The 111,507-nt window shown below is 41.0% G+C and overlaps 8 protein-coding genes across 13 annotated transcripts; 4 read left to right on the forward strand and 4 right to left on the reverse strand.

Annotated features, from left to right (window-relative positions):
- Positions 1–10,272: 10,272 nt before the first annotated feature.
- Positions 10,273–27,244, reverse strand: LOC309692693 (protein mono-ADP-ribosyltransferase PARP14-like). Its single transcript, XM_082511435.1, has 14 exons — positions 27,016–27,244; positions 26,818–26,942; positions 21,707–23,221; positions 21,386–21,622; positions 20,831–21,055; positions 20,691–20,745; positions 20,382–20,528; positions 16,666–16,728; positions 16,396–16,581; positions 16,127–16,303; positions 15,401–16,015; positions 14,443–14,579; positions 13,208–13,388; positions 10,273–11,176 (listed from the first exon to the last, which is right to left on the reverse strand). Exons 1-14 carry the CDS (start codon positions 27,185–27,187, stop codon positions 10,884–10,886), a joined length of 4,128 nt encoding a protein of 1,375 aa, XP_082367561.1. The 5' UTR covers positions 27,188–27,244; the 3' UTR covers positions 10,273–10,883.
- Positions 27,245–31,481: 4,237 nt separating this feature from the next.
- On the reverse strand, positions 31,482–48,755 carry LOC309692707 (protein mono-ADP-ribosyltransferase PARP14-like). Of its 3 annotated transcripts, XM_082511463.1 has the most exons (14): positions 48,514–48,755; positions 48,296–48,420; positions 40,156–41,670; positions 39,835–40,071; positions 39,373–39,597; positions 39,168–39,222; positions 38,860–39,006; positions 38,119–38,181; positions 37,858–38,034; positions 37,526–37,702; positions 36,800–37,414; positions 35,595–35,731; positions 34,185–34,365; positions 31,482–33,742 (listed from the first exon to the last, which is right to left on the reverse strand). In XM_082511463.1, the coding sequence occupies exons 1-14, from the start codon at positions 48,683–48,685 to the stop codon at positions 33,450–33,452; spliced, it is 4,119 nt and encodes a 1,372-aa protein (XP_082367589.1). In that variant the 5' UTR covers positions 48,686–48,755; the 3' UTR covers positions 31,482–33,449. The 3 variants fall into 3 exon arrangements, with proteins under 3 accessions (XP_082367589.1, XP_082367590.1, XP_082367591.1); XM_082511464.1 differs by lacking the exon at positions 38,860–39,006; XM_082511465.1 differs by lacking the exons at positions 31,482–33,742; positions 34,185–34,365 and having other exon boundaries at positions 35,636–36,330.
- A 1,723-nt stretch (positions 48,756–50,478) lies between these two features.
- Positions 50,479–69,611, reverse strand: LOC309703064 (protein mono-ADP-ribosyltransferase PARP14-like). The gene is made up of 18 exons (XM_082527768.1): positions 69,379–69,611; positions 68,976–69,103; positions 64,350–65,882; positions 64,023–64,259; positions 63,666–63,890; positions 63,077–63,131; positions 62,776–62,919; positions 60,053–60,115; positions 59,779–59,955; positions 59,519–59,701; positions 59,093–59,435; positions 57,733–57,788; positions 53,786–54,798; positions 53,643–53,694; positions 52,517–53,065; positions 51,918–52,054; positions 51,654–51,834; positions 50,479–51,203 (listed from the first exon to the last, which is right to left on the reverse strand). Exons 1-18 carry the CDS (start codon positions 69,548–69,550, stop codon positions 50,920–50,922), a joined length of 5,532 nt encoding a protein of 1,843 aa, XP_082383894.1. The 5' UTR covers positions 69,551–69,611; the 3' UTR covers positions 50,479–50,919.
- Positions 69,612–71,997: 2,386 nt separating this feature from the next.
- LOC309692730 (protein mono-ADP-ribosyltransferase PARP14-like) lies at positions 71,998–75,878 on the reverse strand. 4 transcript variants are annotated; one of them, XM_082511511.1, is made up of 8 exons: positions 75,639–75,878; positions 75,413–75,525; positions 73,339–74,686; positions 73,112–73,246; positions 72,853–72,915; positions 72,573–72,749; positions 72,313–72,495; positions 71,998–72,224 (listed from the first exon to the last, which is right to left on the reverse strand). In XM_082511511.1, the coding sequence occupies exons 1-8, from the start codon at positions 75,808–75,810 to the stop codon at positions 72,001–72,003; spliced, it is 2,415 nt and encodes an 804-aa protein (XP_082367637.1). In that variant the 5' UTR covers positions 75,811–75,878; the 3' UTR covers positions 71,998–72,000. The 4 variants fall into 4 exon arrangements, with proteins under 4 accessions (XP_082367637.1, XP_082367638.1, XP_082367639.1 ...); XM_082511512.1 differs by lacking the exon at positions 72,853–72,915; XM_082511513.1 differs by lacking the exon at positions 75,413–75,525 and having other exon boundaries at positions 75,639–75,729.
- Positions 75,879–82,751: 6,873 nt separating this feature from the next.
- Positions 82,752–84,324, forward strand: LOC309702999 (interleukin-8-like). Its single transcript, XM_082527703.1, has 4 exons — positions 82,752–82,952; positions 83,111–83,216; positions 83,322–83,396; positions 83,744–84,324. The coding sequence occupies exons 1-4, from the start codon at positions 82,886–82,888 to the stop codon at positions 83,814–83,816; spliced, it is 321 nt and encodes a 106-aa protein (XP_082383829.1). The 5' UTR covers positions 82,752–82,885; the 3' UTR covers positions 83,817–84,324.
- Positions 84,325–86,665: 2,341 nt separating this feature from the next.
- LOC309702998 (C-X-C motif chemokine 11-1-like) lies at positions 86,666–88,363 on the forward strand. The gene is made up of 4 exons (XM_082527702.1): positions 86,666–86,855; positions 87,007–87,112; positions 87,218–87,292; positions 87,714–88,363. Exons 1-4 carry the CDS (start codon positions 86,789–86,791, stop codon positions 87,793–87,795), a joined length of 330 nt encoding a protein of 109 aa, XP_082383828.1. The 5' UTR covers positions 86,666–86,788; the 3' UTR covers positions 87,796–88,363.
- Positions 88,364–91,504: 3,141 nt separating this feature from the next.
- Positions 91,505–92,883, forward strand: LOC309703000 (interleukin-8-like). The gene is made up of 4 exons (XM_082527704.1): positions 91,505–91,719; positions 91,878–91,983; positions 92,089–92,163; positions 92,476–92,883. The coding sequence occupies exons 1-4, from the start codon at positions 91,653–91,655 to the stop codon at positions 92,546–92,548; spliced, it is 321 nt and encodes a 106-aa protein (XP_082383830.1). The 5' UTR covers positions 91,505–91,652; the 3' UTR covers positions 92,549–92,883.
- Positions 92,884–106,249: 13,366 nt separating this feature from the next.
- LOC309702997 (permeability factor 2-like) lies at positions 106,250–107,619 on the forward strand. The gene is made up of 4 exons (XM_082527701.1): positions 106,250–106,481; positions 106,628–106,736; positions 106,842–106,916; positions 107,335–107,619. Exons 1-4 carry the CDS (start codon positions 106,415–106,417, stop codon positions 107,414–107,416), a joined length of 333 nt encoding a protein of 110 aa, XP_082383827.1. The 5' UTR covers positions 106,250–106,414; the 3' UTR covers positions 107,417–107,619.
- The last annotated feature ends 3,888 nt before the right edge of the window (positions 107,620–111,507 follow it).

A 111,507-nucleotide genomic window follows, 5' to 3' on the forward strand; every position in this document is an offset into this window, starting at 1 on the left:
GAAGGAAATGTGGTTGCAGTGAGTGAAGTGTTGTAACAACTACTGATCTGTAATGGCATTCTGAAATAACAGATAACATACATAACATACATATCACAGACGTGATACAGAGTAACACCATGCAGATGCTGACTGAGTATGAAACACAGGATGATCGCTGTGTTGTGAATTAGGGGGCAGGGTTTAATAAGAATATTTTCTTCTTCCTGCTCCTTTTCACACATGGTTGTAGTGTTTTTTGATAGAAAGTGTGGTTGGTTTGTTTGAATTGTTGTACCAAGTGTGAAATAAATAAATAAATGAAAAATGAAATGAAATGAAATTATGAAGAACGTGTCATAAATTAGTAGAAAGGTCACCCGAGCACAAAGCACTGTAAAGGTTCCACAAGTTTATTTACAGATTTAGGCAAGGGGGAACAGAAGCAGTCAACAGAGCAGGCATTTTTGGCTTTTGACTTCCAGTAGTGGCATGCACACATGTGAATAGACCTCACGGGTTCAGGTTTCGCGGCAAGATTTGCACAGAAACAGGTATTAATACAGGGCATCCATGCTGTTCTCCTAAGAATTTCATGGCTTGCTCATATTCACCTAGGGCAGGGGTCAGCAACCTTTTACACCCAAAGAGCCATTTGGACCCAGTTTCCACACAAAAGAAAACACTGGGAGCCGCAAATACTTGTTGACATCTAAAATGAAGATAACACTGTAGATATTGCTTTTTACCTTTATGCTTTGTGTGAAAAACTAAGGTGTGCTGCTTATGAAATCCATGAAGTGCTACAGAGAAAATTATATTTTATTTAATAATAATAATGATAATTGATTGCATTTATATAGCGCTTTTCTAGGCACCCAAAGTGCTTTACAATTCCACTATTCATTCACTCTCACATTCACACACAGTTGTAGCCACAGCTGGCCTGGTGCAGACTGACAGAAGCGAGGCTGCCATATCGCGCCATCTCTGGCCTCTATTTATGTAATTAACACATTTTTAACGAAATATAACAAAAGGAAAGACACCCAGCTGAACTAAAATGATCCATGTAGCAAACAAAAACTGTTGTGAGCCGCCAGCCTTAACAATAAGTACTAATTAAGCACTTTCAATACATTAATTTCGTGACAATCGCCTTTGGGCTTTTGAAGCCTTGGCCTGGCTTTTAAAAAGTAATTGGAAAAAAAGTACCATGTTGCTAAAAAATAAAAAATAAAAAAAGGGAAAATAGATATTTGCAAAATTCTGCCTAAATATGTATTTTACCTGGTTAATGTGTGTGGCGGGGCGTGGTCTGCAGCACCGCTCCAGGGGACTTAACGTCTGTGCTCTCTATGCTGTTGTTGGTGTGTGTCGGGCTGTGAGCTGAAAAGCTACAGCCGGCTGTATGCGTACAGCAACCGTGTGTGAAAAGTGGTCAGTAAAGAGATGCTGAAAAGCGTGTTCATGGAAACATCGTTGGGTCTGCCGTGATGTGTTTACAATGGGACTTCTGCTCCTGAACCTCTGCGCACAGCGTCTGCAAATCGGGGCTGTGTGAAGTCACTTTCATCTTTACGCAGGACTGTAAGCTGTCATCTGTGAGCGGTGTTTGTTTTAACATAGTTCACGGAGGAGAATAGCTGCTGACATAATGTGGATCCGAAGATCCATAATTGGCCTACCTGGGGTTGAAAGTCTCGATAAATGCACGGCGTTTTGGCGGGTATGACGCTTATTTTGAGTGATGAAAAAATAATAGAATAATAATAAAATGGCACATGCTCTTGACTTCTTTCCTCTGTTTAGGGGGACCAGGCAGGGCTGTCCTATGTCGCCGTTGCTATTTGCAATTGTAATTGAGCCCTTAGCCATATCGCTAAGATCAAACCCAGGTATCACCGGGGTTTCTAGAAATGGTATAGAACAAAGAGTCTCCTTATATGCAGATGACTTGCTTCTTTATATCTCAGAGCCAGCATCCTCATTCCCTTTGGTACTTTCAATACTTGAACAGTTTAGCCTTATTTCTGGCTATAAACTGAATCTTGCCAAGAGTGAACTGTTTCCCCTGAATGCTGCTGCACAGAAATATCAGTGCACAGCACTACCTTTTCGAGTTGTATCAGACAACTTCACATATTTAGGGGTTAAAATTACAAGTCATTTTCATGCTCTTTTCAAGCTTAATTTCGACCCACTTGTGGAGAAAGTTAGGCAGGATTTGGACAGATGGTCTCTACTCCATCTGTCTGTAGCAGGGCGCATAAATACAATTAAAATGAATATCCTCCCCAGATTTTCTTTTCTTTTTCAGTGTGTCCCTGTATTTATTCCAATTTCCTTTTTTGTTAAATTAGACAAGATTCTGTCTGGGTTTATCTGGAACAAAAAAACACCCAGAATACACAAGACATATCTTCAAAGACCGAAAAAGATGGGGGGGATGGCTTTACCAAACTTTATGTTCTATTATTGGGCATGTAATATTCGTATTCTCAGGTATTGGCTACAGGGGGAAGACACGAATAATGCCCCGGCCTGGCTCAGTTTGGAGACTTCTTCCTGTGTCTCAGCCTCTTTACCAGCCCTGATTTATGCCCAAAAGCAGCCTTCGAGTACAGGCTCTTATACTAACTCTATTGTCAAAGTTACCTTGAAAATATGGTATCAATTTCGTCGTTATTTTAAGTTGACCTTTTTTCCCCTTCAATCACCCATCTTGAAAAATCCCTCTTTTCAGCCTTCGTTAGCTGATGGTGCTTTTTATTTGTGGGCCTCTTTGGGTATCAGGTCTTTTTCTGATCTGTACATTCAGAATACATTTGCCTCCTTTGAACAGCTCTCATTGAAATTTGGCCTTCCAAAAAGTCACTTTTTTCGCTATTTACAAATCCGGAGTTTTGTTAAGGAGAAATCCTCTCAGTTCCCATCTAGACCTTCTTATCATGACTTTGATAACCTTCTATTGCCTCCGCCCTCATTACAGGGCCTGATCTCCTGTTTGTATGGGAGAATATGTTCCTTTGGCAACTCTTCAATCTCGGCTATTAAATTGGCATGGGAGCAGGATCTGGGGTGTGTGATTCAGGATGACTCTTGGGATAAAATTCTTTACCGGGTCCATGGCTCCTCATTCTGTGCCAAACATGGGCTGATTCAATGTAAGATTCTGCACCGTGTACATTGGACTAAGGCCAGACTAGCTCAAATATACCCCAATCTTAGCCCTGACTGCGACCGTTGTCATCAAACACCTGCCTCTTTAATGCATATGTTTTGGTCATGTTCATCCCTCAAACAATACTGGATTAATATTTTCTTGATTTTATCTAAGATCATCCAGCTAACCCTCCAACCTGTGCCCTTAACTGCTTTGTTTGGGGTTCTTCCTGATTCAGTTGCCTTGCCGACGCCTCAAGCGGATCTGGTCGCATTTCTCACCTTATTGGCAAGACGCAGAATATTGCTATGTTGGAAGTCCCCTTCTGCCCCATCCTGGGAAATCTGGATCAGAGACGTTCTGCATTTTAGCAAACTCGAAAAGATTAAATTCACCCTGCGCGGGTCTACAGCCAAATTTTTTAAGACCTGGCAACCCTTTTTTGATCATGTTCAGACTTTGCGGTCTCGCAATGCTCCCAATTAGCCAGCTCAGACTCTATCATATTTTATTTTTTCTTATCTTATGTTCAAGTAAGAGGCCTAAGTTTAAGTATATGGATTCTATTGTGCCTGCGTTCTATGATGGTATTTATTTAACTACTTTATACATATTTCTTTTCTCTAACAGAATTGATTTATCCCTATAACTAAGCTGACCATTTATCATGTGTGGTTTTTTTTTTTTGTTGTTGTTTTGTTTGTGTGTTTTGGTCTTTATGTGTCTGTGTGGAGGTGGGGGTTTTGGATACTCTCCACATCTCCCTTGTACACTCAGGAACTGTTGTCTTGTACCGTAGGGTTTGTTACTAGTATTATTAGATTGGATTTTTTCCTTTTTCTGTTTGTGCACCCACTGGTACTGCTATAATTATGAGGTGGGAGTGTATGTCTTATATTGCTTTATGTTCTTTAAAAAGAAAACGGCATATTGTTCAATTTGTCTTTTGTAAAAGTCGATGCAAAAACTTTAATAAAAATATCGGGAAAAAAAATAAATAAATAAAAAAATAGAATATAATTTTATTTTTGTATTTCTAGAACTACAAGTTAAAAAAGAACTAACATAAATAAAATACACTTTAGCTAAATACTTCTAATTTATTTTCCCAAACCACGCGGAGCCGCACTATAAGGACTAAAGACGCGCATGTTGCTGACCCCTGACCTAGGGTGATGCCCTGCCTGGTGCTGGAAGAAGTGGTTGCTTATTTGGTATCTGTTACTGAAACCAAGGCTCAAAGGAGTCCAGGAGGGCAGGCAGGATGACTGCAGCTTGAATTCATCACTCCATAAGATGTGCTGTCACTAATTTTTGGTCCAGTTCTTGAGTAATTGGCATCCCTCAGCATTTGAAATTTGAACTTCCTTCTTTCTCCCTGTGACCTCCCTTGGACCTTGAGCTAGCAACACACTGTGTGACAAACTGCACACAAACAGTTTGTGTGTTTGCTGATGTTCGTTGAGCTGATAGAAGCATTGCATTTGAAATGATTTACCACATGTTACTCCCTTTGTGTTTGCTCGTCTTTAGTAGTGCTATCTAGATGCCGAAGTACCGCAGCTGCAACTTTTGGACATCAATGTTGTACAAAAAAATAAATAAACAAAAAAAAAATACCGTCCCACTTTAACCCCTGACTACAGCACCCAGTTTTGCCTCTTTTTATGCGACATCCGCTGACTGCCTTTCATGTCTTACTGTTTAGGCTCAAATCGGTTTGGTATTTGAAGGCCTACAGTGACATGAAATAATAACTCCCCTCAAATATGTTAAACCAAAAGTAAGGAGTCTATTTTAAAAATGTAAGTAGAAATTAAAGACACTGGTTTAAAATGTAGGGAGTGAAATTAAAAAGCAGTCAAAAAACACAACTACTCAAGTAAAGTACAGATACCTGAAAATTCGACTTAAGTACTGCAACAAATTTTTGTACCTTGTTACTGTCCACCTCTGCTCAGGGGGCTGCCTTGTGAGTGTCTCATGCCATTTTTCTATTTACTCTTCTCTTCATACTTTTGGTCAGTGCAGAAAGAATGTTTAACTGCAGCTATCTGTTCATTCTGACTTTTGTAACATGTTGTTTGGCCTGGATACACTTCAACTGGTTGGATAGCGCCCTACAGGGTCTGTCACTATGCATATAAAATAAACTTTTACTTTTTCAAAAGCTGATGTTCAACTATGTCAAAAGGAGGTCAAATGCAGTCCAACTGTTTATTATATAATTTAGTTTTTTGTTTTGGTATTTAATCCTAGGCATACAGCTGATCTATTTCTTTGATTTCATTAGCTAACTAAAGTCATTTTGTGTTGGTGTTTTTAGTTTTTATTTATGTTTACCAAATAAGACATATTTTGCGCTCTTAGAAAGCCCTTTAATGTATCCCAAAGTACCTGGCGAGAGATTTTTTGTTTTGGTTTTTTCCACAATCCTTGCAATCTTGGCTTTTTCACTGTGCCTGTTATAAGTGTGTGTTCATATGTTTTCATTGGTTAAATTTAATTTTTAAAAAAATATCTCTCAGGAAAAAAAAGAGTGTGGATTGTTATCTTTTGCCCTCTTCTTTACATGAGATTTAAAACTATTGATAATGGGTTTTAAAGAAGCTCTAACACTCAGATCCTATCAGCCTCACACTGTGTTTCTATTTGCTTTAGTCTTATTTGGTCTTGATAATCTGTCTTCACGGGAAAAAGTTTTTTGTTTGCTTTTCATTTTGGGGGAGGGGAGGGGTGCATGTTTAAACATTGTACAGTCCAAAGTTTTATAGGTTATGGAAATTTAAAAAAAACAAAAAACATTATTTTATGACAAGAAATCAGAAACTTTTTGTCATTGAGCTAAACTGTTGCCCCAAAAAGCATCTCTGAATGAACAATACAACAAACTCTGAAGCTAATGGGCAACAGTAGTAGAAGGCCACACTGAGTGCCACGACACGAGGCTATAGTTTGCACAAGACTTGGACAACAGAAGAGAGTGAAAATGTTACCTGCAGAGCACAATCAGCTGTATCCTTCAGACAGTAGAGTTAGAATTTGATTTGGTATAGACAGAATGTAAGCATGGATCTTATGGAGGGCCAGGAGTGACAAAATGAATTAATTAATTACACCGTTAAATAATTAATTAAATGTATGAATAATTCATTACAATTGGAATTAATTCCTGGTGATTTTAACATCTATGTTTGCTGTGAGACTGGAACAGTAGTACAGGGAGTGCAGAATTATTAGGCAAGTTGTATTTTTGAGGAATAATGTTATTATTGAACACCAACCATGTTCTCAATGAACCCAAAAAACTCATTAATATCAAAGCTGAATGTTTTTGGAAGTAGTTTTTAGTTTGTTTTTACCTTTAGCTATTTTAGGGGGATATCTGTGTGTGCAGGTGACTATTACTGTGCATAATTATTAGGCAACTTAACAAAAAACAAATATATACCCATTTCAATTATTTATTTTTACCAGTGAAACCAATATAACATCTCCATATTCACAAATATACATTTCTGACATTCAAAAACAAAACAAAAACAAATCAGCGACCAATATAGCCACCTTTCTTTGCAAGGACACTCAAAAGCCTGCCATCCATGGATTCTGTCAGTTTTTTGATCTGTTCACCATCAACATTGCGTGCAGCAGCAACCACAGCCTCCCAGACACTGTTCAGAGAGGTGTACTGTTTTCCCTCCTTGTAAATCTCACATTTGATGATGGACCACAGGTTCTCAATGGGGTTCAGATCAGGTGAACAAGGTGGCCATGTCATTAGTTTTTCTTCTTTTATACCCTTTCTTGCCAGCCACGCTGTGGAGTACTTGGACGCGTGTGATGAAGCATTGTCCTGCATGGAAATCATGTTTTTCTTGAAGGATGCAGACTTCTTCCTGTACCACTGCTTGAAGAAGGTGTCTTCCAGAAACTGGCAGTAGGACTGGGAGTTGAGCTTGACTCCATCCTCAACCCAAAAAGGCCCCACAAGCTCATCTTTGGTGATACCAGCCCAAACCAGTACTCCACCTCCACCTTGCTGCCGTCTGAGTCGGACTGGAGCTCTCTGCCCTTTACCAATCCAGCCACGGGCCCATCCATCTGGCCCATCAAGACTCACTCTCATTTCATCAGTCCATAAAACCTTAGAAAAACCAGTCTTGAGATATTTCTTGGCCCAGTCTTGACGTTTCAGCTTGTGTGTCTTGTTCAGTGGTGGTCGTCTTTCAGCCTTTCTTACCTTGGCCATGTCTCTGAGTATTGCACACCTTGTGCTTTTGGGCACTCCAGTGATGTTGCAGCTCTGAAATATGGCCAAACTGGTGGCAAGTGGCATCTTGGCAGCTGCACGCTTGACTTTTCTCAGTTCATGGGCAGTTATTTGGCACCTTGGTTTTTCCACACGCTTCTTGCGACCCTGTTGACTATTTTGAATGAAACGCTTGATTGTTCGATGATCACGCTTCAGAAGCTTTGCGATTTTGAGACTGCTGCATCCCTCTGCAAGATATCTCACTATTTTTGACTTTTCTGAGCCTGTCAAGTCCTTCTTTTGACCCATTTTGCCAAAGGAAAGGACGTTGCCTAATAATTATGCACACCTGATATAGGGTGTTGATGTCATTAGACCACACCCCTTCTCATTACAGAGATGCACATCACCTAATGCTTAATTGGTAGTAGGCTTTCGAGCCTATACAGCTTGGAGTCAAACAACATGCATGAAGAGGATGATGTGGACAAAATACTCATTTGCCTAATAATTCTGCACTCCCTGTATTGACACTTTTAATCTCACTCAGTGGGTGAGTGATCCAAGTCATGAAAAAGGTCACACACTCAATCTGGTGCTGTCATATGGTCTGGATGTTTGTATTATGGAAATCAAGCATTGTTGGATATCGGATCATTTCCCAGTGATGTTTAATATTGCAGTGTGTAATGCTGAGTTGAACAGCGAGGGACCTGAGTGTTAGTTGCACATGATAAATTCACTGACCGCTGCTCACTTTTCCTCTGCTTTTACTAACTCTGTCCTCTTTGATGCCAACCTTAGTGCAGAACTAGCGTCTTTGGGCATCCTATGTGACTGCTTATCAAAATATCAGAAGATTGTTAAAGCCACAAAATCTGCATTCCTGTCCAGCATAATTTCTAGCAAAGTCACAAGTCCCGAGTTCTTTTTAATAACTTACCTTCTGCATTCAGGGTGAAGTTCTTTGTAACGGGCACTGCATGTGAGCCTTTTCCCAGAGTCCCTGAGCACTGCCTGGAGGCAGAAAACACCTGACAGCGAGAAGGTCATGTCCTGACTTTTTTGTGGCTCAACAGAACACTGTGGTTCAGTGGCTTAGGATGTGGAGCGACTGGATCCTTGTTGTACCAAATTATCTCAACATCCTGAGGGTAGTAGCAGTTTGCTTCACACTTGTGAAGAGTGTTAACTGATAATTAAAAGATCAGGATGATCTCCAATTGATTCCAACTGATAACAAAATCAATTAAAACAATCAATATTCCAAAACAAACACAAAAACAAACACCAGTTAACTTTATAGCTGTTTCCTGATATCAGAAATCAATTTAAAGGGAAATCAGAATACAAAACCAATCAGCAGTTAATACTATAGGTATTACCTACAATATTATATGATTCCATCCATCCATCCATCCATTCGCTTCTACTTGTCCTTTTCAGGGTCGCGTGGGGCGCAGGAGCCTATCCCAGCTGTCATAGGGCGAGAAGCGGGGTACACCCTGGACAGGTCGCCAGTCTGTCGCAGGGCCAACACACAGGGACAAACAACCATTTGCGCTCACATTCACTCGCACATTCACACCTATGGGCAATTTGGATTAACCAATTAACCTATCCCCACTAACTGCATGTCTTTGGACGGTGGAGCCGGAGTGAACCCACGCAAACACGGGGAGAACATGCAAACTCCACACAGAAAGACCCCAGCCTGATGGTGCAATTGAACTCAGGACCTTTTTGCTGTGCAGTACCAGTGCTAACCACCGTGCCACCATGCCGCCCCAATTTATGACCATTATATGACTCGTGTGGTTAAAACACTTGTACCCTCTGTTTGGGTACCTCAGTGTAACCTTTCACATGTTTTGGTTTCTGTCACTGCTGCAGCTCATGTGTGTCCCCAGAAACACTTTATGGTCACAATTTATTTATTTAATTTTAGTTCTTACAGTTTTTTTTCTACTTCTGATGTTTTTTGTGTGCTTTTGCCACATTATTTTTCTTTGCTGGTGTTTTCTTATATTGCAGTATGCATCCTACATCACATTAAAGACAAACCTGGTGGCACGCAGTCAGACGGCCTTTTTTTTTTCGTTAGTTGCTTGATGCCCTATCCAGAAACTGTTATCTGTTATCATATACAAAGCTGGATTTTTACAATTCCTGTGTGTACTTCAGGTGTCTGGTAGTGAAGAGATGATAGCAACTGTGGAGTTTATAAACTCCTTCAGCTTTAACCTGGAGAACATCCACATTCGCATGGAAGGACCTGGGATGTTGGAGCCAAAGTCCAGGTATTACAGGTGAGTGATGATGAACAACTGTTTGTATAGCACATTTATATAGGCCTATATAAATGTGCTATACAAAAATGTGTTGTGTAGCTGCAGTTTTTCAGCTCTTTAGCTTCAGCACTGCTGATATTTCTTTCAAATGCTGCAGAGATAGCAATAAAATGAATAGCTAGTTGCTAGATTACATATTTTAAAAAGATTTGGCTTTTGAGTAAATGACAACAGGAGGTTTGACTTTATGATATATGGTAAAATTATCTTTTTGACCCTTTGACAACCTGAATAATCCTTAGCTCTAAAATAAGCACATTTAAATAAATTTAATTTCAAAGCTAAATTGTAATCATTTTTTGGCCACTAGGGGGGAGAATTACTTCCAAGGAAACATATCAAGCCACATTTAACTGTGTGACAAGAAAGATTATCATCCCGTTGGAGCTATTATCTCATCACTCATGTGTTTAACTCTCATTTTAACACAGTTAACATTTTAAACTCCTCTGGAGACAGTTTGCTATGTTCAACAGTTAGTTAATTATGAATTGAATATGTTTTTATATGTGTTTGCATAATGTTACCACAATTGTATTTACATTTCACAGTTTCTATTTGAGTGTTGATCACCCACCTCCTCTTATTTTTCTTTGTACAAGAAAGTGCCAGACAAGCATACAATAAATCTTCTGAAGATGTAAGATACAAATATCAACCAAATAAAAGAATAGAAATGCATAATCATGTGACGTGCCTTCAGTGTGTGTTTGTACATACATGTCATATTTCTTTATATTTCATATACTTCGTATATAAACAGCTTCTGTTGGCATAATTCTTACAGCTTTCAGAACAAGATTAAAATAACATATAATTTAACATCTAAGAAATTTAACACTGAAAAAATAAAGTCAACACTACATTAAATATAATTGCTTGTAGTATGAAAAGTGCATTGTCTTCTTGTAAGAGAAACCTACCACATAGGTACCCAACAGGGAAATTTAGTTTTGTGTGCAAAACTTCTTAAATATTTAGTGTAAACTATGATAAAGTTTCTGGGTCCTTTACAAATGTAACTTTTCCACACACTTCCAGTTACTACATAAATCTTTATGTAGTTAGAAATATAACTTTAATATTGTTCTTTTTGGACCTTCATATTTCCACAGTAGAAAATACTTTTCCCTTAATCTCCTTTGAATGTGATGAGGTAGTCGGGGTATGCTTGGTTGTCATGGAACACAATATACATGGCAGGGTTATCAATTTTGTCCACTGCGCTATCGAAGCGGTTGTGAGGCTGCTGGCTGTTTTGGAGTGGAAGCACCTTCATGGTAGCTTGGCCCTGAGTGAAGACGCCTGTGAGGACTCGGGCGACGAACATTAACCGAGAACCATCAGCAGCTGGCTTGGAGTAGGTGGGCTGGGCTGAGTAGCTGGCGTTTACAGCAAAGTAGGTCCCATGACCGTGTACAGTTGCTGAATGTCAGAAGAAAAAAAAGGAAATTAGTAATAGGTTATCATAGATAAAACATGGTGACTTCCAACATATATTACGTAAGTATTGTAAGTTTGCATTTAATATCCTAAGAGTCCTGTTTGTGTCTATAAATGATGGTTAAATACAACCACATTCAAGACCATAAAATACTTGAAGCAGTCTGCAAATGATCAATCTGTCACCATGTAATGGTGGCAGGGACGTGCAGAGGGGGGGGCTAGAGGGGCTTGAGCACCCGCCCCTTTCCTGATGAGTGCCCAAAGTGCCCTTTTGTTGAGGCAACTTTTAAATTTTATTTATTTATTTATTTATTTATTTATTTTTATGTGTGTGTGCGTGCGGAGTCCTGTCTGTGCCCCTCAACAATAATATTTAACTATTAATCATAGTTTTGCTAAATAAAAGGATCTGGCTTGCATCAGTCACATGATCACATTTAACCAATGATCGCCCTCGACGGCAGAACGCGCTGGTTACGAGCCAGGAACGAGCTCACAAAGAGCACGCGCATTTTTTGCGGTCCGGAGCTGTAGTAGAAACACAAGTTAACTCAGAGACACAGACTGATGCGACAAAACCAGTAAGTAGGTGTACAGCGTACACTGTAGTGTGTAGCACACAGGAGTATTAGCTTATTACGTACACGTTGGTAAGCTGTCTTGTTGCAACTGACGAACTGAAACAAACGAGCGTGCTGTGTGTGCAACAGCGCGACAAACATTACCTGTCCTTTTATTAACTGCACAAGTAGTGCTGGTCATAGCTGCTGGCTACCTGTGTAAGGCTGTCATGGGTCTGTAGCTCTGTCCCCGTTTTAGGGAACATATTTAGTTTTAAAGTAAGTTTCTGGGCATTTCCTGCCTTTCTGGAGGGATTATATTTCACTAAAAAACGATCTAATATGCATGTCCACATAATAATTATTATAATTATAATATATTAAAAAAACACACGCTGTATTTTAAAGAACATACATTAAGTAGCAGATTATATTAGATTTATATTTTAAATAAGACAAAATTAGGATTTTACAGCAGTAAAATTATTGTATCTCTACAGTTTAAAAATGTAATAAGCTTTGCCCCTGCACAGAGTGGATAGTGAAACAAATGGAATCATCATAAATACATTATTTCATATTTATTACTTCCCCCTCCTCATTGCTTTATTATTGTAGCTCTAGTAATAAATAATAATGTAAGGATGCCCATAGTATATATACAGTATTCTGAAGAAGGTCTAAAATGTCACTGTGTGTGCATGTGTGTGTTTTATTTAGCTGGATTTAAAAAAATATTACTCATGATATAACATTGTGCAGACATGGCTGGTAAGGACATGAGGAGGAAACAGTAGGAGCTGTGTGAGGCTACTAAAGGCAGGGCTATAACATTTTGCTGTCATCATTTTATTATAGATTAAGTGCAAGAGTTGTTAGGTGTGGATAATTAGATTATAGTTTATTGCAATAGCAAGTTGTGCCTTGTTCTCAGATAGACAGCAAGTGGAGAGTGATATATGAAATGATGGGAAGGAAGGAAGAAGAGAAGCAAAGAGTGATTCACAGGCAGAGCCTAAATTATTTCTCAGTTTTTTGTTGCCTTATGGTTCCAAGCGCTGTCACCAATCTTTGCATTTTGTTATTATCTCATGACACTTGTTTAATCAGCTACCATCTCTCCTGTGGACTTTTTAATGTCTACAGTCTCAGATCAACACAGCCCTGCCCTTCCCATATTAGATTCTTGATGAATGTGTGTTGTTGTTATTCAGCCTGGTTCAATGTGCCCCTTTTTAACTTTGAGCACCCGCCCCTTTAAACCTCTCTGCACGTCCCTGAATGGTGGACCAATATAGACACAATGCCAGAGTGATCAGAGCGGTAAAGACTTACATGTATATGTAAAACCTTGGTGTATAGGAGGTAATAATTTCTAAGACAAAGTCAACACTAGTGATTCGTTTTGAAGCAACAGAAAAATGTTGTCTTGTTCAGTAACAATTATCACCATTTTGTCCAGCAAAACTCCTGTTGAATCCAGTTGTCATGATGGAGTGGCAGTTTTCCTGGGTCGTCCCGTGGTACAGAGGTTTCTCCGCTGCTCCTCCCTCATGTGCGTTCTTATCAGAAATGTGCTTCTTCTGGGCTTCATAGGCGCGCCGCAGGTGAACGTTCTGCAAACGTTCAATCTGACAAGAGAGACCGAAGCCAAAGGATCAAAGAGATGCCAAACAAAGCAGTGTGGATATTAATTACATCTGATGGCTTAGTTCATGTCTTTATGGTGGTAACCATAAACTGAGGCATGTGTTTCAGGTATGAGAAGTTTAGATTACAGCAGTTAATAATTAATGACTTTCTTACTGCAAAACTGAAAACTTTAGAAACTTAAAAATTAAAATAAAAAACACACTTTAGAAACATGATATTTCTCAGGTAGGGAGTTTGAATTTTTCATAGCATTTCTGAGCAAATATATTGACATCGGTTCAATGGACCACAGAGATATGGTGGCCGGAAACTGCAAATATCCAACATAGATAGATAAATTGATTGATAAAATAAAATATAATGTATTTATTTTTTTAATGTGGCAATTAATTTGTTGACAGAATGTGACTGATTTCTGTTTCCTTTAATTTCCTGTTTTTCTTTTATGATTTCGATTTTTTATATACATTTACTGAATAAATATATTAAATCAATTCATGTCTTACATGTGGACACAAAAAGAAGAGCAGGTATGTGATGATGTTGCAGTTGCCATGGGTTACAAGACATCATTTCTTTACATAGGAAAAAATAGTTCCTAGGGAAAAATGTTTTCAATTTTTTTTTTAATATTCATTTATTATTTTTTTAATATTTATGCATTTTACAGGTTAGATAAATAATAGGAAATTAAACACTATTTATTTATGTTTAAATAAAAATAAATAAATAGTATTTATAGTAAGTCAGTTAAAAATAAAACATATCTATTTTTTACACCCTTTATGTTATCGAAATATGTAATTAATGACCACATGCACTGTTGATATAAAGTCTGGTGCAGTTAATATTTTAATTAGCTTCTTTCCCTGAATGTTAACATGTATCATGATAGCTGACCAGTTAAGCAGACCACATTACAGCCAGTAATGCTCACTAGTTTGCACTGTAACCACACAATCAACTTTTTCAGCTTGTATGCATGTACTTGTGTATATATGTACTTGTACTTGTGCAGGAAAAGCCACCCACCTTCATCACAGTTTTGGGGACAGTTCGTTTGAAAGCCTCCTTTACTGTGTGATATTCTGCAGAAGAAGTCTCCAGAGAAACCACCTTCATAGTCTCATTGGCAGCCATGGGGTCCCAGTACAGAGGGAAAGTAAAGTCTGAAAAAGACAACATGTTTGTTATATCTTATTAACTCAGGTAACTATTGGTTTGGCATAGGAATGCATTTCCTGTTTTCTGTGACTTTAGTGCTTGCTTTCTTTAACTGATGATAAGTTTGTTAAAGCCCTTTTCTATTCCGATTCTGTTCCTTCAGCTGTGTCTCTATGTTTATCTTCTGTCTCTCTGTCACACTTTCATGTTGTGAGTCTGTCATCTCTTACTTCCTGTTTTACTTTGGTGGTATTTCGTCTCTTGCGCTTCGTGTCCAGTTCTTTCCTCTGTCTCATCAATCTTCCCTTGCCCTTTGTTGTGTTCTCTCAGCTCTTTTCCTCTGTGCCTTGTGTTTTCTAAGAAGTTGAAAAAGTATTTTTTTCTCCTCTGTTTCTTTGTATTTTTAAGAGCTTAGCAATAAAGCTGTCATTGACTTTTACACATTGCATAGATGTTTTAAAATTGGGATTTGGTTCAGTCCAGCCACATATCAGTCTTAACACTGTTTGCTATATTGGTGCCCTTCTGACACCAATCTAACACTGCTTTGCAATGCAATTTGAAATCAGCAGATAAGGAGAGACTTTGATATTTCTAATATTGAAATTTTGACATTTCCTGTTTCAAAACTGTTTACTGTTACTGTCATTCCTCATAGTGACTTTTGCAACTATTTTTACAAGTACATTTTTTAATACTTTTTTAGTATAATTATTTCTTTCAAAACCTTAACATTTTTTTATTGAAGTTTATATTACTCTCAAGCATCAAACTCCAGTATCAGTCTGGCTCATTTTTGTAACATCTCTGAGAACTATCTACTCACCTGGAAGATTCTCAAGTCGTTTCAGCTTTGTCGTCTGTCTGCTCAGTGGTCGTGTGGCCACCATTGCCTGTACATCAACCTCCCATATAAGTCCCTGTGCATCTGTTATTCCTTCTGTTAATTCGTTTTTTTCCAATTGGTGATTAGCTGATTTGGGAAGTCTTTCCCAGTTACCGTGATTTGCCAGGATGCACCAAACCACTTTGTTGTAAACATCCTCCTCCTCCCTCACTCTCACCTCTCTAGCAAGGTTCATGTACTGGCACTGATTCATTTTCTGCAGTACTCGGGTGACCCCGTCTTTTAGCCCGCTCACTGTTAGGGCGCCAGACTGATCAGTTTGCACAAATAAACCCTCAGCCTCCACCAGCTCCTTCAGCTCCATCATGTCATCCTGGTTGAGGAGTTCCAGTTCCTCCTTTGAGAAGGTGTTACTGGAGCACTGCGTCTGATATTGATGCTTCAGCTTTTCCATGGCATCATCAATGTCGGATATGGAAAGACCCAGGAACGTGAAGACAGACTGCTGACTTGTGGAGCTGATTTGGAGACTGCTGAGGTATGCACTCACACTAGGAGCAGACTGTTGTTGCTGTTGTTGTTCTTGAAATGACACTGGAAGGTGGATCAAACAAATAAGTAAAATAATTTTTAATCTGCTTTTATTTTAAAAATCACTACACTAAATAACCACACAAGATGGCACTTTGTGAATATTTCTGTCACCTCTGTTGATGACAGCTGGGGAATACATCTGCATCGCTTCCTCTTTAAAAGCTAAGAAGACATCGATCTTAATCAGGACGAGGCGGATGTCGGTGAGGCTGTTCATTGATGATGTAGAAGACTTGATCACTCGAAGGATGGCACCTGCCACAATAGTAGGGTCCAACTCGCCAGCACCTGCAGAAACACCACTTGCATTTAGGTGTGTGTGTGTGTGTGTGTTTGTGTGTGTAGCACAACAAGACTTGAATGCCAAACAAAATACGTACCAGCAAAGATAGCAGGAATTGCCACTGAGCTGTATTTATACGACTCACAATAGTAAATGACATTACACACAAGTTGGATGAAGTCCAAGTTGTAGACTTCATCCCTTTGTCCACATACATGAAAAATAGCTTTACAGGGGAAATTTCCAGACTGGGTCACAAATATTTTTCCTCGTTCCACGTATGCTGCACAGAAAGTGACAAAATAAGCATGAGTGAGAGGCAGATAAGTAAGATGAGAAGATAAGTAGCAACTTCTCTATTTCTCACCTGCTTTCAGTTCAGCTTCCACCTCTGGTCCAGCTACAGTTAAGATATCTTTGCATACCCCATCTGTAGAAGAAGAGAAAAAGAATAAAAAAAATACTGAATAATTAAATCTGGACCTGCTAACTGCCCTACATGTATTTTTACAAGGGGTGGGATTTTAATGCATTGATTGCAATTAGTTAATTAGAAAAAAATTTAACGCGTTAAAAAAAGCGCTTTTAATCACACTTTGCATTCCAAGCAAAGGGGAACTTTTGTCAATGCTCGTTTCCCTGGTATACCGATTACACTAGTGATGGTAAATTTGATTCTTTTTACTGAATCGAGTTTTGATGAGTCACTCACCAAAGTGAATCGGATTTTTGAGTCATTTGATTCACTGAGTCAGTTGACTAGAGAGTGCAAAAAATGTACATTTTCACTCAAAGTTAATTTGTTTCTCTTTTCATGTAAATCCTACTGCTAAGATGAATGATTCTAAAAAAACAACAACTATTTTATAGAGCAAAAAAGAGCAAAAACATTTCTAAAATTAAGCAATTTCCTATCAAAACTGCTTAATAAACATTTATTTTGTTTATTTGTATTTTATTAGTATTTTCCATAAATGTGTCAAATATATATTTTCTCATCTAAATGTCCTCTGAGCTGTGAGCCAGGGGGCGGTAATGTGCCTTAACATTGGTTGCCAACCAAGAAGAAGAAGAAGCTGTGAGCCAGGAGGGAGGGGGTGAGTGAGTGAGTGAGTGATTCGCTTACGCTTACGATTCAGCACAGGAAGGGAGGGTGTTAGCATGTTAGTAGAGCGATGCTACTGTGAACCGAGGAGCTATTTTCTTGATGTGAGCTTCCACTCAGGGTTTTTTCTTCAGTTCAGAGCAGAAATGCTTTTGTTAAGAAACTGGCTGTTGTTTTTCCCCCCCACAATTTTAATTATAAGCTAGATATATTTCTACTAATGGAATTAGTTTTCTAACAGCAACAGGGATGAGTCAGTGAGTCAGTTGGGCTTGTGAATCATGATTTACGAGTCAGTAAAGTGATTCTCGAGTATTGAACGATTCGTTCACGAATCGAACATCACTAGATTACACTGATGCACACATCAGAGGTAAAAAGAATCAGAATAAAGTGACTTGCTGTGACTGAGCGGAGGCAAATTTAATTTCAAAAGACTACCTGACGGAAGCCTTGATAAAAGCATGGTTTTATGCAAACTGTGCAAAAAGGAGTTTGCGTACCATGAAGCACTTCAACTTTACGGCACCATCTAATTGCAAAACATGTTGCAGCAAGCACGAAACTGTGGGAGCTGTTAGCTCTAGCAGTTCGAGTACCAACAAAAGATATCGGCAGCCCAAATGTGATGAAATGACTGGCTTAAGGACCAAAATTAGCAAGTCATCATTGGACAACAATGCCCATAAATCTCTGCTTTGCATTTTGTCATCCACCAAACCTGTTCCGACTGAATTTGCCTGGTCAGCACTTGCACAAAAATATTAAACTACAACCATGATAGGTACGAGATGTAAAATACAAGTAAGTATTTGATCTTAAAATAAGTGGCCTGCTGATAATACTAGATGAAAACTTGGATGGTAAAAATAGTAAATGGCCTGTATTTATATAGCGCTTTACTAGTCCCTAAGGACCCCAAAGTGCTTTACACATCCAGTCATCCACCAATCCACACACACATTGGTGATGACAAGCTACATTGTAGCCCACAGCCACCCTGGGGCGCACTGACAGAGGCGAGGCTGCCGGACACTGGCGCCACCGGACCACCACCAGTAGGCAACGGGTGAAGTGTCTTGCCCAAGGACACGATGATCGAGACTGTCGGAGCCAGGGCTCGAACCAGCAACCTTCTGATTACAAGGCGAACTCCCAACTCTTGAGCCAAGATCGCCCGTAATATGTTCAAAGATCATGTTTAAAAAGACATCCCCATTTCTGAGCAAACATTCATGAACATGTGTTTACCTTTGAAATTCGTAGAGAGCTATGCCACCATTGTGGCTAAAAAAAATAATGTCACAGTTACAACATGATCCTCCTGCTCACTATGCTATGTACAGTGGGGCAAAAAAGTATTTAGTCAGCCACCGATTGTGCAAGTTCCCCCACTTAAAATGATGACAGAGGTCAGTAATTTGCACCAGAGGTACACTTCAACTGTGAGAGACAGAATGTGAAAAAAAATCCATGAATTCACATGGTAGGATTTGTAAAGAATTTATTCGTAAATTATGGTGGAAAATAAGTATTTGGTCACCTCAAACATAGAAAATCTCTGGCTCTCACAGACCTGTAACGTCTTCTGTAAGAAGCTTTTCTGTCCCCCACTCGTTACCTGTATGAATGGCACCTGTTTGAACTCATCATCTGTATAAAAGACACCTGTCCACAGCCTCAAACAGTCAGACTCCAAACTCCGCCATGGCCAAGACCAAAGAGCTTTCGAAGGACACCAGGAAAAGTATTGTAGACCTGCACCAGACTGGGAAGAGTGAATCTACAATAGGCAAGCAGCTTGGTGTGAAAAAATCAACTGTGGGAGCAATCATCAGAAAATGGAAGACATACAAGACCACTGATAATCTCCCTCGATCTGGGGCTCCACGCAAGATCTCATCCCGTGGGGTCAAAATGATCATGAGAACGGTGAGCAAAGATCCCAGAACCACACGGGGGGACCTGGTGAATGACCTGCAGAGAGCTGGGACCAAAGTAACAAAGGTCACCATCAGTAACACACTACAACAGCAGGGAATCAAATCCCGCAGTGCCAGACGTGTTCCGCTGCTGAAGCCAGTGCATGTCCAGGCCCGTCTGAAGTTTGCCAGAGAGCACATGGATGATACAGCAGAGGATTGGGAGAATGTCATGTGGTCAGATGAAACCAAAGTAGAACTTTTTGGTATAAACTCAACTCGTCGTGTTTGGAGGAAGAAGAATACTGAGTTGCATCCCAAGAACACCATACCTACTGTGAAGCATGGGGGTGGAAACATCATGCTATGGGGCTGTTTTTCTGCCAAGGGGACAGGACGACTGATCCGTGTTAAGGACAGAATGAATGGGGCCATGTATCGTGAGATTTTGAGCCAAAACCTCCTTCCATCAGTGAGAACTTTGAAGATGAAACGAGGCTGGGTCTTCCAACATGACAATGATCCAAAACACACCGCCCGGGCAACAAAGGAGTGGCTCCGTAAGAAGCATTTGAAAGTCCTGGAGTGGCCTAGCCAGTCTCCAGACCTCAACCCCATAGAAAATCTGTGGCGGGAGTTGAAAGTCCGTGTTGCTCGGCGACAGCCCCAAAACATCACTGCTCTCGAGAAGATCTGCATGGAGGAATGGGCCAAAATACCAGCTACTGTGTGTGCAAACCTGGTAAAGACCTATAGTAAACGTTTGACCTCTGGTATTGCCAATAAAGGTTATGTTACAAAGTACTGAGTTGTATTTTTGTTATTGACCAAATATTTATTTTCCACCCTGATTTACCAATAAATTCTTTACAAATCCTACCATGTGGATTCATGGATTTTTTTTTTTTCACATTCTGTCTCTCACAGTTGAAGTGTACCTCTGGTGCAAATTACTGACCTCTGTCATCATTTTAAGTGGGGGAACTTGCACAATCGGTGGCTGACTAAATACTTTTTTGCCCCACTGTACTTGTGTGCATCCTCAGTTTCACTTACCAAGGATAAAATTTTGGAAGTCTGTTGTGTTCACTACAACATCTGTAGTTTCATTGGTTATGTCACCAAACACAACATGTAGTTTAACCCCACTTTCCACTGTCATGGTTATGTCATCCAAGTCACTGGTGAGGGACCTGAAGATTGCTTAGAGGAAGAACACCACACATTAGCTATTGTTTGATATTTAATCTGATAACTGAGGGTACTAATGAAGATGGTAAAATATGGCACAGGCTGAATGCTTTTTATCTGCTCACTATGCATTAATGTCACATACTAAAGACAGTCTGAGTAGTGCTAGTTTACCTTGGCCTCCCTGGTTCATATTTAAGCTGAGCTGTCTGTAGACATTGTGGTAGCACTGTAGATAAAAACACAGAATAACACGATAAAGAATTGATGCCTGCATGTTACATATCAGATACAGGCCATCAAGTAAGGGTTACCTCCTCAGAATCAGGGTAACCAGGTTTAATGACAATGTGGATGTTTGTAAGAGATCCAGAAGATGCAGATAATCCAAACTGGTGAATGATGTCAGTCAACACTTGAATAGCTTCTCTCAGCGGGTAGCTTAAAACAATTCCTGGCCCAATGATTGGAATGGCCACTGAACCAAAATTCTGCCGTACACAAAGCTCCAGACACTTCTGCAGACCGTTACCAAGAGCCTGCAAATCAAAAGTTACATATTTTTAACTATGTTTTCAAACTTAACTCTTGGATTGTACACTGCAACTGAGCACACAAGGAAAACCTTGAGGCTCCACAAAAAACTTAAATTTGTTTGCATAAGTCCTGGCTTGGAGTTTGTGGTATATAACATCAAGTTATTCCAACCTTTCAACTATACACAGCAATGATATTTATTTAATTTCATAAAACTTTACTATTCCCAAAGGAAATTCATTGATGCATTTCATTGGTTTTCTGAAGGTAAACTAAATATGAATAAGCTCTTATCCATCACCAGAAGTGTTAATAAAAGTCCTTAATTTTACCTGAACACTCTTTCCTCTTACTCCGTCCCAAGGCAAGCACTCAATGAAGAAAATCTTGGAGCAGCCCAGAGATGGAGGTGCATCAACCAGCTGAACATCACCAGGGGCGAGGGCACAACTGGCTAAGACTGAATCAAACTTTAACTTTAATACATTCCCAGCTTTGGCCAACAAACTTTTGCCAATATTTGTAGAAGTCAGCTGCTTGTTGAGCATGGGGACCACCAGAACATCCACCTGCAGAAATAATATTGAATAACATGAATGTTGATATTTTATTTTGAGACTATGGGAAATAGAATTGAATGGAAATAATCAAACCTGTTCATTTTCTAAACTGCTGAGTTTGATCTTCAGGTTTGTTCTGTTGATTGCAGAGTTTCCAACTGTGCTGTACATGCTGCTGCTGTAGCTGAGAGATCTAGGTGTGTCGCTGAGTCTGCTGATGTTTCGTGGTCTTTGCACATTTGGGATGGCTGCAGTTTGCTTCTCTCGGATAATGACGTGACAGGAACCCTCTATCAGCTCTTTAGTCACTTTACCCTCTTCCTGGAAGTACTGCTGAGCCCCTGGTCCATCTAGAGTCAAAGTGTCTACTACAACACTGTCTAGAGTTGATGTTAGGGCCTCCTTGGCCTCCTGAACATGACATCGAGGACCAGACACAAACACACAAGGATTTGGAAAATGTGAGGCTTGTAAGGTCACCTTGGTCTGCTTCATGCCAATCAAGTCTAGGATTTTATTAAAACAGTAGACAGTGTCATGATGAAGCAGATTGATGGTTTCTTGAGTTGAAACTTGATTCAACTGGAAGTCATGAAGAACTTCATTGAGCTTGGCCACATTTTCACTGTAGCCCACCAGTTGGACGTTGGTTGTTGAGGTTCCCCTGGCGCCTGGCATGTAGCTGATGTCCACTCTGAACTCTCTACTGTTGGCCTCGTTTTTGGCTTTTGTCAGAATTTCTTTCAACCTGTTGAGATCTATTGCACCCTGCAGCTGTACAGTGGTCACTTTAAAGTCTCTCATTACTGCTGCCTCGGCCTCATTCAGAGCATCAGAGGACAAACTGGACAGAACCAGATCTGCACCCACCTCAAAGAAAACAGGGTTTCTGAGGCTCTGTTGGAAGCGAGTTTGGTATTTTGGGATGGCATCACTGGTCTTCATGAAGGTTAGCAGAGCTGTAGGGAACTTAACGCTCTTCTCCTTTATGTTCTTAATCAGTTCAACCAGTTTTGCAGCTCCTGACTGCACCTCTTTGTCAGGGCCCTCCAAAGTGATCATGGCACTACCTCTGATGATTGTAACCTCTGGACAATTAGCACGCATTTCTCGATTGAAGTCTTCTTCTATGAGCTTGAAGTTCTTCTCCACAATCGGCACTTCCTTTTTGGTGGGTAGGCTTTTTTCCAGAATTGCAATCTTCTCCTTCATGGCATCAACCTCTCCTACAACCACAGCATAGCCACTCTCTGTGTAAACTTTGATATCATCTGTCTTAAAGGCCGAGTCCTGCAGTACTATTTTCACCTGTTTTGGCTCAAGCACATGATAGCAGAGGTAGGTCTCAGTTAGCTGGACGAAGACCTGATTCACCTGATACTCCCATTTCTCTGCAGAACCACCAAATCCTCCTCCTGGACCCTTGTCAACCTCCCCTCTAACCAAAACCTCCTCTTCATCGAAATTTAGCTCCACTGTGCAGCCGATTGACGACAGTTGTTTTTCGAAAAATGTGTATGCTTTACAGTTGTCTCTCAGGAAAAACAGCAGGAAAACATCTATTCTGAAAGTCTTCTCAAGACCATTTATGTTTGGGTTTGTAGAGCTCTGAAAGAAGAGAAGAAATCAAACAAATCTGTCAATTAATGCTATAAGATAGACTACTTAATTGGAGTGTACCACATAGGCCTGGGTAGTAAATCAAAAACGAATCATAACATTCATTCAAAAACTCTAATCAACGTACATTAAAAAAAAGTTGATTTCACAGCAGTTTTCAGTTGTACTGATTCATAGAGTCCTTTCTGTTATGTAAATAAAAACACATAAAATTAATATTTCTCTGTATATGTTTTTTTTGTTGTTGTTATGTCTGACTATGACACTGTGTTAGAACAGAAATATGCTACAGTCGAGTTTCTAAAACAGTTTCGATATTGTGTACAATGTAAATGAAAGCAGAATACAATGGTTTGTGAATCAGTTAAAACATGATGTTGAGGTTTTTTGTTTTTTTTTAATCTGTTTGCTAGCAGTGTCCATGGATTCCACAAAGAATTTAAAATTTTGTTTACTGGCCAGACTCCTTCAAGCTGATAGGAAGGAAACAGTAACTCAAATAACATCACAACATTACAATCCAAAATTAACAACAAAGATTTAAAAGAAACAGCACTGAAGTCTTACTTGGTACTATCAAAGTGTACCTAATAAAATGTCCAGTGAGAGTGTTACCATCTGGCTTTTTATGACCTATGTTTTTTAAAAAAAAACACTATCTTTGATTGTATGGAGGTGGAGTAACATACATGGCATTGGTTACTTGCTTGTCTCGTCTTGTCAATTACAGTCAATTGTGCCTCCCTTATGTGTGTAGTTTCCTCGTTCCCCTCTGTGCATTTACAGTGTGTGTTCTCTTGTGTTCGTTACTGGATCGTCTACGTTATTTCCAGTGATAGGAATAACGTTACTAACACCGTTACATTTTTTCAGTAACGAGTAAACTAGTTACTATTTCTATCGTTACAATGCCGTTACCATTACTAACAGAAAAGTGCGGTGCAGTGCGTTACTATTTTTCCACAAACAGGCGGTCGAAGATGTGTTCAGCAGACAATCACTTTTTGGCACAACACCTGGAGCTAAGGGGCAATCACATGAGTGCTGCTGTTTGACTGAGGAAGAATAAAGTAGTCGTGGTAAGCCAGTCACATGACCACTTCAAGATGACAAAGCAACAAGGTGATATATACTGGTTTTTAAATTGTGTTGATAGGCCAGTAAAACCAGAGTCATGATAAACAATATATACGCTGCGTTTTTTCCTGAATAGTTTTGTCACATTTACTGTCTAAGGACAGTGCTAGCAAGCACTCTCTGCTTATGAGTAGAGATGGCACGATACCACTTTTTTATATCCGATACCGATATCATAAATTTGGATATCGGCCGATACCGATATGAATCCGATTGTCACGGGTTGCCGGGGCAAGCCGTGTGTGAATTATTAACGGACCCAAGATGCAGACTGCTTAAGTCGTGAGCGAGCTTTATTAACAAAAGGGTGAAACAAACAGGAACGAGGTGGACGAAAACCAAAACTTAAGAGTAACCTACACTAAGCAAAAACAAACATGAAACCTTGAGACATGAACCAGAGATGTGGGGAGAAGGCACTGGAAAATGGCATAGGAACATGAAACGTGAAAAAAGGAGAGTACAGAAACCCAGAATAAACAAAACCACAGAATAATAATAAACTAAAACATAAACACGGAGTCACAGACTCCGGACCATGACGCCAATATAGTGTGTTTTTTAATAAATAAAACTGTTTTTTAATATCTTGCTGCATTTTGTATAAGTTCAAACCTGAAAAAAAACACTAAAGCTATTCTGTTATACCTGTATGCAAAAAATACACTGCACCCAAAATATTTCATAGTTCAGCAATACTGATCAATCTAATAAACTTAAACCTGCTCCATCCTTCTTATTCTGGTATTTTAAAGAGTAAGCAACCTAACTAATAGGGTTGCAAACTCCCAGCAAAAAAATATATAAAATAGGGAACCACCCCCCACCTAATGATGCTTAATCGACGTAATCAACTTTAATTTGATGCAGTGTGAAAAAAAATGCACAGAAATCAATTATTTTTCAAGAATAATTAAATAGATTCAACATCTTTCTTCAACAGAAGTGCAGACTGCACAGATGGTATCTTCCCAAAGGAAAAAGTACTATAGCTTACTAGGGTATATTAGACTTAACAACTATATACAATAATGGACTTCTATACTTTTTACATCAGATTAAAATTTGGGTGTAAGATTCAGATAATTATTTATTAAAAGCTAGACATTTTAAATGAGAACAAGAAAGAAAAGTATGTCTTTGTGCCCCCTTTCCCTGTTCATGCCCTATCGGCCCCCCTGGCTAAACTTTGCTAGATCCGCCCCTGCACAGTTACCAGCCGTCAGCTAGTAGATCCTGGTGTACAAAGTAATTACTTTGTACACCAGGATCTTTTTTTATAAAAAAAAAAAAAAATTCTAACAACTGCTTATCAAGCTTAAACGTGCTGCTGTTATTCAGCTGCTGGTTTTCTCTTTCTGGCACGAATTGGGCGACAAACAAACAAGAGAGACAGACTCGCGACAGAAAAGCCGATCAGCTGATCACTAATCAGTTTCACGCTGAAGTAGCAGCAGGAGAGGGAGGGAGAGAGAAGAGGCAGTCGCTCCATATATCAGTCAAGCTTACCGTGGGAATGCTTTACAAACATTTAGATGGACTTACACACTTGCTTTACTTCTCTCTGGGATAACTTTCTCGGAGATGAAATGCCGGTTTGGTAGCGAGGCTCCGACTGCTCAACCAGACCGCAGACGGGTCTGGCACACAGCCCCTCTATCAGGTGATGCATACTGCTCCGACGTGCTATGGTTATGAGCCGAGTTATGCCATGTTGCAAGTTTTGTGAGGTGCTTTTTGATATTTAATGGATGGATTACATTTTTTGTTTCTCCGATCCAGTAATTTAAGTCAGTATTGGACTGATACCGATACATAATATCAGATCGGTCCATCTCTACTCTCAACACACTCAATCGAATGTCAGCAGCTGAAGAATAAGAGTTTGTTTTATATTCATAGTGACAAATCGGGTAAGATGCTAGCCAGCCAGTTAAGGGGCTTCCAGGCAGGTTGAGAGATCAAGATCAAATTTAGTCTGCAGCTCCATGCATTTATATATACGTATATATATATATATATATATATATATATATATATATATATATATATATATATTCACGAATTCCAGGGAATTTACATCTGCCAGGAGAGTTAAATTAAAACACCAGTGTCGTCTGGATTGAAGGACGTCTGGAAAACTCATTGATAACACAACAGGGGTATGGTCTGATGTTACTATGGCCTGGTATTCACAGGATTGGACCCATGGAGTCAACCGATTATTGATGAGAAAATAATCCATCCTAGAATAAGTGTGGTGTACCTGTGAAAAAACGAGTACTCTCCTCTGTGGGGGTGTAAATAGTGCCAAACATCAGACAGTTAGATAAAAAAAAAAAAAGGTTAACTCGCTACTCTTAAACTGATTCGGCAACATTATCCGGCTCTGACGCTGAGTTTTTACTGTAACCAAAAGTCATGTTTGAAAGAGCAGTAAACTGTACCAGTGATTGGCTTGTCGATGGCTGGTCAGAGGTCTGTGGTGAACTTGTCCGGCTCACGGTCAGCCGCACTTGTCCACTAGGAAGAGTGATGGTGTGAAACTTCCTCTGCAAAACTCTGTCTTGATCTAAAACGAGCATAAACAGAGTCACTGAAACACAAATATAGGAATACATTTTACAAATAACCGACTGTCCTACCTTCTTTTTCCTTAAAACATATTTTATAAACGTTTCCTCCGAGTTTTTCAAGATTTCCACAGTCGCCACCCCCGGACTCTCGCCTTTTCTGAAAGTATCTCCTCACTTTCTCCTTCTCTCTGTCTGTAAAGTCAGTGGCTTCAAAAAACAGTGGATACGGATATTCATCCATTTTATCTGCAATTCTACACTAACATGAGAACGTTAAGCCCGTCAAACATTTGGCCGCTCTGAGTGCCCGTTTTTCTTTCAGTTTCACTTTTAAAGTATCACATCCTCATGTTTACACTCCCACACCCAGCAATGGGGAAAGTGCGCATTTAATTCTCAGGGGATTTTTTCAGCTCACCTGCTCTGCAGGTATTTTACAAGGTGTTTCAGCTGTCAGAGTATAACTCTAAATCAGCGGTCACCGGTACCGGTCCGTGAGTCGTTTGGTACCGGGCCGCGAGAGTTGAGGCGTGAAATGTATGGTTTTCAGGGTTTTTTTTATCGGTTTTCAGCGTTATTTTGTTATCGTTTTTATCGTTAACTCGGTTTTCCTGGGTCTTTTCACGTGTGTTTAAATCTTCCTTTTTTCGGTACCGGTACTAGTTTTATTTTGTTGTATTTATCCGCGACACCTTAAAGTCCGTGAAAATGGGCATAAACCGGTCCGTGGCGCAAAAAAGGTTGGGGACCGCTGCTCTAAATCATATTTATGTCTTAATATGGTTTTGAGAAAGACATTTTACCAGTAATTATGTGAGGTCTGACATTAACTGAAGCTCGAGCTGTTTTCATATTTTCATCTGAAAACATCACACTAAAATCTACAGATATGACTTTTACTAAGAAGGAGGTAAATAAGCTCAGGAGATTTGTGGCAGTGACTGATTCATGTGATGAGGTCCTTTATGGACAGATGTCATGCCATGAACAATAGCATACATTACATTGATTCTTTAAACAATGGAGAAGAAGCATCAGTTTGTGAAGATCATATTGCTGAACAAATTATATAAACATCTTAGATTTTTCTTTCTCAAATAGTTTATTGTAAGAACAAACACAGTATATCTAAAAAATCACCGGGCAAAAAAGCATTACTGATTTAATACATTTTAAAAACACTTTTAAAATTTCGTAAAGCTACAGCTACTAAACAAAGTCAAAATTCCTTGTTATTAACTGCTGAGGAAATTACACATCTTTCATTTTAGTATTAAACACTGCATTTATATTTGTGATCCTATAAATCACCAAATGTTTTAATTTTCACATGAATGTCTGTTTACAGTTACAGATTTTGTCTTGATCTCCAACAGTGATCTTCCACATTCTCACATGTAGTTTCAAGCAGTAATCTAGAAATATCTAAAGCTCAGAACCAAATCTTTAGTGTCCAACTGAAGTTACCATAAAATTAAAGTTAGCTTAGTTTATTGTGCATTAAGAAATAATTACATGGTTTTTCAACATATGGTTAGAATAACATTATTGAAACGGTCATATTTTACGTGCAAATTGAGAGAAAGTGACCACACATAAATTTTATGTTGAACTGTCTCGAAATCAGATCTGTGCCTCTTTAAATATGTCCTTCCCATTCAGCAGCCCCGCCTATTAAGGGGTGGGAAAATCCACCTCTTCTATTTTCATCTCAAGCTGCTGAGTAAGGACCCAGACTGCGCTGTGGCAGAAGCAGTTACACAAAGTAAAACTTGTGCTATCATGAGAAACCACTTTTCTTTGAATTTACGTTCAGGAATTTAAGCACAGAGACTTTTGAAGATGGATTTATTTGCTGTTTAATGTTGTGTAGTTGAGCAGCTAATCATCCATTTTTTCCTACAGAGTGACTATTTGATTGGCTGCTCAGCCATGTGCTGTGACTGGTTGAATAGTTAATGGTGGAAGAGAGGAAAAACAGACACACTGTGGAAGAGCCAGAAATTCTAATTAACAATTAAATACACAGTAGTTTATAAACACACAGAGAGTGAAAAACATGAGTGAAAAAGAAACATAAAGTGCATCATGGGAAGGATTGAGGGGTCATCTGCACTAAACATATGCTTTATCAAAAATGGAAGTTTTAAGCCTAATTTAATCTTAACCCACACTACTTTTAAATATCCTAAGAACCAAAAGTAAGCCTGCAGTCTGAGAGCAAAGTGCTCTGTTGGGGTGATACAGTATTATGAGGTCTTTAACATAAGATGGGGCCTGACTGTTCAGAACACTGATGGTAAATCGGTGTTGAAAATGTATTAGCTGTATAGGAAATATTCCCCATGATGAAGCACTAACAGAAGATTATGAGGTAATCTGGATAAGCCTTATGTTAGAGTGGATTGTTAAATGTTGTCATTTTTATGCTTACCATCCATCTCTACATTGTTTAACTGTGGGATGAAAGGAATTCTACTGTCCTTCCCCCCAGATTCTCGAGGTTCTAGGTGGGGGGCTGTAGTCTTTTATTACAGACACATCCTTGTGCTTTTTGATGTAAGCTTCCTGCGTTTACGACCCTTTGGTCAGCAGGAGGTCTGACACACACACACACACACACACATTCTTACAGAAGTTCACACATATACATATAATGCCTTGTCTTAGAACCATGTGGGCGTGGCTTTGTTCTGATGTTTTTTGTGTGAACTGTCTCTCAATAAAAAGGCAGCAGGAGGAGGTCAGAGTCGAGGTCTTTCTCGTGGTGGACACAGGCCTCCCTTGCGCAAGTGATCGATTGATCGATTGTCTTGTTTTCTTCATGATGAATAAGTCTCTAGAATTATTACCATTGAAAATAATAAACATGCTTGGATTTGTTATTCCGTCCACCAAACTGTCATAACGTTCATCAGGCTGATTGGTGCAAGGCAGAGGCACCTTTATGCTGCTGTTGCCCTGAGTGTAAATACCATTGATGGCTTACAAACACTGTCTGAGAACCATCAGCACCTGGTTTTGAATACCCAGGGCTGGACGAGTAGCTGGCATTTATAGCAAAGTAGGTCTGACCATATACAGTTACTGAAAACAGAAAATAAAAGAGAGACATTTAAAATTTTGGAATTACCAGACATGTACAGTATTTTCCGCACTATAAGGCTCACTTGAAATCCTTAGATTTTTTCAAAAAGCAACAGTGCACCTTATAATTCTGACATAAACGGTAGTAACCAGACCGAAAAGCAGCGCACATTTCGGTGCTTTATTTCGGTGCTTTTTTTTCCTGAGCTGTGATACACTTCTAGCCAATCATTTTACGTTTCCGAGGATAGTAGGCGGGGCCAGGTACGTACGTTCTGTTAGAGCAGAGCTACAGATTAAAAATGCCCAAAATGGCTTAATTAAAAATGGCTGTACTTCACAGCAAAATATGCAAACTCAGCAGCCTGCAACAAGTGCTTTAAGCTGATACTGTGATGCTGTCAAAGGAGGTAACACCAAGAATCCGATTAAACAGCTGGCGACGCATAGCGTTTTTTTTTAAAAGCCGAGAAATGCGCCGTATTTGATAGCTTGCTGCGAGACCTCACACCGTGCACGTCGGGTGGGTTGCCTGTTATCGGACCCGGAGCAACATCCCCCAAAAACCCGAAGAGGAGATTCCTGGCCCCTAGCCCTGCCAGTGTAGCAGAAATGATGACGGATGATGATGGCAGCAGCAGCCATTCTTCTCTGCATGAGTAGCTTCATGTTGTTCGTGTGTAATTTACGTTGAGTAGGCTAACCACGTTATTACATTAATGCATGTAAGGTGAACTAGCAAACATCATCATAGCTATATGCGGCTGTCCTCTTGTTTGATGGCAGATACTCCCTTCACCCTGGCCAAAAAGGCTAAAATGACCAAAGAAAAAGTGGGAAACAGCTAAACATGAGAGGTTTTTGGATAAAGTTTGTGTTTTTTCCATTGTTTAAGCACTGCTTCCAGCCAAGAGTGATGCCATATATGCCACATAGCTGCAGAAAAGGCACACATTGTTATCTTTTTACAAAAAAAAACAGCTGAACATGAGAGGTTTTTGGACCAATTTTGTGTTCTCCATTCTTTAAGCACCGGTTCGAGCACCGTTTGAGCACCGGCACCGTTTCAAAAGTACCGATTTGGCACCGGTATCGGATAAAACCTAAACGATACCCATCCCTACTTATAATCGCCTTATGTATGAATTCTGGTTGTGCTTACTGACCTCAAACCGATTTTATGTGGTACACGGCACTTAAAAAACTGTCAAAAAATGTTTTAGTACGACTTTAGTAAGCTACAAAGCCGCACGCCACTTGATGGATTGTCGGAGCATTACAGCTACCGTAGGCAGGTGCCTCACGGAGTAATCTGGGTCCTAAATTCAGTCCGCTTCAGGACCCAAAGTCAAATGACAATGTGACATTTTCTAACCCCCTATCTTCTACCACTGATAGTGTTCTACAGTCCAGAACAGTCCATTTTGCAAGAGAATTTGTGAGTTTGTTCGGTGTTGACTTACTAATTTTGGTCCTGAAACCAGTCATTTCATCAAGTTTGGGCTGCCGACACCTTTAGTTGGTACTCAAACTGGAACTGCTAGCACTAATAGCTCCCACAGTTTCTGTGCTCGCTGCAACATGTTTTCAGAGTCAAAGTCAAAGTAAACTTTATTGTCATCTCTGCTATATACAGTACAGTATATAGAGAACTGGAGACGACGAGGCTCCAGTTCCATTCAGTGCAAAAGAATAGCAATAAATATAGAGAGTAAGAATAAATATACACTTTCAGACTGAGGTAAGAGGAGTAAATATACACTTTGAAGTAAAAAAGGCTAATAATATTCTAAAATTTACATTACATTACATCTGCATTTAGATAGTAACATAAGGTTAAAGTGCTTGTATGCAAACTCCTTTTTGCACAGTTTGCACAAAACCACACTTTTATCAAGGCTTCCGCCTGCCATTCTTTTGAAATTAAATTTGCCTTTGACCAGTCCTAGCAACGCGCTTTACTCTGATTCTGGGGGTGTCCAAAACCATGGGCTGCATCCTCCTGAGGACGCATTTGTAGGCCAATTACGTCACAGCCAGGTGACGAAGGCTGTCTAAAACCATAGACTCCTCCAAATGCAGCAGACAAATGCATCCTCCTTTTCCCCAGATTTGGAGGATGAGTCTGGTGTATCCTTCGTGGCCCACCATATCCCAGAATTCATAGCGCGGCCCAGCCCAGCTACTTAGTTTTAATATTACTCTTATTACGCTTTCTGGGTCACAAAATAAACTTTGAATATATTTTCAGGCGAGAATGTAGCTGTGTAATCTTCAAATATCTGCTCGGTTTATCAAGACATCGCATATTTGCAAAAGTGCTCCGACGTTGTTGGAGACGTCTGTTACCCACCAGCTCGATAGCCAGCCGGGAGCTCGAGGATCACTAGAGCCGTCGAGAACGGCACATCATTTTCAGATCACCGCAGTCTTTCGCTACTCAGGTAAAACGTAATATATAAGTCACTTAGATTACCTAAAAATGTTACTGTTTGGCTTTTTCAGTGTTTTATTTGTTTGTGAGTAAATCGGTTTGGCTGAGATTAAAGTTATTAGATTAGATTAGATTAAATAAAACTTTATTAATCCCTCGGGTGGGTTCCTCCTTAGTTTTCACACAGCTGAAACGAAGAAAACTGAATAAACAGAAGTGTGAGATGGTCAAGAATTTACTCCAGTGCCCTGTTATATTTTAGATAGCAAGGAGCAGACGGCTGAGTTTATTAAACTCCACCGAGACAGCAGTGACGCAAATCTGAAGGCTAGACCATCCAATTTCACAGCCGTTTACTTCCGGCCTACCCGACCTTCTAAAGACCCGGCCCACATAGACCGCAATGGCCGGGTCCTCGGGAGGATGCAGCCTATGGTTTTGGGCACGCCATCTTTGTAGCTCTGATGTGTGCATCAGTGTAATCGGTATACCAGGAAATTGTGCATTGACAAAATTTCTTGTTTGATTGGAATGCAAAGTGCGTTTAAATGCGTTATTTTTTTTTTCAAATTAATTAATCGCAATTAACAAGGAACTGACCTGCCAGCCCATTGTTCCTTCATTGGTGGTAGTTTCAGTCATTATGCAAATGCACTGTTTATAAGGGTTGGGGAAACCTGCAGTCAGCTGAGACTGAAGAAGTCACTTGGATGCGTGACGAAACGTTTCTCCCACTAAAAATGCTACATCCAAATGAACAGAATCAACTTTTTGGGATTTACTTACTTGGATGATTGAGATGTTTGCATAATGCGACCAAAATTCAATTAAAATTATACAGTTTCTATTTTCTGGGTCCTTTACAAATGTAACTTTTCCACACACTTCCAGTTACTACATAAATCTTTATGTAGTTAGAAATATAACTTTAATATTGTTCTTTTTGGACCTTCATATTTCCACAGTAGAAAATACTTTTCCCTTAATCTCCTTTGAATGTGATGAGGTAGTCGGGGTATGCTTGGTTGTCATGGAACACAATATACATGGCAGGGTTATCAATTTTGTCCACTGCGCTATCGAAGCGGTTGTGAGGCTGCTGGCTGTTTCGGAGTGGAAGCACCTTCATGGTAGCTTGGCCCTGAGTGAAGACGCCTGTGAGGACTCGGGCGACGAACATTAACCGAGAACCATCAGCAGCTGGCTTGGAGTAGGTGGGCTGGGCTGAGTAGCTGGCGTTTACAGCAAAGTAGGTCCCATGACCGTATGCAGTTGCTGAATGTAGGAAGAAAAAAAAGGAATTAGTAATAGGTTATCATATGAGGCGACTTTTGTTGTGATTTGGTGCTATATAAATAAAATTGAATTGAATTGATTTGAATTGATAAAACATGGTGACTTCCAACATATATTACGTAAGTATTGTAAGTCTTGCATTTAATATCCTAAGAGTCCTGTTTGTGTCTATAAATGATGGTTAAATACAACCACATTCAAGACCATAAAATACTTGAAGCAGTCTGCAAATGATCAATCTGTCACCATGTAATGGTGGACCAATATAGACACAATGTCAGAGTGATCAGAGCGGTAAAGACTTACATGTATATGTAAAACCTTGGTGTATAGGAGGTAATAATTTCTAAGACAAAGTCAACACTAGTGATTCGTTTTGAAGCAACAGAAAAATGTTGTCTTGTTCAGTAACAATTATCACCGTTTTGTCCAGCAAAACTCCTGTTGAATCCAGTTGTCATGATGGAGTGGCAGTTTTCCTGGGTCGTCCCGTGGTACAGAGGTTTCTCCGCTGCTCCTCCCTCGTGTGCGTTCTTATCAGAAATGTGCTTCTTCTGGGCTTCATAGGCGCGCCGCAGGTGAACGTTCTGCAAACGTTCAATCTGACAAGAGAGACCGAAGCCAAAGGATCAAAGAGATGCCAAACAAAGCAGTGTGGATATTAATTACATCTGATGGCTTAGTTCATGTCTTTATGGTGGTAACCATAAACTGAGGCATGTGTTTCAGGTATGAGAAGTTTAGATTACAGCAGTTAATAATTAATGACTTTCGTACTGCAAAACTAAAAACTTTAGAAACTTAAAAATTAAAAACACTTTAGAAACATGATATTTCTCAGGTAGGGAGTTTGAATTTTTCATAGCATTTCTGAGCAAATATATTGACATCGGTTCAATGGACCACAGAGATATGGTGGCCGGAAACTGCAAATATCCAACATAGATAGATAAATTGATTGATAAAATAAAATATAATGTATTTATTTTTTTAATGTGGCAATTAATTTGTTGACAGAATGTGACTGATTTCTGTTTTCTTTAATTTCCTGTATTTCTCTTTTTTCATTTTGATTTTAATATATAAATTTACTAAATAAATTAATTAAATCCAATCATGTTTTACGTGTGGACACAAAAGGATCAAAATCACTTTTATTGTTTTTATGTGCAGGTACACTGGTATAGACCCTGCGAGTTAAATTCTTGTGTGCAAGCTTCACAAGCAACAGATGTGTGCAAAATACAATAACATAAGAACCAAGAGAATTATAAGAATGGGAATCTGAGAATTATAAGAATAAATATATGTACAAATATAAGAATGTATGCGCATTACTCAATATGTATACCAAATATGTATGTATACATATATGTGTGTGTGTGTCTGTGTGTGTGTATACATATATATAAAATTAAATAAAGTAAAATATACAAAATTTACAGAGGTTAGTAGGAGAGCAGGTATGTGATGATGCTGCAGTTGCCCCGGGTTACAGGACATTCTTTCTTCATATAGGAAAAAGAAATTCCAATGGAAAAATATTTTTACCATTTTTAGATTAAAAAAAAAGAAATACCTTTTTGTTACACCTTTTATATTACCAAAAAATGTAAATAATGACCACATGCACTGCTGATATAAAGTCTGGTGCACTTAATACAATCCCTGAATGTTAACATGTATCATGATAGCTGACCAGTTAAGCAGACCACATTACAGTCAGTAATGCTCACCAGTTTGCACTGTAATGCCACAATCAACTTTTTCAGCTTGTATGCATGTACTTGTGTATATATGTACTTGTACTTGTGCAGGAAAAGCCACCCACCTTCATCACAGTTTTGGGGACAGTTCGTTTGAAAGCCTCCTTTACTGTGTGATATTCTGCAGAAGAAGTCTCCAGAGAAACCACCTTCATAGTCTCATTGGCAGCCATGGGGTCCCAGTACAGAGGGAAAGTAAAGTCTGAAAAAGACAACATGTTTGTTATATTTTATTAAGTCAGGTAATGTAGTATACACAAGAGAAGACACAGAAGAAACTGTTTTGTTTTGTTGTTGTTGTTTTTTTTTTGTAGGATGGCGCATGAAAAGAACAAAAACAGAACTTGTAAGTTTAGGCTTAGACACAGGGTTTTGGCTTCTGTGGGACACTTAAGTATTTCTCTAACTGTGTATTCTTGTTTGTCCTTGTTTTTTTCTCCTGTTCCAAAGTTTTTTCGGTTCATTCTGTGTTTTGGTTTTGGCATTGGACTTAGCTTAGCTCCTTAGTCTTTTGAATTTCCTGTTTTCTGTGACTTTAGTGCTTGCTTTCTTTAACTGATGATAAGTTTGTTAAAGCCCTTTTCTATTCCGATTCTGTTCCTTCAGCTGTGTCTCTATGTTTATCTTCTGTCTCTCTGTCACACTTTCATGTTGTGAGTCTGTCATCTTTTACTTCCTGTTTTACTTTGGTGGTATTTCGTCTCTTGCGCTTCGTGTCCAGTTCTTTCCTCTGTCTCATCAATCTTCCCTTGCCCTTTGTTGTGTTCTCTCTCAGCTCTTTTCCTCTGTGCCTTGTGTTTTCTAAGAAGTTGAAAAAGTATTTTTTCTCCTCTGTTTCTTTGTATTTTTAAGAGCTTAGCAATAAAGCTGTCATTGACTTTTACACATTGCATAGATGTTTTAAAATTGGGATTTGGTTCAGTCCAGCCACATATCAGTCTTAACACTGTTTGCTATATTGGTGCCCTTCTGACGCCAATTTAACACTGCTTTGCAATGCAATTTGAAATCAGCAGATAAGGAGAGACTTTAATATTTCTGATATTGAAATTTTGACATTTCCTGTTTCAAAACTGTTTACTGTTACTGTCATTCCTCATAGTGACTTTTGCAACTATTTTTACAAGTACATTTTTTAATACTTTTTTAGTAGAATTATTTCTTTCAAAACCTTAACATTTGTTTATTGAAGTTTATATTACTCTCAAGCATCAAACTCCAGTATCAGTCTGGCTCATTTTTGTAACATCTCTGAGAACTATCTACTCACCTGGAAGATTCTCAAGTCGTTTCAGCTTTGTCGTCTGTCTGCTCAGTGGTCGTGTGGCCACCATTGCCTGTACATCAACCTCCCATATAAGTCCCTGTGCATCTGTTATTCCTTCTGTTAATTCGTTTTTTTCCAATTGGTGATTAGCTGATTTGGGAAGTCTTTCCCAGTTACCATTATTTGCCAGGATGCACCAAACCACTTTGTTGTAAACATCCTCCTCCTCCCTCACTCTCACCTCTCTAGTGAGGGTCATGTACTGACACTGACTCATTTTCTGCATCACCCAGGTGACCCCGTCTTTTAGCCCGCTCACTGTTAGGGCGCCAGACTGATCAGTTTGCATGAATAGACCTTCAGACTCCACCAGCTCCTTCAGCTCCATCATGTCATCCTGGTTGAGGAGTTCCAGTTCCTCCTTTGAGAAGGTTTTACTGGAGCACTGCGTCTGATATTGATGCTTCAGCTTTTCCATGGCATCATCAATGTCCGTTCTGGAAAGACCCAGAAATGTGAAGACAGACTGCTGACTTGTGGAGCTGATTTGGAGACTGCTGAGGTATGCACTCACACTAGGAGCAGACTGTTGTTGCTGTTGTTGTTCTTGAAATGACACTGGAAGGTGGATCAAACAAATAAGTAAAATAATTTTTAATCTGCTTTTATTTTAAAAATCACTACACTAAATAACCACACAAGATGTCAGTTTGTGAATATTTCTGTCACCTCTGTTGATGACAGCTGGGGAATACATCTGCATCGCTTCCTCTTTAAAAGCCAAGAAGACATCGATCTTAATCAGGATGAGGCGGATGTTGGTGAGGCTGTTCATTGATGATGTAGAAGACTTGATCCCTTGAAGAATAGCTCCTGCCACAACAGCAGGGTCCAACTCACCAGCACCTGGAAAAACACCACTTGCATTTAGGGGTGCGTGCGTGTGTGTGTGTGTGTGTGTGTGTGTGTGTGTGTGTGTGTGTGTGTGTGTGTGTGTGTGTGTGTGTGTGTGTGTGTGTGTAGCACAATAAATTCTTAGAATGCCAAAAAAAAATACTTACCAGCACAAATGGCCGGAATTGCCACAGAGCTGTATTTATACCATTCACAATAGTAAATGATATCACACACAAGTTGTTCAATAAGGGCTTCATCTCTTTGTCCACATACATGAAAAATTGCTTTACAGGGGAAGTTTCCAGACTGGGTCACATAAATTTCTCCTCGGTCCACTTTTGCTGCACAGAAAGTGACACAGGAAGCATGAGTGAGAGTCAGATAAGTAAGATAAGAAGATAAATAGCTGCTTCTCTTTTTCTCACCTGCTTTCAGTTCAGTTTCCACCTGTGGTCCAGCTACAGTTAAGATGTCTTTGCATACCCCATCTTAGAAGGAGAAGAAAAAGAATAAAAAATTAATGAATACATAAATCTGGACCTAGTAACAACCTTAGATGTATTTTTTACATTAGTTTCATTGCAATCATTCAAATAGCTGTGGACAAATCTCAATCAATTTCAACTACTCTAAGACAGATGCATGCAGTGTAATATCAGACATTCTACCCATTTGATTTCTTAGTTTTGATTCCTCTGACAGTGACTCAAGCCACATGATCTGTTTCTATTTCACAATCAATCTACAAGTATTTATAGGAAATGCTGCTGAATTTGCCTGATCCGCACTTGGACAAAAAATGTGAAACTACAACCATGATAGGTACGAGATATAAAATACAAAATGTAAACTAGTAGTTAGTTTTGCAGCCACATGCACATTAAATGTAAAGTATAAGTAACTGACTAATTACATACATTGTGGGACCATGACTACTTGTGCTCATTTCATGATGTGCCAGTTCATAAGTATATGCCAAATGAAAACTTCAATCTTCAAAGATTACATTCAAATATACATCCCCATTTCTGAGCAAATATTCATAAATAGCTGTCTGCCTTTGGCATCCACAGAGAGCTATGCTACCATTGTGGTTAAAAATAACTTTACAGTTACAGGGTGAACATCCTGCTCACTACGCCTTCCTGCCTTTGTGTTTCACCTACCAAGGTTAAAATTTTGGAAGTCTGTTGTGTTCACCACAGCATCTGTAGTCTCATTAGTGATGTCACCAAACACCACATGTAGTTTAACTCCACTTTCCAGTATCATGACAATGTCATCTAGGTCACTGGTGAGGGACCTGAAGATTGCTGAGATGAAGAACACCACACATTAGATTTTGTCTGAAATTTATTCTGATACTGAGGGTGCTGATGAAGATGGTAAAATATGACACTGGCTGAATGGTTTTTATCTGCTCACTATGCATCAATGTCACATACTGAAGACAGTATGAGTAGTGCAAGTTTACCTTGGCCTCCCTGGTTCATATTTAAGCTGAGCTGTTTGTAGACATCGTGGTAGCACTGTAGATAAAAACACAGAATAACACGATAAAGAATTGATGCATGGTCAGAACAGCCCTGTTTTTGTTTTTTAAAGTGCTTTATAAATTAAGTGATATAGTATGATATGCATGTTACATGTCAGATCAGGACATATCGATTGACACTGACCGCCTCAGAATCAGGGTAACCAGGTTTAATGACAATGTGGATGTTTGTAAGAGATCCAGAAGATGCAGATAATCCAAACTGGTGAATGATGTCGGTCAACACTTGAATAGCTTCTCTCAGCGGGTATTGTAAAACAATTCCTGGCCCAATGATTGGAATGGCCACTGAACCCAAATTCAGCTGTGCACAAAGCTCCAGACACCTCTTCAGACCGTTACCAAGAGCCTGCAAATCAAAAGTTATATATTTTTAAACTATGATACAGTTAGATTTCATTCTATAAGTTTGTGCCATATAACATCAAGTTATTCCAAACTACTATACACAGACTATACACAGAAATGGTACTTTATTTAATTTCATGAAACTTTACCAATCCCAAAGGAAATTCATTCATGTACTTCTAAAGGTAAATGAATTTGATCTTTTCCATCACTATAAGTATTATGTCCTCAATTTTACCTGAACGCTCTTTCCTCTTACTCCGTCCCAAGGCAAGCACTCAATGAAGAAAATCTTGGAGCAGCCCAGAGATGGAGGTGCATCAACCAGCTGAACATCACCAGGGGCGAGGGCACAACTGGCTAAGACTGAATCAAACTTTAACTTTAATACATTCCCAGCTTTGGCCAACAAATTGTTGCCAATATTTGTAGAAGTCAGCTGCTTGTTGAGCATGGGGACCACCAGAACATCCGCCTGCAGAAATAATATTGAATAACATGAATGTTGATATTTTATTTTGAGACTATGGGAAATAGAATTGAATGGAAATAATCAAACCTGTTCATTTTCTAAACTGCTGAGTTTGATCTTCAGGTTTGTTCTGTTGATTGCAGAGTTTCCAACTGTGCTGTACATGCTGCTGCTGTAGCTGAGAGATCTAGGTGTGTCGCTGAGTCTGCTGGTGTTTCGTGGTCTTTGCACGTTTGGGGTGGCTGCAGTTTGCTTCTCTCGGATAATGACGTGACAGGAACCCTCTATCAGCTCTTTAGTCACTTTACCCTCTTCCTGGAAGTACTGCTGAGCCCCTGGTCCATCTAGAGTCAAAGTGTCTACTACAACACTGTCTAGAGTTGATGTTAGGGCCTTCTTGACCTCCTGAACATGACATCGAGGACCAGACACAAACACACAAGGATTTGGAAAATGTGAGGCTTGTAAGGTCACCTTGGTCTGCTTCATGCCAATCAAGTCTAAGATTTTATCAAAACAGTAGACAGTGTCATGATGAAGCAGATTGATGGTTTCTTGAGTTGAAACTTGATTCAACTGGAAGTCATGAAGAACTTCATTGAGCTTGGCCACATTTTCACTGAAGCCCACCAGTCGGACTTTGGTTGTTGAGGTTCCCCTGGCGCCTGGCATGTAGCTGATGTCCACTCTGAACTCTCTACTGTTTGCCTCGTTCTTGGCTTTCGTCAGAATTTCTTTCAACCTGTTGAGATCTATTGCACCCTGCAGCTGTACAGTGGTCACTTTAAGGTCTCTCATTACTGCTGCCTCGGCCTCATTCAGAGCATCAGAGGACAAACTGGACAGAACCAGATCTGCACCCACCTCAAAGAAAACAGGGTTTCTGAGCCTTTGCTGGAAGCGAGTTTGGTATTTTGGGATGGCATCACTGGTCTTCATGAAGGTTAGCAGAGCTGTAGGGAACTTAACGCTCTTCTCCTTTACGTTCTTAATCAGTTCGACCAGTTTTGCAGCTCCTGACTGCACCTCTTTGTCAGGGCCCTCCAAAGTGATCATGGCACTACCTCTGATGATTGCAACCTCTGGACAATTAGCACGCATTTCTCGATTGAAGTCTTCTTCTATGAGCTTGAACTTCTTCTCCACAATCGGCATTTCCTTTTTGGTGGGTAGGCTTTTTTCCAGAACTGCAATCTTCTCCTTCATGGCATCAACCTCTCCTACAACCACAGCATAGCCACTCTCTGTGTAAACTTTGATATCATCTGTCTTAAAGGCCGAGTCCTGCAGTACCATTTTCATCTGTTTTGGCTCAAGTACATGAAAACAGTTGTAGGTCTCGGTGAGCTGAACGAAGACCTGATCCACCTGATACTCCCATTTCTCTGCAGCACCACCAAAACCTCCTCCTGGACCCTTGTCAACCTCCCCTCTAACCAAAACCTCCTCTTCATCAAAATTTAGCTCCACTGTGCAGCCGATTGACGACAGTTGTTTTTCAAAAAATTTGTATGCTTTACAGTTGTCTCTCAGGAAAAACATCAGGAAAACATCTATCCTGAAAGTCTTCTCAAGACCCTTTATGTTTGGGTTTGTTGAGGTCTAAAAGACGGAAAGAAATCAAACAAATCTGTGAGTTTATGCTATAAGATATGCTACTTATTGTGTACCACATAGGTCTGGGCAGTAAGTCAAAAATGAATCATAACCCTCTTTCAAAACCTCTAATTGACGTTATCTTTGCCATGTCATGTATTTTATTTCTTTTCTCTTTATACTTATTAATACTTCACCCATTATGTACTATCTCTGCTATGTCGTCTGTGGCATGACAACCATCATAGAGGAAACTTGAAACGCCGAGCCCAATGCCCAATTGACTTTAGTAAACACAACATCAATCAAAAAGAAGAAAACTATGAGAAAATACCAAAAATATCTCAGCTTTAGTGGTTCAGCATATTTACAGCACAAACCTAGTTTGTGTGTCATTGCGTTCAATTAATCATGATTTTTATTTAAAGTCATATCGCACAGCCCTAGCACCTCAACATCCATCCAACATCCAAACACCATTTTAATCACCACCTCTTAAAAAAAGACAAGTATAAGTATTTGTTTCCTAAATAAACTCGTTTCACAAAAAACTGGATTTCACAGCAGTTGCCAGTGGTACAGATTCATACAGTCCTATGTAGATAAAACAGATTGACATTAACATTAACATTTCTGTTAATATGTTTTTGTTTTTCTTTGTTATGTCTGACTATGACACTGTCTTATAACAGAAATACACCACAACCCTGTTTCTAAAACAATTAGGCTATTGTGTACAATGTAAATGAAAGCAGAATGAAATAATTTGTGAATCATTTAAAACATGATGTTTTTTGTTTTTTGTTTTTTTTTTTATCTGTGTGCTAGTTTAGTGGCCAGACTGCTTCGAGCTGATAGGAAAGAAAAAGTATCTCAAATGACAACTCATTACAATCAAAAACTAACAGCAACGATTTAAAGCAGTACTGAAGTCTTACTTGGTACTATCAAGGTGAAAGTAAAGTGTCCCATGAGTGTATCACCATCTTGCTTGTTGTCACCCATGTTCTGAAAAGCATTATCTTTGATGGTATGGAGGTGGAGTGACATACATGGCATGGGTTACTTACTTGTCTACAAAGGCTTTAATGCAAAAGCATGCTGTGCTATCCACATGATGTATTTTTCAGGGAAGGGCTTGATTTTTTAAACACTAAACTACACTTATATTTTAAACTTTGTATCAAAAGCAAGACTCATAAGTTAAAGAAGCCTGAGAACTGTCAGCCACTGTGTCACGGCCGGGCGGATCGCACACAGTAATTCGGCGTGCCCGTGTGGCGTGCTGGCTAGACCCAAGCGCGGCAAGGCTAGCGGTGGGTTTGGAGCAGACACGCAGTTATTCTAGTAATGACCAGAGCACGAAGCGTGGCTTCGGAACGGTCGTTACAGACAGAGAGCGAGCGGAGCCGGGAAGAGAAAAAGGGTTGAAAGGGATTGTAACTCACGGTTGCTGAATCAGGGGGAGACTGACGTCGGCAGAGTTTCGGAGCTCCTGACATGAAGATACTGATGTCTGAGCGGCGAACAGGTGGGTGGCGTCTCTCTTTTAACCCCGGCCCCGTGATCAGCTGATCACAGCCGATCACCGGCTGACAGGACCCCCCCCCCGAGGACCGGCACCCGACGGGCCAGGACGGCGGCGACGGAAATCCGAGATGAGGGAAGGATCCAAGATGAAGCGGGACGGCACCCAGGAGCGCTCATCAGGGCCGTAGCCAGCCCAGTCCACCAAATACTGGACCCCCCGGCCCCGGGGACGGGAGTCCAAGATCCGACGGACAGTGTAGACAGGACCCCCATCGACGATCCTGGGCGGGGGCGGGGCCCGGGAGGGGGGCGCCAGTGGGGAAGCGACGTGCCGCTTAAGCTGCGAGACGTGGAAAACCGGATGGACCTTCATGGCGGGCGGAAGCCGGAGACGGTAAGCCACGGGGTTGAGCCGGGCGGTGACTTCGTACGGGCCGACGAACCGGGGAGCGAGCTTCTTGGACTCGCCGCGCAGCCGTAGGTGCTTAGTGGAGAGCCAGACGCGGTCCCCCGGCTGGAAGGGGTGACCCGGGCGGTGGCGGCGACGATGCTGCCGGGTGTACAGAGCGTTGGCCCGGGAAATGGCAGCCCGCGCCTTGATCCAGGCCTGGCGACAGCGGCGGACCATCCGTTCAGCAGCCGGCACGTCGACCTCCGCTTCCTGATGGCTGAAGATAGGAGGTTGAAATCCATAACAGACCTCAAAGGGCGAGAGACCGGTGGCGGAAGAGATGTGAAGGTTATGAGACAACTCAGCCCACACCAGGTAACGAGGCCATAGCGACGGTTGGGCGGAGACGAAGCACCGTAAGAAGCGCCCCAACTGTTGATTGGTCCGTTCAACCTGCCCGTTGGTCTGAGGGTGATAGCCGGACGAGAGGCTGGGAGACGCTCCAATCAGGCGGCAGAAGGCCTTCCAGAACCTGGCGGTGAACTGTGGCCCCCGATCGGAGACTATGTCCTTGGGGAATCCGTGAAGCCGGACGACATGGTCCAGGAGGAGCTCGGCCGTCCGTTTGGCGGAGGGGAGGCCGGCCAGGGCGACCAGGTGCACCGCCTTAGAAAACCGGTCCACAAAGGTGAGGATGGTGTCAAGACCGTCCACAGATGGAAGGCCGGTAACAAAGTCAAGGCCGACATGGGACCAGGGACGTCTCGGCACCGGGAGAGGGTGAAGGTCGCCAGCGGGCGGCTGGGTGGAGGACTTGGCCCGAGCACAGGTGTCACAGGCGGAAACGAAGTCACGGACGTCCCGAGTCATGGAGGGCCACCAGAAGGCACGACGGAGGAGCTGGAGGGTTCTGTCGGGCCCGGGGTGACCAGAGAGCGGGGAGGAGTGAGCCCAGAGCAAGGCCTCCCGACGGCACCGGGATGGCACATAGAGCCGCCCAGCTGGGGTCTCCGGCGGAGGCGGTTCGGCGGTCAGGGCGTCCCGGATAGAGTCCTCCAAGGGCCACCGAAGGGGGGCAGCGAAACAATGAGACGGTAGGATAGGTCCAGGGTCTGACGTGAAGTCGTCCTGGGTGAACTGCCTGGAGAGGGCGTCTGCCTTGGTGTTCTTGGAGCCAGGGCGGTAGGCGAGGTGGAAGTTGTACGGTTCGAAGAATAAGGCCCAACGGGCCTGCCTTGGGTTGAGCTGCTTGGCAGAACGAATATGGATCAGGTTCTGGTGATCAGTCCAGATCAGAAATGGTTCTTTCGCTCCCAGGAGCCAATGCCGCCATTCTTCCAAGGCCCACTTGATGGCCAGGAGTTCCCGGTCGCCGACACCATACCGTCGCTGCGTGTCAGAGAACTTCCTTGAAAAATAGCAGCACGGGTGAAGTTTTCCATCCGGGCCGTGTTGAGAGAGGACGGCGCCAGCGCCGACATCGGAGGCATCCACCTCCACCACAAAATCTCCGGCAGGATCAGGGTGGAGCAGGACGGGAGCTGTAGCAAACCGACGGATAAGGTCTCGGAAGGCCAGTTTCGCACCAGGGGGGAGGCAGAAGGGCCTGGGCAGGTTAGCTGGTTTAGTGAGGGATGTCAGTGGCGCGACAATGGTGCTGAAATTGCGGATAAAGCGCCGATAAAAATTGGCAAAGCCCAGGAAGCTCTGTAGCTGCTTAAGGCTGGAAGGCTGAGGCCACTGGGTCACGGCTTGGAGCTTTTGCGGGTCCATGGTCAGGCCATTGGAGGAGATGGTGAAGCCCAGGAAGGTAGTGGACCGTTGATGGAAGGCACACTTTTCCAGTTTGCAGAACAGCTGGTACTCGAGCAGCCTGCTTAGCACGGCCCGCACATGGCGAATATGGTCCACTTCGGTGCGGGAGTAGATCAGGATGTCATCCAGATAGGCAAACACCCATCGGCCCAGCATGTCCCGCAAGACATCGTTGATCAGGTGTTGGAAGACAGCAGGGCTGTTGCAGAGGCCGAAGGGCATCACCAGATACTCCCAGTGCCCGTTAGGGGTGATGAAGGCCGTCTTCCATTCGTCCCCTTCTCTAATCCGCACCAAATTGTAAGCGCTGCGTAGGTCTAGTTTGGTGAAGATGCAGGCCTGGGAGAGGGAATCGAGCGCGGTGGATAGCAGAGGAAGAGGATGGCGGTTCTTAACAGTGATTTTATTCAAGCCTCGGTAGTCTATACAGGGGCGAAGCCCGCCGTCTTTCTTCTTTACAAAGAAGAACCCCGCAGCTGCAGGGGAGGTAGACGGGCGAATGAAGCCCTGTTGGAGAGCCTCAGCGACGTACTCCTCCATGGCTTTGTTCTCTGCGGTTGACAGCGAGAACAGGCGACCACGAGGAGGGACTGCTCCCGGGAGGAGCTCAATGGCCATGTCGTAGGAGCGATGAGGAGGGAGAGCGGAGGCTCGCCTCTTACTGAAGACCTCGGACAGGTCATGGTAAGCCGGAGGGATCCTATCCAGATCGACGGGCTCCGGGGGTGACGCCTCTTCTGACTTTGAGTCCTGTCCAGTCCGGAGGAGAAGGCAGCGGCGTGAACACCGGGGACCCCAGTCCAGGATCTGGCAGGAAGACCAGGAGACGTGGGGGTCATGTCGACGGAACCAGGGGTATCCGAGGATGAGAGGAGAGGAAGAGGCCGAGACTACTAGAAACCGGATCTCCTCCTGATGATCCCCGACAGACATGCGGACTGGCTGGGTCTGGAACTGGACCGGGTAGGGTTGGAGTGGTCGCCCGTCTACTGAGGTCACCGGGAGAAATCGGTCGACGGAAGTCAATGGGATGCGAAGCCGAGAGGCTAGTTTTTGGTCGATGAAGTTCTCGGCGGCTCCGGTGTCCAGGAGGGCTTCGGATGAGAGCTGTTGGTGTTTCAGGTGAAATGTGACCGGTAACAGAAAACGAGAGGGATCGGAGGAGTGGGAAGGGCCAGGTGGGACACCCCCGCAGTCTACCTGGCGTCGTCGTTTCCCGGCCGTAGCGGGCACTGGGGACGACGGTGTCGAGCTGATCCACAGTAGGCGCAGAGGCCCTCACGCCAGCGTCTTTCTTTCTCCTCTTTGGGGAGTCCACCCAGCTGCATGGGCTCCTCGCTGGATGTGCTGCTTGGGCTAGCCGTGGCTCCATCAGAGGGGGGAGGAGGTCGCGAAGACGTGGTCCTCTGAGGCTGGAAGGGTTTGAAGGCCCGAGGGGTATGGCGAGGCCGCGACATCACACGTTGGTCAATCTTCAGCGCAAGGTCCACGGCCTCATCCAGGGTTTTAGGGGCCTCGCGGCCGGCCATCTCGTCTCTGATGTAATCAGCCAGCCCCTCTAGAAAGATGGAGCGCAGAGAAGCATCTCCCCATTGAAGCTTAGCAGCCAGGGTGCGGAATTGGGAGGCGAAGTAACAGACTGGTCGGCTGCCCTGGCGTAGATGAAGCAGCTGTGACTCCACTTCCACTTCACTGCTGGGGGGAACGAAAGTCTCTTTTAACTCCTCCACAAACAGAGCATAGTCATTACACGCTGCAGACTTATTGTTGTAGAGGGCCGCGGCCCATTCCTGAGCCTGGCCAGACAAGAGAGAGGTGAGCATCGCCACTTTTGCACGGGCAGTGGCGTATTTAGTGGGTTGACATTCAAACATCATGTCTAAGGTGGCGAGCAATCCATCAGGCCGGCCGTCTACTCCGTTCCACTTGTCGGGTAGTCCGATCCGGGGTTCAGCGCTCACCGGCGCTGGCTGACGTTGCAGCGAGGTGACGGAAGAGGAAAGCTGGAGGACAGTTTCGGTGAGAGACTCCATCTTTGTGCTCATCCGATCCACCACACCGCGAAGATATAACACTTCGGCTTTCAGCCGTTCGAATTCCGCTGGGTCTATATGCGGCTCAGACATCCTGTCACGGCCGGGCGGATCACACACAGTAATTCGGCGTGCCCGTGTGGCGTGCTGGCTAGACCCAAGCGCGGCAAGGCTAGCGGTGGGTTTGGAGCAGACACGCAGTTATTCTAGTAATGACCAGAGCACGAAGCGTGGCTTCGGAACGGTCGTTACAGACAGAGAGCGAGCGGAGCCGGGAAGAGAAAAAGGGTTGAAAGGGATTGTAACTCACGGTTGCTGAATCAGGGGGAGACTGACGTCGGCAGAGTTTCGGAGCTCCTGACATGAAGATACTGATGTCTGAGCGGCGAACAGGTGGGTGGCGTCTCTCTTTTAACCCCGGCCCCGTGATCAGCTGATCACAGCCGATCACCGGCTGACACACTGAAAACATCTGAGGCATAATAATAACGATGAATAACAAAGATGGCACAGCAAAAGTGGAGCAAACATATACTTCCAAAACTAAAGTGGCTGGTGTGTCTATTGCCCAAATGTTGTAAGAAGAGGAAGTGATACATCACTGATATTCTTCTAAAACAACAAACACATTCTGTAAATTTGTCCCTGACATCGAATTTTACTATTTAGAATGTATTCTTTGCAGTACTTGCAATGTGTTTTAAATATTTTACAATGATCTGTTTTTGTCAATATTGTCCTCAGCGGTCCAACTTTCCCTGGAGGCTAACTCCTCTAAAACTGGTTTCGCAACATTATCCGGCTCTGACGCTGAGTTTTTACTGTAACCAAAAGTCATGTTTGAAAGTGCAGTAAACTGTACCAGTGATTGGCTTGGCGATGGCTGGTCAGAGGTCTGTTGCGAATTTGTCCTGCTCACGGTCAGCCGCACTTCTCCACTCGGAAGAGTGATGGTGTGAAACTTCCTCTGCAAAACTCTCTCTTGATCTGTAAAACATCCATAAACAGAGTCACTGAAACAGCCTGCAATTAAACACAAATCCCCCAAAAAAATATTTTACAAATAACCGACTGTCCTACCTTCTTTTTCCTTGAAACAGATTTTATAAACGCTTCCTCCGAGTTTTTCTACATTTCCGCAGTCGCCACCCCCGGAGTCTCGCCTTTTCTGAAAGTATCTCCTCACTTTCTCCTTCTCTCTGTCTGTAAAGTCAGTGGCTTCAAAAAACAGTGGATACGGATATTCATCCATTTTATCTGCAATTCTACACTAACACGAGAACTTTCAGCCCGTCTAAAACTTGGTTGTACCGCTCTGTGAGTGCCTGTTTTTGTTTCACTTTCACTTTTCAAGTATCGCATCCTCATACTTAAACTCATACACCCAGCAATGCAAAAAGTCCGCATTTAATTTTCAGGGGCTTTTCAGCTCACCTACCTACTCTGCAGGTACTTTACAGGGTGTTTCAGCTGTCAGAGTATAACTCTAAATCATATTTATGTCTTAACATGGTTTTGAGAAAGACATTTTACCAGTAATTATGTGAGCTCTGTCATTAACTCAAGCTTTAAAACATCAAAGAGAATTCTACAGATATGGCTTTTACTAAGAAGGAGGTAAATAAGCTCAGGAGATTTGTGGCAGTGACTGATTCATGTGATGAGGTCCTTTATGGGCAGATGTCATGCAGTGAACAATAGTATACATTACATTGATTCTTTAAACAAGGGTGTAGGAGCCATTTTTGGGTTAATACCTTATGTGGCCGCTAGAGGTCACCTTTTTCTGTTTTGTTCATGTAAAGGTATTTAAGGTAGACCCACGTAATCGGCGTCAGGTGTGTCATTAATTGTAAGAAGGCAAACAGTTTGAGACCGCTGCGCTGTTATGTTAAGATGATATGGGAATAAAGACCAAAAAGGACAAGATAAGAAGTACTGGAGTTATTGGACTGTTTACTTAATTCATACGTACCAGTGACATCGCGTCACCCCCGTTAACGACCACCTCAGTCGCTTCAACCGTAGGCTTAGCCTCTACAGTTAGAGAAGTGGCATCAGTTTGTTAAGATCAAATTGCTGAACAAATTATATAAATATGTTAGATTTTTCATTCTCAAAGAGTTTATTTTAAGAGCAAACAGTATATGTAAAAATTCACAGGGCAAAAAAAGCATTGTTGATTTAATACATTTTAAAAACACTTAAATTTTCATAAAGCTACAGCTACTAAACAAACTCCAAATCTTTTATTATTCACTGCTGAGGAAATTAAACATCTTTCACTTTAGTGTGAAACACTACAGTTACTTTTGTGCTCATTTTGGTAAGTCATCAGTTACAGATTTGTCTTGGTCTTCCACAGTGTTCTTCCACATTCTCACATGTAGCTTCAAGTGGTAATCTACAAATATCTAAAGCTCAGAATCCAAACTTTAGAGTCCAATTGAAGTAAGCTTAGTTTATTATGCATTAACAAATAATGACACAGTTTTTCAACATATGGTTTGAATAACATTATTGAAATGCTCATATTTTAGATGTAAATTAACAGAAAGACCAGAGACCTGACATAAATTATAATTTGAACTGTCTCGACATCAACAGTGATCTGTGCCTCTTTAAATATGTCCTTCCCATTCAAAGGTGCTTCAGCAGCCCTGCCTACAAGGGCTGGGAAAATCCAGACTGCGCTGTGGCAGAAGTAGTAACACAAAGTTACACTTGGCCTGTCTTGAGCAGCCAGTTTTCTTTAAATTTAAGTTCAGGAATTTAAGCACAGAGACTTTTGAAGATGGATTTATTTGCTATTTAATGTTGTGTGGTTGAGCGACTAATTACTTCTCCAGTTTTTCCACAGAATGACTATTTCATTGGCTGTTCAGTTAATAGTGAGTTGTATAAGAAGATAATAAGAATAACAATAAGAAGATTCCTTTTATCAGAAGAGTCAAAATGTTGTTCAACACAAAACAGCAGCCATGTTGCAAAGCAAGCTGCTGTCTGCACTCACTGTTTAATTTAATTCAATTCAGTTCAGTTCAATTCAATTCAATTCAGTTTTATTCATATATAACACCAAATCACAAAGGTCGACACTTCACATCGTAAAATAAAGACAATAATAATGCAGATATAAAGAAAAACACACAAACATCAGACAAGTGCTATGAGCAAGTGCTGACAATGCTGACCGAGAGTGGGAAGGAAAAACTAAAGCGTAACTAAAGGAGGATTGAGGGTTATCTGCACTAAACATATGCTTTACCAAAAATTGAGGTTTTAAGCCTAATCTTAACCCACACTATTTTAAATATCCCAAGAACCAAAAGTAAGCCTGCAGTCTGAGAGCAAAGTGCTCTATAGAGGTGATACGGTACTATGAGGTCTTTAACATAAGATGGGGCCTGACTATTCAAGTTACTGATGGTAATGCTGTGTTGAAAATGTATTAGCTGTATAGGAAATATTCCCCATGATGAAGCACTAACAGAAGGTAATGAGGTAATCTGGATATGCCTGGTTATCATTGAAAATAATAAACATGCTTGGATTTGCTATTTGGTCCACCAAACAATCATAACGGTCATCGGGCTGATTGCTGCGAGGCGGAGGCACCTTCATGCTGCTGTTGCCCTGAGTGTAAACACCAGTGAGGACTCGGGCCACAAATACTCTCTGAGAACCATCAGCAGCTGGCCCTGAATAGCCGGGGTTGGCTGAATAGCTGCCATTGACAGCAAAGTAGGTCCCCTGACCAAATAAGGTTGCTGAAAACAGAAAATAAAAGAGAGACATTTAAAGTTTTGGAATTATCAGACATTTATATCACTTCTCAGGTTAGATGTCTTTTTTACGTTTGAAAGATTCAAAGATCTTGTTAGGTGGTTTAAAAAAACACAACACAATCCTCTGAAAATGGTCAGGTACAAGGACTGTAAATTTGTGAAAAAGCAAATGTCTGGAAAACAACCCTAAATATTACAAGAAAAAATGGCTGCTTGGAAGCAAAATATAAAAACATGAAGGGTAGGTCAAAACATTTGCAGAGCACTGTAATGTTCTGTATTAGAAAATAAAAAAAGAATATCAACAAAATAAAGCAACAGTGACATCAAATGTTATAACATTATTATAGGATATTTTCTATGCACTGGTGTTCTATAAACAGAATCAGGTGATCATACTGATTAAAGTTGATTGGATCAAAGGATAATTACCATGTTTCCCAGAAAAACTCCTGTTGAATCCATTTCTTATGATGGACTCACAGCTGTCCTGACTCGTCCCGTGATATAGAAGCCTTTCACGTGCTCCCCCTTCCTGTCTGTTCTTTTCAGAAAGCTTCTTCTTTTGCACTTCGTAGCTTTGCCGCAAATGGACATTCTGCAAGCGTTCAATCTAACACAAAAGAACAAAATGTTCAGCTGTTCAAGTTTCCTGTTCAACACAGTTAACTTAGATTTCTGGTAAAAACCACCCACTTTCAATATATTCTTCTGAACTGTTTGCGTGAAGGCCGCCTTTACTTTGAGGTACTCTGAAGAGGAAGGCTCCAATGCAACCACTTTTAGATTTTCACCACTAGCCATATTGTCCCAGTACAAAGGAAGAGTAAAGTCTGGAAAAAGTTAGACCAGTTAACCAAAGAAGATTAAAAAAAAATGTTTCTAAAATTATTGTTTCCAAAGACAAACAAATCAAGACAAAATCCATACTGAAACTGTCATAAATCCTGAGTGCAGCGCAATCAGACATAATCTCACAGAGGGCTTCCAGAAAAGGTAAAAAACGAAGGCGTATATTTTGTGCACTACATAAACTGACCATATGGAGTAACAAAGGGCTTGCTTTGCTCACATGAACACTTTTTAAAATAGTGATCGGGGAAATTAAGATGAACTTTAAAAATAAAGAAATGCATAGACAAAAGGAAATCATGATTAAAAATATGTCAAGGAGCTCTAGCTCAGATCATAAATCCCATTAAAGTATTTTATCACCACTCTAATGTTTGTAAGTCTTTTGACATTTAAGATGTGCTAATTAGGACTCGACAGCTTTTCCAGACCACTCTTCTCACCTGAGTGATTCTCCAGTCGTTTTAGCTTGGTTTTTCTAGCTAACCGACTTCTGGCTTCCATCTTCTGCAGATCCACGCTCCACATGTTTCCGTGTGTGTCCACTATCTCTTTCTTGATATCATGCTCTAGGTTATAATTATCTGTTTTGGGGAGCCTTTCCCAGCTACCATCATATCCCAGGATGCACCACGCCACACAATGGTACAAATTATCCTCCTCCCTAACTCTGACTTCTCTCCGTAGTCGAGCAGCAGCGTGAAGCATCTGTATCAGCTCGGTGACCCCATCTTTTAACCCGCTGACTACCAAGCCTCCATCTCCACTCTGGTCCTGCTGTACATGCAAACCCTGGGCCTCCACTAGCTTCTGTAGATCCTTTATTTCATCCTGGGTGAAGTCTGCCAACTCCTCCTTTGTCATTTTTTTTGTGGAGCAGTGAGCCTGGTACAAATCTTTTACCTTCTTCATTGCATCATGGACACTCTTTTTACCAAGGCCCAGGAACAGGAAGATGGACCGCTGATGAGTAGTACAGAGGACACTCGTGTCTGTGTTAAAACAAGTCAAGCACTGATAGGTTATAAAAACACATCAACAGGATTCTGATAAACAGGAACTTGATGTTAACATTCATCAAACTACTTGTGTTACAACAGAAGGAAACATCTGTATTATTTGGTGTTTAAATATTTAAAAAAAAAACATCTACTGCAAAAATATAACTGAATAGTCTTCATGAACTTGTCCTTGAATAGTTCCCCTTTTCAATTGCATCTATGCATTTTAAGAGTTTTATGCTGGCCTGTTTGTATACCTCCCTCATTTTTAACTCCTAGCCCGTTTTTGAACTTTGTATTTGTCCCTTTTTGTTAGTCTCATGTATAATTTCTAAATAAAAAGCTATACTCAAGCAAACTTGGACTGCCTCTTTGTTCTGCTGTTAGGTCAACTGGCTCTTTTAGTCAGTATGTTTTGCTGATAGCACTTTGCATCTTTATTTTGACTGTTGAGCTCCTGCAGATTACAGTATTTATACTTTTACTTATCTAAATAACCTTTATGCTTCCATTTGTTTTGTGCTTTACATCTACCTTAGTTTACTTAACTCAATAGCTGTTGGTATACCTTGGTTTTCCCGTTTCATGCTCAAGTTGTTTTTGTAGGAGGCACCGTAAACCTGCAAATACAAATGCATGCAGTAAACACCATCTTTTTATGACATGTGTTGTTATCGAACTGTTAATAGAATAAAATAGAAATAATCTAACCTGTTGAACCAAACTGCTAACATCAACATATGGGATTGTTGTGGTATCCAGAGTCCTCATGGACCTTCCAGTAATCAAAGTTTGGGGTGTGATAGTAAGTGACTTGCTGGCATATGCTTTTGTGCTCACATTTGGGGTGACTACAGTTTGCTTTTCTTGGATGATGACACAACAGGAGTCCTCTACCAGCTCTTTACTCACTTTACCCTGAGTCTTGAAGTACCGCTGAGCCCCTGCTCCATCCAGACCCAAAGTTTCTATTGTCAGACTGGTTAGAGCTGACGTTAGGGCCTGTTTGGCCTCCTGAACCTGGCATCGGGGTCCAGATAGAGACACATGTGGATTTGGAACATGTGAGGCTCTTAAAGGAACCTTGGTCTGTTTCATGCCAGTCAGGTCTAAGATTTTATGAAAACAGTCAACCATTTCAGGATGAAGCAGAGAGATTTTTTCTTGAGTTGTAACTTGATTCAACTGGAAGTCGTGAAGAACATCAGTGAGCTTGCTCACATTTTCACTGTAGCCCACCAGTCTTACTTTGGTTGTGGCAGATCCATTAGATCCTGGGACAAAGCTGATATCCACTTTGAGCTCATGAACGTTCTCTTTGTTCTTGGCTTTCATCAGGACTTCTTTCATCCTGTCAAGATCTGGAGATACCGCTGCATTTCCCTGCAGCTTCACAATCTCCACACTCAGATCGTTCACCACAGCTGCCAGAGCCTCATCCAGGTCAGCAGAGGACAAACTGGACAGAACCAGATCTGATCCCACTTCTATGAAAACAGGATGTCTAAAGTTTTGAAAGAGAGTCTGGTACTTGGAGATGGCACGGCTGGATTTGATAAAAGTCCTCAAATCTGCTGGGAGCTTGACTCTCTTTTTTGATATTTGCCTTATTAGTTCCTCAAGTTTAGTAGCTCCTAGCTGCTCCTCCTCGTCACTGCTTTCCAAGAACATTGTGTTCCTTTTCCCTCCCATGATTGAAGCCTCTGGCCAATGAGTGCACATGACTCAGTGAAACTCTTCTTCCAGTTTGAACTGCTTCTCCTTCAAGAAATCTTTAGTAAAAATCTGGTGGAAAAAAAGTACTGGATTTCAGAAATGTAATGTACAAAGAATAAATTTACATTTCTGTAAATCTGTCAAGTGCTATCTAGTCAAAATGAACATCCATTGGTTTTAATTTTGAACTCCAGTATGAACACAAATCCCCCAACCTGAGGATCACCACAACACAACCCAACAGAGCTACACCTTAGTTCACAGATTCACTTTGTCTAGGCTTTATTTCTGAGATTTCACACAACCCAGGATTCAAATCATGAACACATAATGGGCTTGGATTTACATCATTTTGAATGAAATGTGCTCTATTTGGAAGCAGCAGGGCCCCCTCCCCTTTCGACAGGTTGTGTGTGAGACTTTAAATCATTAAACTGTAAAATATACATTTTAAATTGTTATTGATCTCTTTACCCCTGGTCCTAAAGTGTGTATTTATTTTCTTACTCTTCTTATATTTGTTGTTTGTTTACTTGCACTGCTGTAACTGGAGCCTTGTGGTCTTGTCTCTCTACTGGACTGTATGTAGCGGAGATGACAATAAAGTTTACTTTGACTTCAGCAGCGAGCAGGCGCACCGAGGGCTCTCGCACTCGCGTATAGAATTTCGAAAAAACATCGGTGCAAATTATAAGTCTGTATCATAATGTCTGGTGTTTTCGTGTTTGTTGTTTTGTTTTTATTTTATTTTGCGAGTTGGTTATTAGATGCTGCTCCCGCATCCCCGCCCTCTCCTCCCTGTGCCGCAAGCAGCAGGCGCACCTCGCAAACAGAGGGCGCCCTTACTCCCAGCAAATGGGCGATAGAAAACCGATCGGTGCCTATGACATTCCCAATATGCGCTGGCTGATATCGGGGCAGCGTGAGTACGAGCATTTTTTTTTTTTTTTTTTTTTTTTTTGCCGATGCCCGTGAATCCGCCCCCCACCTCGATGCCGCACCGGACAACCGTCCGTGTGCTGAATGTGCTGTTATTATGTGTGTAAATTATTTTTAAATATATCAGCATACATTACAAAATTTAAAGGTCGGTGTTACATTGTTGGTTACCGGTGGCTGATGGTTGACGTGAGGATTTAATATTTTGAAGAAAATTAGTCTGACACTTACTTTGATCAGGCTCTTTACACGGAAGTGTGTTTGGTTTTGCACTTTATAAAGGAAGTGCAAAACCAAACAACCCTCCCCTTTTGTAGAGCGGAAACAAGTCCAAGTTAAAGCTAGACTGAAACTGCAAAGCATTTTGCTGACTGTGGTACTGGCAGTGACTGGTTATAACCACAAATCATGAAATACCATGAACTTTATCTTCTGTTTGTTTTTCTGTCTTTGGATGTGGACGATCCCTTTACCTTCACTTTACATTCACCTTTATTGGGCCACCCTTCTTAATCTTTAAATTCTGGTGTTTTCAGTCTCATTGCCACAGGTGTATAAAATCAAGCGCCTAGCCATGAAGTCTGCCTTTACAAACATTTTTGAAAGAAATTGTTCTTGTGTCATTGTAAAAAGGACATGGAAGTGAGCATGGCGTTGTGACAGGATGTCACCACGGCAACAGGTTAGTTTATGAAATAACCTGCTGGGATGGTGTCTATCCAACCCAGCAGGATAGACCCGTTTCCCAAATGTAGTTTTTATCCGGTGGGGGAACTACCAGAAAGAAACGCAAGTGTAGCCATAGTAAAACCTTGGGAACTACTACTTTGTTTTTGTTATTGCATGGTGTAGATATGGAAGTGACAAAGAATGATTGTAAGTAGATCATAAATGAGCTATGTTTATTGTTATTCATTGAGGTAATTAGAGAAATTACATAAAAATAGAATATATTTATCCTTCACATGATGCCTAATCTCTTACATTTACTTTGTGAAAGAAAGTTTCTACTCTTTTTACTGACCTCTCAGCATTAGTTTCATGTCTGACACTGTCCCCCATAAACATGACCCAGATTGTTTGTTGGCTAGTTAAGACAGAGTTTTTACACATAACACAATTTAAGCACACTGGGATTCCTTACCTTCTTTTCCACTAATTCCATATTCAAATCCCTCAGAAGGCCAACTTCTTATTTTGATGTTTTCTCTCCCTTTGATCTGATTATAAAGTACAATAATGGCATTTTACCTACAATACCTACAATATCTACAATATGTTTTATACAAGTCCTCTATATCTTACGTCTCCATAGACCACATTCCTGAGAAAGCATTAATCTCCCAGGGTTTTTTTTTCTGTTTCGCTTTCCTGTAAGTCCCTGTAACCTCCATTGGAATGTCATAATCACAGACACACCTAGATATGAAAATAGGTCACTGTGTTTCATATGGTGAATTTCCTTGTTTGTCCTGCTGGGATGGTAACATTTAGGGAACTTGCTAGAGTAGAAGTATCTTTATTACGAGCAATGCTGGAGCGGGTACTGTTTTTAACTTGTCTGTCTGTCACGGACCCGGCTCTGGAGGACTCGGGGTCCGTGAGCAGTGGTTATTATTATTATTATTATTATTATTATTATTATTATTATTATTATTATTATTATTATTATTTGGGGTCTGTGTCGTCTACTGTTCTGTCCACGTTTGTATGTAGAGTGTGTGTGCGTGTGTCTGCTTCTCTCTCTCTCCCCCTGGTCCTCGGGGCTGTTTACGGAAGTGCGCACCGTGGGAAAGGCGTGACCTTGCGACTGTCGTCATCGGGAGTACCGATGTAGACAGAGGTATTTAACCGGGACTCGCAGCGACAGTCGACGTGGGATTATTACTCCTGACTGGTATAGTCTGTGTGAGACGTGTGTTCTTGGTAGTCGGCTAGCGTGTCTATTTCACTGTAAATAAAGTGCACTGTGGCATCGCAGAGTCCTGCGTTTTGGGTCCTACTTTCCTCGTCCCCACGGTCTATGTTGCTGAGTAAAATGTGCTTGTGGAGAAATCTACTGTTGAGGAAATTACCAGACAGATATTAAATACTTCATTTCAAACACTGACATGACAATAGAAACTCTGATTTTGAAGGGGCGTGGTCTTACTTACCAAATAGTCATGAATAAATGTTGTACTTGTATCAGTATGCCTGTGAAAAATTCTCAAGGCAGGTTTGAGTGTTTGTAAAGAAGGCAGCTGGACTTCTTTTTGGTTCATGAAGAAGTACCTCTTGTACAAGAGGCTTCTTTAGCTCTCTGAAATACATACACTTTAAGAAACACTTAAAACATGTGATTCTCCAAACCATCATTAAATCAGAGGAGAAAAAATATGCTCCTCTCTTTGAAGTCACAGTCTTCATATATGACTGTGAAGTCATATATGAAGTCATATATGTGACTTCATTATATATGAAGTCACAGTCATATATAATGTTTTTAAAAGAGATCTGAAGTCTGCTGATTATCTATTCTGCTATCTATTTATCTATTTAAATGATTATTATTGCTATTACTACACGAAGTACCTGTTAAATATGGCAATGACAGACTTTAAAAACAACTTTACAACTTTAAAAAGTTGCAAAGTCGTCTTCTGTAACAGCAATGTGAGGCCACTTTTCCACACAAGCCCTCATGGGTATTTATGTTTTTTGATGATGTTGTTTTTACACATTTAACAGCTGTAACTCTATCGGTTGTAAAGCAGACATAAGTTAGGATCTGAACATTTCAATTCATGCATTGAGATTTCAAACAACACAAAAAGAAAAAAGAAGGCTAAACTGAAGCAATAAATAAGTTGTGCAACAATACTGCAGTAATGTTGCTGTGTTAGCAGACCATCCACTAGATGTCATACTGAGACTAGAAATTGCATCAATACTGTTAACAATAACATAGCAGCTGTGAATTTGTCAAAAAAAAAAACAGAAAGTAAATTCATGCAGGAGTGTTAATATCCCAGGAAGGATGTTTATTCTTGCTTTGATTTGCAGACATGCTCACAAATTCAAAAACCTTGGCATTTACATTTGCTGTAATCACAAACTTACAAATAAATGTTGTGGCTGGTTATTTTTTTCTGTGCTCAGCAGAACAGAGTGCATTTCACACATTTCTGTTGGTGCTAAGCTACTTGAGGTATTCAAGAAACTCAGATCACTATAAACAAACGTATGGGTGTGTTTTTGTTTTGTTTTGTTTCTTTTACCAAAACCTAATATCTATCTGTATTTTATTACACACCTCTTCTGTCTCACAGATATGTAAGAAAAAAAGTGGATTTTCAGTATTTTGCTTGACTAAATATTTACGTAGCAGATTTTCTAATCACTTGCATCACCTGATGGACTCCATCTTTCAGCCCACTCACAGTCCAGCAGCCTGGATTAAAATGGTCTTCCAATACATACACACCCAGGACCTCAGTCAACTGCTTTAAGTGGTTCACATCATCTTGAGTGAGGCCTGCAAGTTCATCCTGCCTGAAGATTTGCGTAGTGCACTCAGCCTGATACAGACTTTTGAGATTTGCAATGGCATTGTCAACATTTTTTCTGCATAGTCCGACAATCATGAAGGTGTAATGTTGAACTCTGGAGCTGGTAGAAAGGATGCTTGGGTCTATGTTCATAACTGGGGTGGCTTGTGCAACAACTGTAAAACAGATGATTTATAATCAGTCACAAATAGCTCAAAAATGAAAAAGGTGCCTCATGAGGAAGAGGAACAGCTGTTACCTGTGTTGATAACAGCAGATGGAAACATCTGCATTGCTCGCTTTTTAAATGCCAGGAAAACACTGAACTTGTTGAGGACAAGGCGAATGTTGGTGAGACACTGGAGAGGACGGAAAGTTGCACCAGTCTTAACCCCTTGGAGGATGGCATATGCAACGTGGTTGGGGTCCAAACCACCAGATCCTGGACAGCCATTCAAATAAAATATTTATATGTTTTGTGTTCACTTATGCATCTTTAATGTCTTGCCCACTACTCACCAGCACAGATGGCAGGAATGGCCACAGACCTGTATCCAGAAGACTCACAAGTTTGAATGATAGAAAGCAGCTGTTTCTCAATGAGACTCACATTTTTTTCTCCACACACATGTAAAATAGCTTTACATGGGAACCCTCCAGGTGAGGTTGTTAAAATATCTCCCTTCTTTACTTTTGCTACACGGACACAACAAAAACATGATTAAGATACTGCAAACTGTGTGCCAGAAATATATTGCAATTTTAAATGTGTATCTTCAGCCATTCTTCTCACCATTTCTGAGTTCAGCCTCAACCTGAGGTCCAGCCATAGTTAAGATTTCTTGGCATACACCACCTGTAGATCAATAATAATAACTTTTACATTTTTTTTACTACTTTCTACATTAGATACATACTGAAGATATCAAATATATGAAGCAAGATATGTGGAATTATGTAGCAAAGAAAACATTGATGAAATAACTCATAAAAATCATATCTTATATTTTAGATTCCTCAAAGTAGCTACTCTTTGCTTTGTTGACAGCGCTGCAAAGCAAGAAACACAAGGAATGGACATTAGACCAAAGGAAATCTGTGCTTTTGTCTGATGAGTCCAAATTTGAGATCTTTGGTTCCACCTGCTGTGTCTTTGTGTGACTCAGAAAAGGTGAAATGATGGTCTCTACATGCATGGTTCCTACCATGAAGCGTGGAGAAGGAGGTGTAACGCTGTGGGGGTGCTTTGATGGTGACACTGTTAGGGATTTATTTAAAAACTGAAGGCACACTGAACCAGCATGGCTACCACAGCACCCTGCAGCGACATGCCATGCCATCGGTTACACACCTCCAGGCTGTGTAAGTGATATCTGACCAAGAAGGAAAATGATGGAGTGCTGCTGCAGATGGCCTGGCCTCCACAGTCACCTGACATAAACCCAATCAAGTTGGTTTGGGATCAGATGGACTGCAGAGTGAGGGGGGGAAAGAGTCATCAAGCTCTCAGCATCTCTGGGAACTCCTTTAAGACTGATTAAAAACCATCTTAGGGGACTACCTCATGAAGCCCATCGACAGAATGCCAAGAGTGTGCAAAGCAGTAATCAAAGCAAGGGGTGGCTATTTTGAAGAATCTAAATTATAAAACATGTTTTGAGTTATTTCACCATGTTTTTACTGCATAATCCCATGTATTCATTCATAGTTTTGATGCCTTCGGTGAGAATCTACAGTATAAATAGTCATAAAGATAAAGATAAACCATTAAATTAGTAGGTGTGTCCAAACTTTTGTCTGGTACCAACTGTGGAATGGAGCAATCTTCTGCCACCTTCTCTACATGGATGATATCAAGGTTCACTGAATGGGACATCGATTCACTGATCCACACCACCAGGATATACAGCAATGACATCAGAATGTCATTCGGACTGGAGAAAAGTAGTCGGATGGTAATGAAGAGAAGAAAGGAAGTCAGAACGGAGGGGATCGCACTACCAGAAGTAAACATTGCAGACATAGAGGACAGCTACAAGTACTTGGGAATCCCACAGGCAAATGGGAACCACAAAGAGGCCGATAGGAACGCTGCAACTGCCAAGTACCCGCAGAGAAAAGCAAGTCCTGAGGAATCAGCTAAATGGCAAGAACAAGATCCCGATTATCAAAACCTACACCCTTCCCTGCTGGGATAATAAGCTGGCCTATGGAGGACATAGAAGCCTCTGGAAGGAAGGAAGGCAGGAGGGAGAAGGCAAGGGACTAGTTGTTGTCCGAACCATGGTCCAGGATGAGACAAGAAACTTCCATGAGTACATCAGGAAGATGGCCCCAACTGACTGTGTGCTCAATGAATACCTCAAGCAGTAGAAACCCAAGAATGAGGAGCAAGAAAAGGAGGCATCATGGAAGGACAAGCCCCTGCACGGTATGTAGCACCAGCAGATAGAGGAAATAGCTGACATCCAGAATTCCTACCAATGGCTAGATAAAGCTTGACTAAAAGATAGCACAGAGGCACTAATCATGGCAGCACAGGAACAAGTACATAAGTAATAAGGAATCCAGGCTAAGGAATAAGTACAGGAATTAGTATAAGATCGATAGAGGCTGGGGTCTACCACATCAGGCAAAACCCCAGGTGCAGGCTGTGCAAAAATGCCCCTGAGACAAAATGAGGTCAAAATGGAAGACTCCCCATAGGGGGTTGAGAAAGACTGTGCTAAGATCCTGTGGGACTTCCAGATACAGATGGACAAACTGGAAATGGCAAACCAACTGGACATAGTGGTGGTGGACAAGCAGTGGAAGATGGCCATCTTCCACCACGTAGCAACACAACATCAGGAAGAAGGAACACGAAAAGCTGAAGAAGTTCCAAGAAATAAAGAAGATGTGGAGGGTACACTTAACAGTGGTCCCAGTGGTAAACAGAGCACTTGGTGCAGTGGCCCCCAAGCTAGGCGAGTGGCTCCAGCAGATCCAAGGAACAACATCCGAGATCTCTGTCCAGAAGAGCGCAGTCCTAGGAGCAGCAAAGTTGCTACATAGGACCCTCAAGCTCTCAGGCCTCTGGTAAAGGAGCCAAGCATGAAGGATAAAGACCACCAACCGGGGCTAGAGGGGATTTTTTTTTTCAAAGTATGTATAAAACCTAATTTGCCCTAAACATCCTACAGGTCAATGGAAATGTATTAGGTTTAGAGTTGGTTTTATTTTAGCCATATGCTAAATGCATTTACAAACTGGAAAGTGATAAATCTGAAATTAAGCCTCACTTGTTTTGGCATTAAAGTTGGTATTATCTGTAAAAGGCTTTCTTATTTTAAATACATTTTGAAATTCTATCAAAAGGGGAGAGCCAACAGAACCCAAAAACGTATCTCTATTTTTCACCCTAGCTAGGCCACCAAGGACATGGATATTAGATGGTTTACCAGCATAAGGCTAAAGTGCATTTTCCCAGGAAACATGATTGAAACCCAACAGTTGATTAGATTCAAAAGCTCTCACCTTGAAAATTTGTGAAGTCAGTTGAGTTCACCACAACATCTGTAGTCTCATTAACAATGTCACCAAAAACCACTTCTAGTTCAACCCCACCTCGGACTTTCACAGTTATGCCAGTTAGGTCACTCTTGAGGGACTTGAAGGTGGCTGAAAAGACGAACACGACAACAAGATTCACATTTCTGATATCAACCTCCATGTCACTTGTTGAACCGTGGAAACAGTTAAATATTTGTTAAAAACACAACATTTCAAAGGTAGATTTTTGTCTGAATCAAAACAGTTCAACCAGCTCTGGTTTTACCTTGACCGCTCTGCTTGATCTTCAAGCTCAGCTGTCTGTAGACCTCATGGTAGCACTGTAGATACATGTTTGGTTTAAGCACCACCTTTCCAGAAATGTTTCTACAAACAATACACAGTACTTAAAACTAAGAACAAACGCAAACTTGCCCTTACTTTGGTAACAAGTCCTGAGATTCTCTGGTTCTAACTAATGTTAAATGACATATCCTCTGTGTTGTGATCATTATCATCTGTGCTTTATGTTGCAATATTTACAAGAAAAACACAATAAACAGATGATCATACGTGAGAAAGAGCTCGGAGATGGCAGAAGGGAGATGCTCCCTTTTAACAGAGATACAGCCTTAGCAGAAACATGCTTATGTACTGTAATTGCATTCATTTTTACTCCAGTAGCTCGGGTGGTACTGTCTAACACCTTCATTCCTACCCATATTACTATCACTCTCAGCAGGGAGTAATATGTATTTAATACAATGTAATATAGTAATACTATGACCTGCTACTGCAGTAACTGATAGTGGAAAATAAAAATTTAAAAAAAGGGTTGCTGTATACAGCTATCGAAAAAGATCAAACTCTGTCACCTCCTCAGAGTCTTGATAGTCTGGTTTAATGACAATATAGATGTTGTGAAGGGATTCACATGACCCAGATAATCCAAACTGGTCAATGCTGTCAGTCAGCACTTGAATGGCTTCTTTCTGGGGATATTTCAGAACTACCCCGGGTCCAATGATTGGAAAGGCAATTGAACACCAGCCTTCCTCTACACAGAGTTCCAAACACCTTTTTAGCCCAATAGCAAGTGTCTGCAAAGGAGAAAACAGGAAAAACTTGTCTATGCATTGGTCTCAGGGGTAAGGAGATTTACCATTTCCATTTACTGGTTTATGACTGTGTTTTTCTTACATGTTTATGAATTTACTGTGTTTTTACTTTACCTGCATGCTGAGGCCATCAACTCCATCCCATGGCAGACACTCAATGAAGAAGATCTTAGAGCAGCTCAGAGCCGGAGGTGCATCAACCACCATAACATTACCAGCAGAAAGGGTCCACTTCCGAGCTATCAGATGAAAGACCTTCTGCAATGGATTTCCTGCTTTTTTCAGTAGACATTTACCAACTTTAGTGGAAGTAAGCTTTTTGGATACCATGGGGGCCACCACCACATTCACCTGTAGAAATTATGTGAAATAATACTAACATGTGGGACACATGCTGCTTGAATAGAAATTGTGAAATTGTTTAGAATATATTTGTTTAACCTGTTCATCTTCCAAAGTGCTAAGCTTGATCTCCAGGTTTGTTTTGTTAACAGCTGTTGTGTTTGGTGTACTTCTGGCAGTGTTGCTTTCCAGTCTGTCTGGGTTGGAGCTGATGACGTTAATGTATAGTGGCTCTGGGTAAAGATCAGACACACTTGTGGTACTTTGAGAATAGACTTCTTGTTGTTCCCTGATGATGACCTGACAGGATCTCTCTAACAGCTCTTTGTTTTGTCTGCCTTCTTCCTGGAAGTACAATTGCACCCCCGGTCCATTTAACACCACCGTATCAGTTGACAGCTGCGCTAGACTCGTGGCTAAGTCTGTCTGAACTTTCTGAACCAGAGAACGAGGACCCTTCACGAGCACACAGGGATGTGGAACATGTGAGGCTTCCAAGGTCACATTAGATTGCTTCATGCCAATCAGGTCTAACAATTTATCGAAGCAGTCAACCAGTTCAGGATGTGACAAGTTTACCACTTCTTGAATATCAACTTCATTCTTTTGGAAACCATGAAGGACCTCATTGAGCTTGTTAACATCCTCACTGTAGCCCACCAGTCGTACTTTAGTTATTGCAGTTCCAGTAACTCCTGGCATGAAGCTCACATCCACTCTGAGCTCACTAATGTTTGCTTCTTTCTTCGCTTTCATCAGGATTTCCTTCACTCTGTCTAAATCTGGAGGTACTGCTGCAGCCCCCTGCAGTTTTACAGTGGCCACTTTGAGCTCTCTCATCACTGCTGCCTCAGCCTCATTCAGAGCATCAGAGGACAAACTGGACAGAACCACATCTGAACCCACCTCAAAGAAAACAGGGTTTCTGAGGCTCTGCTGGAAACGAGCTTGGTATTTGGAGATGGCTCCACTGGTTTTGATGAAGGTTAGCAGAGCTGTGGGGAACTTGACTCTTTTTTCCTTTATGTTCTTAATCAGTTCATCTAGTTTTGCAGCTCCTGACTGCACATCTGTGTCAGGGCCCTCCAAAGTGATTGTGGCACTACCTCTGACGACTTTAACATCTGGATAGTTAGCGAACATTTCTCGATTGAACTCTTCTTCTATACGCCTGTACTGCTTCTCCACAATTGGCAGCTCTTTTTTGGTGTATTGAATGTTTTCCAGATCTGCAATCTTCTCCTTCACAGCATGGACCTCTCCCACAACCACAGCATAGCCATTCTCATTGTACACTTTGATGTCATCTATCTTGAGGGAGGAGTCTTGCAGCAGCATCTTGATCTTTTTTGGCTCAAATACATGATAGCAGAGATAGTTCTCATTGAAACGGCTGAAAATCTGATCCAGCTGTAGCTCCTGTTTCTCTGCAGGGCATCCTGGCTGACTCTGACTGTCACCTCTAACTACAACATTTTCATCATCAAATTTTAATTCCACCGTGCAGCCGATATAAGAGAGCTGCTTCTGGAGAATTTTTAATGCCTTGGGTTTGTCTCTCAGATAATACAGGAGGAAAATATCTACGTTAAATGTCCTCTCGAGATGTTTTGTGATCACTTTTGTTGGTGCCTGAGAAAGAACCAAAAAAAAAGCACATTTATCACGTTATGCTTGAAAACCAATAAGAATTCTACATTTAAAAAATACATAAACATTAAACATAAGAGATAATAAAAAATAAAAATAAAAATAAAAAACATAAGAGATAAGCTTACATGGACTGAGTGTTATTGACCAAATTGGTTGTTCTTTTTCAAATGTCTATCCAAGTTATAGGTGAATGTAAGTTATCTTAGTTTATAGAAGGCTTCCACTTTCTAAAATGCTTTGGTTCTGGTAAAATAGAGTCTGCAGTATCACTAATTGTGAAAGTTTAGGCCAATGATTAAAAGCAGTTTGGTCAGTAGCAGATGACAGGTTTTTTGTTGTTTTTTGGCAGTTTTATTTTATTTTTGTTATTTATTTCCATTTTTACAAATCAACAAGTCAACATATGTGGATACTAACTGTACTAAGTACAATTAGTACAAATATTGCTGATCTACAGAAAATTTCCTGCGCAATAGTCTCTGATAGGAAGGCAAAAATAACTCAAATAATTTGTCACAACTAAAGTATGCAAAAGAGCATCTCCGAATACACAACACGTCACTTGAAGCAGATGGGGTAAACCAGCAGGAGACTGCACCGAGTGCCACTCCTGTCAGCTAAGAGCAGGAAACTGACACGATATGTGAAGGCAAATTGCATGGATTGTTTATGTGAGGACCGAAACGCAGAGCACAGACGGGAACTGGAATTTAACTGAAACCGTGCCATTTATTTAGGCAGATATCCTGAACGAGAAAAACATAAATTATAAACTAAACAGAGGATCAATCGCCTGAACTGGGGAAATTAAGAAAACAAGACAATTACCCATTACTAGAAAAGCCTGGTTAAACCTCGTAAACTTGGGAAGGAACACAGAAGAGCCATGGTGGAAAAAACAGACACGACAATAAAGGTTGAGGGAAAACACAATATATATAGACAGGAGGTTTCCAGGGGAAGTGGAAACACACGGGGAACAAAACTGATACAAACGAACATGACACCAGGGGCCTGTTCTTCGTACCGCGCTAAGTGAGTTAGCTGGATGAGATTGTTGACGATTTCGCGTGATCCTGGATCGTTCGGTTCCCCGAAGCCCATCCGGGACTTGCTGTCATAGCAACAGAGCCGTAAGCGTAAACCTGCTCGGGAGCAGGTTTACTTTATGTAAACAGGATTAGATCGCGGCCACGCAGGTATGTCCGCGTCATTCATACGAAAGCAACAGCGATATTCCACCACTGTTTCACCATAAATAAATAACATCAATGTAACTAAAGATAATGCAGCACTTGATCCTTTTATTGATGTCACACAGATACATACAGGTCATTCCCTAAAAAAGGGAAATGTACTATTAACATTCTATTACATGTATGTGATTATTACAGATGTAATTCATATTTCAGAGTAGTAATAGTAAATTACTTCGTGTAATCAAGATGAGAGACCACGGCTATAAAAGCGAAGGTGGATTTGGGAAGTCTGTCGCAGTCATATCCTGTCCGTATACGCGAGCCACCCATTGCGGAAGGTGCAAGATTGATAAGGAGAGTCCTCAGAATTCAGCGTATATTGCGGGATAGACAGGATCCTTTAGCTCAGCGCGACAGTGTGCTCATAGAGAGATATCGATATTCCCGTGAGGGTATTATTTACTTAACCAACTTGTTGATGAGGGGGTGCAGGACCACCACCTGTCTTTTTTTTTGCTCTGCCCTTTTCTTGGTTGCTGTTATGAACAAACAAACAGAGTATTACAGGGTCTCTTTCCAAGAGACGACAAGCAATATAAGTGATAAATATTACCATTCTGTAGAATATTCTTATATTTCACTTTTACTTGTTCCCATGTTCTAGTGGGTCCTGTTGTGGCTCTAATGTGAAAGGGGATATAATATAACATATTATAATATAATATAATGTAATATAATATTGGATAATATAGTGTGATATGATAAATCTACCCTACCGCCTACTGGTGTTGGCCAGAGGGGCCGATGGCGCAATATGGCAGCCTGGCTTCAGTCAGTCTGCCCCAGGGCAGCTGTGGCTACAACTGTAGCTGCCTCCACCAGTGTGTGAATGTGAGAGTGACTGAATAGTGGCATTGTAAAGCGCTTTGGGTGCCTTGAAAAGCGCTATATAAATCCACTCCATTATTATTGTTATTATTATTATTATTAAATTACTTACGAGTTTAATTTGTCAGCAACTTTCTGCCAGCCCTCTCTCCTTGCTTTTGCAGCCTTTGCAGTGTTCCCTTGCGTTTTAATTAAACTCTGAAACTCCTGAAATCCCTCACTCAAGAGTTCTTGCTCTGCTGCCGAAAAATACCGAGCGCGCTCCTTCGACATTTTCGCCGACCAATCAAAGGGTTGCCGATCAATGTTTCTACTATCGATGCGTAGCCCCTGTTGGGCCACCCAGTGATCTCACATTACTTCATCCAGCTATACTAATCGTCAACAACAGGTGTGTTCGGGGAACCGGAATAGCGAGCTCAGAGTTAGCGCGATGATTTGGTCTTGGATGTTTCATTTGATCTTGGATGTAGTAAGCGACGTACGAAGCACAGGGCCCAGGAAGCAAAACTAAACACACTGCACAAAGACCATGTCAAAATAAAATGGGAAAAAGGCAGACTAGGACACTCTGACTTAACAAGGGAACAGGGCAGTGAGAATGGGAGACGAGATGTGGACATAACTAAGGAGCACATACAGAGGACAAGATGGGCTGGGGAGAACACATGAACACATAAACAGAGACACACCGAGAGGAGCACAGAGGACAAAGACTCAAGGGAACCTAATAAAATGTAACTAAACTGATCATAAATAAACTCAGAGATGTAATCAGAGTACATGTTTCCCAGCTGATTCATTATCTTAGTGTTGGATAAAACTGCATTTCTATTAATCAGACATGGCGCATGTTTGGATTTTGCTTTGGGTGCCTTTTTTGAATGCCTGCACCTTTCAGGAATCCACCCAAACTGGTCAGGTCAGATTACCTGACAGTACATAGTGCAAGGTTTCCTTAGGAAAAAGGAAAAAGAAAACTTACCTGTGACTGACTGGTCGCTGACTGATTGAGGGTCTGTGGAGGTAAACTTGCTTGGCTCACTGTTAAATACTGTTTTCCACCAGAAATAGAGATGGCATGAAACTTTCTCAGCAAAACCCGCTCCTGAACTGTCAAAACAGCTAAATTCAGTCACCACATGTCACGGACAAAATCTCACATTTAAAAATGTAACTGCAAGAATGAAAGAAACAAAGAATCGCAAGTAACTTAGGGCAGCATATTGTTCTTTAGCTTTTTTAGCTCTTCTAATATTCAGTTAAGATGGTGAACATCATTCAACACGATTATATGCAGGCCTGTGAATATGGACATGGTCACAGAGGTATTAGCATGAGTTTAAACTGTTTACACATATTCTTGTTTACATAAATAAAAAAAATACCTTCTTTGTCCTTGAAACAGATTTTATAGGTGTTGCCTTCAACCTCTGCAGGAATTCCACACTCACCACCTCCAGAGTCTTCTCCTCTCTGAAAGTATCTCCAGATATCCTGAATATCATTGCCAGAGAGACCTTTGACTTCAAAAAACAGGGGATGTGTGTATTTATCCATTTTCCCTAATATTCTAAACTAAAAGGAGACACTTGGATACAGTTAACTCCCTTTTGTGTCACTGCTCTGTGTGAAAATGCGCACTGAAACCCTTTTTCATCGTCTACTTTCAGTAAAGTTCCTCCTCCTTTCATTTACAAGTAGACACACCTAATGTTAACCTTAAAGGGTATTTTACAGTTTTTCTTGTTGTGCAAGTATGTGTCTTTTCTTTTTCAAATTATGCTGAAAACACTGAACATCAAAACGTGATGTTAATAATGACGCCTGACTATTGTGATGATTTGTGTTTGTCTAATGAGGAGCTTATTGATTTTATCTATCTATCTATCTATCTATCTATCTATCTATCTATCTATCTATCCATCCATCCACAGTCCTCACAGCCTACTGAAACACACTACATCTGAGCTCCATGAATATCAAAATCACTCAGCTTTTCATCCCTCTTGCTTGATGTCTTATGTTATTCAGATCAGAAACAGAAGCTCTGACAATGTCAGCATTTTAAAGCTATACCATGAATATTGTGCAGTGCTTTCACCCACATTTTGAGGTTGTAACTGTATTTTGCGGTGCATTTCCTTGTTTACAGTTTTTCTCAGTTGCTTTGGTGCTTTTCTCACATCACTATTAACATTTGCACAGCAGTTAGTGTATTTCTCAAAACGTTTGGTGCAAACTGCAAAACCTAGTGGATAAGCTGCAAAAGCAGGTCACTTGCTCAAAATCAATAATCCATTCCTCAAAAGCAAGTATTCATGTCAATGAAACTGTCGGTGTTATCAAAGTGAGAAGTCTTGACACCATCTTTATGAACAAGATAGTCAAATGGCTTTGTCATGTTTTCATCATGACAGTTCACAGTATTCTCTCTGTGTTTTCCAATGCAAAAAAGGTCAGAATTCGGTGACACTACCTGAAAAAGCTCAAGACAGCACTATACACTTTTTGTACAGCCAAGTACAGTAAAATCTACAGAAAAGTTAGACATTCCTGTAGTTAGGGAAGTAAGTGAGTACAAGACACTGAATATGTATGTTTCACATTTTTACTGTGTAGGCTGTTTGTAATTCTACAACATTGTGCAAAAGAAAAATACTCTACAGTCACTTATTTAGAATAAACATAAGAAACACCCTTTTGGTAGAGCTGTGCACAAATCTGAACAATATAACAGTACATATTGTAACTGAACATACGTAAATCATTCTGACCACATATTAAAGAACAAAAGAGAAAGAAAAATAAAGGATTACCTGTTATTAAACCCCGATTCTTTTGTCCCCATGATAGAACAGAGAAAACCGACTCATAGTGTGTTAAAACATTTATATTTCTTTTTATTCAATCATCTTCCGGAAGAGAGAGACCCCTGCACAGCCCAAATGCCAGATGCAGGATCTCTAACATTAGAATCATAAACTGTGTCTCATATAGGTATTATTTTGGTACTTTACACGTCACACAGTGTTCTGAAGGCAGGACTGTGATGCAGTTTTCTGCCTCGCCACTAGAGGGCGCGGCCGTTTTGTGAGTAATGTTTGACTGGGATGGAAAATGGTGTTCATGAAGGCAGTGTGAATCACAAGTTATGCTCGGGAGCAGTTTATGTGGGTTCAATGAGAGTGTGCGTCCATAAGACTGGTGAGTTACAGGATATTTCTTGTGTAAGAAGGATAGCCTGTATGTTTTCTTGCTCTGGACGTCCTCTGTTTGTACATTTTCTATAAGCTAAGTTATCGCTAAGCTAAGCTAAGCTAAGTTCGCCTAGGCCAAACTGAGTTCAGTTTGAGTTGGTGATTTGTTATGTGTATTTGCCTTCTTTAGTTGGCATCATAAGTGAGTGGGGCACAAGAGTTAAGTGATGGGAAGATGTTTATTTTCTTTGTTGTCAAATATGGTTCAGACTATAAGTAAAAGCCGCCAGCTTAGTATTAGGGCCTATAAGACAAGTATGTGGCTGTAATATGTTATATGGTGATTATTGTTGTCTATAATTTGATTGTAATTTGTGTTCTATTTTCCATTCTGTTTGTAGAACCACACACATACCCACACCCACGCTAAATCTGCCATTAAAGAGCTGAACGATCATCCCCTGTACTCGTTATTTTCTGGAGGGTCATAGTGGCACTTGACCTGTGCACACCCTGCGATCACCACCACAACTGAACCTCATATCAGAAATCATCATAACACACAGTTTCGATACAAAATTCCTTATATGGCAAAGTTCCTCTTTTCTGTCTGGCTTCCTGTATTTATTAATATGCTTGTATAGCTCTACACTAACTTCCTGTTTTTCAGTCTGGCTGAGCACTTAGTTTATGAGTCAAAAGTGACCTTGCTTTGCAAACCTTCATTATTAAAGTACAATATAATAATATAATAATAAACAATATAATAAGAAAATAATTACATGACACTGTCCAACAACCCAGAGAAGCCTACATTAAAAAACAGTCCCAAGAATAACTTTTCTCCTCCTGCTGGGTTTGTGTTGACTGCAGGGGTTGATACACTCTCCCGAGCATTGCAATGGCATCATCAACATTTTTTCTGCACAGACCTACAATCAAGAAAGCAGACTGCTGGGCAGTAGAGCTGATATGAGAGATCCTTGGGTCGTTCATTACTTGAATATTAAAGCATTGCAGGGCATAAGCTGACACTGTAAAGTGGTTAAAACAACAGTAAGTAAGCTTTAAATAAAATCAAAGGACAGTGGTATTATCAAAGAAAAGTTGACTTTGCATTACCTGAGTTGATCACAGCAAAGGGAAACATCTGCATTGCTTTCTTTTTAAATGCCAGGAACACAGTGAGCTTGTTGAGTACAAGGCGAATGTTGGTGAGACGCTGGAGAGGATGGGATGAGGCAGCAGTCTTAACCCCTTGGAGGATGGCATGTGCCACAGAATCGGGGTCCAATCCACCAGATCCTGGACAACCATTCAAACAAAACTCCATAACTAACTTTGTTGTTTTATGCATCTTTAATGACTCCCACACTACTCACCAGCACAGATGGCAGGAACAGCCAAAGACTTGTAATCAGAAGACTCACAAAGTTGAATGATGCGACGAAGCAGCTGCTCGATGGCAACTGTATCTTTTTCTCCACACACGTGTAAAATGGCTTTACAAGGGAACATGCCAGGCTGGGTTTCCAAAATCTCTCCACTGTTCACATTTCCTGCATGGATGCGATAAAGACACATGAGATGATACGAATTGTTAGAAATGATTTACGATGTAAATATAAATTTGGAAATATTTCTGAGAATCATTCTTCTCACTGTTTATTAGTGCAGCCTCAACCTGAGGCCCAGCCTTTCTTAAGATGTCTTTGCACACTCCATCTGTACATAAATAATAATAATAATAATAATAATAATAATAACCATCACTGAAATTGTTGTAATGCAAATGGACTGTAAAGGCCAGTCAGTGCTCCTACAATATCCTCTTTAATACACAGTGGGTCCTGTCTAATTTATCGTGCTTGGATGGTGTTCAGCAATGAGTAACTTTTGTTTACTCATGACAGTACTTAACCTGTCTGAAAGTCTTTGAAGTCTGTTGTGTTCACCACAGCATCTGTAGTCTCATTAGTGATGTCACCAAACACCACTTGTAGTTTAACTCTGCCTTTCAGAGTTATGGTGATGTCAGCAAGGTCACTCGTGGGCGCTGAGAGGAAGAAGAGCAGATTAAGTTTAATATTTGCCTCATGTTGTTGCTGTATTGTGATCTTTAGTACAAATTTGATGTAGTTCCAGTACTTTGAAGATGTTGTTTTTCTCTGATGAGGACCTGACAGGATCTCTCCACCAGTTCTGTGTTTTGTCTGCCATCTCCCTGAAAGTACCACTGCACCGCCAGTTCATTTAACACCACTGTATCAGTTGACAGCTGCGCTAGACTCGTGGCTAAGTCTGTTCGAACTTTCTGAACCAGAGAACGAGGACCCTTCACCAGCACACAGGGATGTGGAACATGTGAGGCTTCCAAGGTCATATTAGATTGCTTCACACCGATCAGGCCTAATACTTTATCAAAGCAGTCAACCAGTTCAGGATGTGGCAGTTTCATTTCTTCAGTCGTAACCTTATTTATCTGGAAGTCACGAAGGACCTCATTGAGCTTGTTAACATCCTCACTGTAGCCCACCAGTCGTACTTTGGTCATTGCAGTTCCTCTGGCTCCTGGAATGAAGCTCACATCCACTCTGAGCTCACTAATGTTTGCTTCTTTCTTCGCTTTCATCAGGATTTCCTTCACTCTGTCTAAATCTGGAGGTACTGCTGCAGCTCCCTGCAGCTCTATAATATCCGATTTAAGGTCTCTCATCACTGCTGCCTCGGCCTCATTCAGAGCATCAGAGGACAAACTGGACAGAACCAGATCTGAACCCACCTCAAAGAAAACAGGGTTTCTGAGGCTCTGCTGGAAACGAGCTTGGTATTTGGAGATGGCTCCACTGGTTTTGATGAAGGTTAGCAGAGCTGTGGGGAACTTGACTCTTTTTTCCTTTATGTTCTTAATCAGTTCATCTAGTTTTGCAGCTCCTGACTGCACCTCTTTGTCAGGGCCCTCCAAAGTGATTGTGGCACTACCTCTGACGACTTTAACATCTGGATAGTTAGCGAACATTTCTCGATTGAACTCTTCTTCTACGAGCTTGAACAATTTCTCTACAAGTGGCAGCTCTTTTTTGGTGGGTAGGCTTTTTTTCAGAATTGCAATCTTCTCCTTCACAACATCAACCTCTCCCACAACCACAGCATAGCCACTCTCTGTGTAAACTTTGATATCATCTGTCTTAAAGGCCGAGTCCTGCAGTACCATTTTCACTTGTTTTGGTTTGACCACATGATAGCAGAGGTAGGTGTCGATGAGACTGGTGAAGACCCAAGCCAGCTGTTGCTCCACTTTCTCTGCAGAGCATCCTCCTGGCCCTTTCCTCATGTCCTCTCTAACTACAGCCTTCTCCTCCTCAAAATTAAACTCCACCGTGCAGCCGACTGAAGATAGCTGCTTTTTCAGAATTTTGAATGCTTTGAGGTTGTCTCTCAGGTAATAAAGCAGGAAAATATCCAAGGAGAAAGTCTTCTGAAGACCTTTAGCTGTCTACAAAAGAAAAATAATTTTAGACAAATAGAAACAGTACAGCTCCAGCCCCCACCCCCAACAGCACTGATACGGTTAAGCTGAAGAGAATAGATGTATGGATCAGTGGATAAACCATTTTAAGTAACAATAGGCATGCATATCTAATTAAAGTGCCTCATGCCTGAGTAACTCATAGAGCATTCAAAACGCAGGTGTTCAAAACTGGTTTGGCTGGTCAGACGGTGACTTTGTTTGCTTTGGTTTGTATGTTTTGCCATTATTCAAACAGCAGAAGGTTACTGAGCTCAGAGTTAGAAAAAATAACTGCTTATAAAGTGAATTTAAAATTATGACATTTTTGACTGCATAGGAAAGCAATGCTTGACTTCTGTTGCCTCCCAAATAAGAGTACACTCACACACACACACACACACTGAATAAATGCAGTGTAAATGTTACAACTGTTGCATATAAGTATTAGGTTAATATGAGGTAAAACAGTAACCAAGACTTACACATTTAGTTCTCTACAATTATTTTGGTCATTGTATTTTGTTGTCCTCTTGACAAATAAGCAAACTGAATGTGTGGCGCACTGTTAGTACCCTACTCACTTGGCAGCCCCTATGCAAATGTAGTATTGCAAAAGAAAACCAGTGTTGTTGTTTTTTTTTATGGTTGGGGTTTGTCAAACACCTGTCATTATTATTATGAAAGTAAAAGCAGTAATAAGTGTAACCGCACCTGTGGGAGATTTGCAGATCCATGGCTAGGACTAGATTCACTCAATGTTATATTTAAATCTCGACCATTAAAATTGATGGTGTGTGTGTTTCTTCTCAAAACATGCTCTTGATCTAAAGTATATCAGAAAAACAAAGTTCAGCTGTTATGGGAATGCACATATCTAAACTGTAAATTTGGGCTCTAATCTACTTGTAATGCATTTGAACCCAGCAGGGCTTCTTACCTTCTTTTTCCTTAAAACAGATCCGGTAGGTTTTATCTCCGACCTTTTCTATCATCCCACAGTCACCTCCCCCAGAATGTCTTTTTTTCTGAAAGTATCTCCTGATCTTCTCCTTCTCACTGTCTGTGAGCTCCTCAGCTTCAAAGAACACTGGGTGCAGACATTCATCCATTTTGCTTCAAATCCTGATCTGGAGAAGCTTTCAATGTCTTTCAAACTAGCTCCACAGTGAAAAGTGCTCTCACCTTTGATTTGCATTTGCACTTCACCATACCAACAAAGGGTGTTTTTCATTATGAACACACCCAGTGTGATCGCTGACAGCTGAGGAGCTCTAACTGGGACATTTCCTGTAAAGGTGTATTTATAGATCAGAACTATTAAGGGAACACTCCTGAGCTTGAAATATTTAAGTTGGAAATCTTTACTGACTTACTCTCGGTGATTTGTTGAGAACAAAAATGATCCAACTCTAATCCAAACACACATCAGTGGAAACAAAAAGCATGAAGCGTTTGAGTGTTGAATTAAAAAATGTTTCTTTAATATTTTGTCAGTATAGCATAAGATTATTTATTTGACCTGTATGAAAAGCTACACTTTGCACTTTATCTTTGGTGAAGTTTTTATTAATGTTACAGCACATAATAGAGGTCATGACAGAGGCAAAGAAAGTGAAAATGATCCATAACAAGTCTGACCAAGATACTGCTTCAGCGCAGGTGTTCAACTTAAAATCATTTTATACAACAGGAAAAAAAACATTCTTACTAAATAAAAACTTCAAAAGCTGACATTACCGCTACAAACCAACAGATGTCCTACAGAGACAAAAAAACTCTTTGTCCTTTCTTATGTTTTACTTTCATTTTCTGGAACACACCCCGTGACGTATGTTAACCTTTACGGGCATTCAAAGTTTGTCTTCTTATCCATGCACATAAAATTCTGTTCATTTTGAAATGATACCGAAAACATAGTTGCGACCATCTTAATATGATGTTGATTATGATATATAATCTTTTTTTTTCACCTGTAGTTTTTTAATGACAGAGAAAAAACACTCTGCTGATGCACAATGAGAACAATGAAGCCTTTAATCCACCAACGCAATGAACTCTACTGTGATTAATAGGCTTGTAAAACTTGTCTGTGTGATAATAAACAGAATGTATACAGTTATTTGCACAAATCATAAACATGTTGATTTTTTTATTTGTCACACAAATAGGTGATTTCATGTCTCCCAACTTGCCATGAAGTTTTAACGTTCGACGTAACAGAGTAAGCATGGTAGTGGTAGAAATTAGAGAGTGTTAATCTTACAATCTTCAGGTTTTACACACTTACATACACACACGCAGTTACTGTCCTTCTATTTAGAAAGGCAGAGGCGTCACGATGTGATTATTTTACGTGTAGTTGTTTTTTTTCCTGTGTAATATATTCAACATTGCTATCAATACATTTTTCAATCCCTCTGCAAAATGGATTCAAAAACATAAACAACTGTTGGATACTGTTTGTCCGTGATTTGTACAGGGGAGCAAATTGTGGCAGGATCAGCCTGATGTATCCCGCTGTAACTTTACTGTATAAAGAGCTAACATCTCCAAAATGTCCGGAGTAGTTAGTCATTACAACAAGTGTTTGTGAACTAAAAATAAAAGAATGTGGGATACTGTTTGTCCGTGATTTGAAGAACCCAGCCCATGCTCCCGACGAAGGGAAACCAATTCTACAGGGGAGACCTACCTTGCACTTGTGCAGGTGAAGCCAAAGGGAAGATATGCTTCACCATATTTTCTAGTCTTTGGCTCAGCAATGCTTCATCTCCTGATTTGTGTTTGTGGAGGCGCCCCGTTCTAGCAGTGTCCAAGCTTTGGGTTTTTTTTGTTTTGTTTTTTCCTTTTCATACCGTGGCCCCCGTGCAATGGCTCTGCGCCCCCCCCCCCCCCCCCTCCAGGGGGCGGGCCCCACACTTTGGGAAGGTCTGGACTATGCTATGTGAGTGTCTCAAAATTATAGCAGTAACCAATGTGAGCATACAGTGGGGCAAAAAAGTATTTAGTCAGCCACCGATCGTGCAAGTTCCCCCACCTAAAATGATGACAGAGGTCAGTAATTTGCACCAGAGGTACACTTCAACTGTGAGAGACAGAATGTGAAAAAAAATCCATGAATCCACATGGTAGGATTTGTAAAGAATTTATTCGTAAATCAGGGTGGAAAATAAGTATTTGGTCAATAACAAAAATACAACTCAATACTTTGTAACATAACCTTTGTTGGCAATAACAGAGGTCAAACGTTTACTATAGGTCTTTACCAGGTTTGCACACACAGTAGCTGGTATTTTGGCCCATTCCTCCATGCAGATCTTCTCGAGAGCAGTGATGTTTTGGGGCTGTCGCCGAGCAACACGGACTTTCAACTCCCGCCACAGATTTTCTATGGGGTTGAGGTCTGGAGACTGGCTAGGCCACTCCAGGACTTTCAAATGCTTCTTACGGAGCCACTCCTTTGTTGCCCGGGCGGTGTGTTTTGGATCATTGTCATGTTGGAAGACCCAGCCTCGTTTCATCTTCAAAGTTCTCACTGATGGAAGGAGGTTTTGGCTCAAAATCTCACGATACATGGCCCCATTCATTCTGTCCTTAACACGGATCAGTCGTCCTGTCCCCTTGGCAGAAAAACAGCCCCATAGCATGATGTTTCCACCCCCATGCTTCACAGTAGGTATGGTGTTCTTGGGATGCAACTCAGTATTCTTCTTCCTCCAAACACGACGAGTTGAGTTTATACCAAAAAGTTCTACTTTGGTTTCATCTGACCACATGACATTCTCCCAATCCTCTGCTGTATCATCCATGTGCTCTCTGGCAAACTTCAGACGGGCCTGGACATGCACTGGCTTCAGCAGCGGAACACGTCTGGCACTGCGGGATTTGATTCCCTGCCGTTGTAGTGTGTTACTGATGGTGACCTTTGTTACTTTGGTCCCAGCTCTCTGCAGGTCATTCACCAGGTCCCCCCGTGTGGTTCTGGGATCTTTGCTCACCATTCTCATGATCATTTTGACCCCACGGGATGAGATCTTGCGTGGAGCCCCAGATCGAGGGAGATTATCAGTGGTCTTGTATGTCTTCCATTTTCTGATGATTGCTCCCACAGTTGATTTTTTCACACCAAGCTGCTTGCCTATTGTAGATTCACTCTTCCCAGTCTGGTGCAGGTCTACAACACTTTTCCTGGTGTCCTTCGAAAGCTCTTTGGTCTTGGCCATGGCGGAGTTTGGAGTCTGACTGTTTGAGGCTGTGGACAGGTGTCTTCTATACAGATGATGAGTTCAAACAGGTGCCATTCATACAGGTAACGAGTGGGGGACAGAAAAGCGTCTTACAGAGGACGTTACAGGTCTGTGAGAGCCAGAGATTTTCCATGTTTGAGGTGACCAAATACTTATTTTCCACCCTGATTTACGAATAAATTCTTTACAAATCCTACCATGTGGATTCATGGATTTTTTTTTTCACATTCTGTCTCTCACAGTTGAAGTGTACCTCTGGTGCAAATTACTGACCTCTGTCATCATTTTAAGTGGGGGAACTTGCACAATCGGTGGCTGACTAAATACTTTTTTGCCCCACTGTATGGTGAATGTTGAGAATGAATGACAGTCATGATCATAAGTTTATTCTTCACTTCTTAAGCTGCTGGAGATTTCAGAAATGTAAAGTGTGTGTTGTTAATGCTACACTCAATTAGATGGATACTGGTTAAACATGTGCTTTCCCGTATGAAATTCCTTCTGTCCTAATCTCACCTCCTCTTCCTTGGAATCTACCAGAGGTTTCAACTTTCACTTCCTTTTTAGGGCCTTCCTTCAGAGTCAGCGTATTACATCAAGAATAAACTTTACATTTTAATGGCAAGGCAAGGCAACGCATTAAGCATCTACACAAAAGGGAGAGTGATGATGCATACACTGTTAGAAAGTCTGCAGATGTTTGCATCCACTTATTTTTAAAATAAAATGGGTGGATTTTTGTCTTCACTGGTTCACTGGTAACTGTTCAATAGAGTGTATAGTTGGTGGATGAATTACAAGTGGGAAATCTGTGAAAACAAAGAAGACGGCGTCTAAAGACAGCATCATGGAGCAACCAGAAACTACCAACACTGTGGTACAGAGCATCTAGAGAAACCACAGCTGTCAAAAGACAACTATTACACCGGTCAGAGGGCCCGGTGGCGCCAGTGTCCGGCAGCCTTGCCTCTGTCAGTGCGCCCCAGGGCAGCTGTGGCTACAATGTAGCTTGCCATCGCCCGCCAGTGTGTGTGTGAATGGGTGAATGACTGAATGTAGTGTGAAGCGCTTTGGGGTCCTTAGGGACTAGAAAAGCGCTATACAAATGCAGGCCATTTACCATTATGTTTTATCATGCACAGTCTGCTCAAACATATTTATTGCAGGCAAGTTTAAACGACACTAGTAGGCACTCAAAGACAACAAATGGCTGCTGCAGTTTTTTCTCTTTTACTGTACACACACACACACACACACACACACACACACACACACAAGACAAAAAAACAACCAAACCAAAGCTTATAGTCCAACCTAAAGATGAACGTGACTTTGTACAGCTTGATCACATGATGCTTCAGAGTCCAAACATGCTTCACTTTGTCTTACACTCTCTCTCTCTTTCATGCACATATGCGTTCATGATTATTCCTAGGAAATTTCAGCCTGTAAAAATGACAGGATTACAGCTCCAAAGAAAGAAAAAAACAGTATTTTTTTTGGATTGAAGGGCTTTGATATAAAAGCACTTGTTAACAAATGCAAGTGAGCCAAATTGATGTTCATCACATAAATGTGTAGACATAGCACAGGCAGACAGAGATGGACTATTTCCAATGTAGCTGCCTTTGTGTCTAAGTGCTGGAATTAAGTGTGGTGCAATATGACTGACCCACGTGAAAAATCTGGTATGGGAAAATAATCCCTGGAAATCTTCTTTATGTTCCTACAAGGATTTTAGGCTTGATACTAACAAAAGGAGAGTAGAAAAAGAAAAATATACAAGGCAAAAAGGGATCACCACTCTGAAGGTTGGGGCTTGTTTGGATCAGTCACAGGGAAGATATTTTTAGCTTAACTGTCATACAAACAATGACTTTCTGGACAAGTTTGTTCAATTATAAAATATCTGAAAATATCATAAATTATATCAATGATCTAGCTGAGAATGTTCACCAGTAGCATTATGCTTCATCAACATAGCACAAACTAAAACATTATTATTGTTTCAGCCTGAGATAGAGTGGTAAGACCAGAGAACCAGAGGAAACACAGCACAGCAAAGTATGAGTTAAAGATAATGTGTCTTTAGGTTGACATTAGTTATAACCCTCTGCACTTCAAGTATGCCGGTTACCGGAAAAACCTTTATCGTTGCAAATCACAGACAATCTTTATGGTTTACTTGGATTACTAAAGAGGAATGCAGTGTGGGGGTGACAGTCATGACAAAGCTCACTTTTCACTAGTAAGAAAGCAAGAAAGAGATTACAGTTGCAACACTTGGTGTTGATCCAATTCTTAGTTTTATCTGAGCCACAATAGCAGTTCCAGAGTACTGCTGACTGAAAGCCAGCTGTGATGCAAGATATCTGTGAAAACTATATTCTAACTGAAAGCCAGCAGTATTTTCACCAGAATCTTTATTTGGATCCCACAATTCAGGTGTTAAAGAGGGTCACCGAATATGTGTTAATGATCAGACTGTACCATTCTGAGGCCATGCGATTCAACAAAGGCATCTGCATTAGAGCAGAGTCCATATAAAGACGGAGGGATGGAGCAGTCAACTTTGTGATTTTCCATAAAACTGCAAAAAGGTCATCAAAGTGTGTTTGGTGGACTCTCCTGTGCTAATGTGCCCTGACAAAAGCAGGATTTGAGAATGAGCTCTGGAGATTCAGCGGGAAACAAATCAGACAATGATGCCTTTGCTCTGGATGTCTGCATCACAGCCCAGTTACTCGTCTTTGTATGAGGAATAACAAAAGACTATGAAGGAACTGGCAGTAGTGCCAGTCAGTGATAGGGACTACAGTAGGAAGTGATTTGTTCTTGAAGGTAACTCCATACTTGGCTAAGGCTTAACCTGCAATGGGATACACTGGCAGGTTTTACAACCTATGGATGTCCAAATCTGACCAGGAAGAATGCCAGACTTCACAAAAGGCCCAGTTTCTTATGTGGCCCATTGGAAAAATTCATTGCTCACCATTGGATTGGAGCCCCCACACCCCCAAGAAAATATTATGTCAATATGTTTAGAAAGAAATAATATTTAGATAAGGCATATTCCTCTGGGGACTCAGTACATCACATCCTTACAATGATGAAAGTGCACACTCTGCTTATAAACACGCTGATTTCAAAAGGATAGAAACACAGTGCAGATTTACTGTGTTTATGCAAAGATACACAAGCACATCTCCAAAGAATGGATGAAAAAAAAAGCCTTTTTAGTAGAGTTCTAAGGAGGACATGTTATGCTCTAACGTTCCCTTTCTTTTTATTTACTGTAAATCTCAGGAAAAGGCAAATGCTGTTTATCGTAAGGAGAACTGTAAGTAAACTTTGAGGAGAGTGCAACAGAAAGAGTAAAAGATTAGGCATCAGCGCTTCTGCTGTCCAAACTGTTGATATTAGACTGATCGTTGAGAGAGATTTCACTTCTCTGGAAGTAGCTCAGCAACATAGAAGTTCATTTATTCTCAAGACTCACACATTAGTGACTGGAGTTAGTTCAAACATGAAAAGAGAAGTCTGACGTCAGTTTCAGCGAATACAAGCGACACCTGAAGGCAGGCATGTCTCAACATAAAGAAGTCACAGACAAAGTCCTTACAATTAGGTGAATGTAGAAAGTTTAAATGCCAAAGAATTGCGACAGCAGGATTTACAGTGTGGGAGAACGCAAATCAAAAAAACAATTTTTTATTGCAGCCACTTCTTAGGAAGACATCCTTGGCCGGGGTCCACGTACCTGTGAGTGTATATAAGGAGGTTCAGAGATGATGAACCTCACAGTCCTGCACACTCAGGCAGCTCGAGAAGTGAAGGAGACGCACAGCAGCAGAGATCCTTCATATCTGAGAAGAACAAACCAGTTGAAGACTGAGCCTTCAGTAGATCCTCCACTCAATAATTTAAAAGCTTTAAGATGAAGACAAGTGTTGCCATCCAGTGCATCGTTCTCCTGGCCTGCATGGCCCTTTGCACTTCACATGGTAAGTGTGTTTCATCAGATTATGGAAAACTTTGTTGTATTTGTGCAGTTTGAGAGAAGCTAAGTTATGCTAACAAATCAATTTAGATATATTTATGTTTAAGTAAAATATGAAACTGCAGCAGTTTAACCTTAATTATCACTTTCTACCTTTTCCAGTTATTCCAAGGTGCCGGTGTTTGAAGACCAGTAAGTCTGTAAGAGGTCCCATCACTGAAGTTAAGGTGGATGAGCCTCGTCCATACTGCAACAGGAGAGAAGTCATGTAAGTGCCCACAGTGACAGGAGCACATTATTAATAAGAGCTCAGTCATTAATAAGGATTGTTTATAAAGTGGTTTTAAATCAAAGCTTTCTTTACATGTTACAGAGTCACACTGAAGGATGGGAGTGAATGGTGTCTCGATCCTGAGTCTAAATTCACCATAATGCTGCTAGAAAAACTGTAAGTCACACAGATGTTTTTTTTCTTTCATTCGCTGTTATTCAGCTAAATGTGAGTTAAATGTTATAGAGGAAGTCAGTGAAGTTAAAACAGGAACATCAACTCACTTTGGAGCATCAGTGCGAGGCTCTGCACATCAGTGATTAAAAATCAGAATCAGCATACTTTATTAAACCCTAAGGAAATTGTGTGGGTTAGAGTTTCTCTTGTATGGTAACACAACACTGATGGTTTTACTGATGGTTGTAGAGCAGCAGTTTAAAGCTCAGGGTAAAAATGCATGACTTGATCTCTTCACTACCACTGGAGCTTCAAGGTCTCATCTCTGTGATACGTTGTCTTTGCAGGAATCAGATGAAAAATACGACCATCAGCCCTCAAACAACCACATCACCAGCCGCAGTGCCAGAATCATCATGATCCACTTTGCATGTTTAGCGCTGGTACAACATGTGTCGATCAAGAAGGAGCAGCACAGCTCGGGTTCTCATCACAAAATATAAATGCAAAGTAGACAGTGACAGCTACAACTGACAGCAAGTTGTAAACAGATTTAATATCAGATGTAAAATATTTATTATCCAAGTTCTCAGTCATTTTTTTCCGGAGACAATCAGGGACGGGCGTTGGAAATCTTATCATTCAGCCTGTCTTCAGATTGAATTTCTGATTAATAAGCATATATTTTATTTAAAAAGTATGTTTTTTGAGTTTTGTGTCAGACAGCAGTGCTCTTATTCAGTGCACATGCAGACGTGATGTGTGTGATAAATGTGAGCAGTGGTTATAGGTTAATGTGTAATTTAGGGTTTGTAAACAATTAAAGAAGTGAACTTTTGTGGATACAGCATGTTTATGTACCATGTTTATTTTTAATGCTGAAAAGTTCCTCAAAATAAATAATAAATCTGGCGTTTGTTAAAAAAAATTACATCTTTTCACTTTATTATAACTAACAACTCACCAGTTTACCACCACTTAAGACACAGTCAGCAAAAAGAGAACAAAAACAAACAAAACAAAAGGAGAGGCCGAATCTAAATATCAATATGTTTGGCATTAAACCTGGTTTCACTTCAAACTATGAGCATCAACTGAAAGAAAAAAAGGTTCCAAGTCATTAAACTGCTTTGCTTTTATCTCTGAGCTGTGAAAGAGATTGATTCATGAGTGGTGATGTGTTACAGCATCGCTCACAGTAGATCAAGACAGCAGATTGGATGTAAGCATGTGTAAAAACACAGATATGCTTAAAAAGGAAAAAGTTTCTTTCTTCTGTAATTTGTACAAATTAGAGATCAAGATCAGCGTTATGTAGGACACTCACTGGCCATTTTATTAGGTACACCTCTCTAGTACTGAGCCCACTCTTGCTTTGGACTTCCTGTTTCCTTCATATCAGCTTGAAGCCTCTGGTCGTTTTCTGGCATCAGAACTCCCGCTCACTGGAAATTTCTTCTTTTTCTGCCCTTTCTCTGTAAACCACAGAGGTGGTTGTGTGGGAAGAAATCTGTAAATAAAAGTTTACAAAGAAGTCCCCTTTATAATTCCTGGACTGCAACTAAAAAGATGATAAACCTGAAATATCTAAATTATGACTGTTTTATGCAACTAATGCAACCATTTCACAGACTTGCTTGTTTTTTTAAAAAGCTTTATACACTTACACACTTTGCAAAACAAAATATGATCACGTTTAAATTGTGTAATTTCATTTGTAGTGAAGCATTTCTGGGATAGGCTCCAACCACCCCGCCCCGCCTGCAACCCTGACAACATTAAGTGGAGGATAATGAATGGATGGCATTTCTGAGTGGACTTGTTGTGGTTAAGCATATGCAGCTCCAGAGTTTGACCATTTTTTGTGCATTTTTGTAAAATTCCTTTGAACTTTGTTTTCTGTTGTAACTTTTTCAGGCCCTCTTGTAACTCATTGTTTATTTTGCATATGATGAAACACTTTCATCCCATATCTGCAGAACTGCCATTCCTCACTAAAAGGAAGTAAAAAAATTTGAACTAACGCCTAAAAGATGGCGTCAGCTTTTTCTGCAGACAAGATGAATGTACTTTTTGTCTAACTGAATAGTTTGTGTTTATTATCTCGGAAGAGGGCCAAATTAAAACAAAACAAAACAACAAAAAACATTATCATATAGTTTCAATACTGTTCACTTACCTCTGCCAAACAGTGACTGTATAAAGACTCGACCTGCATGGTTAGCTGTGTGATTGCAGAGGAATGTGCTGGGTGTCTGCCAGAAGGGAAATGTCTCACTCTGCTCTTGAGATAACAGAGGTCAATGCTGTCACTATACCTGGTTTTGAGCCAGTTGCCGGTGTTACTCGTCATTACTCACATGAACTCCAGAGTAGTACTGTTGGCTCCAAGCCAGCAATAGTGCTGGAAAGTTACTCAAAACATCCAGAGCTTTTATTTGAATTCCACAGCCCTCCTTCAGCAGGTAATTCAGGTCCCAAACATGAACCCATCATACAAGAACAAAACCTCAGCACTGACAGGAATTAGTCTAGACGCAGGTGGTGAAGAAGGAGGCTTGGATGGAGCTCTGAGTGACCAGCATGAAGAGAGAGATGGGAAGTAGGTGGGCTGAGTGAATGAGAGTCAGAAAGGCAGAATAACACAAGAGAGCTGAGATATAAAGTACGCTGAACGGGAGCTGATTGACTCGAAGAAGTTGGTCAAGAAGATGATTGTACTAGAGCTGTGATGTCAGCAGTGTGGTAAAGTGGATGCGTTGTAAAGGACAGACTAGCAGCCGAACACCCAGGAAAGCAGGCAGATCACTGATTACAGATCTTCCTTAGTGAACTTGCATATAGGATTCATTACAACTTCCAGCCTGAGAGACTGAACTTTAGAAATATACACTGTTTGGTCTTCTTGTAGACCAACTCTGCATGTGAAGTACAGATGATATTAAGTCCCAGAGCCCAGATAAAGGAAGATCTTGACAACCTGTCCCTCCAGCCTTCAAGGTCCACTGCAACACAGCTGTATGGTCTCGCTGAAGGTCACGTTTGAACCACTTTCCTTGGAATTGAATATTTGTAAACTCAAATGTGACGCAATGAGGAGCTGTTAACAGGAATTGAAAGTACAACACAGCCACTGGATTTCTGCTGTGAGAGGACAGGAAACAGATTTTTTGCAGCCACTTCTTAGGAAGACATCCTTGGCCAGAGTCCACCCAGCTGTGGGTGTATATAAGGAGTTCAGAGATGATGAACCTCACAGTCCTGCACACTCAGGCAGCTCGAGAAGTGAAGGAGACGCACAGCAGCAGAGATCCTTCATATCTGAGAAGAACAAACCAGTTGAAGCCTGAGCCTTCAGTAGATCCTCCACTCAATACTTGAAAAGCTTTAAGATGAAGACAAGTGTTGCCATCCAGTGCATCGTTCTCCTGGCCTGCATGGCCCTTTGCACTTCACATGGTAAGTGTGTTTCTATGGAAAACTTTGGTGTATCTGTGCATCTTGAGAGGAGCTGAATTATGAAAACAAATCAATCTAAATATATTTATGTTTAAGTAAAATATGAAACTGCAGCAGTTTAACATTAATTATCACATTCTATGTTTTCCAGTTGTTCCAAGGTGCCGGTGTTTGAAGCCCAGTAAGTCTGTAAGAGGTCCCATCACTGAAGTTACGGTTCATGAGCCTCGTCCATACTGCAACAGGAGAGAAGTCATGTAAGTGCCCACAGTGACAGGAGCACATTATTAATAAGAGCTCAGTCATTAATAAGGATTGTTTATAAAGTGGTTTTAAATCAAAGCTTTCTTTACATGTTACAGAGTCACACTGAAGAATGGGAGTGAACGGTGTCTCGATCCTGAGTCTAAATTCACCAAAGACCTACTGAAAGAACTGTAAGTCACACAGATGTTTTTTTTTCTTTCATTCACTGTTATTCAAATTAATGTGAGTTAAATGTTATAGAGGAAGTCAGTGAAGTTAAAACAGGAACATCAACAGTCACTTTGGAGCATCGTGCGAGGCTCTGCACATCAGTGATTAAAAATACTGATGGTTTTAGAGTAATAGTTCAAAGCTCAGGATGAAAACTGCTTCTGGGTCACAGGACAAATCTGATGGATGAACAATTAACAAGCTACAATAATTGAACGGCTTTATCGTGTTTTTGCTGGTAAAATTCAGGATCGTCATTCTCATAATTTAGAAGGTGAAGAAGTTAAGAGAGAAATCACTGCTTGAGTGTTATGAGTTATGAATCTGTTCACTATCACTGGAGCTTCAAGGTCTCACGTCTGTGATTTGTTGTCTTCACAGGAGGCAGAAGAAAAGTCAGCATAAGACGACCGTCAGCCCCCAAACAACCACATCATCAGCCACAGTGTCAAACTCATTATGATGCACTTTGCATGTTTATTACTGTTACACAAAAGAAACCAGACATCACTTAATGAGAAGAAGAAGCAGCCGAGATCCGGTGCAGATTTGTCCACCACATCCCACCGTGGTCTATGGGACTGAAATCTGGTGACTCTGGAGGTCATTTACATGCAGTCATCTCACTGTCATGTTCAGGACACCAGCTTGAGTTGTGAGATATGGCTCATTATACTGTAGGAAGTAGCCATCAGAAGATGTGTACACTGTGGTCATAAAGGGATGGACATGGAAACAGTAAACAGTGAACATTGTTCAGCTGTTGGACTGGATACATGTTTAAGTATTTGGGATTTTTTAATCTTTTTTTAATGCACTTATCATCAAGAGTGGCTCCTCCAGCTGATTTTAAACCAAAGCTCTCCAAACCAGCTGATATGAGAGATCCACTTGAGCTCGCTTCATAGTTCACCCCTCTGTTTTCCTTCCCTCGAGTGCAGCCTTTGTGTTTTGTGTTTTATTTCATTTCATCGTTGGTCTGTTCTGGATTATTTTTATAACGTGTATATTTTTGGATTCTCGGTGACTGAAATAAAGGTTGTTTTCTGTTTGCTTCACTTTCTTGCCTTTGAGTCCAGTATCTGGGTCCTTAACCTTGCACATAGTGACACAATCTCCTCTTTCATATCTAAAACAACCAATTCTGAGATTTTAAGAACATTTTGCTCTCTAAAAATGAGGCTTGATCGTCAGTGTTCAGTGTCAACACTGTGAACTGTTTACTATGATAATTTTGCAGTTTGCTTTAAAAATTTAGCTTAAACACGATGCAAGAACATGATACACATGTGTGACTCAAACAGCTTCATCATGAACTCGAGATCACTGAATCTGAATCCTGCATGAAAAGGTGTGTCGGGTTCTGAAGACATAACCATTAATCTTGTAAGAAGTGAGGGGATAAAACATCACTCTTCCACATTTAGCTGGTGAAAACTGTTTTGTGCCAAGACTAAATTTATTAGCCTTGATTTTGTGTTTAAGTCACTGCTTCCTGTAAGGAGTTGAACATGGGAATAATAATAATAACACATTTCCAAACTCCAGATGTGAAAAAGTTATCTGAGGTTTTGGGAACTGGGAGCTGAGCCTGTCGTGGGTTTCTGCCAGGAGTGAATGAGACCTTTACAGGGGGACCCTCGGTCAAGGTTTAAATCTAAAATACAAACTCTCCAATCAGTTATGTGTTGATACATTTTATTAAGATTATATTTCACCCAAAATATATTTTAGTTCGCATAGACAGAAAATAGAAATCTAGAAAACCAGTGGTCATCACATGTACAGTAAAGACATCACTAAAACCATTTAAACGATCACTTTGTGGTGAAAATCTCCTGAAGTAAATGTCGACATCTGGATATTTGGTTCTGAAAATGTTGCACAGATGCTAAACTTTAACTGGAAGCTCTACTTGGATCCTTTAAAGCACCATCCTACATGCAAATATGTTGATATAGGCTACTGAAGTAAAAAGCTGCGTTTCTCAGCTGCAGAGTTACACTGAAAGGATACATATTTAGGCTAGTTAGTGCCCAGTGACACATTAATAAAATACTAGAAAATTCATTCAATTCAATTTTATTTACCAGCACCAAAAACATTGGCAACAAAGTGCTTTATATTGTAATGTAAGGGTAAAGAGAAAACTCCAACAATCGGATAACCACCTATGAGCAAGTACTTGGTGACAGTGGGAAGGAAAAACTCCCTTTTAACAGAAAGAAACCTCTGACAGAAGCAGGCTCAGAGGAGGAAGACAGGACAAAGACACGCTGTGAAAGAGAGCCACAGACTAATAATAACTAGTGACTAAATACAATAAAAAGTGAAGAAGTAGCACTCAGTGCATCATAGAAAGCACCCAGCAGCCTGGACCTCTTGCAGCATAACCAATTGGGCTGGGATTTCTAGAACCGATTCCATTACGATTCAATTTTGATTCAGACAGAAATGTTGTAATTCTTCATTTATCAGTACTGACAGTTGTGAGACTTCATCAGAGGTGTAAACATCACAGCAGATGCCATTCTGTCAAAGTAACAGAGGATGAAACACAGAAAAACATGAAGGAAATTTCTTGGCTTGTCTTTTTATAGCAGATAACCTTAAAAATACTCTGCAGTAGATCAAAAACAGAAGAAAACCATGAACCAACATATTTACCTGATGCTGCCGAAGTGAAGCAGAGCAAAGTTACAGAGGTTTTATTAGAGACACAGCTAAGGGTTTTGCAATTTCTCAGAATTTTAAAAAGTTTACATTTCTCTGGTATTGAACAGCAGAAATTAGATTTTCTTGTAGGAAGTCATATAAAAACAACAGCAGGAGACTGCGCTGTAAACAACGGTAGACTGGTGCGTAATACGCAAATCCAAATGTGCAAAACTGATATTCACCACAGTAATGCTGATGTCTGTCACAACACAGTAGACGGATAAGACAAACACATAGGGACTTGTTATTATTTCCAGTGTAGCTGCTAATGTCTGCAAGTGCTGGAATTGAGCATGACTCACACTGATTTCATCACAAGAATAAGATTAGATCTAAAACCCATCTAGCCCAGGGACTAGCTGACTGTGACTGACTTCCCATATCATTCACACAACATCGTCTGGTGTTTTCTCGCTGAGGGCAGGAAACTGAAGGAGAAACAGCCTCACCCACCAGACTGACAAGAGGCTGAACTCGCTCCCCTCTTCACAAAAAAAGACTGAGTTGTAATAAGCACACACACCAGCACCAGTCCCTTTACTACATTGCTACTGCTACTATTTCATACATTTCAGAGGCGTCCAAATAGGCTACATGTCTTCATGCAAGGTATCTGTCAAAATACCTGAATATACCTGTCCAGTGGAAGCACGTTGAAGGAGTGGAGAAGAAAGTGTGAAACATTCTTAATGACGAAGTCTGCCTTGGTTTCTGCTGTGATTGGTGACCTTATTAATCTGAGAATTTCAGTATTTTTAAAAGTAATGGAGACGTTTTTTCTTGCATTCCCACACCCTTACAGATTTACTCATTGACAGATTTACTGCATTTACTAAGTGCAATGATACACGTGCACATCTGCAAACAATGAATAGAAAATGATCTTTTCAGCTGTGTTTAAAGGAACTTCCCATTTTCTTTCTTTTTATCATTTTATTTATTTATTTTATTTATTGGAAAGTGTTCAAACACTTTTATCATAAAGAGAAGTGTAAGTAAACTTTAAGCAGAGTGCACCAGAAACAGTAAAATATTAGTCATATCATATCATATCATATCATAATTTGAGCTGTCTAAATTATTAATATTAGACTGATCATATAAAGACTTTATTGCATTTCACCTCTGTAAGTAGATCAGAGATACAAAATATCCTTTGTCAGCAAAACTCACATGTGAGTGATTGGAGTGAGTCCAAAATGAGTGAAATGTGACGTCAATTTCAACAGATACAAACGACACCTGAAGGCAGGCAGGTCTCAACATCAACCAGTGGCACAGGAAATCTTTGCGAGTAAGTGAACGTATAAAGTTTAAATGCCAAAGGATTGCGACAGCAGGATTTCCACTGTGGGAGGACAGACATCGGAAAGTATTTTTTTCAGCCACTTCTTAGGAAGACATCCTTGGCCAGAGTCCACGTAGCTGTGAGTGTATATAAGGAGGTTCAGAGATGATGAACCTCACAGTCCTGCACACTCAGGCAGCTCGAGAAGTGAAGGAGACGCACAGCAGCAGAGATCCTTCATATCTGAGAAGAACAAATCAGTTGAAGACTGAGCCTTCAGTAGATCCTCCACTAGATACTTGAAAAGCTTTAAGATGAAGACAAGTGTTGCCATCCAGTGCATCTTTCTCCTGGCCTGCATGGCCCTTTGCACTTCATTAAGTAAGTGTGTTTTATCAGATTATGGAAAACTTTGGTGTATTTTTGCATCTTGAGAGGAGCTAAATCATGACAATGAATCAATCTAAATATATTTATGTTTAAGTAAAATATGAAACTGCAGCAGTTTAACATTAATTATCACATTCTATGTTTTCCAGTTGTTCCAAGGTGCCGGTGTTTGAACACCAGTAAGTCTGTAAGAGGTCCCATCACTGAAGTTAAGGTGGATGAGCCTCGTCCATACTGCAACAGGAGAGAAGTCATGTAAGTGCCCACAGTGACAGGAGCACATTATTAATAAGAGCTCAGTCATTAATAAGGATTGTTTATAAAGTGGTTTTAAATCAAAGCTTTCTTTACATGTTACAGTGTCACACTGAAGGATGGGAGTGAACGGTGTCTCGATCCTGAGTCTAAATTCACCATAATGCTGCTAGAAAAACTGTAAGTCACACAGATGTTTTTTCTTTCATTCACTGGTGTTCAACTTAATGTGAGTTAAATGTTAGAGAGGAAGTCAGTGAAGTTAAAACAGGAACATCAACAGTCACTTTGGGAGCATCAGTGCGAGGCTCTGCACATCAGTGATTAAAAATACTGATGGTTTTACAGAAGCAGTTTTTTTCAAATCAAGATCCTTTTGTTATTCAGAAAGTAAATAAGACAAAAAAAGTTGGTTGATTTTGTTGTTAAAGCTTTAAAAGTTGTGATTTTTTTGCAACCCAGCCTCATCTCTCTGATATGTTGTTTTCACAGGAATCAGATGAAAAATACGACAGTCAGCCCTCAAACAACGACAGCATCGGCTGCAGTGCCAGAATCATCATGATGCACTTTGCATGTTTAGTGCTGTTACAACATGTGTGGATTAAGAAGAAGGACCACCACAGCTCGGGTTCTCATCACAAAATATAAATGCATTTAATTCCTCAGCCTGTCTTCAGGCTTAAGTTGTGATTACTAAGCATATGCACATTTATATATCTGCATCTATATATATTTATTTTTGTAAAGTATGTAACACAAACATTAATTTATTTGTGCTATTTTAACATTTTCACAGGTGAATTTAATGTACATTTGTACCATGTTTGTCTCTTTGATTCTGAAATGTACAACAGTGACTCCAAAACCGACTCAATAAATCTCTAAGTTGTTGAATAAGTTACATCTTTTCACTTTATTATAACGACTAATTAATGTTTTAATTGTAAGGAGCCAGAGGAAATATTAGACAAACAGGAACATACAAAGAGGGAAAGGTGCAACCAGCACAACAACAACATAAAAAATTTTTTTTAAAAAAACGAAACAAATTGAATGAAACATTGCCTTTAAAATCTCAAAAGTAAGCAGCTGCTTCAGTTTAAACAGGACTTTTTTGAAATTACCAACACAAGAGTGCTGCGTCTTTGATAGAGTTTCTAGCAGGATAACAAAGTGTGTGTTATAACACAGTATGTGTTATCCTGCACACACCCAATTACACCACCAGCAGCCTGGTTTAGGGATCACACAATAATCTTTGTAAATACTCTTTACCAAAAAGGGAAATGTTTTCTTAATGACATTTTTAGTTACCAGGTATTACCAATTACGAGGTATTCCTAACAAAAAAGCAGAAAACTGTTTACATATTTAATGCAGGACATAGGATCTGATTATCTTATGATTATCATATCAAGAGTTGTTCATATTGCTCCAGGAGTATAGAAGTCACATGGTCTAATGTCCAGGGCTTTTATTGTGAAAGATAAGCAGAAGCAGAAGTGTTACCTGCACACTTTGCCCAAAGAAATGTTTGAAATTATAAATAATTTACAAAATTCTTCATATCATTTACAAATCCATCAGTATCTGTCCGACCTGCTGCACCCATACACACAGTGTCAGGTGCTACAGTCCTCAGCCATGGGTCTGCTTTCTGTCAGTCACACCAACCTCCAAAGCTTTTAGTGTTTCATCTCCACCCTCTGGAGTCATCTCAACTATTAGTAGTAATAATAGCAGTAGTAGTATTGTGGTGGGGCGTGGTCTGTGGCGCGGCTGCGGGGCCACCTGAGCGGCACCCGCAATCACGCCTCGCCAGCTTAAAACAGACTGAACTGGGTCCTGGCTGTTGTTGGTGGTGTATGGGCGGCTGGGAGCTGGAAAGCTGCAGATGTGAGTATTGCTGTGAACAGCAACCGCAACGAAGAAAAGTGTTAACAAGTGCTGAAAAGTGCAAACATGAGGTCGGGTCTGTTGTGCATTATTGTTGTTAGTAGTAGTATCAGTAGTACCAGCTTACAGCGTGGGCCAAATTGGTGAACAACCAAACGAGAAATTTAAATAAAAACTAAGAATATAAAATTACTCTTAAACAGACTGAACTTTAGACAGAAACAGCACTACAGCTGAATAACAGAAGTGGTTGATGGGGATTAGTTTAAAATAGGCTGGAGTGCTCTGAAGCAGCTGTCCAATTAAAGTGACCAGGATATGTTCTTCAATGCACATATTAAACAAATATGTAGGACCGCTTTCTTCCATTTGTGTAGTATCTCTAAAATTTGAAATATCCTGTCTCAGAGTGATGCTGAAAAACTAGTTCATGCATTTATTACTTCTAGGCTGCCCGACTATAATTCATTATTATCAGGATGTCCTTCTGTTAATCCAAAATGTTGCAGCAAGAGCACTGACAGGGGCTAGACAGAGGGAGCATATTTCTCCTATGTTGGCTTGGAGTCAGGAGGCAGACATTGTCTCTACTTTTAGGATTAAGCTTAAAACTTTCCTTTTTGATAAAGCATAGTTAGGGCTGTACAGGTCGCTCTAAATCCTCTCACTCATGCTGCAATAGGTCTTGGCTGCTGGGGAATTCCCATGATGCATTGAGTGTTTCTTTATCAGTCACCTTTCCCAGTCACTGTGTTATACACCTCTCTGCATATAATTATTAGTTATTATTAATCTCTGGCTCTCTTCCACGGCATATCTTTTGTCCCCTCTTCCTCCCCTCACACCAGCCGGTTGAGGCAGATTGCCGCTCCTCCATGAGCCACAGTGCTTGCTCATGTGGGGGTCATATGATTATCAGGGTTTTTCTCTGCTTTCTTTGTATTATTATAGGGTCTTTACCTTACAGTATAAAGGAAACTATTGTTGTGATTTGGCACCGTATAAATAAAATTGAATTAGACTGATTATTTTCAGTAGTGACAGAGACTTTTTTTTCTTGCATTCTCAATTCCTGTTGTGAGTTTTAGTTTCCCTCTTAATAGTGGTGAATTTTCAAAAACAGTTCAATGAGTCACAGGTATGCAGCTGTTAAAACTGTCCTGTCTTTTAGCCTCCTCAGAGCCTCCTTAGATATGATCTATACATTAAATATGCATGAAAGAAACAAATCTCCATCCATACAAACAACGGATTTTAAGCTACACTGAACCTCTCAGAGAATTTTTATCTCTTACAAAAATATCTATGGTTTTAGAGCAGCAGTTCAAAGCTGAGGGTAAAGACGTATGACTTGATCTGTTCACTACCACTGGAGCAAAGTCTCATCTCTGTGATATGTTGTGTGTAATTCATCTAACATTTAAAGGGTTTGTAAACAATGGATACAGCATGTTTATGTACCATGTTTATTTTTAATGCTGGAAAATCCCTCTGGAGGTAGTTTTTAAAATGTTATATATTTTCACTTTATTATAACTCACCAGTTTACCACCACTTTATACACAGTCAACAAAAAGAGAACAAAAACAAACAAAACAAAAAAAGAGGGTGAATCCAAAAATCCCAAAGTTTGCCATTAAACCTGGTTTCACTTCAAACTATAAGCATCAACTCAAAAAAAAATGTTCCAAGTCATTTAACTGCTTTGCTTTTATCTCTGATGTAACGGTAACTCAATCACATATTAACAGCTACTCCAGTTTAAACAAGATATTCTTGCTATTACTGAGGCAGGAATGCAGAGAATTTTATTTTAACAGATTTTCTGTCTTCCTCAGTACTTCCTCTCTTGGATAATTAAAAGCTTATCCTATGAAAGAGACTGATTCATGAGCAGTGATGTGTTACAGCATCACCGAGAGTAGATCAACAAAGCAGATGTAAGCATGTGCAAAACCACAGTGTCATGCGGCGGCTGTGTGAAGGCAAGAGAGGACCCAAATGCACAGCTCTAGACACACAGGGATGAACTCAAAGGCAGGTCTTTATTAACAGGAACATAAGAAGTCATACAAAAACTATACTGGGAGCAACTAAAGCTGAGGCGCTGGGAAGACACGGTAAATGCACACAACCTAGAGGGACGACGCAACACAGAACAAAGGGACACTCTGACATAAATACACAGAAGGTAACGAGGGAAGTGGGAACACACGGGGAACACAGCTGAAGACAATTACTCATGACCGGGCAGGGAGGACACGAAACTGAAAATACTGACACCAAGATGTGGACCTTAAACACAACACAGTACATAGAGAAGAGCACAGAGAGCGAGGCAGAGAACAAGGATGAATACACGAGGGGATGAGGAGAACACAGAACACAAAGGACGGGAACACGGTACCAGAACAAACACCAAAATAACAGCATGGATAAAGGGGGGATCCAAATACCAAACCAAACAATCCAATGAACATAAGGAACGAAATACAAAACCACAGGAAAACTAAGAACACTGGGTCAAAATGACCCAGGACCATGACACACAGCTGCGCTTCAAAAAGAAAAGGTTTCTTTCCAGTGTTTTATAAAAATCATTGTCAGCCCACATTTGTACAAATTACAGATCAAGATCAGCTTTATGTAGGACAGCGGTCCCCAACCCCCGGACCTCGGACCGGTACCGGTCCGTGAGTCGTTTGGTACCGGGCCAGGTGTGAGGCTCAGGTGTGAAATGTATGGTTTTCAGGGTTTTTATCGGTTTTCAGCGTTATTTTGTTATCGTTTTTATCGTTAACTCTGTTTTCCTGGGTCTTTTCACGTGTGTTATGAATAAATCTTCTTTTTTTCGGTACCAGTACTAGTTTTATTTTTGTTGTATTTATCCGCGACACCTTAAAGGCCGGTCCGTGAAAATATTGTCGGGCATAAAGCGGTCCGTGGCGCAAAAAAGGTTGGAGACCGCTTATGTAGGACACTCACTGGCCATTTTATTAGGTACACCTCTCTAATACTGAGCTGCGCCCACTCTTGCTTTGGACTTCCTGTTTCCTTCATATCAGCTTGTAGCACTCTGGTCGTTTTCTGGCATCAGAACTCCCGCTCACTGGAAATGTATTATTTTTCTGACCATTCCCTGTTAACCATAGAGGTGGTTGCGCGGGAAAATCCCAGTAAATAAATGGTTTCTAAAATTCTCAGACCAGTCTGGGACCAACAACCATCCCACATTCAAAGTAACTTAAATCATATTTTCGTCTCTATTCTGATCCTTATTATGATGATAATTCTTTTCATTTCTGCAGTAACGTTTTCTTTCTCTTCTTTTCTCTTTCCATTAAAGTCAGTTTCTTGTTTTGCACCACACTCAGTTTTCTCTTGTCAACACAAATCTGTAAATAGGTTTATAAAGAAATCCTTCTCCACCTCTCTGGTGGGGAAGGAGCCTGAGTTAGTGCGTGAGGTTGAGAGGTACCGGCTAGATATAGTCGGGCTCACCTCCACACATGGCTTGGGCTCTGGAACCAGTCTCCTGGAGAGGGGCTGGACTCTGTCTCAGTCTGGAGTTGCCCCTGGTGAGAGGCGGCGGGCTGGGGTGGGTATTCTAATATCCCCTCGGCTTGCTGCCGGTACGTTGGGGTTTTTCCCGGTGGACGAGAGGGTTTGTTCCCTGCGCCTTAGGGTCGGGGAACGGGTCCTGACTGTCATCTGCGCTTATGCGCCGAGTGGCAGTTCAGAGTACCCAGCCTTCTTAGAGTCCCTGGGGGGGGGGGGGGGGGTGCTGGAGGGTGCTCCACCTGGAGACTCTGTTGTCCTGCTGGGAGACTTCAATGCTCACGTGGGTAACGACAGTGAGACCTGGAGGGGCGTGATTGGGAGGAACGGCCTCCCTGATCTGAACCCGAGCGGTGCTTTGTTATTGGACTTCTGTGCTAATCACAGTTTGGCCATAACGAACACCCTGTTCGAACATAAGAGTGTCCATAAGTGCACGTGGCACCAGGACGCTCTAGGCCGTAGGTCGATGATCGATTTTGTAATCGTATCAGCAGACCTGCGACCATATGTTCTGGACACTCGGGTAAAGAGAGGGGCTGAGCTGTCAACTGATCACCACCTGGTGGTGAGTTGGATCAGGTGGCGGGGGAGGACGCTGGACAGACCTGGTGCACCTAAACGCGTAGTGAGGGTGTGCTGGGAACGTCTAGCAGAGGCCCCAGTCCGCGAGATCTTCAACGCACACCTCCGGCAGAGCTTCAACAGCATTCCGAGGGAGACTGGGGACATTGAGTCCGAATGGACCATGTTCAGCGTCTCCATTGCCGAAGCTGCTGCATTGAGCTGCGGCCGCAAGGTGGTTGGTGCCTGCCGTGGTGGTAATCCCCGAACCAAATGGTGGACACCAGAGGTGAAGGGAGCCACCAGGCTGAAGAAGGAGTCCTATCGGGCTTGGTTAGCCTGTGGGACTCCGGAGGCAGTGGACAGGTATCGACAGGCCAAGCGGAATGCGGCTCGGGCAGTGGCTGAAGCAAAAACTCGGGTGTGGGAGGAGTTCGGAGAGGCCATGGAAAAAGACTTTCGGACTGCCTCGAAGAGATTCTGGCAAACCGTCAGGCGTCTCAGGAGGGGAAAGCGGTGCTCTACCTGCACTGTGTATAGTGCTGGCGGAGCGCTGCTGACGTCGACTGAGAAAATTGTCAGGCGGTGGAAGGAATACTTCGAGGACCTCCTTAATCCCACTGACACGTCTTCCGAGGAGGAAGCAGAGTCTGGGGATGAGGGGAATGACCCGCCAATTTCCGGGGGCGAGGTCACTGAGGCAGTTAAACAACTCCTTGGTGGCAGAGCCCCTGGTGTTGATGAGGTCCGCCCCGAGTTCCTGAAGGCTCTGGACGTTGTAGGGCTGTCCTGGTTGACACGCCTCTGCAATGTTGCGTGGAGATCAGGGGCAGTACCTGTGGAATGGCAGACCGGGGTGGTGGTCCCCATCTTTAAGAAGGGGGACCGGAGGGTGTGTTCCAACTACAGGGGGATCACACTCCTCAGCCTCCCTGGGAAAGTCTATGCCAGGGTGCTGGAAAGGAGAGTTCGTCCGCTAGTCGAACCTCGGATACAGGAGGAACAATGCGGTTTTCGTCCTGGTCGCGGAACACTGGACCAGCTCTTTATCCTCTCCAGGATACTTGAGGGTGCATGGGAGTTTGCCCAACCAGTCTACATGTGTTTTGTGGACTTGGAGAAGGCATTCGACCGTGTCCCTCGGGGTGTCCTGTGGGAGGTGTTGCGGGAGTATGGGGTGTCTGGCCCATTGCTACGGGCCATTCGATCCCTATACAACCGTTGCAAGAGCTTGGTTCGCATTGCCGGCAATAAGGCGGACTCGTTCCCGGTGGGTGATGGGCTCCGCCAGGGCTGCCCTTTGTCTCCGGTTCTGTTCATAATTTTTATGGACAGGATTTCTAGGCGCAGCCAAGTGGCGGAGGGCTTTCGCTTCGGTGGCCTCAGAATCTCATCTCTGATTTTTGCAGATGATGTGGTTCTGTTGGCTTCATCGGGTGAAGGCCTCCAGCTCGCACTGGAATGGTTCGCAGCCGAGTGTGAAGCAGCGGGAATGAGGATCAGCACCTCCAAATCTGAGGCCATGGTTCTCAGCCGGAAAAGGGTGGAGTGCCCACTCCGGGTCGGGGATGAGTTCCTGCCCCAAGTGGAGGAGTTCAAGTATCTCGGGGTCTTGTTCGCGAGTGATGGGAGAAGGGAGCCGGAGATCGACAGACGGATTGGGGCTGCGGCTGCAGTAATGCGGACGCTGCACCGGTCCGTCGTGGTGAAGAGGGAGCTGAGTGTAAAAGCGAAGCTCTCAATTTACCAGTCGATCTACGTCCCTACCCTCACCTATGGCCACGAGCTGTGGGTAGTGACCGAAAGAACGAGATCGCGGATACAAGCGGCGGAAATGAGCTTCCTCCGAAGGGTGGCTGGCCTCTCCCTTAGAGATAGGGTGAGAAGTTCGGCCATCCGGGAGGGGCTCAGAGTAGAGCAGCTGCTGCTCCACATCGAAAGGAGCCAGCTGAGGTGGTTCGGGCATCTGACAAGGATGCCCCCTGGGCGCCTCCTGGGTGAGGTGTTCCAGGCATGTCCCACCGGGAGGAGGCCCCGGGGCAGACCCAGGACACGCTGGAGAGATTATATCTCTCGGCTGGCCTGGGAACGCCTTGGTGTTCCCCCGGATGAGCTGGAGGAGGTGGCTGGGGAGAGGGAGGTCTGGGCCTCTTTGCTTAGGCTGCTGCCCCCGCGACCCGGCTCCGGATAAAGCGGATGAAGATGGATGGATGGAAGAAATCCTACTTTACTGTAACTGGACTGCAACTAAAAAGATGATAAACATGCAACATATAATTCATGCAACTAATGCAACCATTTCACAGACTTTATTTTTTTATACGCTTTTTATAGTCAGCTGCATATTTCAGCTTCATTAGTAGATTTTAGGCAATTCATTGACAAAAGAAAAACTAAAACCTGAGATGAGACTTTATTAATGTTAGAAGGTGCTATAACAATCGCACCTTCTAACATCAGGGACTTTTAATGTGAAAGGTAAAGACAAGAAGGTGTTTTATTTACACACTTTGCGCAAATAAAATATGATCACGTTTAAATTGTGTAATTTCAGTTGCAGTGAAGCATTTCCAGGACAGGCTCCAGCCACCCCACCCCAACTGCGACCCCGACAACATTAAGTGGAAGACACAGAATGGATGGCATTTCTGAGTGAAGTGTATTAAATTTGCTTACACATCTATTCATTAGCAGCCAACCTGTTCTGATTAAACATGCAACTCCAGAGCCAACAAACTGACAGCGATTCATCTTCTGCAGAGCATGTGTGCAAAATTTCAGTTGGCAGCAAATGTTTCAAACAATCACAAGCTTGATTTATCTTGAGAGACGAGGATTAGCGGATAAGCGACGTCGAGCATTTCTGGTGCTCAGTTTGCTTGTTCGGAGGTGCATTTTTCTTCCCTGTCCCTGCTGGATTTTGCAAGACCTGGACTTATGAGATCGTGTTACCTTAGGAGTGTTCATCCAGACTCTCCGGTTATTCGGCCCTCTGCCCCAGCAGCAAGTGGTATCTATTATCGTCACAGATCGAACCCGCAGTTTCTACATCCCCTAAAACGGGTCAGTTTCGGTAATGGTTTGACTTATTCCTCATTGAGCATGGCGCTTCTCAATGCCCGATCTATGACAAATAAAATGTTCTTGTTGAACGATCTTATTCTTTCCAAAAAGCTGGATTTTTTATTTTTAACTGAAACCTGGCAGCGTGATGGTGACTATTCTTCCCTTATCGAACTTTGCACGGGCGGGTACTCCTTCATCAGTCGGCCGCGGCATTTTGGTCGTGGAGGAGGTCTGGCTGTGGTGTGTCGAAACTGGTTTCACTGTCGCTCATTAATGGTTGAAAATTTTTCATCGTTTGAACTACAGCTGGTTAAAATTGGAATTAAAGATCCATGTTACTGTGCTGTAGTGTATCATCCACCTGGACCTAACAGTCCATTTTTAAGGGAGTTCAGTGACTTTTTGTCTTCCATCTTGAAGTTGTCCAGATTGTTAATAATTGGGGATTTTAATATACACATTGATGATGACCTCTGACCTCTTTGCCAGAAGTTTTCTTAGCATCATGGACTCGTTTTATTTCACACAGCATGTGTCTGGCCCCAGTCACACCTAGATAGATAGATAGATAGATAGATAGATAGATAGATAGATAGATAGATAGATAGATAGATAGATAGATAGATAGATAGATAGATAGATAGATAGATAGATAGATAGATAGATAGATAGATAGATAGATAGATAGATAGATAGTGGATTGCATTTATATAGCGCTTTTCGAGACCCTCAAAGCGCTTTTACAATTCCACTATTCATTCACTCTCACATTCACACACTGGTGGAGACAAGTTATCGACAGACAGACGGACGGATATTTTGACCAATTTCCCTGCACTACTGCCTGCTTGGAGTCAACACTACTACTCTGGAGTTCATGTGAGTAATATGAGTAACACCGGAAACTGGCTCAAAACCAGCATTGTGACAGTATTGGCCTGTGTTATCTCATGAGCAGAGTGAGCCGTATCCCTGCTGGCAGACACCCAGCACATTCCTCTATATTTCCCTGGCAAACCATGCAGATAGAGTCTTTATACAGTCAGCGTTTGGCAGAGGTAAGTGAAAAATATTTAAACAAAATAATCATTTTTTTCTTAATTTGGCCCTAATACTCCTTCCTAGATAATAAACAAAAACTATTCAGTCAGAAAGAAAAAAATGTACATTGCTCTTGTCGGCAGAAAACGCTGACACTCTTTTACACTTTAGTTTAAAAATATTACTTCCTTTTAGTAGGAATGGATTGTTCTGAAGACGTGTGGTGAAAGTGTTTCATCATATGCAAAGTAAACAATGACTTACAAGAGCGCCTGGAAAAGTTACCACAGAAATCAAAAATGAAAACAAAATATGGTGTCACGGTGGTTAGCACTGTTGCCTCACAGCAAGAAGATCCTGAGTTCAGTTCTACCATCAGGCCGGGGTCTTTCTGTGTGGAGTTTGGATGCTTGCGTGGGTTCATTTCAGGTTCCTCCAAAAGTCCAAAGACATGCAGTTAGTGGGGCTAGGGGCTAATTGGAAACTCTAAATTGCCCATATGGTTGTCTGTGTCGTGTGGGGGGTTTTTTTGTGTTTTTTTTTACACTTCTCCCATTCCTGGTGAACATTCGACGGATTCACAGCATCATCCAAGAAATGTACAGCTAGGATTTTGGAGCACTGCACAGGAGCATGATTGTGAATACTGTCAAAAACAGTGGTGCCAGTGGTGTCTCCATAAGTTAAGCATACATGCTGGAAAATGATTCTTATAAACACCAGCACAAACTCCCTGACAAACCCCACTCTTTGAAACAATAAAAACAAAAGCAAATAAGAGTAAAACACTGGTGATGATGGTGAACTGACAAAGTCTCTTGTAGACTGGAAAGAACAAAGTCAGCTTTCCTGATTAACTAATGTTTAATAAGGTGAGATAAATCCCACTATGCTAGAACTTCACCAACAGACCAACAACAAAATGAGTCAGAGAAGCACACAGACCGGATGATCCATGCAGGACTGACACTGCCTCCATCTAACAACAGCCGCTCACTGCAGGTAAACAGGCTGTCTGAAGTGGCCCATGAGCTGAAAGTGCATAATCAGAATTTCCCTTTATACTATTAGCTGTCAGGTTCACTACTTATTATACTGTGGCCTGTAAGCAACAGCAGCAAGTCTGGTAATGGACGTGCAATAAAGGGGATGTATGCTGTCTAACAAGACGGCTGATCAGTTAGTTTCACTAACTTATCTACACAAGGCAAGAGATTTAATTTTGTTTTCACACATAACTAAATCTGTCTGTGACAAAGTGGGTGAGAAGACCATTTGTCTACATTCTTAGTTAACATTCTTGTTTTGATTTAACCATATTTCACATGTAATCTGCAATAGGCAAACATCTACTATCCCGGGTTTGTTTATGTTCTGCACTTTTACAGATTATATAATATAACATCTTGGTTTAAATCAATTCATACAAGTTTGTTAAGTTAACATGTTATTTATTTCAACTGTTAATTTGTATTGTTTTGAACTTACCTTTACCTACCTGTCTTCCAGAAGCAAAAGGAGGAAATGTAGTTCTACTTCCTGCTTTATACCTTCTGGGTTCATCTGAGGTCACAGGAAGAGACCAAGGGCAGGAGGGGAAGAATTCTTATAATTTAATAAAGTTGATTTTAAAGGGTTTATAAAGAAATAGATTTAATGTTGTGATATGTATTGATTACACCAGAGTTTATGTTGCCAGTCAAGAGGAGTAGTAGAGGATGAATATAATCATGTTCATCTCACCTACCTACTGAATGGAATAGTCCAGAGGAGAAAGTGTTTGATTAAGTGGACTATTTAAGCAGACGAACTCAGGTGTTTCAGAAGAAGGGTTCAGGTCAGTGTAGCTGTGTGCAGTTTGACCTTAATTTCCGTTGATTTAAGTTCAGTTATGTTTATTTGAATTGAGTTAATTATAGAGTTGAGTTTCTTATTTGTTTCTTTGTAAATATTCTTGGGCCACAGAATGGTGAATAAATCACTTGCTACACTGGACAGCATCAGTCTCCTGCACTTCTTTGACCGCTTAAGTCGAGTCCTACCACACTGTCTTTTAGCTAAAAATGATCATGATTCATCTTATAAGTGCTCATGGATCTAAATCAGTGGTCCCCAACCCCTGGGCCTCGGACCGGTACCAGTCCGTGAGTCGTTTGGTACCGGGCCGTGAGAGTTGAGGCTCTGGTGTGAAATGTATGGTTTTTAGGGTTTTTATCGGTTTTCAGCATTATTTTGTTATCGTTTTTATTATTAACTCTGTTTTCCTGGGTCTTTTCACGTGTGGTATGAATAAATCTTCTTTTTTTCGGTAGTTTTATTTTGTTGTACTTATCCGCGACACCTTAAAGGCCGGTCCGTGAAAATATTGTCGGGCATAAACCGGTCCGTAGCGCAAAAAAGGTTGGGGACCGCTGATCTATATGAACTCATATTGTATTCTGTGTACTATACTCTGTCATGGTTCAGCTTTGTGGCAGGCAGGATGTAGGACACAAATGCAGGACTCCAAGATGGGAATTTTAACTGAAAGAGGGGCACAGAGGAAAAACACACAGCAGAGCGACCACATGAAGGTTAACAAAGCGACAACAAGCAGGGGAAGAGTGAGGATTAAAATACATAGACATAATGAGAAAAAAAAAGCTAATCTAGACATAATTCGCACAGGACAGGGGCTATCAAAATAAAACTGGAAGCATGACATTCTTCAGCGCGCAGACTAGACACTAAGACTTGGAAATACAGCCCAGACCGTGACATACTCACCTGCATTTCACTTTCTCCTTATCATCTAATGGAAAATCACTTACATCTGCCAAATACTGACTGTATAAAGACTCTGCCTGCATTGTTAGCTGGATGACTGCAGAGGAATGTGCTGGGTGTCTGCCAGCAAGGAAATGACTCACTCTGCTTGCGAAAAATCACAGAGGTCAATGCTGTCAGTATAGCTGGTTTTGAGCCAGTTGCCGGTTACTCGTCATTACTCACATTAATTCCAGAGTAGTAGTGTTGGCTCCAAGCCAGCAGTAGTGTTAGGAAATTGGTCAAAATATCCAGACCTTTTATTTCAATCCCACAATCCCCCTCCAACAGCTAATTCAGGTCCCACATATGAACCCATCAGAACCTCAGCACTGACAGGAATGAGTCTAGACGCAGGTGGTGGTGAAGGTGGAGGCTTGGATGGAGCTCTGAGTGACCAGCATGAAGTGAGAGATGGGAAGTAGGTGGGCTGAGTGAATGAGAGTCAGAAAGGCAGAATAACACAAGAGAGCTGAGATATAAAGTACGCTGAACGGGGGCTGACTGGCTCGAAGAAGTTGGTCAAGAAGATGATTGTACTAGAGCTGTGATGTCAGCAGTGTGGTAAAGTGGAAGTGTTGTAGAGGACAGACTAGCAGCCGAACACCTACGAAAGCAGGCAGATCACTGATTACAGATCTCCCTTAGTGAACTTGCACATGATTGATTACAACTTGCAGCCTGAGAGACTGAACTTTAGATACAAGATAAGTGACTAAGGAGGACAGGTTTATGTGCATTACTTTAAAACTGGTTGCCGTGGCCGGAGATGCTCTGAAGCCGCTGTCTAATAAAGATGCCTCCAGGGAGAGAAAACATGAGTGTGAAGCATCTTTATTGGAGGCAGCAGTATTTTTTTGTTGGTTTCTCATTGCTTTTTGTGAACTGTCAATTTCTCCACTTATACCAGGATGCAGTGTTGGCAGTTTTATATAACCCGGGTATACAGCCATGTAATTATTCTGTCTTTCATAAAGAGGCTTCATAAGAAAATACACTGTTTGGTCTTTTTGTAGACCAACTCTGCATGTGAAGTACAGATTGTCCCAGAGTCCCAGAGCCCAGGTACAAGAACATCTTGACTATCTGCCCCTCCAGCCTTCAAGGTCCACTGCAACACAGCTGTATGGTCTCGCTGAAGGTCAAGGTTGAACAACTTTCCTTGGATCTGGATATTTGTAAACTCAAATGTGATGCAATGAGGAGCTGCTAACAGGAATTGAAAGTACAACACAGCCACTGGATTTCTACTGTGAGAGGACAGGAAACAGATTTTTGCAGCCACTTCTTAGGAAGAAATCCTTCGCAAGAGTCCACCCAGCTGTGAGTGTATATAATGAGGTTCAGAGATGATGAACCTCACAGTCCTGCACACTCAGGCAGCTCGAGAAGTGAAGGAGACGCACAGCAGCAGAGATCCTTCATATCTGAGAAGAACAAACCAGTTGAAGACTGAGCCTTCAGTAGATCCTTCACTCAATAATTTAAAAGCTTTAAGATGAAGACAAGTGTTGCCATCCAGTGCATCGTTCTCCTGGCCTGCATGGCCCTTTGCACTTCACATTGTAAGTGTGTTTTTATGGAAAACCTTGGTGTATCTGTGCATCTTGAGTGGAGCTTTAATTTAAATTTAATTTAAATATAGTTATGTTTAAGTAAAATATGAAACTGCAGCAGTTTAACCTTATTTATCACTTTCTACCTTTTCCAGTTATTCCAAGGTGCCGGTGTTTGAAGACCAGTAAGTCTGTAAAGATCGCTCTCATCGCTCAACTCAAGCTGGATGAGCCTCGTCCATACTGCAACAGGAGAGAAGTCATGTAAGTGCCCACAGTGACAGGAGCACATTATTAATAAGAGCTCAGTCATTAATAAGGATTGTTTATAAAGTGGTTTTAAATCAAAGCTTTCTTTGCATGTTACAGTGTCACACTGAAGGATGGGAGTGAACGGTGTCTCGATCCTCAGTCAAAATTCATCATAATGCTGCTAGAAAAACTGTAAGTCACACAGATGTTTTTTCTTTCATTCACTGGTGTTCAACTTAATGTGAGTTAAATGTTATAGAGGAAGTCAGTGAAGTTAAAACAGGAACATCAACAGTCACTTTGGAGCATCGTGCGAGGCTCTGCACATCAGTGATTAAAAATACTGATGGTTTTAGAGTAATAGTTCAAAGCTCAGGATGAAAACTGCTTCTGGGTCACAGGACAAATCTGATGGATGAACAATTAACAAGCTACAATAATTGAACGGCTTTATCGTGTTTTTGCAAGTAAAATTCAGGATCGTCATTCTCATAATTTAGAAGGTGAAGAAGTTAAGAGAGAAATCACTGCTTGAGTGTTATGAGTTATGAATCTGTTCACTATCACTGGAGCTTCAAGGTCTCACGTCTGTGATTTGTTGTCTTCACAGGAGGCAGAAGAAAAGTCAGCATAAGACGACCGTCAGCCCCCAAACAACCACATCATCAGCCACAGTGTCAAACTCATTATGATGCACTTTGCATGTTTATTACTGTTACACAAAAGAAACCAGACATCACTTAATGAGAAGAAGAAGCAGCCGAGATCCGGTGCAGGTTTGTCCACCACATCCCACCGTGGTCTATGGGACTGAAATCTGGTGACTCTGGAGGTCATTTACATGCAGCCATCTCACTGTCATGTTCAGGACACCAGCTTGAGTTGTGAGATATGGTTCATTGGGCGACCGTGGCTCAGGGGGTTGGGACTCGCATCTGTAACCGGAAGGTCGCCGGTTCGATCCCTGGGCTCTCTGTCCTGGTCGTTGTGTCCTTGGGCAAGACACTTTACCCTACTTGCCTACTGGTGTTGGCCAGAGGGGCCGATGGCGCGATATGGCAGCCTCGCTTCTGTCAGTCTGCCCCAGGGCAGCTGTGGCTACAACTGTAGCTTGCCTCCACCAGTGTATGAATGTGAGAGTGAATGAATAGTGGTATTGTAAAGCGCTTTGGGTGCCTAGAAAAGCGCTATATAAATCCAATCCATTATTATTATTATTATTATTATTATACTGCAGGAAGTAGCCTTCAGAAGATGTGTACACTGTGGTCATAAAGGGATGGACATGGAAACAGTAAACAGTGAACATTGTTCAGCTGTTGGACTGGATACATGTTTAAGTATTTGGGATTTTTTATTCTTTTTTTAATGCACTTATCATCAAGAGTGGCTCCTCTGATTTTAAACCAAAGCTCTCCAAACCAGCTGATATGAGAGATCCACTTGAGCTCGCTTCATAGTTCACCCCTCTGTTTTCCTTCCCTCGAGTGCAGCCTTTGTGTTTTGTGTTTTATTTCATTTCATCGTTGGTCTGTTCTGGATTATTTTTATAACGTGTATATTTTTGGATTCTCAGTGACTGAAATAAAGGTTGTTTTCTGTTTGCTTCACTTTCTTGCCTTTGAGTCCAGTATCTGGGTCCTTAACCTTGCACATTGTGACACAATCTCCTCTTTCATATCTAAAACAACCAATTCTGAGATTTTAAGAACACTGAACATTTTGCTCTCTAAAAATGAGGCTTGATCGTCAGTGTTCAGTGTCAACACTGTGAACTGTTTACCATGATAATTTTGCAGTTTGCTTTAAAAATTTAGCTTAAACACGATGCAAGAACATGATACACATGTGTGACTCAAACAGCTTCATCATGAACTCGAGATCACTGAATCTGAATCCTGCATGAAAAGGTGTGTCGGGTTCTGAAGACATAACCATTAATCTTGTAAGAAGTGAGGGGATAAAACATCACTCTTCCACATTTAGCTGGTGAAAACTGTTTTGTGCCAAGACTAAATTTATTAGCCTTGATTTTGTGTTTAAGTCACTGCTTCCTGTAAGGAGTTGAACATGGGAATAATAATAATAACACATTTCCAAACTCCAGATGTGAAAAAGTTATCTGAGGTTTGGGAACTGGGAGCTGAGCCTGTCGTGGGTTTCTGCCAGGAGTGAATGAGACCTTTACAGGGGGACCCTCGGTCAAGGTTTAAATCTAAAATACAAACTCTCCAATCAGTTATGTGTTGATACATTTTATTTAAGATTATATTTCACCTAACATATATTTTAGATAGCAATAGACAGAACTCTAGTTAGTCACATGTACAGTAAAGACATCACCAAAAGCATTAAAAACGACCAGTTTGTGGTGAAAATCTCCTGAAGTAAATGTTGACATCTGGATATTTGGTTCTGAAAACGCACAGACGCTAAACTTTAACTGGAAGCTCCACTTGGATACTTTCCAGCACCATCCTCAGTGGTCACATGTGAATATTTTGGGCAATACAATCAGGTAAAAATCTGCATTTCTCAAATGCAGAGTTGCAATGAAGGATACATATTTAGGCTAGTTAGTGCCCAGTGACAGATTAATTAATAAAATACTAAAAAAAAATTCATTCAGTTCAATTTTATTTACCAGCACCAAATCACAACAACATTGGCAACAAAGTGCTTTATATTGTAAGGTAAAGACAAGAATATAGAGAAAACTCCAACGGATAATCACTTATGAGCAAGTACTTGGTGACAGTGGGAAGGAAAAACTCCCTTTTAACAGAAAGAAACCTCTGACAGAAGCAGGCTCAGAGGAGGAAGACAGGACAAAGACATGCTGTGTGGAAGAGAGCCACAGATTAATAATAACTACACTGTTAGCCTTTGCAGTAATTTCCATAGCTTAGTACTGCAAAATCAACAGTAAAAAACTCTAAAGGATGTTAGCAGTTTAGTACTGTAATTTGCATGTAATTGTGGGAAAATTCCATGAGATTACATTATTTTTACGGTAACTCACTGTACTCATGGAAACAGCTGTAAAATACATCAAATGTAACAATTGGTGATGTTACTGAGATTATACTATTACACCATCTGGATATCTGTTGTTTTCTACTGTAGATCTAAGAGTAATTACTTAAATCCTCATTCAGAGTGTATTACTATAAAATGCGATTCACTGTGAAAGTAGTATAACATATAAACTACAATATACAGCATAGATTTTAACTTAAGGAGTAAGTTGCAGCCACACTAAAATTTAATTCCTTGAACTGAATGGAACCTCATATATTAATAAATGTATTTGTTTATTCAAACAATGTGAAACATTATTAATACTATTAATTAATAGTATACTTGTAAGGTTAGTATTGTGATAGAGTCGAGTATATTTAATTATACTCTTGTAGACATTATGACATTATGCTAGTACAATTATGGTGAACAAAAAGTACATCCAAAAGTTAATTTCAAGAATACTGTTATGTACTAAAACGGGGGCCAATATAGTCCCAAGAAGCATTATTAGTATACGTACTAGGTAAGGTATACTTAGGAAATATAATTGAAGTATACTTGTTTTTGTATGGCCAGCAACAAAAACGAATGGCTACATTTAGAGTAATGTTTAAAAATGGCTTCATTTAGCAGGGTGTTCCTTTTTTCTCTTCTTATTCTTTCTTATACTGGACCTTCATTTGTTTTGTATAAGGTGGTACTTTTTAAGACACCTCTGCCTAACTACAGTGAACTAACCTAATAATATGCTCTGGTCGTCATTTTACACAAGTTAAGGTGTCACATCCATGAAACCTACACCACTAACCAGCATCAGTCCTACAACTTCACTCTCAAAATTAATAAATCCTGGGACAAGCAGAAACTGTATTTTTAGCGGTGCATTTTGTTGCAGGCCAGACTGCTATTAAATGCTCTCCTAAAGAAATAATTCCTTTGTAGCACCACTTCGTCTTGGTTCAGAAGAGATGTCCTGGATATACGTGATAATGTAACACGGGTGTTTATGTTTGTTCATGTTTAGCGCGTTGGGTTGTGTTTTTAAAGCGATTGTTACATTTTTAAAGTTTTGTAATGTGACAGGTGCGATAGCCGACACCACACCTTCACCTGACGTACAACGTGACGTATGACGCACACGTCGGGTATGCACTTTCTAAACAACAATGGGGATAGAAAATATTGCTCGAGTGGTTAATGCTCCGTTCGCTGGTTGCCAACCACCATTAAATAACAACAAGAAGAAAATATTGATCTGCTTCTCTTAGTTTTGCACGTTTAAGACGCAATTCAGACTCAAACAAAGCTGTAAAGCAGGAGAACAACATGGCCATCAACTATTCTGTGCCACAGATCCAGTTCGCTGCAGCACAGAGTGATGATGAGACCGTTAACATGTGCAACTTAGAAGTAGTCAGAGGTAACTGGATGTTCAATCGGGTTAAATGCAAGGTTGATTGGATTATATCTGAAGATCATATGCTATTCGTGATAACTCTGCTAGACTCCAAATTGCTCGTCCATGCGGGAGTATCTCAAAATTAAATGAAACCACTTAACACTTTTTCCCTAAAACGGACTGACATGGGACACATTAAAGTTGGATCGGAACCAGCTAATCAGTCTGAAGGTAAGTGTTTTTTTTACTTATTCGAGAGAAGTCCGAAATGCGTTCTTATTACTGTTTGTTTTGACTTTTAAGCTACCCTACCCGGATATTTTCATTCAAATGCTAAGACAAAATGTCAATATCTATGAA

The sequence above is a fragment of the Aulonocara stuartgranti genome (genome assembly GCF_965226115.1).
Source record: "Aulonocara stuartgranti genome assembly, chromosome: 3".
Lineage (NCBI taxonomy): Eukaryota > Metazoa > Chordata > Actinopteri > Cichliformes > Cichlidae > Aulonocara > Aulonocara stuartgranti.

Excerpts from the sequence above, each read along its gene's own strand:
- LOC309703064 (XM_082527768.1), bottom strand. The coding sequence starts at position 69,550 with ATGGATAAATACACACATCCCCTGTTTTTTGAAGTCAAAGGTCTCTCT. Across the intron at positions 69,104-69,378 it reads CTGTTTCAAGGACAAAGAAG|TTCAGGAGCGGGTTTTGCTG; the intron begins GTATTTTTTTTA and ends CTGTTTTGACAG. Across the intron at positions 51,835-51,917 it reads TTCAGAAGAATATATTGAAA|ATTGAACGCTTGCAGAATGT; the intron begins GTGGGTGGTTTT and ends CTTTTGTGTTAG.
- LOC309702999 (XM_082527703.1), top strand. The coding sequence starts at position 82,886 with ATGAAGACAAGTGTTGCCATCCAGTGCATCGTTCTCCTGGCCTGCATG. Across the intron at positions 82,953-83,110 it reads GGCCCTTTGCACTTCACATG|TTATTCCAAGGTGCCGGTGT; the intron begins GTAAGTGTGTTT and ends TACCTTTTCCAG. Across the intron at positions 83,217-83,321 it reads TGCAACAGGAGAGAAGTCAT|AGTCACACTGAAGGATGGGA; the intron begins GTAAGTGCCCAC and ends TACATGTTACAG.
- LOC309702997 (XM_082527701.1), top strand. The coding sequence starts at position 106,415 with ATGAAGACAAGTGTTGCCATCCAGTGCATCGTTCTCCTGGCCTGCATG. Across the intron at positions 106,482-106,627 it reads GGCCCTTTGCACTTCACATT|TTATTCCAAGGTGCCGGTGT; the intron begins GTAAGTGTGTTT and ends TACCTTTTCCAG. Across the intron at positions 106,917-107,334 it reads ATAATGCTGCTAGAAAAACT|GAGGCAGAAGAAAAGTCAGC; the intron begins GTAAGTCACACA and ends TTGTCTTCACAG.
- LOC309703000 (XM_082527704.1), top strand. The coding sequence starts at position 91,653 with ATGAAGACAAGTGTTGCCATCCAGTGCATCTTTCTCCTGGCCTGCATG. Across the intron at positions 91,984-92,088 it reads TGCAACAGGAGAGAAGTCAT|TGTCACACTGAAGGATGGGA; the intron begins GTAAGTGCCCAC and ends TACATGTTACAG. Across the intron at positions 92,164-92,475 it reads ATAATGCTGCTAGAAAAACT|GAATCAGATGAAAAATACGA; the intron begins GTAAGTCACACA and ends TTGTTTTCACAG.
- LOC309692730 (XM_082511511.1), bottom strand. The coding sequence starts at position 75,810 with ATGGATGAATGTCTGCACCCAGTGTTCTTTGAAGCTGAGGAGCTCACA. Across the intron at positions 74,687-75,412 it reads GATCTGCAAATCTCCCACAG|ACAGCTAAAGGTCTTCAGAA; the intron begins GTGCGGTTACAC and ends TTTCTTTTGTAG. Across the intron at positions 73,247-73,338 it reads AGAAAAACAACATCTTCAAA|CGCCCACGAGTGACCTTGCT; the intron begins GTACTGGAACTA and ends TCTTCCTCTCAG.
- LOC309702998 (XM_082527702.1), top strand. The coding sequence starts at position 86,789 with ATGAAGACAAGTGTTGCCATCCAGTGCATCGTTCTCCTGGCCTGCATG. Across the intron at positions 86,856-87,006 it reads GGCCCTTTGCACTTCACATG|TTGTTCCAAGGTGCCGGTGT; the intron begins GTAAGTGTGTTT and ends TATGTTTTCCAG. Across the intron at positions 87,293-87,713 it reads AAAGACCTACTGAAAGAACT|GAGGCAGAAGAAAAGTCAGC; the intron begins GTAAGTCACACA and ends TTGTCTTCACAG.
- LOC309692693 (XM_082511435.1), bottom strand. The coding sequence starts at position 27,187 with ATGGATGAATATCCGTATCCACTGTTTTTTGAAGCCACTGACTTTACA. Across the intron at positions 13,389-14,442 it reads TCCCCAAAACTGTGATGAAG|ATTGAACGTTTGCAGAACGT; the intron begins GTGGGTGGCTTT and ends CTCTCTTGTCAG. Across the intron at positions 11,177-13,207 it reads GAGTTTTGCTGGACAAAATG|CAACTGTACACGGTCATGGG; the intron begins GTGATAATTGTT and ends TCTGACATTCAG.
- LOC309692707 (XM_082511463.1), bottom strand. The coding sequence starts at position 48,685 with ATGGATGAATATCCGTATCCACTGTTTTTTGAAGCCACTGACTTTACA. Across the intron at positions 40,072-40,155 it reads GCAGTTTAGAAAATGAACAG|GCGGATGTTCTGGTGGTCCC; the intron begins GTTTGATTATTT and ends TTATTTCTGCAG. Across the intron at positions 38,182-38,859 it reads CTTCCAAAATTTTAACCTTG|ATGGGGTATGCAAAGACATC; the intron begins GTAGGTGAAACA and ends TCTCCTTCTAAG.